At 35.5% G+C, this 132,500-nt stretch overlaps 2 protein-coding genes across 5 annotated transcripts in view; one reads left to right on the top strand and one right to left on the bottom strand.

Moving 5' to 3' along the window:
- The window catches only part of LOC145267138 (uncharacterized), a 161,391-nt gene extending 155,368 nt beyond the window's left edge, over positions 1-6,023 (bottom strand). Inside the window, exon 1 of one of the 2 annotated variants that reach the window (XM_080123181.1) lies at positions 5,701-6,023. The gene's annotated coding sequence lies outside the window, so the exon portion shown is untranslated. Of the gene's footprint in view, positions 1-4,243; positions 4,315-5,700 lie in introns of those variants that run through there. The other variant, XM_080123182.1, reaches the window with a different exon arrangement.
- Positions 6,024-43,122: 37,099 nt separating this feature from the next.
- Positions 43,123-86,640, top strand: LOC145267137 (UDP-glucuronosyltransferase 2A3-like). Of its 3 annotated transcripts, XM_080123178.1 has the most exons (3): positions 43,132-43,276; positions 59,270-59,345; positions 84,262-86,640. In XM_080123178.1, exons 2-3 carry the CDS (start codon positions 59,308-59,310, stop codon positions 85,790-85,792), a joined length of 1,569 nt encoding a protein of 522 aa, XP_079979304.1. In that variant the 5' UTR covers positions 43,132-43,276; positions 59,270-59,307; the 3' UTR covers positions 85,793-86,640. The 3 variants fall into 3 exon arrangements, with proteins under 3 accessions (XP_079979305.1, XP_079979304.1, XP_079979306.1); XM_080123179.1 differs by lacking the exons at positions 59,270-59,345; positions 84,262-86,640 and adding an exon at positions 57,610-59,226 and having other exon boundaries at positions 43,123-43,276; XM_080123180.1 differs by lacking the exon at positions 59,270-59,345 and having other exon boundaries at positions 43,135-43,276.
- The last annotated feature ends 45,860 nt before the right edge of the window (positions 86,641-132,500 follow it).

Raw genomic sequence — 132,500 nt, 5'->3', positions numbered from 1 at the left:
ATGGAAACATGTTCCAGTGCAACTCTCTCCAACCAAACTGATGATTGACGATCTTAGTGTTATGTTATGGGAGAGGGATTATCAAATAAGATGGTTGCAATAATGAACGGATAAGCCACAGCTGCTTCATCACATTTATAAAACGACATCATATTTATAAAACGACATTACAGAAAAACAAAACAAACAAAACAAACAAACAAACAAAAAAAACTAAGGGCAATAACTCTTCTCTGCTTCCGTGCTGTACAAGGGACATAACCACAACAACATCACTCTTCTTCAACTTTAATTACTTATCAAAATTTTATTTTTATTTATTTTATAATTTATTTATTTATTTTTTTTTGTTAATGGAAGAATATAGAGTCCAGTTGTCTAAGGGTATGGGGAGATTTATAGATTCAGTCTCTATGGGGGTTTATATATCTTCGGGATCTTCTTAGTGTGGTGGTAGATCTACAAGATCCACTAGTGTGTGATTCAGTGGTCAGCTGCTTTATCCGTGAAGGTGATGCCTGGCCCTCAAACCCCTTTCTCTAACTAAGGTCTGGTGATGACCTGTTCCGAAATGTATAGTGTGTATGGTATTGGAACATTGCTGATGTGCAGTTCTCTGTGACACAATTTTATCAGATGAGTGTGGTTGGTCAGATCTACCTTCAAGTATCAAGTTTCTTTTACCTGGTCTGATATTCTTTCCTATTCTATCAGATTTTTTTTCCGTATTTTATTTTTTTATTTTATTAGATGTAATCACTTTCAGACTCAACTATGTATGATCTTGGTGTCGCAGCAGAATGCGGAATGATTCCCAGAGTTTTGTTTTCTCACGTTGGATATTAACTTTTTGCTCCGCATGTAAAGGTTGATGTTTTCTGTTATGTTGCTTGTTATAACAGTTCTTTGATATCTCTTTGTATTACTGTTCTTGTTTTCTCAGCACTAAAATGCTGCTTGGATTCTAGTGGTGTCCATATTTGTCGGCCATTGAGCAATTCTGCTGTTCACAGACATTCACGTGACTCTGTATGCTATCAATCACTAGATAACTGTCTTGTCCAGATTTTTTTTTGCTTTCAGTAATATTCTCTTGCATTTTAAAACCATCATTTCAGCAAATGCGTTAGATATCAGGTAAAGTGGAAGCTATATCTTGTGTAGGAAGCTGTACGATCTGGACTTTAAATTCCTTGCTTGTGAACTGTGGACGATTATCTGAGTATAGAACTTCTGGCACATCTTATTCTTCAAATATTGCCTTTATATTTTTGATGATGATAAGGTGGGGTGGAGGCATCATATGAATGGACTTCGACTACATGAGTCTGCTTCATTATGATTGCTGCCATCTTCATTGACTCCATATATGATTATGTCATCACATATAGAAAGGATGTTTTTTAAGGTCACCAAAATTCTGTTTCATGGCTCTCTGAAATTCATCCTGGGCACATTTTACTCCCGTGGGAAACCTATTGAACATCTACCATATGTATGTCGTCTTGAATTTTCATCCAAGCTTAAGTACCGATATTCAGATTTGATGTCAACAGTTGTGAATCATGTTGCACCATTTAGCTCAGCAATGACGTTCTCAAATGTCAGAGTGATGTAATGTGGTCTGCGTACTGCATTGCTTAAATCACGAGGGTCAAGGCATAGTCTGACCAGACTATTGGTTTTAGTTACAGAAAAAAATGAATTCATCTATGGTGTTGGTTTTGTCACAGGGAATATTATGCCTTGAGCTACTAAGGAATTCAATTTCATTTTTAACTTCTCTTTTAGAGCTATCGGGATTCATCCAGGTGAATGTACAACTCATGGTACTTCTGGATCCATGTGAATGGTATATTCACCAGGTAAACAACTGATAGAATCAAATACATCAAGAAATTCATGAATTTTCTTTCATTTGAATTTTCTTTGCAACTTCATTTTGGCATTGAAGCTGGTTTTGTATTTTGCAAAGATGCTTGGTCATCGTTTGTCCGTATCTGATAAGTGTTTTTATAGCTGTAGCAACTAATATATCAGTATTAGACCTTTGCAAGGCATATTTTCAGGTACACGTGCACTGATCATTGTGGCCCTATCAAGCTGTACTAATTAAGGGATAAAAATATTACCTGATCAGCATGGAGTTTGAACTCAATGTGGCACCGTCCATCATGAAAACAATTGTTGATGCTATTTTAATAAAGGATAAAATCTGCCTACATTGATGATGTGTATGTGATGTGTATGTGGACGAAAGTGTTGTTCCGGCAGCACATGTGAAAGAGCAAAGAACTAGAGAGGCTGCAGAATGGTGCACGAGTACTTGGTTTATAGGTCTGCGGAGAGGATAACAGTGAGTATTGGAAAAGAGGGAACAAAATACCAGACATGTCTTATCTTGTCACATGACAGAATATATTTTCATTATGTGGCAGATTGGTTGGGCACCTTGTTGTAGCGTTCATCAAGTGGAGAGCGTCTGACATTACCACTGGATGAGACAACAAAGTTGACAACATCCCTTTTAACACCATGATTAAGGAGGTTCTCATCAGATTGCACAAAGAAGACCCAGCATGAGGCAAATGATGTGTTGATGGCCAAGATTTTAATGTATGGATTGATGCAAACTCTCTTGCTACCAGCATGTCATTACTATGTGATGGGGCTGTAGTGGAGGATGCTTGTTAGTTATTTCCTAAAAAGGACTCCCAACATATTATCCTCATAAAACTCAAAAAGTTTACTCTTTCGAAGTATTAAATCATTTTTTTTTATCTAAATAAACGAAAACAAAAAGGTCGATGTAAATTTAATTTAAAACATTTTAATTTTAATTTAATACAGATTTTTTGGTGCATCTATAACGTGTACATATAAAATGTTTTTGTCTTCAATTTTAAAAGGCTATATAAAAGAGGGAGATAATTAAAACTTTTAGAGGAATTAAGGGGAGATAACTACAAAATCAAATAAAATTTCCAAGAATACGTTAAAATTAAATAGATTTATTGAAATAAAATTAACATAAAATAATTTAATAATTAAAAAAAAAAAATTAGGCAATGTTTAACTGAATAAAACATGAAAAATGCTTGCGTCCATATTTGGAGAAATCAGATTTGACAAGTTTTATTTGATTTTGTATTTATCTCCACGTTTCATTTCTCGTCAAAATGGAATAACCTCCTCTTTCATGCTACTCTTTTCAATTAAAAACAAAGATATTTCATGTGTACACAATAATGTAGAAACATCTAATTTTCTTGTAATAAGTCACCATTTATCAAGGCTAAAATCACTCGAGAATAAGGGTTAGGGTAACATTGAACTACTCAATTATTTTTCAAAAACAAACAAACAAAAACTGTTGATGGGGCGACAAAATTTTAGGAGTAGGAAGCTGGGAGGAAAAAACAGAATCGTGGAATTCATACTCATTCCACTTGTTAAAAGTTGAAGTGCTTGTGTAAATTACTGATGTTTTAAACCAACGCATTTCAAGTGAAAACATTATTATGTACTTACTTGTCATGTCGAAATTATTATAAATAAAAAAAATTACTAACAATGATCCAAAATTAATCTATAATATTCTAACTGAATGCTATATTTTATTTGTGCATTATAAAAAGTATTTTGACAATAATTATTTTGAAATATAGAATGCTACATTTTATTTGTAAATTTTGAATTTATTTTGAAATATTGTTGCTAAATTTTTAATAATTTCAATTGAATTCAATAAATGCTTCGCTGTTTAATGTTTTCTGTTGTGATACTTTATTGAATTTATTTTGAATTACCAGAAAAAGTTTAGTTAGAAAACAAGCACTAATTTTGTATTGTCTTCCCTTTCCGTTAATATAACTCCTCCAGAAAAAAAAAAGAACTTCCGGCGAGCTAAAGTGTACTTGTGCCAAAACTGTGTGTCGGCCAATGGGAATATAAAAAAAAAAAATCTATTTCATACGTAATACTAGACAAATACAATTTTTCAATAAAATCACACGGAACGTGATCATTACCTTTTTGTATAAGAACCCCCTTCCTCCCGCAAATAGAGCACTTTGGACATTTGCCGTACTCTAACCTGGTAGATGTGAATCAGGCGGCGGCAATAAACCAATTATCTTACGGAAGGAATAGGTATACCTGGAAGGAACCTCCCTCTCCGCACCGAGTTATAGGGCTCCTGTGCATTCTTTTAATCGAAAAATAGCGAGGAAACTATATTTACCTGCCTCTTCCCACTTGAGCGTCGTTATCTAAGATGTCTGATGACAGTGAGCAATTTATCCTCTCTCCACAAGGGAAAACAATGACTTGGTCGTGATCGGACTAGTCGGCATTCCTTAGTAGGGGCGCCTCTAGCAAACAGCAATATTACCCTTACGCCATATGCTAGTTACCTCCTTCGCCCGCCAAAATATATATTTTACCGTTTTTAGTAGTTATATGTGAAAAGTCTGAAAAATTTTGCGATAAAATATTAAATATAATTTAGAATTTAGAGTGAGCGATCAGTTTCTCATATAGATATACCGCAAAATGATCGTCCACTTCCGACTAGCGTATTTAAAGACAAGTAAGTATCTAATCTTTGTTTTTATTTAAGTCTTGATTAATTTCTTTTTTTTTTTGTTATGAGACTTTTTTTTTGTTTTTGTATATGTCAGGTGGGCTTAGGATTAAGGAAAGCATGTCATAATTTTATATTTTTTTTATAAAAAAAATGGAACTTTTTCACTTATGTTGAGTTCCCGTGCTAAAATAACGCTATTATTTAGAAAGCCATTCTAAACATGGCGAGAGGGGGGAACTATCACCTAACAATTTAATAATAAAAAAGATATTGTCAAACTTGAATTTAACTTGAAAATACGATTTAAAAAAATAGCACGGTAACATAAGTGCATAAGCAAACACACACACAGACATGTGTGTGTGTGTTTGTTTATGTCATATGTATAAGTTCAATATAGCTATTAAAAATGTTATATGTCTTCCAAACGCTATCCGGCTAGGAAGTGGGTTATTATTATCACATGATCATTTTACGTTACATTTATATTCGAAACTGATCCCTTGCTCTAAATTCCAAAATAAGAAAAACTGTTCATATTCTATTTTTACCGTCAAGTTTTTCAGACCGCTTACATGTAATCACTTATAAAAGCATTGCTATGTTTAGGTGAATTAGCATACGGTATACACATTCATCAATCGAGCTCCCTTTGCTGCCAGGTTTAGATATGGCTCTGTTCGGCCCTAGAAGTTCGTGCTTTCCAAGCTTACATTCTCTCTGAGGAAGGGTTAATCTTTTGCTCATCGTCCGAGGCGAAGCGAAGAAGCAAGCGGCGCTAACTGGAAATATGACGGGGCTGGGCTGCTCAGATCTTTGTTGTAGTCCAGAGACTAAGCATACTCTGGACTCCAGAGTATGCTTACCCTAGTGCACTGATTTCTCAAAACCACACCCAACCTTCTTACCTCCTGATAAAAAGATAAATAATAATAATCTCCGTCTAGCAGGATAATGTAATGCCTTGGATAGACCCCAAACTCCCAGGGTCTGGGCGCGAAGGCTCCTCCTGATACATAACCAAAAAAAAAAAAAAAAAAAAAAAAAAAAAAAATGAAAAGTTGTCATCAACGAATCAGTTTGATTATTAGTAGTAATTTCGAATTACCTACCTTCGACTTTTTAATATAGATGGGATACGTAATGCATTAAAAGTTGAACTTTCTCAATTACAAGTTAACGGTTTTCGTCTCTATAGATTATCGATGATTTATAATTCGATTGATTGACAATTGCTTCTTGTCCGATGATATCTTCTTAGAAAATAATAGTTTCATTTCTTCAACCAGTTGTTATACTTCCGCAATAAACGAACAGAAAGAAAGAAGGGAGGAAGGGGTATTTCCATACACGCAACAGGTTTACACTGGTTTTTGTTATAGAAGCACACAATAAAATTGCTTGTTACTTTTATAATTTTATATTCCATATCTATACTCATATTGGCACTGCCGGTTTAGCGCTATAAGGTCGGGTGGGACTTTTTCTTCTTAGGAATAAAAAACAAGTTATGCATTTTTATTTTTTTTCCCGATAAAAAGTTTGCTGGTTAGATAAAGCTAGAAACAGACAATGAAAGTAAAAAATAATTTGTCGTTAATAATAAAAAAAAAAAAATTATCCCCATGATAAAAAATGACTCGCTGAAGATGCGAAAAAAAAAACAAACAAAAAAAAAACAAGAAAACAAAACAAAAACAATTAAACGCAGTTCTCAGTAGAAAGGGATATAATCCTACGCCATGTGTGTGTGTGTGTGTATATATATATATATATATATATATATATATATATACATATATATACATATATATATACATATATATATATATATACATATACATATATATATATATACATATATATATATATATACATATACATATATATATATACATATATATATATATACATATATATATACATATATATATATATATACATATATATATATATATATATATATATATACATATATATATATACATATATATATATATATACATATATATATACATATATATATATACATATATATATATATATACATATATATGTATATATATATACATATATATGTATATATATGTATATATATGTATATATATATATTGTATATATATATATATATGTGTATATATATGCATATATATATGTATATATGTGTGTGTGTGTGTGTGTGTGTGTGTGTGTGTGTGTGTGTGTGAAAATATATTTGTCTCTATATAAATGTGTATTTATATGTATGGAAATATGCATTTTTTTACAATTGCGTTACCACTTATCAAGGCCTGAAAGAGACTCGAGGATAAAAGTTACTGAGTGTAAAGTAGACGGGAGTGATGGAAATTGGGTAAAATTTTATTATTTAAAAGGGCTGCTTAACACGAACTTGTTTACATTGGACTTGAAGACGACCACATTGGGAAAACAGGCCAGCAGAACAGAGTGACACAGGTGCACAATTCTGGCACAGAAATTTTGTTCATAAAATTTGTGTTTAGATTTACGTACAGATAGAGAGTGGGGGAATTGTTAGCAATTGTTGCAGTTAGACGAGTATTTATTGTGAATGTTTTGCAGAGGAGGACCATAGACTAAAGCTTAGTCGAGCACTTGCCATGAAAACAACGACAGAACAAAAATAGATAATTAACGTTTCATCTGTGAGAAAGAAGTTGCAAAGATGAGAAAAACGCATCACCCACTAGATTTCTAACTGTAATCCTAAACCTGATAGGTAAATTAGGGTGAGCCGAGCACCATCCTCTCCTCTCAAATGTGTCAACAGTTTTCTATTTTATTTAATTTTATTTCCACTTTTATTCCATTTTATTTCATTTTATTTTATTTGATTTCATTTTATTTCATTATATTTCATTTTATTTCATTTTATTTCATTTTATTCCATTTTATTTTATTTTATTTTATTTTATTTCATTTTATTTTATTTTATTCAATTTTATTTCATTTTATTTCCATTATATTTCATTATGTTTTATTTTATTCCATTTTATTTAATTTTATTTTATTTCATTTTATTTTATTTCATTTTATTTTATTTTATTTCATTTTATTTTATTTCATTTTATTTGATTTGATTTCATTTTATTCAATTTTATTTCATTTTATTTCATTTTATTCCATTTTATTCCATTTTATTTTATTTTATTTCATTTTATTTCATTTAATTTTATTTTATTTCATTTTATTTCATTTTATTCTATTTTATTTCATTTTATTCCATTTTATTCCATTTTATTTTATTTTATTCCATTTTATTTCATTTTATTTAATTTTATTTTATTTTATTTCATTTTATTTCATTTTATTTAATTTTATTCCATTTTATTTTATTTTATTCCATTTTATTTCATTTTATTCCATTTTATTTTATTTTATTTCATTTTATTTAATTTAATTTCATTTTTTGTTATTTTATTTCATTTTATTTTATTTGATTTCATTTTATTTCATTTTATTCCATTTTATTTCATTTTATTCCATTTTATTTTATTTTATTTAATTTAATTTCATTTTTTGTTATTTTATTCCATTTTATTTCATTTTATTTCATTTTATTCCATTTTATTTCATTTTATTTTATTTTATTTTATTTAATTTCATTTCTTGTTATTTTATTTTATTTTATTCCATTTTATTTAATTTTATTTCCATTATATTTCATTATATTTCATTTTATTTCCATTTTATTTCATTTTTTTACAAGTTATTCAATATTATTTCCATTTTTTTCCATTTTATTTCCATTTTATTTCATTTTATTCAATTTTATTTCATTTTATTCCATTTTATTTCATTTTATTTCATTTTACTCCATTTTATTTCATTTTATTCAATTTTATTTTATTTTATTTCATTTTATTTCATTTTATTCCATTTTATTTCATTTTATTCCATTTTATTTTATTTTATTTCATTTTATTACATTTTATTCAATTTTATTTCATTTTATTCCATTTTATTTCATTTTATTCAATTTTATTTCATTTTATTCCATTTTATTTCATTTTATTCAATTTTATTTCATTTTATTCCATTTTATTTCATTTTATTTCATTTTATTTCATTTTATTCCATTTTATTTCATTTTATTCCATTTTATTTCATTTTATTCCCTTTTATTTCATTTTATTCCATTTTATTTCATTTTATTTTATTTCATTTCATTTTATTCCATTTTATTTCATTTTATTCCATTTTATTTTATTTTATTTCATTTTATTTCATTTTATTCCATTTTATTCCATTTTATTTCATTTTATTCAATTTTATTTCATTTTATTCCATTTTATTTCATTTTATTCCATTTTATTTCATTTTATGCCATTTTATTTCATTTTATTTTATTTTATTTCATTTTATTTCATTTTATTCCATTTTATTTCATTTTATTTCATTTTATTTCATTTTATTCCATTTTATTTTATTTTATTTTCATTTTATTCCATTTTATTTCATTTTATTTCATTTTATTTCATTTTATTTCATTTTATTCCATTTTTTTTCATTTTATTTCATTTTATTCCATTTTATTTCATTTTATTCCATTTTATTTTATTTTATTCCATTTTTTTTATTTTATTCCATTTTATTTCATTTTATTTCATTTTATTCCATTTTATTTCATTTTATTTCATTTTATTTCAATTTATTTCATTTTATTTCATTTTATTCCATTTTATTTCATTTTATTCAATTTTATTCCATTTTTTTTCATTTTATTTCATTTTATATCATTTTATTTTCATTTTATTTTATTTTATTTCATTTTATTTCATTTTATTCCATTTTATTTCATTTTATTTCATTTTATTTCATTTTATTCCATTTTATTCCATTTTATTTCATTTTATTTCATTTTATTTTCATTTTATTTCATTTTATTTCATTTTATTTCATTTTATTTCATTTTATTCCATTTTATTTAATTTTATTCCATTTTATTTCATTTTATTTCATTTTATTTCATTTTATTCCATTTTATTCCATTTTATTTTATTTTATTCCATTTTATTTCATTTTATTTCATTTTATTCAATTTTATTTTATTTTATTTTATTTTATTTTATTTCATTTTATTCCATTTTATTCCATTTTATTTCATTTTATTTCATTTTATTCCATTTTATTCCATTTTATTTTATTTTATTCCATTTTATTTCATTTTATTTCATTTTATTTCATTTTATTTTCATTTTATTTCATTTTATTTTCATTTTATTCCATTTTATTTCATTTTATTTTCATTTTATTTTCATTTTATTTCATTTTATTTTCATTTTATTTCATTTTATTTCATTTTATTTTCATTTTATTTCATTTTATTTCATTTTATTCCATTTTATTTTCATTATATTTCATTTTATTTCATTTTATTTCATTTTATTTTCATTTTATTTTCATTTTATTTTATTTTATTTCATTTTATTCCATTTTTTTTCATTTTATTTCATTTTATTTCATTTTATTCCATTTTATTTCATTTTATTCCATTTTTTTTCATTTTATTTCATTTTATTTTATTTTATTTCATTTTATTTCATTTTATTTTCATTTTATTTCATTTTATTTCATTTTATTTCATTTTATTTTCATTTTATTTTCATTTTATTTCATTTTATTTCATTTTATTTTCATTTTATTTCATTTTATTTCATTTTATTTCATTTTTATTCCATTTTATTTTCATTTTATTCCATTTTATTTCATTTTATTTCATTTTTTTTCATTTTATTCCATTTTATTTTCATTTTATTTCATTTTATTATCATTTTATTTCATTTTATTTTCATTTTATTCCATTTTATTTTCATTTTATTTCATTTTATTTAATTTTATTTAATTTTATTTAATTTTATTTTCATTTTATTTTCATTTTATTTTCATTTTATTCCATTTTATTTTCATTTTATTTCATTTTATTTAATTTTATTTAATTTTATTTAATTTTATTTTCATTTTATTTTCATTTTATTTTCATTTTATTACATTTTATTTAATTTTATTTAATTTTATTTTCATTTTATTTAATTTTATTTTCATTTTATTCCATTTTTTTTCATTTTATTCCATTTTATTTCATTTTATTCCATTTTATTTTCATTTTATTTCATGTTATTTTCATTTTATTTCATTTTATTTTCATTTTATTTTCATTTTATTTTCATTTTATTTCATTTTTTTTCATTTTATTTTCATTTTATTTTCATTTTATTTTCATTTTTTTTCATTTTATTTCATTTTATTTAATTTTATTTTCATTTTATTTTCATTTTATTCCATTTTATTTCATTTTATTTCATTTTATTTCATTTTATTCCATTTTTTTTATTTTATTTCATTTTTTTTTCATTTTATTTCATTTTATTTCATTTTATTCCATTTTATTTCATTTTATTTCATTTTATTCCATTTTATTTCATTTTATTCAATTTTATTTTATTTCATTTTATTTCATTTTATTCCATTTTATTTAATTTTATTCCATTTTTTTTCATTTTATTTCATTTTATTTCATTTTATTCCATTTTATTTCATTTTATTTCATTTATTTTCATTTTATTCCATTTTATTTTATTTTATTTCATTTTATTTTCATTTTTTTTTTCATTTTATTTCATTTTATTTTCATTTTATTTTCATTTTATTCCATTTTATTTCATTTTATTTCATTTTATTTCATTTTATTCCATTTTATTTCATTTTATTCCATTTTATTTCATTTTATTCAATTTTATTTCATTTTATTTCATTTTATTCCATTTTATTTCATTTTATTCAATTTTATTTCATTTTATTTCAGTTTATTTCATTTTATTCCATTTTATTTCATTTTATTCCATTTTATTTCATTTTATTTCATTTTATTTCATTTTATTCCATGTTATTTCATTTTATTTCATTTTATTCCATTTTATTTCATTTTATTTTCATTTTATTTCATTTTATTTCATTTTATTTCATTTTATTTCATTTTATTCCATTTTATTTCATTTTATTTCATTTTATTCCATTTTATTCCATTTTATTTCATTTTATTTTCATTTTATTCCATTTTATTTTCATTTTATTTCATTTTATTTCATTTTATTCCATTTTATTTCATTTTATTCCATTTTATTTTATTTTATTTCATTTTATTACATTTTATTCAATTTTATTTCATTTTATTCCATTTTATTTCATTTTATTCAATTTTATTTCATTTTATTTCATTTTATTCCATTTTATTTCATTTTATTGCATTTTATTTCATTTTATTTCAGTTTATTTCATTTTATTCCATTTTATTTCATTTTATTTCATTTTATTCCATTTTATTTCATTTTATTTCATTTTATTTCATTTTATTCCATGTTATTTCATTTTATTTCATTTTATTTCATTTTATTCCATTTTATTTCATTTTATTTTCATTTTATTTCATTTTATTCCATTTTATTTCATTTTATTTCATTTTATTTCATTTTATTCCATTTTATTTCATTTTATTCCATTTTATTCCATTTTATTTCATTTTATTTTCATTTTATTCCATTTTATTTTCATTTTATTTCATTTAATTTTATTTTATTTCATTTTATTTCATTTTATTCTATTTTATTTCATTTTATTTCATTTTATTCCATTTTATTTTATTTTATTCCATTTTATTTCATTTTATTTAATTTTATTTTATTTTATTTCATTTTATTTCATTTTATTTAATTTTATTCCATTTTATTTTATTTTATTCCATTTTATTTCATTTTATTCCATTTTATTTTATTTTATTTCATTTTATTTAATTTAATTTCATTTTTTGTTATTTTATTTCATTTTATTTTATTTGATTTCATTTTATTTCATTTTATTTCATTTTATTTCATTTTATTCCATTTTATTTCATTTTATTTTATTTTATTTTATTTAATTTCATTTCTTGTTATTTTATTTTATTTTATTCCATTTTATTTAATTTTATTTCCATTATATTTCATTATATTTCATTTTATTTCCATTTTATTTCATTTTTTTACAAGTTATTCAATATTATTTCCATTTTTTTCCATTTTATTTCCATTTTATTTCATTTTATTCAATTTTATTTCATTTTATTCCATTTTATTTCATTTTATTTCATTTTACTCCATTTTATTTCATTTTATTCAATTTTATTTTATTTTATTTCATTTTATTTCATTTTATTCCATTTTATTTCATTTTATTCCATTTTATTTTATTTTATTTCATTTTATTACATTTTATTCAATTTTATTTCATTTTATTCCATTTTATTTCATTTTATTCAATTTTATTTCATTTTATTCCATTTTATTTCATTTTATTCAATTTTATTTCATTTTATTCCATTTTATTTCATTTTATTTCATTTTATTCCATTTTATTTCATTTTATTCCATTTTATTTCATTTTATTCCATTTTATTTCATTTTATTCCATTTTATTTCATTTTATTTTATTTCATTTCATTTTATTCCATTTTATTTCATTTTATTTTATTTTATTTCATTTTATTTCATTTTATTCCATTTTATTCCATTTTATTTCATTTTATTCAATTTTATTTCATTTTATTCCATTTTATTTCATTTTATTCCATTTTATTTCATTTTATTCCATTTTATTTCATTTTATTTTATTTTATTTCATTTTATTTCATTTTATTTCATTTTATTTCATTTTATTTCATTTTATTCCATTTTATTTTATTTTATTTTCATTTTATTCCATTTTATTTCATTTTATTTCATTTTATTCCATTTTTTTTCATTTTATTTCATTTTATTCCATTTTATTTCATTTTATTCCATTTTATTTTATTTTATTCCATTTTTTTTATTTTATTCCATTTTATTTCATTTTATTTCATTTTATTCCATTTTATTTCATTTTATTTCATTTTATTTCAATTTATTTCATTTTATTTCATTTTATTCCATTTTATTTCATTTTATTCCATTTTATTCCATTTTTTTTCATTTTATTTCATTTTATATCATTTTATTTTCATTTTATTTTATTTTATTTCATTTTATTTCATTTTATTCCATTTTATTTCATTTTATTTCATTTTATTTCATTTTATTCCATTTTATTTCATTTTATTTCATTTTATTTTCATTTTATTTCATTATATTTCATTTTATTTTATTTTATTTCATTTTATTTCATTTTATTCCATTTTATTTCATTTTATTCCATTTTATTCCATTTTATTTTATTTTATTTTATTTTATTTTATTTTATTTCATTTTATTCCATTTTATTCCATTTTATTTCATTTTATTTCATTTTATTCCATTTTATTCCATTTTATTTTATTTTATTCCATTTTATTTCATTTTATTTCATTTTATTTCATTTTATTTTCATTTTATTTCATTTTATTTTCATTTTATTCCATTTTATTTCATTTTATTTTCATTTTATTTTCATTTTATTTCATTTTATTTTCATTTTATTTCATTTTATTTCATTTTATTTTCATTTTATTTCATTTTATTTTCATTTTATTCCATTTTATTTTCATTTTATTCCATTTTTTTTTCATTTTATTTCATTTTATTTCATTTTATTTTATTTTATTTCATTTTATTTCATTTTATTTCATTTTATTTTCATTTTATTTCATTTTATTTCATTTTATTTTCATTTTATTTCATTTTATTTCATTTTATTTCATTTTATTCCATTTTATTTTCATTATATTTCATTTTATTTCATTTTATTTCATTTTATTTTCATTTTATTTTCATTTTATTTTATTTTATTTCATTTTATTCCATTTTTTTTTCATTTTATTTCATTTTATTTCATTTTATTCCATTTTATTTCATTTTATTCCATTTTTTTTTATTTTATTTCATTTTATTTTATTTTATTTCATTTTATTTCATTTTATTTTCATTTTATTTCATTTTATTTCATTTTATTTTCATTTTATTTTCATTTTATTTCATTTTATTTCATTTTATTTTCATTTTATTTCATTTTATTTCATTTTTATTCCATTTTATTTTCATTTTATTCCATTTTATTTCATTTTATTTCATTTTTTTTCATTTTATTCCATTTTATTTTCATTTTATTTCATTTTATTATCATTTTATTTCATTTTATTTTCATTTTATTCCATTTTATTTTCATTTTATTTCATTTTATTTCATTTTATTTTCATTTTATTTTCATTTTATTTTCATTTTATTTTCATTTTATTCCATTTTATTTTCATTTTATTTCATTTTATTTAATTTTATTTAATTTTATTTAATTTTATTTTCATTTTATTTTCATTTTATTTTCATTTTATTACATTTTATTTAATTTTATTTAATTTTATTTTCATTTTATTTCATTTTATTTTCATTTTATTCCATTTTTTTTCATTTTATTCCATTTTATTTCATTTTATTCCATTTTATTTTCATTTTATTTCATGTTATTTTCATTTTATTTCATTTTATTTTCATTTTATTTTCATTTTATTTTCATTTTATTTCATTTTATTTCATTTTATTTTCATTTTATTTTCATTTTATTTTCATTTTTTTTCATTTTATTTCATTTTATTTCATTTTATTTTCATTTTATTTTCATTTTATTCCATTTTATTTCATTTTATTTCATTTTATTTCATTTTATTCCATTTTTTTTTATTGTATTTCATTTTTTTTTCATTTTATTCCATTTTATTTCATTTTATTCCATTTTATTTCATTTTATTCAATTTTATTTTATTTCATTTTATTTCATTTTATTCCATTTTATTTAATTTTATTCCATTTTTTTTCATTTTATTTCATTTTATTTCATTTTATTCCATTTTATTTCATTTTATTTCATTTTTTTTCATTTTATTCCATTTTATTTTATTTTATTTCATTTTATTTTCATTTTTTTTTTCATTTTATTTCATTTTATTTTCATTTTATTTTCATTTTATTCCATTTTATTTCATTTTATTTCATTTTATTTCATTTTATTCCATTTTATTTCATTTTATTCCATTTTATTTCATTTTATTCCATTTTTTTTAATTTTATTTCATTTTATTTCATTTTATTCCATTTTATTTCATTTTATTCAATTTTATTTCATTTTATTTCATTTTATTCCATTTTATTTCATTTTATTCAATTTTATTTCATTTTATTTCAGTTTATTTCATTTTATTTCATTTTATTTCATTTTATTTCATTTTATTTCATTTTATTCCATGTTATTTCATTTTATTTCATTTTATTTCATTTTATTCCATTTTATTTCATTTTATTTTCATTTTATTTCATTTTATTCCATTTTATTCCATTTTATTTCATTTTATTTCATTTTATTTCATTTTATTCCATTTTATTTCATTTTATTTCATTTTATTCCATTTTATTTCATTTTATTTCATTTTATTTTCATTTTATTCCATTTTATTTTCATTTTATTTCATTTTATTTCATTTTATTCCATTTTATTTCATTTTATTTCATTTTATTTCATTTTATTCCATTTTATTTCATTTTATTCCATTTTATTTCATTTCATTTTATTTCATTTTATTTCATTTTATTCCATTTTATTCCATTTTATTTCATTTTATTTCATTTTATTTTCATTTTATTTCATTTTATTTCATTTTATTCCATTTTATTTCATTTTATTTTCATTTTATTTCATTTTATTTCATTTTATTCTATTTTATTTCATTTTATTTTCATTTTATTCCATTTTATTTTCATTTTATTACATTTTATTTAATTTTATTTCATTTTATTTTCATTTTATTTTCATTTTATTTTCATTTGATTTTACTTTATTTCATTTTATTTCATTTTATTTTCATTTTCTTTTCTTTTATTTAATTTTAGAATGTATTATATATGTATCTTATACAGGTAGAGCATTGTATCTTGAGTGAGGTGTATTCTGGAGTTGTGGAATGGTGCAACCATTTTCTCAGTGACCTTGGCAGCCGATTTAATGTTAGGCCAGGACTGAAGGTCAGTTCCAGAAGATTATCTAAGGAGGATGCTTCCCCGCGACGAAAGCCATTCATTTCAATTGGGGCCAAGTAGGTATTGGTGGTGAAAAGATAGAAGTTTGGTTTTGGATGGATTCAAATTAAACAGTCCCTTTTGCGCTATTGCACCATGCACTCAAGATCAGAGGAGAGGAACTCAAAGAGATCTTGGTCATCGCTGGCATTTGAAGTGTTGCTATAGATCAAAGGTTGACAACCTATGACCAACAGGCTGGATTCGGCCTGCAAAGGCATTTTGACTAGCCCACGAGCCTGATTACCAATGACTCTACTTTTAACATGAGAAACGAGGCAAAAGGCCGACTATTATCTCCCCCCCCCCTCCCAGCTAAATTTGATTACTATTACCGCAAAAAGAACAAACAAAACCGATCACAACCCAATCACTCCCATTTCAGTGTAAAACATTAAAAATAATAAACAGAAAACACAAACTGAGAACCAATTTGACTAAGCGACCAGCGACAAATATTAGATGGGTACAGTTTCAAAGGATAATTTTGTCTTAGTGGCTTTCTATTTCATTCCTCCAATAGCGCTATCCCAAGCCTTGGAATTAACCATAAAATTGTGAAAATTCATCCATTAATAGATATTTTATGCCCATCCTTTAAGTTTAAAATGTCGTAAAAACTGCAAATAATTTTTGTATTAAACGCAGGCAGGTGACCTTGCATATTTTTGTGATGTATGCTGGCTTAGCCGAGGATCGATGTTAAAACGAGTACTTAGTAACTCATTTGAATCATTTAAATTTAATATGTTGCGGGACTACGGGTGTCGATGTTAGTCCTGCAAACTCCAAGAAATAAAAATAAAAATGTGTGTAAAATGGAGTTGAACAATAAAGCAAAGATGACTGATGTGGAGAATAAATTTAATAAAAAATTTATTTTTTCAAAATCGTAAATAAGTGAACAGAAAAGACCAGAAAGTTTCTTCTTAATTTAGTCTCTTCCTGCGACTGAGGTAATAAAATGAAGTGAAGTAGAAAAATAAAAGTTCTCGGTCAGAAATAAACAGTCCTTTTTAGGAATAATTAAACAACAAAAAAAGAGTCCATCGTTTACTTCAGCCAAGAATCAGAAAAGGGTTACAAAAGTTCATCTCCACGTGCACGTGGGAAAGTAAATTTGGGGTGCGCACGAGTTTAACGTCCCGTGGACGGAATTGGCGTTGTTCGTTTACCGCATACTGGCTGGACTCAACTGATTAGTTTTAGCACAAAATACCCTTTTTATAGATTTCCAACTGGTTCACCGAACGCTGTCTAAAAAAATATTTTTGAAATTTGTTTTCTTTGTAATCCGATTAGATGAAAAAAACATCTTTGTGACGTAAGATGCTTTGGAAGACGTCCGCATGAAAAGGCAGAGTTTAGTTTATATCCCACAGAATTTGCGTGGGTGTAGAAAGGAAATGTGTGCGTAGCTAAAACGACCTTTACACTGCTGCGCATGTGCAACTGGATTTTATAGTTGGAGCTGAGCGTCATTATTCTGTTTGAGTAGATTTCGCTGTGGCAACGGCAAGGCAATGACAAATACTTCAAGGTTATAACAGCTTATAAATTACATGTTATAATCATTGTTTGTTGCTGATAAAAAACCCCCAAAAACTTGTATTATGGGAACATCAACTTAGAAATAAAAATTATGCTCATTTCCCATCATTCTAACCCGACAGGATTCAGAGCTACATGTGAATGTAATCCAGGATTTTCGAAATGAATTTGTATCACATTTTACTGACTTTCGTCTGCATAAAAATAATTTCAAATTGTTTGCTGCATAAAAATAATTTCAAATTGTTTGCTGCATAAAAATAATTTCAAATTGTTTGCTGCATAAAAATAATTTCAAATTGTTTGCTGCATAAAAATAATTTCAAATTGTTTGCTGCATAAAAATAATTTCAAATTGTTTGCTGCATAAAAATAATTTCAAATTGTTTGCTGCATAAAAATAATTTTAAATTGTTTGCCGCATAAAAATAATTTCAAGTTGTTTGCTGCATAAAAATAATTTCAAGTTGTTTGCTGCATAAAAATAATTTCAAATTGTTTGCTGCATAAAAATAATTTCAAATTGTTTGCTGCATAAAAATAATTTCAAATTGTTTGCTGCATAAAAATAATTTCAAATTGTTTGCTACATAAAAATAATTTCAAATTGTTTGCTGCATAAAAATAATTTCAAGTTGTTTGCTGCATAAAAATAATTTCTAATTGTTTGCTGCATAAAAATAATTTCAAATTGTTTGCTGCATAAAAATAATTTTAAATTGTTTGCTGCATAAAAATAATTTCAAGTTGTTTGCTGCATAAAAATAATTTCAAGTTGTTTGCTGCATAAAAATAATTTCAAATTGTTTGCTGCATAAAAATAATTTCAAATTGTTTGCTGCATAAAAATAATTTTAAATTGTTTGCTGCATAAAAATAATTTCAAATTGTTTGCTGCATAAAAATAATTTCAAATTGTTTGCTGCATAAAAATAATTTCAAGTTGTTTGCTGCATAAAAATAATTTCAAATTGTTTGCTGCATAAAAATAATTTCAAATTGTTTGCTGCATAAAAATAATTTCAAATTGTTTGCTGCATAAAAATAATTTTAAATTGTTTGCTGCATAAAAATAATTTCAAATTGTTTGCTGCATAAAAATAATTTCAAATTGTTTGCTGCATAAAAATAATTTCAAATTGTTTGCTGCATAAAAATAATTTCAAATTGTTTGCTGCATAAAAATAATTTCAAATTGTTTGCTGTATAAAAATAATTTTAAATTGTTTGCTTCATAAAAATAATTTCAAATTGTTTGCTGCATAAAAATAATTTCAAATTGTTTGCTGCATAAAAATAATTTCAAATTGTTTGCAGCATAAAAATAATTTCAAATTGTTTGCTGCATAAAAATAATTTCAAATTGTTTGCTGCATAAAAATAATTTCAAATTGTTTGCTGCATAAAAATAATTTCAAATTGTTTGCTGCATAAAAATAATTTCAAATTGTTTGCTGCATAAAAATAATTTCAAATTGTTTGATGCATAAAAATAATTTCAAATTGTTTGCTGCATAAAAATAATTTCAAATTGTTTGCTGCATAAAAATAATTTCAAATTGTTTGCTGCATAAAAATAATTTTAAATTGTTTGCTGCATAAAAATAATTTCAAATTGTTTGCTGCATAAAAATAATTTCAAGTTGTTTGCTGCATAAAAATAATTTCAAATTGTTTGCTGCATAAAAATAATTTCAAGTTGTTTGCTACATAAAAATAATTTCAAATTGTTTGCTGCATAAAAATAATTTCAAATTGTTTGCTGCATAAAAATAATTTTAAATTGTTTGCTGCATAAAAATAATTTCAAATTGTTTGCTGCATAAAAATAATTTCAAATTGTTTGCTGCATAAAAATAATTTCAAATTGTTTGCTGCATAAAAATAATTTCAAGTTGTTTGCTGCATAAAAATAATTTCAAATTGTTTGCGGCATAAAAATAATTTCAAGTTGTTTGCTGCATAAAAATAATTTCAAATTGTTTGCTGCATAAAAATAATTTTAAATTGTTTGCTGCCCTTTCTGATTTGGAGACAGTATCGGAATGTTTTCAAATGTAATTGATAGAAATGCAGTTTGACAGTCTATTAAGATAAACATTTAATTCCCAAAATATTTAATTAATTTTAAGCGAAAAATATTTTTCCAAGTGGAACATATTTCAAATTAGTGATTCATGCAAAATGATGGCATCTTTCTTTGGAAGTACCTATCAATGCGAAAAGCTTTTTTCAAAATTGAAGTAAACTAAGAACAATTTGAGAACAACATCTTAGCAACATCTTACTTTTAGCTTCAACAAAAACAAAACTACCCCCCCTGCCAAGTTTCCCATTAATTCTTTGGTTGTTGGTGATAGCTTAACACCACTACTATGTCTTTATAAACAAATTATTCCAACAATGTTTTCAATTGAATAATATTTTGACTACTATATTCATCTGCTGTTAATATAAATTATTTAAATGTGTATTCAACACTTATGATCAAATGTGAATATGCAGATCTGTCAACACTTTTCAATGTAACTATATTGTCGATCTTCAAATTGAATTTGTTGTTGTTTATTTCGTCACTTCTTTTTTCCTCTTACTTTCCTTCTCTGGCCTGCTCTAACTAAGTCTGCCGACCTATTCCACAAATCCTAAAACTCTATCATGAAAAGTCTCCAGAAAGAATGCACGATTAATCGTGAACCCAGAACTCCAACTTCCAACGTAGACCCCAATTACCATGTCTCCTCCAACATCAAGGGTCTACGTTCCAATTTTCCAGAGGTTAAAATCCAATTACAGGAGACTAAACTAGCAAATTTCTCGACAGAGGCTTCAGGGCAATTGCCCTTGACTTATCAAAGGCTTTTGATAAGGTATGACATAAAGGTCTACTTCACAAAATCTCCAGTTATGGTATAGATAAAAATGTCTTTTCAATTATCAAATCATTTCTCTCTGATAGGTTCATAAGAGTAGTAGTTGATGGACAGAAGCTCTCAGTAGTAATACTGGAGTTCCTCAGGGGTTCATCTTGGGCCCAACACTCTTCCTGATCTCCATCAATGATTTCCCAAATCACATCCTAAGATCATTCGTAGACATTTATGCTGATGACACTACCATCTATGGCAACACTTCAAAAGCCATAAATGACCAAATACTCTCTGACTTTCTTTTCTCATCTTGATCACGTGGTGCAATAGTTAAAGAGGTGGCTGGTTAATTTTAATGCATCTAAAACCATCATCAACGCTCTGATCTCCATCTGGCATCAATTGAAATGAATGGCTCTCATCTTGGGGAGGCTTCATGTTTTGACAAGCTTCTAGGTCTGACCTTTACTCCTGATCAAATTTAACATGAAGAGAAAGTTTCTTTGTGACTTCAAAATAAAAATAAAACAAATTACTGGTAGAAATCCGCCCAATAAAAGTTACTGACAGTACTGAAATAATGAAATTATTATTTAGAAAGTCATCATCAACATGTAGAGAAAGTTTCTTTGTAAACTATCCTGCACTTTCACCTAACAATTTAATAAATAAACATGGGAAATTGAAACCCTCGCCGGAAGTTATATTACGGATAAAGTTTAATATCAGGAAAAGGAAACTGACCAAACACCGTTTGGTGCTAACTTTGAATCGGATGCCAATATTTAGCAAGTTATCAGTGCTTTTGTTTTGTTTTTATTTGTTTATGTTTTTCCCTAATTCATAATTATAACTTTTTGTTGTTGTGAAAAGCACTTAGCTATTGCTAGCAGGGAGACCCGACATTGCCCGGGATTGAATGATGAAAAACGAATGTTTCACACTTCCATATTTTTATTGTTATCAAAATCGGTGAAATCGTCTATTTTTCAATCAAATCGATTGATTGCCTGCTCTAGTTGGGGACCCATCGTGGTGCACCGGAAGGAAAATTCCCATGCCTTCCTTCAGAATGACTTAGTTCACAATACTTTGTAGTCTACATTGCAATGTAAAGAACTTACTGTTGAGTTTATGAAATTATTTTTGATAAATATTTGTCTGGTTTCCGTCTTAATATTTTCCTTTAAAATGACGACTTAGGTATGTTTTCGTGTGTGCTGAAAACGAATATCGTATTTAAATTTTCCGCAAATAATTAGTTTCCAGATATTTAGTAATGTCATTTCTAATGTTATTGCTGGTGATTATCTTGTTACATGCGAGCATGCACTTGTTCATGTAAATGCAATCTCAAGAAACTATGCGCAAGCGCGTGCATAGCAAGATGGCCACAACCAATAACATAAGAAATGACATTGCTTAATATCGAGCGAACTACTTATTTGCGGAAATTTAAATGCGATATTTGTTTTCAGCATACTTAAAAACTTAGAAAAGTGTCCATTTTAAAGGAAAATGTTAAGTTAGAAACCAGGTAAAAATTTACTTTTTTTTTTAAATAAATAATGTCTTGAATTAAAGTTTAAAGAGTAAAAGTCAAGTATCATGGTTCAGTTGTGCTTTAAACAGAACATTCATTTCAGATGCCATATTAAAGAACATACTGTGAAAAAGTACATAGCAAGCATACCCGGTGAACCAAGTGCAAGTGAAATACAAACGATTGCACTGAAAGGGACGGCTAGAATCCTGAAAAGATCTCTTGGTTGGACTCACTAAAATAGGGGTAAATGTCAGACATCTGGTTGGATGTCCCATCCCCTAGAAGAAAAAGTTTAAGAAAAATGAAAAAAAAAAAGTGATTTTATACGCCTAGCCTTTCTGCTTATGCTTTGATAATGGCTTTGCAAGGATTATAAATTATGATGAAGAGTCAAAGGAGTAAAGAAAGAGAATGGATATAAATTGCTTATCACTTCCTCCCCAAAGACTTTTCACATTGACTCACTGAAAGAATCGGTCAAACTAGCAGAAGATATTTTCATTTATATTAATGATAAACCCTTATTATAGGATAAAATCCTATTAAAAAAAGAAGCATAATTCCATCCCTAACTGCGTAAATGTACATTAAAAAAATGTTTATTTATTTTTTGGGGGGTGGGGTGGGGATTAGTTATATTTTAACTAGAGGAATGAGAGCTTAGTTCTCACTTCTCCAACGGTCTTGCTTTTTCGTTGCCAACGTGCCATTTTTACCTATTTATTCATTTTTGCCATTTTCACTGTGCCATTTTTTCCGGTGTCTTTATCCTGACAGATCAACAAAAATTCTATTTCGAACTTTACCATGACAGACATCAGAAAATGCCATTTACAACAATACCATGACAGATCAACAAAAATGCTATTTTGAACTTTACCACATAACCGACAATGAAAATGCTATTTCAAACATTACAATGACAGATCAACAAAAAATGCTATTTCGAACTTTTTCCATGAAAGACACTGAAAATGCTATTTCAAATATTACTACGACAGATCAACAAAATGCTATTTCGAACTTTACCATGACACACCGAAAATGCTATTTCAAACATTACCATGACAGATCAAAAAAATGATATTTCAAACTTCACTATAACAGAAATTAAAATGCCATTTCAAACATTAGCATAACAGATAAACAAAAATGCTGTTTTGAACTTTATCGTGACAGACAACGAAAATGCTGTTCCAAACATTATCATGACATACCACCAAATGCTATTTCGAACTTTACCATGACAAGCAATGAAAATGCCATTTCAAACATTACCACGACAGATAAAATAATGCTATTTCGAACTTTACTATGACAGACATCTAAAATGCCATTTCAAATATCACCATAACAAATAAACAAAAATGCTATTTCGTACTTGACCATGACACACAATGAAAATTCTATTTCAAACATTACTATAACAGATCAACGAAAATGCTATTTCGAACTTTACCCTTACAGACATCGAAAATCCTATTTCAAGAGTTACCATACCAGATCAACAAAAATGCTATTTTGAACGTTACCATGACAAACAATGAAAATGCCATTTCAAACATTATCATGACAGATCAATAAAAATGATATTTCAAACTTCACTATGACAGATAAACGAAAATTCTTTTTTAAACTTCGCCATGAACAGATAAATAAAAATACTATTTCGATCTTCACCATAACTAATCGTCGAAAATGATATTTCAAATTTCACTAATGCAGACAAACAAAAATGCTCTTTTGAATTTCATCATGACAGGCCTACCAAAAAGCTATTTTCAAGGTCACTATGACAACGAAAATGCTATTTCAAGTTTCATCATGACAGATTAACAAAAATGCTATTTCAAACCTCACTTTGACTGACTACGAAAATGCTATTTCGAACTTCCTTATGACAGACAATGAAAATGCTATTTGTACCTTCACCATGACAAACAATGGCAATGCTATTATAAACTTCATTATGACACACAACGAAAATGCTATTTCGAATTTCATTATCATAGACAAAGAAAATGGCATTTCAAACTTCAATATGACAGATCAACAAAATTGTTTTTCGAACTTCACCATGACAAACCGTCGAAATTCTATTCAAATTTCACCAAGTCAGGCCAACGAAAATGCCATTTCAAACTTAATCATAACAAGACCAACTAAAATGCTGCTTCAAAATTCACCATGACAGAGCAACAAACATGGTATTTAAAAGGACACCCGAGCATGCCGACGAAAATGCTATTTTAAACTTAAGTATCACAAATCAACAAGAATGCTCTTTAAAATATTTAACTGATAGATTGAGTTAGATGGCCAGCGTTTTACATTTAGATGCTTGAATTATTTCAATGTAAAATGCGCCTGGAGTATTTAAAAATAAAACATGTTATCCGACGGACATAACTTCTTATACAGAAAAAAACAACAACAATATTATATACATATATGCACGCACATGCACACACATTCATACCCGCACACGCATTCACACACACGAAAATACATTCACAAACGCACACACATTCACACACGTACGCACATTCGCACACGCACACAGAAATCCGTACATATCCACATACACAAACACATTCACACACGCAAACATATTCACAAACGCGCGCACGCACGCACACACACACACACACACACACACACACACACACACACACACACACACACACACACACACACACACACACACACACACACACACACACAGAGTCGTTGATGACATCATTTGTAATTTATTCTTGTGTTAAGTCATAAAACATGCTATGATTACTGGAATGACATCTTTTACCAGTGAACCATGTCGACGATTAAGCCGAAGGTGTTTAACTTTATTTAGGTCAAACAGGTTGAAAAAAATATTTTTTTATTAACTTGGTTTTCTTCTTTCCAAAATTGCTTTGTTTTATTTTAAGATGTGAAATGATTTTCCTACTGAAGAAAAATAAAACAAATCCGATGGTGGTGGGGGCAGAAACAAGTCAATTTCTCAGCAAAGATTAGAAAAAAAAAAAAAAAAAATTACAAATCATAAGTCCAAGTAATCGACCTCCACTCCTGACACCGGAATAACCTGGTCAATAAAACCCGAGTAGACTTAACAGACACAGCAGTGTTTGTAAATAAAAAGTTTCGAGTAGTTCTTCATGTTCCCATGATTTCCTCGATCAACTGAATGACTCTCCATAGAACTTGGATTTCATAACGAAAACCATATATCTATATATATCTATAAAAGTGAAAGTGTCTGTCTGCCTGTGTATGTGTCTGTGTGTGCACATTTCCATACGCAATATAACTCTGTCAATTTTAAGTCTACAGACTTGAAATTTGATATACGGGGTACTGAGATTTGGGAAAATCGACGGGATCGGTTTTCGGCTAGAAATTTGGCGATTAAGGGGTCAAAGTTCAACTATTTGACCTTTGAGAACTCTACCAAACTCCTCCGACAATTTTGAGTCTAAACACTTTAAATTTTAGATATAGATTCCTTGGACATGGATCTAACTTAATAACTTTATTTGAGCCCAAAACAATAAATTTTAAGGAGTCATTATAGGGGTCAAATTTAAAACATTGACGGCTTTTTCTTTTTTTTTGCTCAACGTACACCTCCAAATACCCGGGCAACGCCGGGCTGAAATGCTAGTATATATATATATATATATATATATATATATATATATATATATATATATATATATATATATATATATATATATATATATATATACACTTGTGCCCGATATTATTCATACCCCTCGGATCTTTGAGATTTCTATGAGAATATTGCTCAAACCAGAAGGTAGACAATATTAAAGGGATTTCAAACAATAAATCAAGCATAAGCATTTAATTTAAACTCAACAAATAAATAAATTATGCAAGTTCGAAACATTATACAAAGAAAAACAATAATGGCACTAGTTCAAAATTATTCATACCTCTCTTACTAATAGTCAATAGCATGCCCTTTATTCTTAATAACTGCCTGTAACCGTTTTGGATATTTATCAACAAGGTTTTTACAAGCATCAACACTGATTTTTTACCATTCTTCAATGCAGTAGTTCTCCAAATCCCTCAAATTTCTAGGTTTCCGCTTTTTAACCTCAGTTTTCAATATGTGCCAGAGGTTTTCGATAGGGTTCAGGTCGGGACTCTGGCTAGGCCATTCCAAAACATTAATTTGATTATCCTCAAACCATTTCTTGACTATTTTGGCAGTATGTTTTGGATCATTATCCTGTTGAAGGGCCCAGTTTGGTCCTAAATGGAGCTTCTCCGCATCCTGTCTAATGTTTTTCTGGAGTATCTCCAAATATTGCTCCTTCTTCATGGTTCCATCTATCTTGACCAAACTACCTGGACCACTAGCTTAAAAGGAGCCCCAAAACATTAGGCTACCACCACCATGTTTCACCGTGGGTATGGTGTTCTTTGGGTTGTAAGCTTCTCCTTTCTTCCTCCAAACGTAAGAAGCATCCATATGGTCAAACAATTCAATTTTTGTTTCGTCAGTCCACAAAATACTTGAGAAAACGGACTCTGGAGAATTCACATGGGTCCTAGCAAACTTTAGACGTGCTGCAAGGTGTTTTCCGGTGTGCAATGGAGTCCTTTTTGGTCTTCTTCCTTTCAGACCATTTTCATGCAGAGTCCTTTGCAATGTTTGCCTTGATATTTTTTATGCCAGAAGACTCCAGATTTTCTAAAATGTCCTTAGTAGTGGTGGTTGGATTTGCATTAACACTTCTTACAATATTCCTGGTGGCTCTAGCAGACAGTTTCCTTTTCCTTCCTCTACCAATCAAGTTGTTTGTTGTGTGGTGGCTCTGGAATTTTTTGATGATGCTCTGTACTGTTGCTGTAGGGACCTCAAATTTCTTGGAAATTGACTTGTAACCTAAACCATCCTTATGTGAATTCACAATTTTAGTCCTAAGATCATTACTAAGCTCTTTTTTCTTCCCCATTCTAATAATTTTTATTCTTTTATTGGTTTTCAGTTGATATCATTTTAATTTCTGAAAAATGCAAAAAACGAAATGAAATTAATCAAAGGTTGTATAAAATCATTCAAAATAAGAATCAAACAGGAAACAAACAGTCAGAAACTCGATTAATACTGAAAAAATAAGGGGGTATGATTATTTTTGAACATTGCAGATTTTATAAATAGCTGTATATTTCTTTTATTATAAGTATCCCGAGATTTTAAAATGAGGAAAATGATCAGAAGAGGTTTATAAAGAATATGTATAAATATGGACGTAAACAATAAATTCTTACAAAGTTACACCCAATAAACTCAATTTTCAAGGGGGGTATGAATAATATCGGGCACAAGTGTATATATATATATATATATATTTAATAAAATTTACTACTGAAAACCATAACTTTAGTAAAGGTATATATATATATATATATATATATATATATATATATATATATATATATATATATATATATATATATATATATATATATATACCTTTACTAAAGTTATGGTTTTCAGTAGTAAATAAAAAACTAGAATTTATTTTTGATTTTTAAATAAAATAATTTTTACAGAAACATTACGAGAAAGGCCCCTAAAATCCATATTAACGAAATCGATATAACTCGGAGAAAAATTAATTTCTCGAACTACCACTATTATCATTGAATTAAGCATTGTTTATTTAATATTTTCACACAAAAAACTATACTTGCAAAAATTATTTCTACTTTTTTTACGCTTATATTTTTAACGTAATCTTTCCATGTAAGATTCTAATATTTTCCATTGCACGCATGAACGTATAATTTTCAACGTAAGATAATGTTTGTATAATCTTGGAAAATAAAGTAAAAAAATAATTTTAAAAACAGGAACATAGAAAAATGATTTAATTAAAAAAATAGTAAAAATTATACGAACGTTCTATGTCAGTAAGTACGGATGCACACACTTGAAAAGAAAACCAGTTTGTTTTGCCCACCCTCCTCCTCTCTTCAACTACCCGCCTGTTTGTGTTTATCAACTTTAAATTTCACGTAAACATTCTGATAAATTTTAACCTAGGTTTGTATTTTTTAGTGTGTAATTTTTTCAATAATTATAAATTGTTTATTAACCAATTGCAATTCTGTATTTATACTAATAAATAATCGTGCTAACTTTTTTTTTTCAATAAATAAATTGTCAGTAGTATAATTAATTAATTTAATTAACTTTTATGCATTTTTAAATGAAGGAAAGGGGGGTGCGACTAAAAAACTGTCGCCCAATATGCCGGAATAATGTTAAATAAAAAAATAAATTATGTCTAATTTGTTCTTCCAGACAAATTTGAATTTGCGCCATAGTTTTTTTTTATACGATAAACAAGTCTCGTTGTACCTGTGTCACATTTTTGGATAATTATTGTTTTTCAGCAAAAGTTAAGTACATTTATTGTATTAATTCATTATCTTAAGACTTTAAGTTAATACTTAACTTGGAAATAAATCCAGAAAACTTATATTTTTCTTGGCAGAAAAATGTAAACACGATCTTTGTCATGATGTATTTTTACGTGAAATGTAGGGTTTTTTCAGATTTGAGATAAAATTATTCCATTTTATTTCACACACTTTTTCTTGGAGAAATTAACTTTAAACTATAATCTTTCAAACACAATAAAAAAGTAATCGAAAATTAAAAAAATATTATGATTAGCCGGCGTTAAAAACCATGCCCCCTCCCTACTGAAGCAGCCATAAAATTGACTGTACCTACTAATCATTTTCATCATGGGAAACGTGAATACCCCACAACAATTTCAACAATAAAAGAACGGATGAAAACATGTAAATGTAATCGCCCCAAAAAAGAAGAAGTGCGTGATACTCTATCCACCAGATATTTCAGCAGAAGGAATACAAAGAGAAGAAACTATTCTCCGAATATTGAGCACTGGAAAGAAACGTAAAATTATTAAAAATAAATCATTACAACTTTTGTTTCAATAAAAATAGCAGCGAATGCCCGTTCGATCGCAAAAAAAAAAAGCCAAGTAGGCAGAACCCTAAAAAAATCTTCCAAAAATTAATTCCAAAAACAATTAAATGAAAATTTTCGTCATTTTATGTTTCTAATGTAAAAAAAAAATTGAATTTGTCATATTTTGGGGTTCGTTTTGTTTATAAAAATTGTTGGGTTAAAGTACAGAATCGTGTCATAAAAATTAATTAAATTTATCGTTATTTTATGTTTCAAATGTAATTCCCGCCCCCATCACCACCAAAAAAACAAAGCAAATTGTATTTGTCATGTTTGCTCCCCCCTCTTCGATCACCAAACTTGAAAAAATGCTAGAGATGAAATGTTTCATTGAACGCTTTGTGGCCAAAAAGTGGATGGTATTTTACATTAAATTTATATAGAAAAATGATCCCCCACTCTAAAATGTTAATTTTCTTTTCAAAATTTCTTCTTACATTTATAAAGGCTGTTTAAACGCATTAGGCCCCCAAAAGTATGTCTTTCTTTTTTTTAGGGGTTAAACGACGCTGGGTCACGTCGTAAAATTTGACCTTTTTTAATTAGAAATTTAAGTTTGTAATCGATGAGATTAACGTGAAAAAAGAAAGAAAAGTGTAAATTGTGGAATTTAGAGGGGGGCAGTAGATCTTTATTTTTTTTAGGTGTTAAAAGTTACCGATTTCTGTATAGGTTTAAAGAATGATAAAAACAAACAACGGAAGATTCTAAGGGGCAAATAACTCTAAAAGTTTTTTTAAAAATCGATGTTGGAATAATAATTCCAAATAAATTATATTAAATATATTATCCATCTAATTATTGTTTAAAATTTATCAAATAACAATTTTAAATAGAACACTTAAAACAATTCTCTCGCTAGAAACATTAACTAAGATACCGCTATTTAATAAAATTGATTTTTCTTAATGCCATATTTTTTTTTATTTTTTTTTTTTATTACATTTTCACCCCAAACAAGGCACATTGCCACTTTGGTGTAGGGGGCTACTATCAGGGGAAACATCTACTGGGGTACTATGTAGGGATTAGGGCAGCGAGATGTTGGTTCACGTTGCACTTGAACTTATGCATGTCAGTACAGTTGGGGAAGCAGTGACCCGGAATGGAATTCCAAAGTCTAGCAGTTCTGGGGAAGAAACTACTGGAGTAGAAGGATCTTTTACATCTAGGGATCTCTACAGTGTGGGGGTGGGATTTTGCAGCTTGTCGGGTCTGTCGAGGGTGTTCACGTCGTGGGGGCACAAGTGCTTGCAGTTCTTCAGAGCATTCACCATTATAATACTTGTAGAACAGGCAGAGGGATGCAACGTTTCGACGATGGGACAGAGGCTGGAGTTTTGATGCCAGTTTAGGGCCTATCAGATTTGCGACTCTCTTTTGAACCCTGTCAAGGAGCGAGAGACTAGTAGCCGATGCACCGGCCCAAATATGACAACAATACTCCATACATGGGCGAATAGTGGCCTTATAGAGGTACAGGATACTTTCGGGTGTTAAAAGTTTTCTAGCACGGTAGAGAGAGCCCACCTTCCTTGCAGCGGCCCTGGCAATGCCCTTGATGTAACTGTTCCAACTCATGTTTCCAGTGAACGTTAGGCCAAGGAGCTTGAGAGACGTACTCTCAGATAAAGAGTCGTTGGCCATTGCTATAGGTGGTAGAGAAGGTTTCTTGTAATTATTGAATGAAACCAGTTTTGTCTTGGTGGCATTGAACGTGACCATCCATTTTTGTCCCCATTCCACTACTGATTGGAGGTCATCCTCTAGTGTTTCTGCCATTACTTTAGATATATGTTCGTTTGTTTTCCTGTCGTGCCTGCTATAGAGTGTGGTGTCATCAGCATATATCCCCATCTCAGAGGTAATCTTGTCGCGGAGGTCATTTATGAATATCAGGAACAGCAGAGGTCCCAGGATAGATCCTTGGGGCACTCCCGCATTTATATCAAATATATTATATGCAAATGACCTGATCTCTTAATTGTATATTTTTGCAAGAATCATACTATATATAGAAATAAATGAAAGTAAAGTAAGGAACCTTTTGTATATATTAATCAAATTGTTAACAAACAAACAAACAGACAGGAAGACGAATATATATATATATATATATACATATAGGCTGTTTTTTTTTAACCCAGTCAACGACGGGTGCTTTTGCTTTTTTTTTTATACCATCCCTATATATATATATATATATATATATATATATATATATATATATATATACTAGCAAAAGTACCCGTCGTTGACTGGGTTCAAATACAGCCTACAGAAAATGGACTCTGATTTATGAAAGTATGATAGGTTATGAAAAGGAACGGTTGTAAAGAAACTTCGAATTTGGGGGTATCAAAATCAAAGTAATGAAAAAAAAATAAAATAAAATAGATAAACCCCATAATTTATTATACCATACCTGTTCACACTGAAATACTTATCACAATATTCTGTGGATCTATATTAAAAACCCTTGTTAAACTTTGTGACATATTTCCATTCTATGGAGGTCAGGTGCGAACGAACATCCCATAATTTTATTATACCATATTTCTTCAAACTAATTATCAAAGTATACTTACGAAGAAAAGTCTTTATTAATGTTTGTGCCTATTTCCATTCTATGCAGACCAGGCGCGAACGTAGACCCCACAATTTTATACCATCCCTATTTAAGTTAAAATATACTTATCAAATTATTCTTATGTACATCTATATCAAAAACACTTGTAAATGTTTTTTTTTTTTTAATTTTTAAATTTTTTATTTCCATACTTTGTGGACCAGGTGGTAACGCTCACCCCACAATTTTAATGAACCACCGTTCTGCCAGATCAAACATATCCATTCCTGTGTCTCAATACATCTTCTATCATTATATGCATTCAGTTTTTTAAAATTGTCAACCATATAGGCACCTGTTCGTGACTAGACACACACACACACACACACACACAGATACACACACAGACACAGATACACACACACATTCAACTTTATATATATGTGTGTGTGTGTGTGTGTGTGTGTGTGTGTGTGTGTGTGTGTGTGTGTGTATACTATAATAATTATTAAATACTTACAGGCACTAGTGTTTCATCCTTTCAGGAATCATCGGGAATGTGTGTATATATATATATATATATATATATATATATATATATATATATATATATAGTCATCCACATACAGTACTGTTTCGCTGTTTCATAGCTCATCAGTGCGGCTAGACAGGCAACTACCTCAAGCCAGGATTGAAACCCGACCGTTTGTACGGCAGTCAAGGCTCCTTATCAGTATTTGTTAACCAAAATTTTTAAATAATAAAATGTATCAAAATCCAGTAATGTTCATATACCAAAAGAATAAAGTCAAAATTAATTGACTCAGTTATTAAGCTTCATGATTATCAATTTTTATAATCGATTAAAATTCATATACTATTTTTACAAAATCAAGACAATAAAAATAAAAAAAGTGAGCATTATATTCTGTATTTTCATATTCGTTACAGTTGTTTCGTCACCATTCGAACAATTTCAAATCTTATGTCATTCAAAAATATTACAAAAATAGCCTCTCTCCGGACGGTGAAATACACTATTTATACATTTTTTTAATCCCTATTTAAGTGATCAAACACTTGAACCTTCCCCCACCCAATTCTTTTGTTTAATTATTTTCCGTAATTTATAGATCGCCCCTTTTTTCGTATTTTTACTTTTCAAATTATATTTCAACCAATTATTTACCTTATTATTACACGAATCCTCTGTGTGTTTTTAAATAATTATTTTTCTTCTCCAAATTATTTATTTAATTGGCTTATTTTCTAAATACTAAGCTACATCTGAAATTCTAGTTTAAATTTAAATGTCCCAACTATATTCTTTTTAGTCCATGATAGTTTCATATCAGTTTTTGTTTGCATCTACGATCTCATGATTGATTTTCCTTAATATTTTATTTATTAGGAAGAAATTGTAATTAAAATGTTAATTAAAATTAATTAAAAAATATTAATTCAAATTAAGTTCACTTGAAACATTTTATGCCATTAATTTCATATAACTAATCAATTTTAATATTTCTTTTATTTTTCTGTTAAATAGCATTCTTAAATTCTAAACGTTGTAAATGAGATAACTGTGTTTATTAAATTTTTATCACTTTACCAATTTCACTAAGTTTTATGCATTTATATTTCAATAGTTTTACTTAACTATTTATTAATTACCCTTAATTAATTTTAAACTTGTAATTCTAACATTAACTTATTAATACTTATCTTAGTTTAATTTCCCCTATATTTTTGACTTTATATTTTATTTTTATTAAATTTATTTTACTCCATTTAAGCCTGCCTGTCACAATATCTTGCAGTTATTTAATTTTATAATTTTTTCCCGTTCTGTGCTGTTGAAATTGCTCGGGTGTAATTTTGTTATCCATAACGATTACTATTTCTCATATTTAGGTTATGCTTATTTTATTGTTAAGTTGTTATTATTTATTATGTTAAGTCATGCTTATTTTATTATGTTAAGTTGAAGATCTACTAATTTATTTATTGAAATTTTAATATTAAAATTAAGATTTCTCTTTTCACACTTACATTTCAACCCTCAATATATTCAGTAAAGTTTCCTTTATAAATTTATTTCAATCAGGTTTCAGGCATCATAACAAGAATTTATTCCCATGAAGACAGCAGCTTTGCATAGCATCTAACTTTTTGTTTAAGATTTCCTCTTTAGAATTCACTATCTAGTAAGCACAGATTACATCTTTCTGATTTACTAGGTTTATACTTTTAGCCTTATCTACTATTGACCATTTTAATTAAAACTTTTTATTTTATGTAGTTCCCTTACCCAATCACCTAATGCAGTTGTGTTCCTCATTTTATTTGTAATAATTATTTTTGTTCTCTCCTCATTTCTATCATTATTCACATACCTATTTCGGTTCATTTTCAGTATTGTATTATTTAAAATTTTCAGCATTGTATTATTTAAAATTATATTACAACATAGTTCTGAACCTGTCCTTTAAAAAATACCCCGTTCCCCTTGGTATATCCTCTTACTATCATCCTTTTTAACTTCACATTGGTATACAATTTAAAAAATTAAGCAATTGCCATCCAGTGGACATTCGTTAGGTATTTTACAGTTACATTTTCTCTCCAAATTTAGTTAACCTGATTTTGTTTATTTTACCATTATTAGAACCTGTTATAGTATTGCCTAAATCGGCAACGATTGAGAATGAAAGTTTAACTGTGTTGTTATTAATAAGTTTAGTTAATCTATTCTCTGGGGGAAGTTATTTTAAAATTGAAATTAATGACATAAAATGTTTCAAGTGAAATTAATTTGAATTAATATTTTTTAATTTTGTAGAATTTTTTAGGAATATTATTTTGAATATGTTTGCTAAAAGGCGGATTAAACCAGACTTATTTTTTTCCGTTTATTTCTCTTATTTTTAATATTATTATTATCACCATTATATGCTTCTTCATTATTTTAATTTCATTCTTTTTATTCTGCTTATTATTTTTATACTTATTTTTATTTCTAGTATTTCTTCTTTATTTCATTGCCATTGTGCAGTTTGTTCTATATTTGATTTTACCATGATATCCTGATCTAATTAAAGCTTCATCATAATAATCCTTGTTCTTATTAAATATATTCTCATGTTGATATAACTCCGATATTCTTTTATATATACTGGAGACCATACCTTTTTTCATACATTTAGGATGATTCGGTTTATAATCTATATAGAATAGTGTTTGGTTCGGTTTGTGATACGGTTCATAAGCATTACATCTAAGAAATTCACTATTTTACAATTGCTGTCTATTGTTATTTTTAACTTAAGGTCATTAAAAATATTTTAATTTCTTTTTAATTTTTTCTGTAATTCAATCGCTTAATGCATCATCTCTCTATATATAGCTCCCTAACCCTAACCCTAACCCTAACCCTAACCCTCCCCATTTAAACCCGGTATTTTTTTATGTACATCTCCTTCAGCAACGACAGACCTACCAGGTCAGTTACCTACGCTGTCTAGCGATACCATCGTAATATCAAAATGGTTATCTCTATCTTTCCTTATCAATAATTCATCATTTGGTCTAATTAAGGCTTTCCTTCTTGGTCTTATAATCTCTATTTTTAATTTAGTTATATCTGTTTCACTTTCTGCCAATTTAATGCTCTTTCGAATAGTTCAGGAGTTAAAGAAGGATAATTATGTCAATATCAAACATAATGAATTTCTGTTCTGATTTTTAGGAATTTTCTGGAACCAATCTATCACCTCCCTAGAAGAAAACCAAAATTTATGTTGTTTTTAGATTTTAAAGTTGATATAATCCTATCTATTTTTTTTTACTAATATTACCTAGTGCAATAGTTACACGGTGCAATTAATCTAATGCTTGGTTTATTGTTGAAGTCAGGTTTGTGGTCTTTCAATTAAACCGAGGGTTAAGTGGTGTATATATTCCTATTTTATTCTGAATGTTCATTTTTTTCACATATTCTTAATTCTAAAAATTTAATCTATAAAGATCCTTTTCCGTCGCCTTTTATTTAGTTCACCCAAAATTTATATTTATATATATGTATCATCGTCGTCGTCGGCTCCTACTCGTATCTGAGCATTGGGTCCTGTCGTCAGGTGGGTGGGTGCCTATGTGATACATGGCTGTACAGTCCGATTCTATGGCGGAAGAGCCCCGGACAGTGCTTACAGGGAAGGGTAAGGAGATGGGTTTGCTCTCGCTCCCTTCTCCTTCTTCTCCCAGCCTCTTCCCTTTTTCTCCTTCCCTCCTCAAAGTAAGCACTGCCACGGTGTACAGCTTTCCTGTCCATGGCAACCTCTTCCCACGAGGAGTGGTCGATGTCAGTTGCTGCCAAAGTGCGCTTCAGCTGGTCTTTGTTGCACATTTTTGGTGCTCCTCGTGGTCTGTTTCCTTTTGCCAGTTCTCCGTACATCATTCTCTTGGGAAGCCTTCAGTTTTGCATTCTGTGGACGTGGCTTGTCCAGCAGAGGCGGTGGGGGATAATAGTGGCCTCAACACTTGTCATTTTGGCACGTTCCAGAGTTGGAGATATGGCTCTGTCAGGGTATTTTCATAATTTGCCTTAATTTTGTTTGGTGGAAGCGTTTCAGATGTTTTATTTCTCTTCTCTATAGTGTCCACGTTTCACAGGCGTACAGGAGCGTGGAAAGGACAACTGCCCGGAACACCATTATCTTCGTGGTCATTGTAAGTGCGCGGTTGTTAAATACGCGCCAGCTGAGTCGTTTAAAGGCGGAATGGGTTGCTCTTATTCTGTTCTCCACGTCCATGTAGAAGTAGATGTTAAATTGCTTCTAAGATAAAAGAATTGATCTACATCCTCTAGTGGTTGGTTAATTGTGATATTAAGGGCTGGGAGCGTCTGTCTTGGCAGATGTTGGACGAGGGTCCTGGTCTTGTCCGTGTTGATCTGCATCCCAAACCTTTCATATGCAGAGTTATGTGCGGTCTGCTAACGACTGCAGGTCCTCTACCGTCTGACCTGGAGTGGCGTTGTCGTCAGCATATTGTAGTTTTTGCATTTCGCATAAGGTGGTTTTGGTTTTGGGACGAAGTCGTGCGAGGTTGAAACTTAATCCGGGGACCCCATTGTGACGTCAAAATTGAGGTTTCTATTCTTTCTGGTCCATAGTTTGTTATCATATTTAATTAGAGTTCTTCTTGCTAGTCTTATAATGTCTAATTCTAATTTTGTTATCATTGTTATTTTTCTAGCTAGTTCTATTGCTTTCTCGAAGAGATTTGGTGAAATAGAGGGGTAATATGAATCTATATCAAACATAAGGAATTTTCTATTTTTGCCTTGGGGTAGTGTGCTGAACCATTCAATTACCTCTTCCGATGATTTCCACAGATTATGGTAAATTTTGTTTTTTAATCTAGGTAGGATTTCGTCTAATATGTTTTTGCTAATGTTTCCCAAATCTGAAATACATGGAGAAATCAGTCTAATGCTAGGATTATTGTTGAATTCTGGTTTATGATCTTTTAGGGTAAAACGTGGGCACAGTGGTGTATTTCCCTCTATCTTATCCTGTATGTTCATTTTTTCACTTATTTTTAAGGTTTCAGAGTTTAAACTATTCAGTTCTTCATTACTTGCTACTCTATAGTTTTTATTGAGTTCCTTCATAATTAGGTTGCTGTAGGTTTCAAAATCCATGCTGTATATATTCATGGTTTTGTCTGCTGGAATCATCAAGTTCGGATTGTCTTTAATATATTTAAAGGTATTATTGTTTTTTTCCATTGTTGAGTTCATGTAACTGTGTTTCTTCTTGATTTTTTTTATCCATTTTAACATGTCTAATTCGAACGCTTCTAAGGCAGAACTTACTGGTGGGAATTTTCTGGATTTAATTTTATATTTTCTATCATAAGGGATTTCTGTGTTTTCATTTACAATTGTGTAATTCGGGTTAGTTTGTGTGCATCCATCTGTGTTTTTTCTTCTGTACTTTTGTGGTGGAAGATCCTCCATCGAATTCTTTTAAGAAAGGAATTCACGGCTTGTACCAGTAAAAAAAATTTTTAAGTTTGTTTTTGAAATGTTGTTACTTTCAATGTATACCGTTTTCGTTTAACTGGTTTTTAAAATTACAATCTAGACCAGTTAAACGAAAACGGTATACATTGAAAGTAACGACATTTCAAAAACAAACTTTAATATATATATATTATAATATATATATATATATATATATATATATATATATATATATATATATATATATATATATATATATATATATATATATGCGTGTGTGTGTGAGTTTATATATATATATGTATATTTATATATATATGTATGTATATCTTCTATATAAGTAAAACAGTGCGTTTGTGTGAAAATATTTAGCCAATACAATCTTAAACTGCTGTCATATTACACTAAAATTAACAGGAAATAGTAATTATACACCTAGGGTGGTTTATAACGAGTAAAATCTTTGTTTGGATGGATAAATAATGCGTACAAAAATAAGTCAGCAAGTTTAAATGCAAAAGGTTGATTTCAACTTGCCGACACATTTCTATTTTTGTGCTTCTGCAAATTAAATAATAGCTTGAAATAGTTTAAATTTAAATCTTTTATGTCGATAGCTCAAACGGAGGAAACGAGTGCTAAATGTTTGAGCCTCGATTTTCGCTGATGGCACCCAAGTAATTCTTAAAAATCTTTTTCAATCAGTACTATATATATATATATATATATATATATATATATATATATATATATATATATATATATATATATATATATATATTCAATAGAGAATTGGCTCTGTAATAATAAATAAGAAATCTGCATGAACAAAATATATTCAAGAGTATTTTACAACTGGGCAAGGACAGGCGCCTCCGCTTGCTTATATATATATATATATATATATATATATATATATATATATATATATATATATATATATATATATATATATGGATTTGAATACAATATACGGGAATTCATCGAGAGCTCTTTCGGCTATCATCTCATCAGGAGAAATCGATAGCATACAAAACCAATATTACTGGCGAAATTAAAGAGCACTACGGGGGAATTTGAGTGTACCCCCTCCCCAAAAAAAAAACGATTAAAAGAAATATTTAGTCTGAAATTACGTTTAAAAGCGATTAAAAACTAAACCTTGGCACAAAGAGGGGAAAGAGGGGGGTGGGGAAAAACGGGTCAAAGTTCCCCAAAGAGAAATAATGTTTTCGTTGTCTCCTTTTGCCGGTATAAAGAAGGTTTTCGAACCGCAATAGAGACAGACTCCAAAATCTTTAAATGGTTTTTGGAGTCTGCTCTGTGTAGTACCTCGAACCACTTCATTTTATATTTTTCAGCACAGCATGTATTATCAACCAAATGCTGGCCAATGGCAGAGTCCAAGGCTACGGAAGGAGGAAGACTACCAGATCCTCCCCTCCCCTGTCTGATTGTAGATGGAACGTGCTGGTTTATACGAGTTAGCAAATGCAAAGATGTCCGCCCAACATAACCAGCATTGCACTGGCATTTAAATTGATAAACAATATTACTAATTTGGGTGTAAGGCAAACTATCTTTTCGAAAAGAGGGAAAAGCAGGTCTCGTAGTGTATACCAAACGCAAGGAAGCAGAGTAGAAGCACTTACAAACACTTCTAACAGTTTAATGCTCTTGTCCCCAATCCACGGCAATTTTAAATAAATCGGGCACTTCGCAGGCCCAAACTTTTTAGGGGATTTGAAATCATCAACCTTCTTGTCAATGCAGTCTTCAATAAGGTCTAAGGGATAACCATTATTGATAAATATTTCTCTGATCTTTTCAAGTTCGGAGTCTAATCTATTAGGTGAGCATATCATGAGAGCTCTATGTATCAGCGTATTAATTAAGCCGACCTTGCGTGATTTGTGCACAAAGGACGACCACATATAAGCCAGTAAAAGTAGGCTTCCTATAAATGGTAGTGAGAAAGCCAAGAGGGGGCTTAAAAAAGGTTTGGGCTTGCGAAGTGCCCGGTTTATTTAAAATTATATATAACTACTTCATTTACTCACATAAAATTGATATACGAAAGTATAAATTTATGCATAAACATTAAGTATTTACTTCAACAGTGCTCAATACGTAGGTAGAGCTAGTTAGTAAGTTATAAAATATATATGGCGATTAAGCTACACTGAATATTCCGTGTTTCATCCGCTCTAGGATTCTTCAGGCTTATGCGAGAATTTTGTGGTTGTCTCGCGTTTTTATATACGCACCTTCTATTGAGTTTTAAGTTAGCCACTCAGCTTTCCAGTATCCACTGCGCCCTTCCTAATCAGCCAATAAGCAGGCACTTACAGGACAAATGCCCATTTGACCTCCGGTTGACCCGTTCTTTTATGTGTGCTATTTAGCGTAGATATCTAGTGTCTTGACCTGTTTTAAATCTTATAATTTTTTTTGATAATTTTTTATTTTTATATGTTAGTTTATATATATATATATATATATATATATATATATATATATATATATATATATATATATATATATAGATGTTGCAGTTCTTTAAAGCATAGGATAGCAAATATTTCATAAAGGCATAATCTACATGGATCGTCTAGGTCACTACATGTGTTTGCTTGTCTTACTATTTTCCATTCGACTACCGGCGAACGTCCGCTTTCCTTGAGTTCCCAGTATTTGTTTGCTAGCATTGTTTTCATACGATGTTTTTTTATTATTGAATGTACTTTTGTGGTCATAATATCGATTTTTGAAATCTAAGTAAGTCATACCTACGTAATATGTCTTGTTATTCGGGTTTTCTTCCGCAAATATTATGGCCTGGTAAACTATACTTTTGGTTAGACATTTATTTTGAAGTGGGCAGAGTGTGCGGTACTACAATTGCATTTACCTTGTTCGTTATTAGTATTTTTATTTTTATTTCTCGTATGGTTGTTGTTGCCCGGAGTTGGTTTATTATTATTATTATTATTATTATTATTATTATTATTATTATTATTATTATTATTATTATTATTTCTACTAGTTACATATGTGTCTTTTGTTATGGTGTCCACTTTTTATTGTTTATTTTGTTGTTGCTTTCATTGCTTTTATTTAGTATTCTGTTATTATGTGCTTTAATTATCATCTCAGGGGTTGGTTGCGGGAAAGTGCTTTTCGATAAGATCTAGAAATTTATTGCCAAGTTTTGTTTTTAACATTTGATTGTATGGCTCCGTATACCAGATTATATTTCTTTTTCTTCAATTTTTAATGTTATTATAGTTATTGGTGTTTTGTTGCTTATATTTGATATCAATATTTTTTGTATCCACTATTTTTTAGAGCTGTTTCATAGATATTGGTTGACCTGTTAAATACATTTTCATCGCTTGAGTTATTGCTGAGTCTACTTACGATCGAGTTAGGAATCTGTGTTATAATTGATGGTGGGTGATTGGACTTAGGGTTTACGTATTAAGTAGGGTTTAAGTAGGGTTGATATGTGTTTTTATCTAAATTTAACGTGACGTCCAGGAAGTTTGTTATTTTTATGTTAGCTAATACGTCTACTTTTAGGCCTAATTTTTTCATTCCCTTGTGTATGATTTTCTTAAAGTTATCTCCCTTGACTTTGTTGGGGTCTTTTATTATAGCTAGTCCATCATCTCTATATAGGTCGATATCCGTAGTATCAAATAAGCCTGTGAGGGTATATAGAATGAATAATCCCACAAGATCTGATGCCTTTGCAGAATCCCTGGCACACATCGCCAAATCAAACGAATTTGTTATTTTAGTTTTTATCCATTGGTTATTGTTGTTTATTAGAACTGATTTTCTACATTTTTTAATGATGTTGATTTCTTCCGAGGATCAGCGCCGCATGCCTCGGCAAATTCTAGGGCAACGTTGAAAAGTTCTTCCGATATCGAGGAATATAAGTCTATGATGTCGAACTGTATAAACGTGCATTTATTTTCGTTTTCTATATTTTTAAACCAAGTGATTGCTTCGGCAGTATTTGCCCACTGGTTTAATTCTAGGCCTTGTTTGATTTGTTTGTTTACTCTAGAAAGTATTGCTTTGCTAATTCTACCCATTTCTGGTTTAATTGGGTTTATATATAAATTAAAAAGACTTGTAAATTCTCAAAATTATCAAAGACATTTGTCATGCCGGTTATTTTAAAGAATAAATTTATATTTGCTGATTTATATATGCGGCTGATTTTGAAAATAGAGATACAAAGATTACAATATTAATAAGACCTTCGTTTGTTTGTTTGTTTTTGTTCATACGTTGTGTCACTTCGACCCCTCAGCATTCTACATTCTGACAGCAATTGCTTACATATTTGTTTACCAGCAATGCCCCAAGCAAACTACTTTTCCATTTTACTTTTTTGTAATTTTTTAAAATTTAAATTAATTAAATAATAACGAATTGGATATGTTGTAAACCATTTGTTGTTTTAGAAAAAAAAAAAAAAAAAAAAAAAAACGCAGCACAAACGAATAGTTAAAAACAAATTTTTCTTAAGCAAATGCCACCACGCAAACAGCTTTTTATTATTTGACCTCATATTCTAAGTGTTATTTTTTAAATTTCTCAAGCAAAGTTGTAAACATAGCTATAATTAGATAATTCTGCTCAGCAATATACGACACACACGAACAATGTTAAAAATAACCCCCAAACCGACCGACATGATTTTAAAAAATGAAGCGAAGCGAAACAAAGATTAGTAGTAGGTACATCCGATACATACACACACACACACACACACACACACACACACACACACACACACACACACACACACACACACACACACACACATATATATATATATATATATATATATAATGGGTGTGTATAAGAAAGCCCATTCTGATCATGTTACCCCGAGTCCAGTCCTAATTTCGTGCCTTGAATAAAAGTATATAGTTTGTTATCTCCTTCGCAACCACCAAGAAGAAATCACACGTCAAAACATAAGGTACGTATGAATATTTTAAAACTGTCTTTTCAAATGAATGTTTATTATCGTTTAAAAGTTAATTTATTTCTTATGTCTCGTGTTGATTCTCAAAACAACCTGTATTATTTGTTATATGTGAAGTTTCGGTATCAGATTAATTTAATTACGAAATTAAATCCACCAGAATGCATACTCATTTTTTTCGTAAACAGATCAGTTATTTTAAGTTTTTGTTAATATAGTAAAAGAAAACAAGACAAAGCAAAAAAAACAAAAAACAAACAAACACGAAAAAAAAAGCAAAACAAAGAATGAACTACTTCATGAACTACTTTATAACCGTTCGAAATTTCAGCAATTATTTTAAAAAGTGAATTACTTTTTAATAATTTGGAAGTATTTAAACTATACTATTCAGATTCGAAATCATGAATCTGCACATAATTTCGAAAGGCACTTTCTGTTTTTTAATTCACAGAAGCCACATGCTCTCGTCAGGTCAGTCATGAGGGGATAAAAGTTTTAAATAATTAATAATTGTATTTCTACTTTTGCTTGTTTGACGATTGAACATTTAACCTTCAAAAGACCATCTCTTAAAATTGATTATACTCAGCACTTTTATCCGTTGCGTCATGAGATGTGAGAATAACCTAAACCGACGGTCCAAATAATAAAAATAATACAAAATATCAATCCTCATCTAAAAAATTTCGAAACGTTATTTAAACTTTTGAATAGAAAGTCGTCTGTGGTTTTAAATTTTTCAGCAAATCTTTGTGTTAAAATATTAAGTGGAAGCTTTTAACATGCAATAATTGGATGACTAGAAATGAAACCCGCATTAACGTTGAATACAATTATTTCTTTAATTTATTATTGGTTGTACTAGGCAATCAGCATTTATCAAAGTGAATTGAGGATAAGAATTGTTAATGAAATGTTCGGCTGAATAATTAAACGATATTATGAATAGATTAAAACGATTAATGGAGTGGACAAACTTTGCTTACTTCGATTTGTATTTGTTTAAATTGGACCTGAAGACGACCATGTTGTAATTTGTGGGGAAGTATATATATATATATATATATATATATATATATATATATATATATATATATATATATATATATATATATGCGTGTGTGTGTATATATGTATATATATAAATATATATATGTATATATATGTATGTGTATATATGTATATATATATGTGTATATATGTATATATATGTATGTGTATATATGTATATATATATGTATATATATGTATGTGTATATATATACGTATATACATATATGTATGTGTATATATGTGTGTGTGTATATATATATATATATATATGCTAATTTGGCCAAATTTATATATATATATATATATATATATATATATATATATATATATATATATATATATGGGCATATTTTATTGGTTTTGAAATATAGGTTCTTTTAAACCAGTTGTTATAAAAATTTTAACCACAGAATAGTATTATAATCTTCAAAAACCTGAAAGTTTTCATATAGTTTCGACCCAAAGAACCAAAGATATGAGCATTTCAATATTCAATTTGGTTACGAGTATAAATATATATAGGGAGAAAGTATATATATATATATATATATATATATATATATATATATATATATATATATATATATATATATATATATATATATATATAAATCACCCCTGCTCAGGTGCATGCTGTCATAAAAAAATCACCCCTGCTCAGATGCATGCTATCATAAAAAATCACCCCTGCTCAGGTGCATGCTATCATAAAAAATCACCCCTGCTCAGGTGCATGCTATCATAAAAAACCTTAACACCCCAAAAGCATGTGGACCTGATCTCATTCCAGCTGTGCTATTAAAAAAGTGCTCAACCGAAGTAGCTCTAGTTCTCTCCAAACTCTACAACAAATGCTTTAATGAATCATGCTTTCCGGGCTGTTTGAAAACTGCTTCTGTGGTACCAGTATTCAAGAATTCTGGCGAAAGAACTGATCCATCAAATTATCGCCCCATTGGCCTCCTTCCACTTTTTGCCAAAATATTTGAGACCATAATTAACCATGATCTAGTCCTTCACCTTACAGATGCTAAACTTCTTACTGACAAACAATATGGATTTAGACAAGCCCGTTCCACAGCAGACATCCTCACTGTAATCTAGAACGTATATACCATTCACTGGACAAAGTGGGGGAGGGCAGAGCGGTAGCTCTAGATATATCTAAGGCTTTTGACAGGATATGGCATAAGGGTCTCCTCAGGAAAATTAAATCATACGGTATCACTGGTAGAATTCTTAACATAATTAGATCCTTCTTAGATAATGGAAAAATCCAGGTTGTCCTCGACGGTCATACATCTAAACAATATGATATAAATGCGGGAGTGCCCCAGGGGTCTATCCTTGGACCTCTATTGTTCCTAATATTCATTCATGACCTCCTCGACAAAACTGCCTCTGAGATGGGTATATATGCTGATGACACCACACTCTATAACTGACAGGAAAACAAATGAACACAACTAAAAAAAATGACAAAAACACTAGAGGATGACCTCCGATCTGTAGTGGAATGGGGACAAAAATGGATGGTCACATTCAATGTTGCCAAGACTAAACTGGTTTCCTTCAATAATTACAAGAAACCTTCTCTGCCACCAATAGCAATGGCAAGTGACTCCCTATCTGAGAGTACATCTTTCAAACTGCTTGGCCTAACGTTCACAGAAAACATGAGTTGGAACAATTACATTGAAAACATTGCCAGGGCCACTGCGAAGAAGGTAGGTTCTCTCTACCGTGCTAGAAAACTACTGACACCTGAAAGTATCCTGTACCTCAATAAGGCCACCATTCGCCCATGTATGGAGTATTGTATGTGAGAAGTTGTATTACCATACAAGTCGAAAAGCTTATAAAAAGCATATAAAATCAACAAATCTTTGATATGACAGGGGTGCTTTAAAAATGAAAGTTTCTGTTTAAAGAACAATTGAACCATGATACTTGACATTTTTAATTTAGACTTAAATTCAAGCCATTATCACCGCACAACCAGTAAGGCCAGGCATATAAAATCAACAGTGGGTTCATTGATGTGACAGAGGCGCGTTCTGAATTAAGCACAATTGAAGTATGATACTTGACTTTTGCTTTTAAACTTTTATTCAAGCCATTATGTATAACAATAATTTTATAAAATCAACAATTGGTTGTCTACAAGAAATTGTGAACTGCGAGAGGTTCCTCCTGGGGCACCGTGATAGCATGCAATCAATCGATTTGATGGAAAAAAAATTGGGCGATTTCACCAATTTCGATGACAATAAAAATATGGGCGTGTTAGACATTCGTTGATCATCATTCGATCTCGGGCACTCTGCTAGTATATATATATATATATATATATATATATATATATATATATATATATATATATATATATATATATGTTGCAGCATTGAGAACATTACCTAGATAATTAAGAATTAAAAAATCAGAGAACTCCCTGCGCTATTCAACTATATATATATATATATATATATATATATATATATATATATATATATATATATATATATATATGAGTTATCCACATACAGTACTGTTTCACTGTATCACAGCTCATCAGCATGGCTAGACAGGCAACTACCTTAAGCCAGGAATGAAACCCGAACGCCCAAACGACAGTCAAGGCTTCTTACCTCTTACGCTGTTCGCCTGCTGTGCGCTAGTGAATTAACGATGTTTTGACATCGTCCAAATGCCTAAGCTCGATTTGCTTACACAAAGAGCATCGCTTAATACGTTAATGACAGTTTGTATATCACTGCCCAATATGCTCAACCCAATATATATATATATATATATATATATATATATATATATATATATATGTTGCAGCATTGAGAACATTACCTAGATAATTAAGAATTAAAAAATCAGAGAACTCCCTGCGCTATTCAACTATATATATATATATATATATATATATATATATATATATATATATATATATATATATATATATATATATATATATGAGTTATCCACATACAGTACTGTTTCACTGTATCACAGCTCATCAGCATGGCTAGACAGGCAACTACCTTAAGCCAGGAATGAAACCCGAACGCCCAAACGACAGTCAAGGCTTCTTACCTCTTACGCTGTTCGCCTGCTGTGCGCTAGTGAATTAACGATGTTTTGACATCGTCCAAATGCCTAAGCTCGATTTGCTTACACAAAGAGCATCGCTTAATACGTTAATGACAGTTTGTATATCACTGCCCAATATGCTCAACCCAATATATATATATATATATATATATATATATATATATATATATATATATATATATATATATATATATATATATATATATATGTATGAATGAAAAATCAATACGAAAAATATATGAATGTTTATATCTTTTCTGTATTTATTTTTTGTGTGTTGACGTGTAGGAATACAAAAAGTCTTTTGAAAAAAAAAACCAAGAATGTTTCCTTAAAAAGCACATAATTTTCGACCGATCCTTCGATCTTCTTCAGTGTGAATGATAGAAAACCTGAGTGAGCGGGCAGAGTTAGCAGCGGGGGGAGAGGCACGGGTATAGCCATTAAGGTAAAGGTCTATTTGAATATGACCCTTCCAGCATTTTCGACTTGGAATGGTCACCAACTTGTGTGGCCTCCATTCAAAACCAAGTCCTTCCACGCCACCCCACGAACACACTCGTAAATGTGAACATACATGTATATACGCTCGCGCACTGCCACAAATGCTTCTTCACGTACATATACATACACAGGATACGCGCACTCACGTTTATGGACGTGTTCACATATACAGCTGGAGATTGATGAGTAGATGTAGATGATGAGCAAAGTTGGTGTGAATTAGAATGTCTTTCCCAAGAGCTTGGACTTATGTATTTATTGTGGGTCGAGGTTGTCTCGATTGTCTGCACGTACGCACCCACCTACACACATACACACATGTTGTATATTGGTTTATATTGGAGGAGATTATATATTAAAACGTGTCATGCGTTATCTAGTGGATGTAAGATATTGTTCTTTTAACAGACAGATAATAAACGTATAAATTGTATGTATGTTGTTTAGCTAGGAGGACATGATATTGACGTGTAACTTGAATCATGTTGTATCAGACTTATCACACGGGATATTTTTACAGTTCATATGCAAGAAGAATAATATATGCTTCATACCTTTTTTTCTTGAGAGTTCTTCTGTATCTTCCCGCTGCGTGACGAACCATGAAGCGATCAGCACCATATAATTGAGACAACTGTTCTTCTTAGTGAAAACCATAAAACAACTCTTTATATTGTTACTAGCGGGGGTACCCGGCGTTGCCCGGGTTTTTAGAGGCTTGTGTGGTATGGGTGGTAAATGAAAACAAAGCGAAGTAATAACCCTGTTTAAGTATTATAAATACAAACAATGTATTGCAAAAAATCGTTAAAAAAAGGCAATTAAAAAAAATTAACGTAATGCAATACGAACGGTCTGGCGGTGCCCGGGTGTTTGAAAAATCCAAAAAAAGTTTGAGAAGGGGGGCTCGAACTCGAAGCATTGAGACGGAAGCGCAAAAAACAAATGATGATGAATTAAGTAAAAAGTGAATTAGGTTAAATATCAATTGCGCAGTGAAGTTTGTTTTGGTTTAGTTTCAGTAGTCCCGCATCACACTCGAATTCTAAATGTTTTTTTTTTGTTTTCTCGAATTCTTAATTAATTTATTTGCTTTAATTTTAATTTAAGTGTAATGCAAGTGAATTCACGATATCGTTGCGTTGTAATAATAAATAGTAAAGAATGAATGTTTGTGTAAAATAAATGCCGAGTTGAAAGCACTAATAAACAAAGCTCATAGTTAGATTTCACGGTTAGAGTCATTAAAACCGGAAGTAAAAACCGGTTAGTCCCGCAGCTTGCGTCTTACACTAACTAAAAAAATAAGCTAAAAGAAAACAATAATGATAATCGCGTTGTCGCGTTTTTTTTATATGGGAAAAACAGAAAGCATAAAAAAAGAAAACAGCATAAATAACTTTGTACGATTCCAAACCGATGTTTCTTCGTAATGTTCCTTGTGAACGCATCCGCTGCGGTGTAAATGGGAAGAGAGGAAAGGAGGAATCTAACAGAGAGAAAAGATATTGCAACTTTCATTGAATCTAACCGATTTTGGCAGTGGACGCTCACCGGAAAAAATATAGGAATGTACCATTGTTTACGAACTGTAGAGGTGACATGCCTATAGCACACCTCAGATAATGTGCTACAGTTTATACGCGTTACATTTGCCTGTAATGTCATGATTTTTAATCCTATTAAGGTCAAAGTCGGATGGGAAAAATGAGTTCATTTTATTTATACAGAGCAGAGAAGAAGAGAAGACGAGAAGAAGAGAAGACGAAAACAACAGAACATATGACATTGTATCTTTGGAAAATTCGACTTGTTTACGTTGCAGGTATAAATCCCCTCATGATATAGCACACATCGTATTGTTTATATTATAAACTCATGGCGTTACTTACGCATAATTTTCTCATTGCATACGTATTCATATTTAATTTTCTATTAATAATTTATTCATTTTGTATCGATTTGCTATGTATTAATAATTTATATGAATAGCTATGCATAAATACTCCTCGAATGATTTTAATTTTCGGATGCGTCATCGCATTTTATTCATAAGCTGGGTTGGTCGGTCTGTTCCGTCTATGTTTAAATAGTTCTTCATTACGCGCCCAGATATTTGTCGGTATATCACGCGTAGGTCTTACATTAAAATTTTAGACACACGCAATCATATCTGTCGACCAGGCACACACGCAGCGTATTATAAATTACTAGCGGGGGTACCCGGCGTTGCCCGAGTGTTTGTTTCCGGGACGGGGGGGGAGTTTTAAAAAATGTTATGGTAGGTAAGTAGGAAGGATCAAACCCGGAGTCATGAGTAAAAGTAGGAAAATAAAGTGTGAAAAAAAAAAAAAAAAAATCTGCAACGTTAACAGTTCGGCCACCAAGAAAAGTCCATTCCAGTTGTTTAGGAAAAAAAAAAAAAAAAAAAAAACGACTACGGTAGGTCGGCGCGAACGTGAAAATATAATGTGAATTGTCCAGCACGCTAACCACTACGCCACAGAGCACTGCAGCTTAGTTTAGTGATTTTAAATAACTTGACATGAAAGAACTACGAAGCCAAACCGGTGTTCTCTTCTCAACTGTTCCTTGTGAACGATCCCCAAACGGTGTTAAGTGGTGGCAGGGGGAGGAGGAATTTATTAGAGAGAAAATATTTTACCACTTCCATTGATCTTAACCGATTTTGGCCGTGACTTCTCAGCAGAAAAAGTATAGAAATCTAAGATTATCGAGGAATTTGAGAAATAATAAGCCTATAACACACCTCAGATATTGTTCTGCCGTTTGTGCATATTATATTTGCATGAAATATCTTGATTTTTAATCCTATTAATGTCAAAATCAGACGGGAAAAAATGAGTTCATTTTATTTATATAGAGAAGAAGAGAAGAGATAATATAAATTTATTAAAGTCGTCTCAATTGGTTTTCACAGGATCTGCAGTTTCTACATTTTCTGTTCATACAGCCCGCTCCTAGCTGTCTGTCCACCCTTGTGCAGACATCTGTCTGCTCTGGTGGTCAATCCTCAACTCTCTGAATCTCTCCAAAACTAACTACATCACATGTTCTCCCACGTAACCTAATTACGTGTCTCATACGAATCTAATCCACCTAGTTATTTGTTTATTCAAAACCCAAAAGAATGTTTACATCTATTTTCTATTTTCACATTCTTTTTGCGATTCACACGTCAATCATTTCTTTCGCAATTTAATTGTTTATTCTTCTAATCATAATAACTGATCCAGCGACCATCCGTCGCTCAAATCAATTAACAAGAATACAATAATAATAATAATAATAATAATAATAATAATAATAATAATAATAATAATGTTTTGACCATTGCTCCCACTTGCCACAGTTAACAGATACTACGCTATGATATCACAGCCTAAAGGGTCATAACATTACACACACACACACACACACACACGCACACGCACACACACACACACACAAACACACACACAAACACACACACACGTTTATTTATTTTTTTCAAAACGATACTGTAGATTTCGTTAATTGATATATAAAAACATACAATGTTGAAAAAAAAAATAAAATGACTAAATAAACGATCATTTACTTGACTTATTCTATTCTTGTTCAAACATATTAAAATTTATTAAAGTATTCGGATCGTTCTTTTTCTTTCTTCTCTCACACCCATGCATACTCCTATATGCACATATATACTCATACATACATACATACATACATACATACATACATACATACATGCATGATGATGATTGCAACGTCTTGTCAGACGAGTGCCACTTCCTCAGATACGAGCCCAAAAATGACTTTCATCGCCACAGGACCATTTTAATAGACAAATGCGTGAGGGAGTATCTATACACAGATGATGTTACAGAGTCTTAGCTTTGTACGACAGCTAAGTCTCTCTCTCGGTTCAAAATGTTGAGATCCAGCAACAAGCAAGAGCAAGATAGCCAGCAACAAGTTAAACTGCAGACCAGCTTAATACGGGTACTGGTCTCCCGCTTTATGGTTTTTTAAATTAGAGATTTGCTTCTCCTAGAAAGGTTGCCGTCACCACGGCTTACGGGAGCCCTGTCCACCCCAACGCACACATACATACACACAAACACACATGGTGCTAGTTGGCCGTTGACCCCCCCAAAAAGGGGTCATTTGCCCTTTGGAAGGTCTTGTTTTTAATCCTTCAGGGAGACTAGCCACCCTATTCACCAAACCAGTCTGGTGGGGGAACCAGTTTAGTCGCTGGTGACCCGACCATGAGGTAGGTAGTACTGGGTTACATGGTACCAGTAGCATATGCCATGACCTGACACATAACATACATACATACATACATACATACATACATACATACATACATACTGCATGCATGCATGCAGTAAGTACTTGGTATAGAGTGAAAGCACTGTTTCCAAATTAGAAGTCATCACAAAAATTGGGAGCTCGATATGCCGGTTAGAGAAATCAGAGATTAATAACGTTTAATGTTGGAAATGAAACTGAAAGATGTATTGCAATTCTTAAACAAGGAGTTGAATAATAGTAACAATAACAACAATAATAGTATTAATAATAATAATAATAATAATAATAATAATAATAATAATATATACATATACATATTTATACACATACATATATATATCCATATATATACACACATACACGTACACACACATATATATATTACTGATAATGACAATAACAATACTGATAATAATAGTCATAATAATAATAATAATAATAATAATAATAATAATAATAGGAAGAAGGATAAGAATAATAATAGTGATAATAATAATGATAAAATCATAGCAATGATAGTAGTAATGATAATAACAACAGTACTAGCAATAATGATAATAATAATGATATTAATAGCTATTATCGTAATAATAATAATAATAATAATAATAATAATAATAATAATAATAATAGTAAACCTAATCCTGTATATCTTGATAGAGGGATACTATAGTATATAGGGTTTGTAAGGGTGAATGGAAGGCGCACCCGTGTCTACATCTGTGCATTTTGTGTGCGCAATTGTGCGTGCTTAGAAAATGAACTTAAATATATGTCGGAAGTTTGAATGTGTGGAATCTGAAAAAGTAAAATAAAATGAAGTAGAAGACCTTACGTAAACAAAAACTAACTTCTAGTGGGGGATGCTAAGCCGTTCTTCCACCGTGCATACTCACTCTGCCCCGTGCCCTGTGGGGAAATGTCTTTGGTAGGTTTCTATTTTTTATGAAAAGAGTACTCATTTAGCGGTCCCAAATCTTTATTGAGACCGAAGATGTGGGTGTTAAGTTTCAGAATGAGTTTCTTTTCATGTTGCCTTCTTTTTCACTGTGTCTGAAAGTTGGAGGCTGTACGTACCCATTGCATATTGTCTATGCTGTGGTCTATGAGGGTGTAGTGCATTGCTATTGTGTGCGGTATGGATTTGTCCCTAATTGTTTGTGGTTGTTGAAACGTAAACGGAACTCTCGGCCTGTTTTCCCCACGTAATTACCCTTTGTGCATCTAGTGCAATATATTATGTAAACTACATTGGGGATATCGCAAGTGAGCGGAGGGAGTTTAAATTGAGTGTTTGTGCCTCGGAGTGTAAATGTGTCACTAGTATTAATGTGTTTGCACACTTTGCACCTGGGTTTGTTGCATAATTTGTGTCCTACTGATGCGGAAGTGTTGTGTATTTTGGTGCACGTTAGAAGTGACCTTAGATTTGGGGGCTGTCTTCTTGCCCTGGGTGGAAGCGTTTTGTATATTGTGTTGAGGGTTGGGTCATGCTGCAGTTGTCTGAATATTTGTTTAAGTGGTTTGTGGAGTTTGTCTGTGTTATTGTTGTAATCAAATACCATTGGTATTTTTGGGGAAATTTATCCTGTTTCTATGTTCTGCTTTCCTAATTGATTCTTTAATTATACTAAGGGGGTAATCTCTTTGAAGGAAGTAGTTGACAAGAATTCCTACTTGTTTTTCGTACTCAATCGGGTCTGAGCAGATTCGTTTGACACGTAGGCACTTGCTGTATATGATAGATTTTTTTTTGTTGATAGGGTGACAACTATTAAAATTAAGGTAACCGTGGCCATCGGTGGGTTTGGTGTAGAGTGATGTGATTCTTTGTGATGTTTACTAAAACGTCTAAAAATGGGATGTGTGTGGTGGAGTGTTCTGGCGTGAGTTTTATGTTGTTGTGACAGCTGTTTATATGTTGATAGAAGTCCATCAATGCCTCTTCGCCATGCGGCCAAATGAGAAAGATGTCATCTATGCACCTATAATAGTGTAGTGGTTTTAATTGGTAAGTGTAAATGTATTTCTGTTCAAATATGTGCATGTATATGTTGGCATAACTGGGAACCATTTTGGTTCCTATGGCTGTGCCTTTAATTTGCAGATAGTGTTGGTTGTTGAATGTGAAGTTGTGAGTTAAGATAAATTGTATAATGTTGCCTATGTCGTTGATGTTTGTGTCTTGTAGGTTTTGAGTGTGTAAGAAGTTCTTGCACGCAGATATTCCATCCTCATGTGGGATGTTGGAATAGAGTGAGGACACATCCATAGTAACAAGAATTGCATTGTTTGGTATGACCCCTATCCTATTTAAAATTTGTAGATAGTGTGTGATGTCCTTAAGGTAACTGTATACATATATATATATATATATATATATATATATATATATATATATATATATATATATATATATATATATAACTACTTAATTTACTCGCATAAAATTAATATACGAAAGTATAGATTTATGCGTAAACTTTAAGTATTTACCTCAAAAGTGCTCAGTACGTAGATAGAGCTAGTTAGTAATTTATAAAATATATATGGCGATTAAGCTACACTGAATATTCCGCGTTTCATCCACTCTAGGATTCCTCAGGCTTATGCGCGAATTCTGTGGTTGTTTATCGTTTTTATATGGTCTTCTTCTATTGAGGATTTAGTTAGCCAATCAGCTTTCTAGTATCCACCGCGCCCCTTCCTATCAGCCAATGGGCATGCATTTTATCGGACAAAGGCCTATTTGACCTCTGGTTGACCTGTTCCTTTGTGTGTGCTCTATTTAGTTTCTTGATCTGTTTTAAAATTAGGTTCGTGTTTTTTTAATGTTAGTTTATATATAAATATATATATGTGTGCATACATATATGCACATATATATATACATATATATACATATATATATGTGTGTGATCGTTTATGTATATTCATGTTTATTTCATTTATTTATTTGTTTGTTTATTTTCTATTGTAGAATAGAGTGGATGAAACACCGAATATTCAGTGTAGCTTAATCGCCATATATATTTTATAAATTACTAACTATATATATATATATATATATATATATATATATATATATATATTATAATTTTTTTCCTTTCGCAATCGCGAATAAGGGGAAATAAACCACTACCAGCACGCCAGCAATGAAAGATATATTGCACGAAACCATTTGAAGGTACGAAGAGATTTTTATTCTCGAGCGTAAAAAACAAAACACAAATTGAACGTCAAACAAAAAATTAAAGGATCCAACAACAACAGTAAATAAATCCGTCATACAGACTTATCTCCCTTGACTGATAAGTGGTCTTAACTTAATACTAGCGTAGTGCAAACCGCAAGTAGATTTAGATAAACAAATAATAGAATTTCTAGTGGGGTTGTGAGCACATCATTTTGAATTGACATAAAAATGAACCTGATAGAAAAACAATTCGTGTATTCATTGAAAAAAAAAACATTGTTGTAGAGACTTATTTTAGCCAAGTAGGACATCTGTCAACAGATGCGTTTATTTAATTTTATAGAAAGTTTTAAATTTCATGTAAAATAGTAGATTCAGTAATGTCTTTTGTTGCAGAGGGTCTTAGTAATAAATTTAATTTCATCACCCAGTCTAATCTTCGAACAAATCACTAATGCTCAATGGATAAGGGTCTTAATTAAATTTAACTTTTGTTTTTGGGGACAACATGAGTTCACGGTGTGTAATGGCCAGTAAAAGTTAGTTTTCGATAAACTGAAGCAACAAGATGAAAAGAAACTTTAGAAATTAGTCTAAAAATGAAGGAGAAGAATAACCTTTATCTAAAGTAAACTTAAGAGCTGGATGAATATTGTTAATAGACAAACAAAAAAAATATCCTGTTCTATCTCATTGTTGAACAACAGGTGTCGTCAACATAACGAATATGAACGCCTAATCTTTGAAAACCAAATAACAAACCTTCTTCATGAATACCTACAAAATTTTGACCCAAAAGAGAACCCATAGAAATACCATCGATTTATTTGTGGCGAATTTCATTAACTCAAGGAAAATACTTTCGAGAATAGGAGTTCGTAGTTGATTACGATATAGTCTATAAAAGGGAAACACAGGTGAAAAGACTTCAAATATCCAAGAAACACGTAAATTTGTCGGTATAAGTTTGTATATATACATAATATATATATATGTAATATAAATATATATATATATATATACACATGTATATATATATATATATATATATATATATATATATATATAATATTTTCACAAAGTCAAGAAAATAAAATGAGAGCATCATATTGTGTATTTTTATATTCGTTATAATTGCTTTGTGACCATTCGGACAATTGCAAACATTATGCCATTCAAAAAATATTCTAAAACAGTCACTCTTCAGACGGCGAAATATCCTATTTATACATATATGAACATATGCTAATCTCTATTTAAGAGAGCAAGCATATGAACCTACCTCCACCCTACTCTTCTATATTTTCATTTAATTATTTTTCGTTAACCTTGGAATTTATAAACCGTCCCATTTTCGTATTTCTACTTTTTAAATTATATTTCAACCAATTACCTAAATTAATATTAAATTAATCCCCCCTGTGGTTTTATTTGAGTAATTATTTTTCTCCTCCGCATTATTCATTTAGTTGAATTATTTTCTAAATACTTAACTTCACACTCAATTTCTAGTTTATATTTTATGCCCAAACTATATTAGTTTCGTATCAGTTTTGTTTTTATCTACGTCTGTTTTATAGGTTTGCCGAGGTTTACCAACTATTAGAAACCGGGACGAAGTTAAATTTATAGATATAAGTACATACATTATTTAGATCAAATTAAATTGAGTCCTGTCATGTTAAATAAAGAAATAAAATCCCGTATTAGTTTCTGCATGCTCAGCCGGGGGATTTTTCCCTTGTGGACAGTCTAGGTCATTTATGAAATAGACTTTCTCTTTTGACTGCAGTATGTTGATTGTTCTGTGTAGTTCTAGGAGGTACAAATACTCAGCTATTGCTTTCGAGATAGGGTTAGTTTCTTGCTAATCGCCTGAGGCTCTCCTACCAGAAAATGCTTACGGGGCCTCCCGGTATTTTTAGCAGGCCAACCCTCCTCTTTATGTCACATCTTCCTGCTATGGAGATAAATAATTTCTTTCTGTTTGGTATAACGTAGAAAACTGAATGGAGAAGTTTTTCTAGAAAAATCAAGTATGGAAAGATATAAATGCAAATAGATATCCATATATCATCAAACAAATATGAAAATTTATTTTTCTTTTCATTTTCTTTTGCAGTTTTTATCAAATTATGTCCAGTTTTTCCGTTTGGCTATTTCTGGCTATTTACAGCAGTGTGTATTGGTCACAGCAAGTTTACGCGGCCAAAATTTTAGCGGTCACACTTCCTATGTACAGTCATGTGGCCGAATCAAACGCAGTGGCCGTAGAGTTGATGAAACGTGGTCACCAAGTCACATTCTATTTTCCTGATTATTTTGACTCCAACAAATGTGCCCCTAATATGCGCACAATACGATATGGACACGACACCATGTCCACCGCACAGTCGCAAATAGAAAGAATTACTAAATTGGCGTCTGGTGGGAAAACCTCGAATCTTAATCTCCTACAAGGAACAAGGAAAGCATTCTGCACCCAGTTAGTTAATGACACAAAAGCTCTGGAAAAACTACGACACGAACAGTTCGATTTCGCAATTATTGATTATCTGTTTTTTCTCAAATGCTACTTACTCGTTCCTTACAACTTGTCGATACCTTTCGCTGGTATTAGTACATCTATTTCGCAACTGGATGCGGGTCAACCAATAGCCACATCAGTGACCCCGTTTTTCATGACATCATATACACCCAATATGGCTTTCCATGAACGAGTCATCAATACTATTATCCACGTAACGTCACACATTGTTTTTGATTTGATTATAGAATCTTATGATTATTCCAAAATTGCCCCAGGACTCAGCTGGAAAAACTTACAGGAACTTTCCAAACAAGCCGAGATATATCTGGAAAATTCTGACATAGTTCTCAGCTATCCAAAACCATCAATGCCAAATCTAATCCAAGTTGGTGGACTTACAGTAAAACCTCCAAAACCTTTACCAAAAAATATCCAGAAATTCTTTGACGAAGCAGAACATGGTGTTATAATCGTGTCATTTGGGTCAACGTTTAAATTCAACGAGAATTTGAAAAATATTTTTATGTCAGTATTTCAAAAATTGAATCAACGAATTTTCTGGAAAGCTGACGAAGAAAAAGAAATAGGAAATGTTTTAATTACAAAATGGTTACCCCAAAACGATGCATTGGCCCACCCAAACACAAAACTCATAATTTATCATTGTGGTAATAATGGAATGTTCGAGAGTCTCTACCACGGCGTACCTTTAATTTGTGTCCCACAAGCAGCTGACCAGTTCATGAATTCGCGGAAACTAGATTATTTAAAAATTGGTCGATTTTTCTATCACGATGATCTCTCACCAGTAAAATTACAAGAATGCATACATGATGTCCTTGGTGACCCTAAATACACAGCAAATATCAAACACTTATCAGAAATCTATCGAAGTCGACCAGAAACAGGAGCTGAACGCGCTGCATCGGCCATTGAACACGTGATCAAATATGGCGGAAAACATCTTAACCTCAATCAAGTCGATTTATCAACTTTTCAATTATTAGCTGTTGATGTTTGGTTTACTATTTTTCTATTACTGATTGTTTTTATTAAAATTCTTATTTGTATTTTTGTTTTTTGCAAGCGTTTTGTGCAGTCGAAAACAAAAGTTAAACAAAATTAATTTTTTACTTTAATCTTTTTTAGTCGAATGTACATTTTTATGTTTTTAATTGAAATATCGAAATAAACCATATTTTCATGTCACCGTTCTTCTTTCATTATTCACTATTTCTTTTCTTTTTTTCAGTTTTCTCAGTTTCATTATGTCTGGAGTAATGTGCTATCATGTTATCGTGTTATTTTTGTGGCCAATCTCTAAAGAAGTAAATATCTTTTGTTCCACTCCAGAGTGTGCCATTTTCTGGGGAACTGGATATTCTCGAACTACTACTACTACTACTACTACTACTACTACTACTACTACTACTAATAATAATAATAATAATAACAACACTTTTCTGTCTCTGTGAGAAGATAGAAGAAAAATCTTGAGGTTGGAAATGTTACAATTTTAAATATACATATAGGTAGGTTGATTTTCCACTATTGTTGAACATAAAATGTATCGATGCTTATAAGGGGGATTTTGGTCAATAGTGAATACTGACATATTACATGACATATAACATGATATACAACATGACATATAACATGACATATAACATGATATATAGCATGATATATAACATGATATATAGCATGATATATAATATGAAATATAACATGACATATAACATGATATATAACATGACATATAACATGACATATAACATGACATATAACATGATATATAACATGATATATAATATGAAATATAACATGACATATAACATGATATATAACATGACATATAACATGATATACAACATGATATATACCATGACATATAACATGATATATAACATTATATATAGCATGACATACAACATGATATATAGCATGACATATAACATGATATATAGCATGACATATATAACAAATAGATCGTAATCGTCTGCATTTTTGAGACGAGGTGTTTTCATTGATTGAGATTGTCGGACTGACTTCCTCATCTTGGTTGTTATAGTCACAACGTTTCGGCCATTTTGCCCTCCCCCCCGGCCTTCATCAGGTGTTTTGTATCGAACTGGGGAACAAATAGATCAATTAATTTTACGATAACTATTTATAATCTATGTATCTATAAAAGTTAGAATGCGTGTGTGTGACAGGACACTTTTCAACCTATGTACTCAGTGAATGTTGGATCTACTAACTTGAAATTTAGTATATAGAATATTCAGATATATGGAAAACTTTTTAATCGGCTTTCATTAAAAAAAAACAAAACAAAGCGGGGTCAAAATTTAAAAATTGGTACATATGGATCGTCGGATTTTTACCTGTTTGTTAACTGTTTCACGAATGCGCATGCGGGAATGGTTCACATGACAGATTCATTATGTTAAAAATAAGTAGATCTGAAAATATTTTTAAAGATTGTGTCATGCCGGCCTAATGGCTTGACTCACTGTCTAGGTTTTGGTTTCAATCTCAGCTCGAGTACTTTCTTTTTTACTTGCAAGAAGTGAACTATTTAGAAAAGAAAACAATAATACTGGCATGCACATGTCTCAGTTTCTGTATGAATTAAAATATAATATTTATGCGTACTTTACGACCGGGCAATGCCGGATGGAATGCTTGTATGATAATAAAACTTAATAAAACTATATATAATAATAAAACTATATATTTATAATATGATCTATACATATATAATATAATATGAAAATAAAACTAAAACTTAATAAAACTATATATCAAGTTGATAGGAAATTTCTTGCGGTTGTTTACCTTCTTAATTCAGATGATATGTCTCACTCAACCAAAAAATTATTTATCAAAATATGCACCATCACAATCAACACACTTTTGCTAACGCAAAACACGTGTATTTATGCAAGTAACGTAAAAATCTTGCGTTCTGGTTGCGAAGAAGTCACTGAAGGCGTTTTTAATATCGCTTAGATTTTTGAAGCATTTCTCATGCAGAAAGTTATTGAGATGCTTGAAAAAGTGGTATCCGGTAGGTGAGAATTCTGGAGAGTATGGGGGATGAAGCAGATTTTCGTAGCCCAATTAATTCAACTTTTGCAGGGTCGGATTAGCAACGTGCGGTCGGGAATTATCGTGGAGGAGAATAGGCGCTTTTTTTGTTGACTAATGCTGGGTGTTGTCGAACTTTCTGATGCATTTGTTGACAATACTTCACCGCCGTAATGATTTCGCCTGTATTAAAAAACAACTGTAATAGATGAGACCGGTCGCAGACTCCCAAACAGTCAGCATGACTATATTTTGGTACAACTCTGGCTTCGGGAAGTTTCGTGAGCTTCGTCGGCGTCTAACCACTGAACTGAACGTCACCAGTTGTCGTAAAGAACCCATTTTTCATCGCAAGTCACAATTCTGTCGAGAAACGGGTCGTTCTTATTGCGTAAAAAAAAAACGGAAAATGATATTTAATAACGTCGTTTCTTTTGGTATTCGTTCAATCCGCGAGGCACCCATTCACCAATTTTTTTTGGTCTTCCCAATCTCTCTCAAGTAGTTGGAAATCATTGTATACATTACGTCTAATTCAAAAGCAAGTTTTCGAATAGTTGTGCGTGGATTGGCTTCGACTAAGGCTCTAATTGATCCGATGGTCGACCACTACGCTCATTATCTTCAAGACTCTTGTCACCACCACGAAATTTCGTAAACCACCATTGTGCTGTGCGTTCAGTAGTGTTTTCTGGGCCAAACGCTTCATTGCTTTTTCAACAACTTTTCGGCCTAGCTTGAATTGAAATAAGAAAATTGTGCGAATTTGCCTTTTTTCCTCTTGTAGTCAACGTTCAGAAAAGGAAAACATACTTGTTTGAAAACGATTGTGATTTACACGGTTAAACACTCTTTAAATTGAAATAAAGATTTTATAACGAAAACTCATTTGAAAATACATCATTTGAAATAAAGGTTTTATAACGAAAACTCATTTGAAAATACATCATTTGAAATAAAGGTTCTATAACGAAAACTCATTTGAAAATACATCATTTGAAATAAAGGTTTTATAACGAAAACTCATTTGAAAATACATCATTTGAAATAAAGGTTTTATAACGAAAACTCATTTGAAAATACATCATTTGAAATAAAGGTTTTATAACGAAAACTCATTTGAAAATACATCATTTGAAATAAAGGTTTTATAACGAAAACTCATTTGAAAATACATCATTTGAAATAAAGGTTTTATAACGAAAACTCATTTGAAAATACATCATTTGAAATAAAGGTTTTATAACGAAAACTCATTTGAAAATACATCATTTGAAATAAAGGTTTTATAACGAAAACTCATTTGAAAATACATCATTTGAAATAAAGGTTTTAATTTTTATTTTATTTCGGACTACTAGTCTCATCTTATCTTTTTTATTTGGTGCACAACGTTTCGGCCAACTTCCTCTGGCCTTCGTCAGGTGGTAACCGCGACGGATAGGAACTTCGAATCTCCTAACTGCATTATCAGCCATCACTGTCATCCGTAGTTGTTGTCGTCTCACCACATACAATGCTCATCTACAAAATAAAAAAAAATTCCAATAAGGAATAATATATATATATAAAGGTTTTATAACGAAAACTCATTTGAAAATACATCATTTGAAATAAAGGTTTTACAACGAAAACTCATTTGAAAATACATCATTTGAAATAAAGGTTTTATAACGAAAACTCATTTGAAAATACATCATTTGAAATAAAGGTTTTATAACGAAAACTCATTTGAAAATACATCATTTGAAATAAAGGTTTTATAACGAAAACTCATTTGAAAATACATCATTTGAAATAAAGGTTTTATAACGAAAACTCATTTGAAAATACATCGTTTGAAATAAAGGTTTCATAACGAAAACTCATTTGAAAATACATCATTTGAAATAAATGTTTTACAACGAAAACTCATTTGAAAATACATCATTTGAAATAAAGGTTTTATAACGAAAACTCTTTTAAAAATACATCATTTGAAATAAAGGTTTTATAACGAAAACTCATTTGAAAATACATCATTTGAAATAAAGGTTTTATAATGAAAACTCATTTGAAAATACATCATTTGAAATAAAAGTTTTATAACAAAAACTCATTTGAAAATACATCATTTGAAATAATGGTTTTATAACGAAAACTCATTTGAAAATACATCATTTGAAATAAAGGTTTTATAACGAAAACTCATTTGAAAATACATCATTTGAAATAAAGGTTTTATAACGAAAACTCATTTGAAAATACATCATTTGAAATAAAGGTTTTATAACGAAAACTCATTTGAAAATACATCATTTGAAATAAAGGTTTTATAACGAAAACTCATTTGAAAATACATCATTTGAAATAAAGGTTTTATAACGAAAACTCATTTGAAAATACATCATTTGAAATAAAGGTTTTATAACGAAAACTCATTTGAAAATACATCATTTGAAATAAAGGTTTTATAACGAAAACTCATTTGAAAATACATCATTTGAAATAAAGGTTTTATAACGAAAACTCATTTGAAAATACATCATTTGAAATAAAGGTTTTATAACTGTTGTGGTGGCAACCACTTATTTGCATATGCGAATAACATAACACTATAAATGGCAAGCCTAAGTTGGCCTTTGTGTGTCTTACTCAAATGCCACCAGAAGTGACGCCGAAGAGCGTACATGTCCTCCCACCAAGGCTCTCTGACTCGACACCGTCATTTGTACATATTGTAAATATACCTTTTCTTTAATACCCTTATTATTGCGTTATCTTGTTGTTTGCGTCTTCATTGTATTTCCTTACTAATTATTGTTCAACCTTGCAACCACAACAGTTGGCGACGAGATATGAAGCATCAAATATAACAGTTTGACGAAGAACTATTTAAAAAAAAAAAGAAAAGTAGAACGCAAAGGGTGACCATTTTTTTAAGGAATGCAAAGTGTTGACGAGCAAACGGATTTTACGCTAAAGAGAAGTTGCAACTCAAGTGAAAAAAAAAACTAACGTGGCAAAAGCGACAATTTACGCCGTTTTCTGGGAATCCGACTTGCAAACGAATGTAAAAGTGAATTTTTGTTTGTCGCTACACGACAAATCTTACTAAAGGACCAACTTGCAAACGAAAAGCGAACTTTGTTCTGTCGAAAAAACGACAGGTCAGACCCGTATTACGAAAAGCAAGGAAGTAACCTACGAAAAAAGTTCACCAGTGGATTCTAATTACTGTTCTCCGTAAACAAAACAACAACTAAAGGACTTTTTAATTAATGTTTTGGTTGACGTCGGTACTAAAAGGAAATACCACAGCTAAAACTAAAATTCAAGGAAAGGATTTTTTTTCTTGAAGTTGTCACTGAATAACGGATAATACAGTAAAACGTCACGGAAAAAAGGGTAATCTCAATTTAAGAGGTATTTTAATTACTAAAATACTAGAGAAAAAAACTCAAACAACTAAATGTACTGCATACATTTATTCAATTGTGACTCGATTAAAAAAAAACCAAAAAAAAAACCCAAGTTTTTATTTTGTGGAAAGAGTTACTTATTAGTAAGTGCCTAAAAACGGAAAGTCAATTCCATTTCGTGATTCCAGATTTTTTTTTGCAGCGTGACTCGCAAAAAGAATATATTATTGCAAGCAGCGATATTATTATTGAAAACAGGAGCTTACAGCAATTTGCTTTTTTGTTGTAACCCAAACCGGTGTATATGGTACATGGTACAATATTTTTTTTAACTACACGCTAAAAAAAAAAAACATGGAAGACTTATCAAAAATGTTCATGCAATTTTTACAAGCACAGGCTGAGCGGGATGAACGCAGACAAGCTACACAAAACGAGCTTTTGCAAACACAAGCTACACAAAACGAGCTTTTGCAAACACAAATACAGGCACAGGCTGACCGCGAGGAAAAGAGAGAGGACAGATTATTGAAATGGCAGCAGGAACAAGAAGAAAAGCAGAAAATGGCGCAATTAAAGCAGAAAAAACTGCAATTGGAACAGGAAGAAAGGCATAAGAAACTACAATTGGAATATGAAGAAAGACAAGAGGAACGTTTTGCTAAAAAACTGGAACTACTAAAGAGTAATCGAGAAAATGTCGATAGTGTTAATTTCTCCCATACAACTATTTTTAATAGCATGGACACATTTCATTATGTGCCTGAGGAAGAGAAGACTTTTGAAGCATACTACACAAGATACGAGGATGTTTTTCAACTGGACTGTAAAAATTGGCCAAATAGTCAGAAAGTGAGCCTCTTACTCAGAAAATTGGGTACATCAGAACACAGCAAATTCGTAGATTACATATTACCTAAAAAAACTGCCCAACTCCACAGCGAGAGAACTTCCCCCCTCGACAGATGTAGCCGCTCCACCAGCGGATCTTTTGCGGTACCCACCACTAACTCCTCATATAGCCTCATCCTAGGCCGTGCAAGGTCACTGGACCCCGGCAATGCCCTAAGGGCGGCTCGGCATTCGGTCAGGAAACACCGTTCCCCCACCGGTCTTCTGCGTCCTTCAGTGGCAGGGGCGGATATGAGCCGTGTAAAAGCCTGTTCCACGACTGGTACCCAGTGCATTTCCTCCATCAGTGTCTGACTCAGGAACGCCAGTCTTTCTGCGTGCTTGTGACTTTTCAAATCCTGCATTCCCAAGCCTCCCTCACTAAGCTTCTGCGTACAGACCTGTCTGCGGACATACGGCCTTCCTCCCATCCAAAGAAGTTTGAAAAGAAGGCGCTCTAAAGCCTTACAGTGATCCGAAGACAGGGGAAGTACAGACAAGCGGTAAAGGATCAACGGAAACACGTATGTAGCACATGCCTCTGCGCGACCCTTCAAGGACAGTCCCCTATGAATCCAAGTCCCTACTGACGACTTGACCTTCGTCTGTACTTCCGACCAATTCTTGTCCAGCTGGAGGTCCGGCCGAACGCACCTGGAAGCGAGTTTACCCCGGTCCAAGCGCCCAACTGCAGGCCAACGGACTTGCTGCGATTGATCACGGCCCCTGTGACAACTTCGTACTCAGCAATCGCCTCTATCACCGCTCTAATGTCGCTACGCCTTGCAGCAAACACAGTGACGTCATCAGCATACGCGGACACCCTGGCAAATTTGCTGCCAGGTAGAGCTATGCCGCGCAGGACTGGTCTCGCCACCTCGTCCCTTAATTTGCGAAGGAAGGGTTCCAACGCCAGGACATACAACAGAGGCGACAGCGGGCAACCCTGCCGCACTGACCGGGAGACCCCAAAGGCCTCCGACAACCTACCGTTTACTTGCATCACTACCGCGGGATCACGATACAGGGCGGAGACCCACTTTCGGAAATCCGGACCAAAGCCGGCGGTTTCCACAACAGCCCTCAGGAACCCATGGTCCACCCTGTCGAATGCCTTGGACTGATCTAAATTGATCAGCGCGGCTTCAGTGTCGTCTTCTAACTCCTCTATGATCGTGCAAACCAAGTGCAAATTGTTCTGAATCGATCGACCCTTCACAGTGTAGTTCTGATCCGGTTCGACCAAGTCACTGATAACAACCTGCAGTCGGTTCACAAGAACGCGGGCCAAAATCTTGAAATCTGTGTTAAGCAGAGTTATGGGCCTATAGTCGTCTAGATTCCCCCCTCCATGTTGATCCCCCTTCTTCAGAAGCGTGACCACTCCTTTGGTAACCTGCCTCAGGATCGAGCCCTAGGCAAACTAATGGTTAAACACGCCCGTCAGAAGGGGCACAAACATGGGCGACAGCCTCAAGAACAGTTTGTAGGGCAAACCATCGAGACCCGGAGATTTGTTGCGGCCAACCTGCTTCAATGCAGTAATGACCTCACGCTCCGTAACCATCCCCTCGCAGCTAGCTGTTCGGGCCGCAGTAAGGCGGGGCGAGCCAGCTAAATAGCTGCCAAACTCCTGGCCACGGAGTCTGGGTAGTTGGGTGAAGCGCTCCTCCAAATGTTGCCGAAACCCATTGCAGATCTCCTGTGCTGACATGAGAGAGCACCCTTGCAGGTTTTCACCTCCCGAATGTACCCATCCGAGCCACGTCTTAGGGCTGCCTTTCGCTCAACAGCATCAATGTTCACCGCTTCGTTGGAGACTCTGTTTAACCTAGCTCTAACTACCTGACCTGCATATCACTCACTAGCCAAGCGATCCAGGTCCCCCTTAACTAGAGCTAGTTCTAGGGATTTCCCCCCTGCCACCGCCTGGGTCAGTCTATCATCTAAGTGCCTTTTGGTCCGAGCCCTAGTTAATGCGAGGCTTTGGCTGTATTGGACACAAAAGTGCCTAATGGTGACCTTAAGCTTAACCCACCAGCTACTCCCGGTAACCGCCTCCACTAACTCCCTCTGAATTAGTGACGTCAGCTGCTCCCGGAAGTCGTTCGACTCCAACAAGGAGGCGTTCAACTTCCAGTAGCCAGCCAACCTAGGCCTATTACCTAATTTCAGATGGGGCAACACGAGTTTGTGGTCCGAATGACCTAGCCAGTGGAACGTGGGACAAGATAGGAAATCTGTGTCGCCCCTTCTAATTAACATCCTTTCCAAGTATGTACTCGAACAGGCGGCCGAACTAGCATGCCACGTCCACATCTCCCTCCCGGTGTGATGGAACCTGTCGACCAGATCGCACGAGGCCATCAGGTCAGACAGGCTGTTGTCACCCCGCCCCGACCCTCTAACCCCCCCCGACTTATCTATCTTGGGGTCCAGGATGGCATTCTAGTAGTCCTCCATTAAGACTACCCGCTCCGGACCCGAAGAGAGAAACACCTCCACCCGCCGAAAAAGGAAACCCTCTCGCTTTGGATGTTGGGCACATAAACTGCCACGATCCGCGCCGCTTTTAACGGCAACATCGACCACGACCAGCCTCCCATGAGCGTCCGCGTGGACAATGGTAACCGTCGCAGACAGAGTGCGACTCACTAGCACAGAAACCCCCCGGCTCTGGAGGCTGCCATATGCTGAGTAAACATCAAAAGCGTTTACCAGCACCTCGCAGTCCCCAGCCCCAACAAAGTAGGTCTCCTATAGTGCAGCTACATCTACCTCAAGGGCCACGAGATCCCTCAGCACAGATCTCATGCCCCTTGCATTCAAACTAGCTAGGTTAAAGCCCGTGGCCATGTTTCCCTAACTAGTAGTATTCGTTGACTAGGGGTCTGAAGTCCTCGGGGGTCAGTACGTCGAAAGCCTGGCCGAGACTGCCCGTGAGCAGGTCGGACGTAAGCCGTCCGTCTCGAGCCAGGCCCCCCCACGTCCAAGGGGAACGTTATCTTTAGCGCCCTATAAAAGGAGGGGTGAACATAAAATGGGACCCTCCCTTCGCACTGATTGGCTATCTTGCCTAGTGATGAGTGCTCCCCGTCTATTATTCTGATTCCTTTAAAGGCTGACTTTCCGGCCTCTATCATTCTCCATAGGGCCTTCGCCCTTCCTCCCCTATTCACCCGGATGAAGGTTATTATCGATGGACAATCATGGAAGTTTCGGGGGTCGGTGACATCCTTGCCATCGACCATCTTTAGGCCCTCCAGCTCCTTCAAATGGCGTCTTTGTCGTCCATTCAAGTCACTAACCGTGTGGCTCAGGTCGGCTTTGCATATTTGATCCCCAGGCCAGAATGGGAACTTTCTGGTTTTCCCTTTCCTTGGGTCCGCCGACTTTTCCTGAGCTATCTGCTGTTCCGGTTCTTTTGTTTCTGCTTCAGGAGTTTTTATCTCTGCTGGAGGTTCAATCTCCACCTGAGCCTCCATGTGCTCCATTTCCATGTTGGGTGTAGTGAATAGGGGAGGGGTTGGCTGAGCTTCCTCCTGGGGGAGTTTTGATTCCGGAAGCTCAGGGTCCTGGTCCTTTTTTTCCCGTTTCTCTTTTTGTTTCTCTTCAGCTCCATCGCTCTCTGAGCCGGACGAACTGACCCTTAGCTTCCTTTTTGTGGCTGTTGCCACTCCTCAGCCTGTGGAGCCGGTTCCGTCCTTTTTCCCTTCTTCACAACCTTGCTCCACGTATTCTCCTCGACTTCTTTCTCCTTCATTCTGGTCTCATTTGCCACTTTTTGCCCTGCTTTTTCCTCGGGCTTCTTTGCCTCCGCCACCGTTTTCCTCAGGGGCAGAATCTTGCGACGTGGCCCGTCTTTTGGCACTGCGAATATAGTGGCCTTCTCCCCTCCACTATGATGGCCATTGACCAGCCCTCGCAAGTCAGCTGTGCGGGGAGCCCATAGAATTCCTTTCTTGATAGTCTCATCCGGAACTTGTAGTCCCTGGTTATTAGGTTGCGGGGGCCCTTCATTACCTCGATTCCCTCCACCTCGCCATATTGCGACATGATGGTCCCCAGTTGCTCCTCGATCAGGAAGCACGGGACTTCTGTGACCGTAACCGAGGATCTTCTCTTTGACAGGTATTCTGGCCGGATCTTTATGTTGCACCATGTGAGGTCCCCTCTTGCCAGCTTCTCTGCCTCTTCCTTTGTCGGCAAGAGGACCTCCCACATGGCGTTAAACTTCTTTACAGCGTACTGGGCGGGGATCTTCAGTTCCCCCAGCAGCTCCATCATTTTTTCTTTGGGCACGCCCACCAGCCTTTTTCCAGTCGCGTCCAGGGTGAGCAGGGAAACTGACCTCTTCCTAATCTTCTCCAACATTTCTGTAACCACCTCTATGTTATTCCCCTTGACGCTGTTTTTATATTTTTCTTCGAACAGTCGCCTGTAGAAATCCAGGGATTTTGTTATCGTTTTATGTTTCGGACCCCAGGCCTGCTGTTCCTCGGCCGACTTTTCTTTGGCTGGTTCTGCTGCTACTACCGCTACTGCCGGAGTCTTTTGACCTGCTGGAATTGGAGAATCTGTAAATACGAGGGCTGGCCATTCCTCTTCCTTCGCCGGCTCCACATTTGCTGATCCCCCCCACCCCCAGGGAGCACCCATCTATTACGAACACATCAAGCGATTTAGTTCTGCACAGACTATCCCCTGCTGACTTCCGGGGGCTGTTTTTCTCCAATCTGGTCTGCATTGGCGGCAATGGTGTTGATGACGACGCTGACTCCTCCCCCTCCAGCAACCACCAACGCTTTACAGGCCGCCTCTTTTTTGCTGCTGTCGCCTTCCACAGTTCTTCATTATCGCCTCCTGGACTCTGCTGGACGTACCTTCTCCAGGCCTCCACTATCTCTCCTTTTGACTTCGCCACAACCGTTGCTGGTGTTATCCAGGGGTCATCCACCACGGCGACTCCTGTGAAGGCTACTTCGTCTCTCGAACTGGGCTTGCCCACCCTGGGTGGCAATCCCCGCATCCGCAACGCTGCCAGACGCCACTTCACTAGGGGTGCCTTCTGGGATGGTGACCTCTGGAACCTTTCTCGTACTGGGGGTGCCTTTTGGGACGGCACCCCCCGCGAACCCTTTATGACACTAACACAAGGTGACAGGAGCAGCAGCCTGCTCCATCTCCTTTGATGGTCCTGAGACCAACTAGAGCCCGCCAATTTGGAAACTAAGGGGACCTTCGCCTAAAAAGGCACGTCGGTTTCCCTTGGCCCTGCCAGCTGCTTAAGCACTAGTTGGACCCCGGACTATCTGTAACAAAAAAGAAAACAAAAACAATTAAAGTTGCCCGAGGGCAATAACGAAAACAATCACAAAGATAACAAATAGGTCCCAGCTGGTCCTATCTCCAAAGAAGGGGCTGGTCCTTGCAGTGGCAAGCAAAACAATTCCGATGCAGATCGCAGCAAGCACTGATAACAGGTACCACACATTGATCCTAGCCAGAAGCGGCCGTAACAGCGATCTCCATCACACTGGATGTATAATGGGGTAGTTATTTAATTGCCGCCCACATCGGCAATATTTGGCACAAGGCCTGGAAAGTGGGACCCCCGCAGGCTCCCCTAAAGAAGGGGCACTCCTGCAATTTTAAAAATTGCCTGAGTAACCCCGTCGGCATTCCCCGGTCGGGGCGCCTCAGGCAGCAAGCAATAAACTTGCCCCACCGGAAAGCCCGGTTGCAAGGCCTGGGAGGGTGGACCTCCTAGGTATTACCCAGGCGGTGTACCTCAGTCCAACAGGTGCTGTAACGGTTCCTGGCCCCTCACCTGTTGGGCTGAGTGTCAAGTGACGAATCCTTGACTTGTACTACCCTGTCTCCCTGCAGCCAAAGCCGCTAGGAGACACATCCCATCATAACGGTGTATAATGGGGTAGTTATTTAAATGCTGCCCACCTCAGCATTATGTGGCACAAGGCCTGGAAAGTGGGAACCCCGCAGGCTCCCCTAAAGGAGGAGCACTCCTGCAATTTTAAAAATTGCCTGAGTAACCCCGTCGGCATTCCGAAGCCGCTAGGAGACACATCCCATCATAAAAGGTTTATAATGGGGTATATTGGGGTATGATCTCACACAGTCGGACGATTCTATTTATAAACGATGCTGCTAAGAACTGACGAATCAAATTAATTCACGTTCTGCTACCAACCAATCAGAAACCACAATTGCTTCATAAATATTAAACCTTTTCTGGAGCAATATCAGCATTATGTGGCACAAGGCCTGGAAAGTGGGAACCCCGCAGGCTCCCCTAAAGGAGGAGCACTCCTGCAATTTTAAAAATTGCCTGAGTAACCCCGTCGGCATTCCGAAGCCGCTAGGAGACACATCCCATCATAAAAGGTTTATAATGGGGTATATTGGGGTATGATCTCACACAGTCGGACGATTCTATTTATAAACGATGCTGCTAAGAACTGACGAATCAAATTAATTCACGTTCTGCTACCAACCAATCAGAAACCACAATTGCTTCATAAATATTAAACCTTTTCTGGAGCAATATCAGCATTATGTGGCACAAGGCCTGGAAAGTGGGAACCCCGCAGGCTCCCCTAAAGGAGGAGCACTCCTGCAATTTTAAAAATTGCCTGAGTAACCCCGTCGGCATTCCGAAGCCGCTAGGAGACACATCCCATCATAAAAGGTTTATAATGGGGTATATTGGGGTATGATCTCACACAGTCGGACGATTCTATTTATAAACGATGCTGCTAAGAACTGACGAATCAAATTAATTCACGTTCTGCTACCAACCAATCAGAAACCACAATTGCTTCATAAATATTAAACCTTTTCTGGAGCAATATCAGCATTATGTGGCACAAGGCCTGGAAAGTGGGAACCCCGCAGGCTCCCCTAAAGGAGGAGCACTCCTGCAATTTTAAAAATTGCCTGAGTAACCCCGTCGGCATTCCGAAGCCGCTAGGAGACACATCCCATCATAAAAGGTTTATAATGGGGTATATTGGGGTATGATCTCACACAGTCGGACGATTCTATTTATAAACGATGCTGCTAAGAACTGACGAATCAAATTAATTCACGTTCTGCTACCAACCAATCAGAAACCACAATTGCTTCATAAATATTAAACCTTTTCTGGAGCAATATCAGCATTATGTGGCACAAGGCCTGGAAAGTGGGAACCCCGCAGGCTCCCCTAAAGGAGGAGCACTCCTGCAATTTTAAAAATTGCCTGAGTAACCCCGTCGGCATTCCGAAGCCGCTAGGAGACACATCCCATCATAAAAGGTTTATAATGGGGTATATTGGGGTATGATCTCACACAGTCGGACGATTCTATTTATAAACGATGCTGCTAAGAACTGACGAATCAAATTAATTCACGTTCTGCTACCAACCAATCAGAAACCACAGTTGCTTCATAAATATTAAACCTTTTCTGGAGCAATATCACATGATTTTTTCCGTCTCGACACGGTAAGAATATTTTGTGATGTGGAACTGTCCACTACAAACAAGTCACCTCCCAGGAATTGTGTGTAACAGCGAACCATCTGAAACTGTTCTGAAACTCAAAATGGCTTACACTTCTAGAGTTGCTAAGGCATCAAATTGGTTGCTAAAGTGTTAAAACTCCTATTCTACGCATTCGCAAATACATTTGTACGTAAACGTTAGTTTATTTTTAGTTATTTCTTATTCGACTGACGATAGCTCACATTAGAACGTTACAAATTTTGTTTTTGGCTTCGGGTTTGATTCTATCTGATGACACCCAGGTCATAACTTGTTTTTTAAACCACGACTATACATTGGGTACAGTATTATGTGAAATAATCGACTGATAGATAATAGAAAACAAAAACAAAAACGGACTGGATTCTCGGCGACATTCTCCGCTCTAACCACGTCCAGTCCGGTTCTCTAGAATTCAACTCGACTCGCCCTATTTACTGTCGGCCTTATATTCTCTCATTTATGCAAATTAAGATGCTGTATTGGAATGAAATAACATTTATTTACATGTTTAAGAATTGCAATAATTCAAATCATTCCAACGTTAAGGTTTTTGCAACGAGTGTTCATTAGTTTTGCTAATAAGTATATCGTGGGAAAAGGCATAAAGTTTATGATTACTGATTTTCATGAACAGAGGGACACACGTAATTATTTTCCGGAGGGAAAAGAAAGTCCCAAGCTACGTGTGCGTCTTGCGTGTGTGCGGGTTCATCACATGTGAAAACAGTTCGCAATAGCATTGTTGAAAAGAAAGAATAATTATTGTTCGATATGATAATTTTGCATGTTGCGAATTAAAGATACATAACGCGCGGAAAGTCATGTTAGGTGATTTAACGTCCCACAAAGACACGAATCGGTGAAATCGGAAGAGAAAACTGATTTGGTTTTCGCGGTGAAGTATATCAACATTAACAATGCATAATGAATAAAAATGCACAAGACAAAATAACATTATAGATAGATCGGCAGACGGTACGTCTCGTAGGGAAAGATCGTCTCCCGGTCCTTTTCTTTACTAAAGAAAAAGATTTCAAGACTGTCGCGCCCTCTAGTGGTAGTTCATTGAAGTGCAAGGGAGATAATCCGTAGTTCATTGAAGTGCAAGGGAGATAATCCTGTCCAATATATTACATCCCTTCAATCTTACTCTGGATCACGAACATAGTCTTCAAATTTTTTTGGTGGTCTCCGAATACGCCCTGACTTGCGAGAGGGTGGTGATGCCGATTTTTCTACCACTGCTGGAGTCTCTGCAACCTCTTCCATATGCCTGCTCTCAGGTATTAAACTTTCCTCAGGACTGTCGGGTGTGCTGGAAACTTCAGGTGTGCCGAAACTCTCAAGATTCTTTGCAGCATTATCTGCTTGTATCTCAGGCGTAAGTTCCACTGCTACTGGTGATGAGAGTTTCACAAGCTGGTCCACATGCCTCCTTACTAGCCCTCTACCGGTTTCCACTTCAAAATTCACTGCTCCCAACTGTCTGGTAATGGTACCTTCAATCCATCGCTGAGTAGATCCATAGTTACGCACAAGCACAGGATCGGCTACTTTAAATTCACGGAGCGGCACCATTACCTTGCTCCCCCTTTCCATTTTATTTTTTACATCCATAGCCTTGTACGTGTCTGGCTTTGCCAAATGAAACGCTGTTCGTAACTGCCGTTTGAACATCAGCTCGGCAGGAGAAACCCCAGTTGATGAGTTTGGAGTTATCCTATAAGTGAATAAAAATCGGTTCACCTTGGTTTCAAGTGTTGCCTTGCCGTCTGTATTCATCCTTTTAAGCGCTTCCTTGAAGGTGCGTACACTGCGTTCTGCTAGTCCATTCGAGGAAGGATGGTAAGGAGCTGTGAAAATGTGCCGAATTCCATTAGCATTCATGAATGCTTTGAATTCTTCACTTGGAAAACAGGGACCGTTGTCACTCACAATTAATACCGGTAGTCCATGAGTTGCGAAGATCCCTCTCAATTTTTCAATTGTGGTCATAGCAGAAGATGATTTTGTAATGCAAACTTCAGTCCACTTTGAATGAGCATCCACTACTATCAAAAACATGTGCCCCAAAAATGGACCTGCATAATCTAAGTGTACTCTCTCCCATGGTGAACTTGGATATTCCCAGCAATGAATGGGAGCCTTGCCGGGATTGCTTTGATAATTTATGCAGGTTCCACAAGCTTTACCGGCTCTCTCAATATCTGCATCAAGATTTGGCCACCACACATAGCTGCGAGCAAGGGCCTTCATTCGCACGATCCCTATGTGTGTCTGATGTAATTGCTGCAACACTTTTGTTCTGAGTATAGCCGGAATTACTACTCTACTCCCCCATAATACGGTACCATCTTCACATGTCAACTCTGTCCGTTTGTTGAAGTAGGGCTTCATTGCCGTGTCTGGAATACACCTACTCCAGCCATTCAGGATGTATTCGTACACCCGACTCAAAGTAGGGTCTCTTCTTGTCTCCAATCTTACTGCCGTCACAGTCACTGGAACATCAACCAAGTTCATCATGTGTATCCTGTTAGAATTAGGTGTGACATCTTGCTCCTGCACACTGATTGGAAGACGACTGAGGCAATCTGCATTTCCATTAAGGGACCCAGCACGATACTCCAACCTGTAATTATAGACAGCCAGAAATATGGCCCAGCGTTGAACTCTGGCAGCAGCAAGAGAAGGGATCGGCTTGTTTTCAGCAAACAACCCCAATAACGGTTTGTGGTCAGTGAACAACGTAAAATTATTTCCATACAGATATTGGTGCAACTTTTTTACCGCAAAGACTAGGGCCAGCCCCTCCTTCTCAATGTGCGCATAATTCCGTTCTGCCTCAGACAGCGTTCGTGATACGTAACATACTGGTTTCTCCCTTCCATCTTCCATTTTGTGAGCCATTACAGCTCCCAGTCCATAGGGAGAAGCATCTACTTGCACCAGAATCGGTCTAGATGGATCAAAATGAGTTAAAAGAGGTGCAGAACACAGCATTCTCTTTGTTTCTTCAAAAGCCCTGGTTTGTTCAGCACCCCATACCCAGGGAGCACCCTTTCTCATTAAGTTGTGAAGCGGTTCAAGTATAGTTGATAAGTTTGGCAAATGACTATGATAATAGTTAAGTGCCCCTAGGTAGGCTCTTAATTCTGTGATGTTTTGCGGTCGAGGTGCCTCTGTCATGGCGGCTACTTTGTCTGGAAGAGGCGCTATGCCTTCCTTACTAATTCTGAAACCCAGATATGTCACTTCAGGAAGGAGAAACTTGCACTTACTTCTCTTTAATTTTAATCCGGCCTTATCTAGAGCAGCAAATACACTGTATAAATTCTTCAGATGACTACTGTCATCACTACCTGAAACCAGGATGTCATCCACACGCACCTTGCAAAAAGGAATGTTCTTCAATCTTTTGTCCATCTCCCTTTGAAAAATTCCTGTAGCACTGTGTACCCCAAATTGTAGTCTGGTGGGCTGGTATAATCCTTGGTGAGTGTTTACTGTTAGCAGTTCCTGGGTTTCTGCATCCAATTCCAGCTGCTGATAGGCATGGCTCAAGTCGAGCTTGCTAAATTTTTGACCCCCTTTCAAAGTAGCAAATATATCTTCTGTCCGAGGAAGAGGGTAATAGTCACATGGTGATGCTCGGTTTACTGTTTGTTTGTACTCTCCACAGATCCGGATGCCTTCATTATTATTTTTGGCAACCGGTACAATGGGGGCAGCACACCTAGAGTATTCCACTCTTTTGTAAATTCCCTGGTTTTCCAGGCGATCTAGCTCCTTTTCCACATCCGCTTTTATGGCATAAGGTACTGGTCTTGCCCGACAAAATTTGGGACTCACCGTTTTATCAATGGGTATTTTGACCTTAAAATCCTTTAAACACCCCATTTCTTCACTGAACAGCGAATCAAATTCTTTTAAAAGCCTTTCCAACCTCGAAGGGGAATCTTCCTGGTATAAAGGAAACATGCTTCTCCAATCCAGCTTTACCTTATTCAACCAGTTGCGGCCAAGAAGTGTCGGTACATTACCTTTCACCACCAGCAAAGGTAGTCGATGCTTTAACCCTTCCTGGATTACTTCCACGTCTGTGGTCCCATGTGGTTTCACTAATTCACCAGTGTACGTTCTCAACTTGACATGGCTTTCCTTTAGATCACGAACTTGGCCAATTTTATTGAATTTTTCTTGGCTCATTACTGTGCATGCAGCTCCAGTGTCCACTTCCATGACCACTTTCTCTTGATTAATTAGCAGTTCCACTAATACTGGTGGTGTCCGCAGGTTAGCAACTGTGTGCAAGTCTAGCCTTTCCATATTTATTTCCATTTCTTCACAACAATTTTCCTCCACATTGTTCACCATCCTGCTTTCCTTACCTCGTTTTTCGGAGTTAGGAGGCCTGCTCTCTTCTTGCCTACACTTCCGACGAGTATGCCCTATTCGCCTGCATTTAAAACATTCCTTGTTTTTAAACTGGCACTTGTCCGCTTGGGGGCCAGTGCTTCCACAACGATAACACTCTCGTTTTAATGGTAACCTGTGTACGGACGTTTCACTTCCACTCGTCTGTGCTCCCAACATCAACTTGGAATATTTCCTTGCCGATTCCATAGACACTGCTATTTCAATGGCCTTGTGCAAAGTTAGCATTCTTTCGCCCAGCAAGCGCTCCTGTATCTTCTCATCTTTCACTCCCACAACCAAACGATCACGTATGTGTTCATTTACTTTTTCTTCAAAGTTGCAATGTTCCGACATTTTTCTCAGTGTGGCCACATATTCACTAATGGACTCACCTTCTTGTTTGTCTCTCGTGTTGAATAAGAAACGTTCATGTATCTCGTTGGGGGCCGGCCTGATGTGCCTCTCCATCAGAATACATAGTTCTTCAAATGTTTTCTGCTCTGGCCTGTTTTCGGCTAAACCCCTGAGAATAGCATAATTTTTTGCCCCAATAACCGACAAAAATATAGCACGTTTCTTACCTTCATTCAACACATCATTGGCAGTAAACAAAAAACTTTACTCTCTCAATATAGTGCGACCATTCTTCTTCCGCACCATTCCATTCTCCAATGGTGCCTAATAAAGCCATTTTTATCCGCTACTCGGCAACTTTTCCTCATTCGATTTGTTGTGGGTGTTCGCTTTTAATTTTAAATTGTATTGTTACTCCTCCGCATTATTCGTTCTTCGTCGCCAATTGAAGTATATACAACATTAACAATGCATAATGAATAAAAATGCACAAGACAAAATAACATTATAGACAGATCGGCAGACGGTACGTCTCGTAGGGAAAGATCGTCTCCCGGTCCTTTTCTTTACTAAAGAAAAAGATTTCAAGACTGTCGCGCCCTCTAGTGGTAGTTCATTGAAGTGCAAGGGAGATAATCCGTAGTTCATTGAAGTGCAAGGGAGATAATCCTGTCCAATATATTACACGCGGCATTCTCGGCCAAACTGTTTTACGTCTGGGAGTTCGCGCTGAGGACGGGCAGCGGTGATGTTTACTCGTAAAACTTCATCCTAGACCGGTTTTATTTTCGCGGGCAAAATCTTATATAGGCGGGTTCTAGAACATTCCAGTCCGTCTATTGTATCACTGCGCGTGAAATGCAATATAGTTCCTTTATTGCATGTGTGCAGATGGTCATATTACGACGTTGTGTCTTTGCGCGTTCTGATATCCGTGAATGTTAAAATGGCGATTGCTATGAAAATATCTCTGCTGAAGATTTGTTCTGGCCATCTGTAGCGGATGTTATGCGTTATAATAAAACTGAAATTCTTTTCAATAAAAAATATTTTTATTGAAAAGAATTTCAATAAAAAATATTTTTTATTGAAAAGAATTTCAATACAAAATATTGCATAAAGTTCAGTTTTATTATAACGCATAACATCCGCTACAGATGTCCGGAACGAAAAAAAAAACCCAGAAAATAATTAAAAAAAATAATAGTTATTTAATCGCCTCCCCACGCCGGCAGTTAGACACAAATGCTGGAAATGTGGGGAAAACTAGTCCCCCCCCCAAAGAGGCACAAATTGCATCAGTTTCTAAGGATTTCTTCTATTTTTTTACAAAGATTTTCTAGTGTTACATTGTTATTGTGCTACAAAATTCAAATTTTAAGAAAAAGGACACTTATAAAATTTTATTTGCAAAAAAAACAAAAAAAAACAAAACAAAACAAAACAAAAACAAAAAACTCACTTTGAAATGAAAGTTGTGACTTTGGCTTAATTCGTTTTGTTTTGTATTTCAATAATAAAGAAATAAACTTGTTTATTTTATTTATTTATTTTTTTTACAAACTTTAAAAAATGAAAAAAGTGGCACATTGGATTAAAAAAGTTTCAATCTTTAAAAATTTGCCAAAAATAATCGCGACTGAATAAAGTCGTTTTGTTGTTTATTTTGATAACATATTTTTTTTTTTGCGCTGACGCATTCAGTAATAAGCTGGAATATTTAACAAAAATCTTTAGTAAATATTGGTTTAGGTATGGACTTAAAAATATATTTGCCAAGAAATAAACTCTCAAAATTGCTGAGTAAATTATTTTACGATATTTTACTCTGACAGACCCCGTCGATCGCTTGTGTCGAAATTGCTTTAATCATCATCAGTAGCGGCAATTAGTCGTACATTAATCGTACATAATTTTTAGTCGTACCTATTTAGTAAAAACGATTAAATTTTTTTATTTTTCTGATTTTATTTCCTAATTATCCATATATTATCTTCCACTGATTTTAATTTTTAATGTTTTTCTCATGTGATTTTATTTTATTCACTAGGTACGTGCAAAATGAATGCCGATGATCAAAATGTATAAACATTTTGACCTCTCCCTTTACTTAAAAATTCACAAAAAAAAATCAGGAATTTAACCAATTTCAATATTTATCAAATAATGATCACGGAACACATTATTTTTATTTGAATCTTAGTGAAATGTATTATTTTGTTCAAACAAAAAATAACTTTACTAAAGTTATGGTTTTCAATAGTAATAAAAAAATGAATAAATTTATTTTTGCTTTTTTATGAAAAAAAGAAAAACTAATTTTTTAGGTACATGACGAAAAAGTCCCCAAAGTCCCTATTAATGAATTCAATATAACTCAGAGAAAAATTAATTCCTCGAACTACCGATATTATCATTGAATAAAGCATTGTTTATTTAATATTTTCACACACAAAAAAATATAATTGCAAAAAATATTTCCACTTTTTATTTAGATGACATGTTTTGCATGATTATTATATTTAAGATTCTAATATTTTCCTTGCTTCATTAAACGTGAAACTTTCGGTGTAACATAATTTTTATATTATCTTGAAAAATAAAAAAAATAAAATTTGATTTAAAAGCAGGAACATAGAAAAATAATTAAACTAAAAAAATGGTAAAAATTATACAAACGTTCACGATAGAAATGTACAGATGCACGTCTGGGGAAAAAAGGAAACCAGCATTTACTACCTCCCTTTAATTGCCTGACGTCATTTTCAGACAGCCTTTTGACTTTTTGACATTTTGGGCTTCCATAGAATCCACACTTGGACGATTTTTCGTTTGTTTTGATTGCGCAACGCAAAAATCGCTTGCTTTTTGCGGCTAATTAAGCTATTTGACGCGTACAAACAATATGTTTTTTATTCAATATCTCAGGACTTTACTATTTATCTTTGAAATAGACCCAGCAAACTAATATTTATCTTTGAAAAGATTTTTACAATAAATTTATTTAACTTCAAAATTTAGCTGAATTTGTCAGCTTCCGAATGTCGCAGTGAAAGCATTTTTCATGAGAACTTTTTTATTCGTGTGTACAAATATTTTTTTCCTATTGGAAATTAACTTATGATTTAATCTTTCAAATACAATTAAAAAAGTAGTTGGAAACTGTTGTGTCGTGGAACAACAGTGAAAATAAGAACAATCAAGTCGAGGTTCGGTTAAGGAACAAGTGTATTAACAATAATGTACAAAGATAGGAAAACGTGTATATCTGCTGGGCACTCGGCTAGCAGTTAAAGTGCAGTCGCATCTGTCTCACCGGTGTTGGAATTACTAGTGCTAATCGGTGTAAATTCCCCTGTTCAAGGAAGGCCGGTATAACAGAAATCAACAAAAAATATGATAAACCAGCATTCAAAACTATTTCCCCTCTATTTCTGCCACCATTTTTGCTCGTACCTATTATTCACGTATTTATTTTATTTTTCATACCGACTTTTGTTCCTTTCTCATACACTCATGTTTTAAGCTTAAATGGAATGTAAACCGTTTTCGCTTGTACACTATAGGAGAGGAAAGAATCTCTGTATTTTCCAGAAGGGTTAATTAAAACTTATACCAAGTACATCTTTATTTTTTATATGTAAGCGGTGGGTGGCTTCTTCACTTTCATTTTCCTCATTTGAAGTATCGTACTTCATATCAAGTAAATTGTACTTATTATGAAGATAACTTCGAACAGTAAATGTGAAATTGTACTTTTCAACATTATTTAGACGCAGATCGGCTAGAAAATTCCTTGATATTTTTTAGTTTAGTTTATTAGTTTGATATTGTGTACTTAAAAATTCTATTAACATCTGAATTATTTTAATTCCAATTTTTCGTGATAATTCACAGAAACTTGAGAATGATACTTAGTGCATATATCCAGCTAGGATTGAACCTAGAAATACCTAGCATTGAACCCAGGTGCGGTGTTAGACCTTACATCTACGAGAATGAAAGAAGTTGCATCAAGACTTCCGATATAAAATTGCCGGAAGTGATAGGCCTCCTTAAGCCTAGATAGTCAACCTTCCTAGAACTGGACATTCGAACAAATTACCGTCCGGCATTAAAATTATTATTTTTTTTTTTACCCCTTCTTTTTTTTATTAGTAAGGCGCAGAAGTACCATTACAGGGGAAACTGTGTCCTGGCCTTGTTTTCTGGCTAAAGTAATGAACGCTTTTTTATAATCCCCCCTCTCTCTAAAACGGGGCAAATGAGGACGTTTGCTACTTATTTTTTACATGGCTAGACTGGGTGGATCATGTCTTGCAGATTTAGATTTCAAGTTTAATAGCTTGTTCAGCTTCTACTTCTGACTGACAGTACATCCCTAACATTTAGTATACGTACATATAGTATAAAAACAACTGACCAGGATAACTTTAATGCTATATCGCGCGTGGAATTGGCCCTCAACTTATCTCTGATAAGCTTTCCTGGGGTTACAAGATAATGACTTATTTAGGCAAGATCGTTTTAGTGCGGATGAATTAACGAGTAATTGAACGCATATACCAAGCACAGGAGAAAACGGAAGAAGCTAGGATGGTGGCCCTTGTTATATCCAAAGCATTTTACAAGGTTTAACATGCAAATCTTCTCATGAACATTAAATTGTACGTTATTGATTGACGAATACTTAACATACATTTTAGACAAGAGAAAAAACCGGGTTCTCCTCGATGGTTGTATATCCAAACAACATGACATGCGATTATGCCATCGGGGATTGACATTAAGACCTTTATTATTCCTGATATTCATAAACGACTTTTCTGATGAAATTGTGCCCAAGATGGATATATTTGCTGATGACACCACGTACTGTTCCAGACATGTGGTCAAAAAGAACAAGTGTACACATATCTCAGGTAATGTCTGAAACATTAGAAAATGCACGTGAAATGGACATGTAAATGGATGATAACATTTAATGCTATTCAAACAAAGCTCGTTTCCTTCAACAAATTACAAAGAATTTTTTTCAGCCATCGTTTGCCTAACGTTCACAAGCAACATGAATTGGAACAAACGTTCACAAGCAACATGAATTGGAACAAATACATAGAAGACATTGCTAAAGTTACTGCAAAAATGTGAGCTCTCTCTACCGTGTTAGAAAAATACTCATACCTGACATTATCCTATATCGCTAAAAAAGCCACTATTTGACCAACCATGGAGTATTGTTGCCACATATGGGCCAGACAATCAACCATTACTCTACCCCCCTCTCTCTCTTTCTCTCTCTCTCTCTCTCTCTCTCTCTCTAAGATACTACCATTAAGAGCCCCCAATGTAATAAGTCCCACACTGTCAACCAAACTAGTTTTAAACCTACATTAATGCAATGAGCTTGGCTGAACTCGCAGCACTAGTGTACCTTTAACGTAAATACTCCGGCTAATCTGTCGTATAGCAAATTTACACACCTACTCCATAGAAATCCCCAGATGCCGGTGTGACACAGTTCTCCCAACTCAAACGTTATGTTCCCTTGCTTTGTTCTTCATCACTCTATCATCTTATATTGTAATGGCCTTAACACCATCGCTTCTCACACTAACGGTTGTCGAGGGGGGTGCACAGGCTCACAAATATTTCAATAAAAACGCACGGCACAGAAGGAAACACAAACATTTTACGTGTGTATTCGTTGGTTTCTCGCTTCGTGTGTGACATTCTCACCCTCTAAATACTAAGGTCCATATGTATGTCTTGTCGAGGCTGTCCATCAGTCTATTGACCAATTTATCTCGGCATCTGCTCCGAGCCACAATCTGGTTCCAACTGTGCCCAAAGTCCAACTCGCCAAAAGTCAAACTGTATTCCTGTTAAGTGTACTATCGTAAAGTATCCAACTCATTAGTGTCGTAAAATGTCGTAAAACCCCTTGCCAATCCTCAACGAAATTGTGAATCCTAATGTACCCGCAAACAAAATTTAAATATACCTCTGGTTCAGTGTTCGATCCCCCCGTTAGTCATCACCACACCTTGACCAACAATTCCATATCAGGTTTATTTTGTCTATCTCTCTATCTATTCTCTATTTCTTCTGTTATCTATTCTTTTTCTCTCTTACTTCCATGCATTTTAAGGAGGGGGTAACTATATTATCACTAGCCTTCTACTCTGCAAGTTTCTTCCTCCGAACTGCAAGATTTTGGAATGATTTCTCAGTGCCTTTCTTCGACTGTACTAACATAAAAAATTTGATATAAACAGAAACCTCACTGCTAAACTCCCTACTTAGGGTGTCACTGGAGGTATCGCTCGTTATTTATAGTAACCGCTAAAGTCTCAGTTGTAATTTGCCTTGTTTGGAATGAATATTAGTTAAAAGAAAGAAACATAAATAATGTTTTTGTGTCTATCACGTTTTTAGACGAAATAAATGTATTTTTATTGGTTTTTATGGTCGAATATGTTCAGCAGTTCATACAAACTATGTTTCACTTTCCTGATATTTTTTCTTTCTTTTTCAGTTTTCCCGAAATGATGTTCACCTCTTCTGTTTATATTTTCTTGGCAATTTTCAGTCTTCATTGCCAACGGCAAGTGCACGCTGCCAAAATTTTAGCCGTCCCAATGCCGTCTCATAGTCATGTGTCCGAATCAAACGCAGTGGCCGTAGAATTGATGAAACGTGGTCACCGGGTGAAATTCTACTTTCCTGATGACTTCGATTCCAGTAAATGTGCCCCGGACGTCACAAGCATAAGATATGGAAAAGATGTAATGTACCATCTGATAAAAATACGTGACAAGATAACTGAAGATGTTTCAGAAGGAAAAACTTCGCGTTTCAGTTTCATGCAAACAGTTAGAAAGGCACTGTGTGCTCAGTTGATTAACGATACAACCGGTCTCGAGAAATTACGACAAGAAAACTTCGATTTTGCAATTGTTGATTATCTTTTTTTTGTAAAATGCAATTTACTAATTCCATATAATTTATCGATTCCTTTCGCTGGTATCAGTTCGGTCATTGAGTTATTAGACGTAGGTCAGCCAATATCTACATCAGTGAGCCCGTTTTTCATGACACCATATACACCCAATATGGCTTTCCATGAACGAGTGATTAATACTGTAACTCATATTATGACCAATATTGCCACGTATTATTTCTTAGAGGCTTATGATTATTCCAAAATTGCACCAGGACTCAGCTGGAGAGAACTACAGGAACTTTCTAAAAAAGCCGATATATATTTGGAAAATTCTGACGTAGTTCTCAACTATCCTAACCCATTAATGCCAAATCTAATCCAAGTTGGTGGACTTACAGTAAAACTTCCAAAACCTTTACCAAAAAATATTCAGAAATTCTTTGACGAAGCAAAACATGGAGTTATAATCGTGTCATTTGGATCAACACTTAAATTCAACGATAATTTGAAAAATATTTTTATGTCTGTATTTCAAAAACTGAAACAGAAAATTTTCTGGAAAGCCGCCGAAGAAAAAGAAATAGGAAATGTTTTAATGACAAAATGGTTACCCCAAAACGATGCATTGGCCCACCCAAACACAAAGCTCATAATTTATCATTGTGGTAATAATGGAATGTTCGAGAGTCTGTACCATGGCATACCTTTAGTCTGTGTCCCACAAGCAGCTGACCAGTTCACGAATTCACGTAAATTGGGATATTTAAAAATTGGTCGATTTTTCGATCTTGCAGATCTGACGGAAGAATTACTACAAGAATGCATACTTGATGTCCTCAGTGACCCCAAATACACAGCAAATATCAAACACTTATCAGAAATCTATCGAAGTCGACCAGAAACAGGAGCTGAACGAGCTGCATCGGCCATTGAACACGTGATCAAATATGGCGGAAAACATTTTCGCCTTGATCAAGTCGATTTGTCAACTTTTCAATTATTAGCTGTTGATGTTTGGTTTATTATTTTTCTATTACTGATTGTTTTTATGAAAATTTTTATTTTTATTTTAGGTTTTTGCAAGCGTTTTGTGCAGTCGAAAGCAAAAATGAAGCAAAATTAAATAAATTTGTTTATTAATTCAATGTTTATTAATCGAATGTACGTCTTCATTTTTTTAATGTGACTTATTTTCAATATTCTGTTTGTCATCAGTGTTTTCATTCAGTTTTTTTTTTTCATTTGATTAGAACATAATCATGTTTTACACAATGTGTCCGGACTGCAAATATTTGGGTTTAAAAATTTTTAAATTTTGACTTAGTAGATCGGTTTTCTGCTGTTTTTAAATATGTCCACGTGATGAATTTGGTGTATCGGTCGATGACGCGCCCTGATATAAAAAACTAGATTTCTTACTGGCTCTCGTTTTTAACAAGTACTTTTAAATATCGTTTAACACGATGCACTGAAAAATCTCTGTTATATTCAGCATCTGAAGAGAGAGACGAGCAGAGACCTGGACGCTATACAATAACAGTTCTCTAACAAGGAAGACTTAAAGTAAAAGAAATATTTCCAGAGTAAGTTTGTAAAATGAGCGCCGAAAAAGCAATAACTTCTTGCTTTTTTTGCCGCCTGAATGCAATGTTTGAAGTACGAATCGACCAGAAAGTCAAGATCTTTTGTCTCGTTTAATTTTCTGAGCAGAGCAATGTCACCGCCGAAAGTACTTTCTATTTTAATATTTATATCAACTTTATTGGTTACCTGCGTTAAGCATGCAATAATTGACAGGGTGTCAGTAATATGTTATATTTTCATTTAAATTGTTTAGTTCTTACTATTAAAAAAAATAGATATGCAAATTCTGTTTCTTTCCACGTGATTTTGCACGCGTTCCTTTTTTTTTTAAAGACTGAGTTCTTTCTCTCTTGCTGTGAATTTTGTTCAATAAAGCCTTGGAAAGAGGTTTGTTTAACGTCTTCATTCATTTCGAGACTACAGAAATGTCCATCAGTTTGGATGAGGATACAAGTTTGAAAGTCTGTTGCAGAGGTCGAAAGGCATGAAGGTGCCAATCGACTTTACAACTAATAAAACTGACACAAGGCTGAGATGCAACGGCAATAGCAAAGAAGAATGACGAACACAAATGTTCGGTTAAACGCGATAGGAATCGTGTTTTATTTTTACCAAGAATAAAGGTAAAATTAATGGAAAAGGAGTTCAAGAATCAGCCGGAGTGAGAATGGGCGTCTCATGGTCTTCAAATCATTGTGTCTTTGAGATACGGTGACGTGCCTCAGGTTGATCTGAGTCATATAGACGGATCTGATGCTGAAAATGGTAGTCAGACGTCAGTGGACATTGGAACAGGTAGCTGGACGTTGGTGGCACGCGGAAGCTGGTGGCTGGAAGCGCTGATGCTGCAGGAGTGAGCTAGTGTCGCTGCAAGAATAAGCTGGAGTTACTGGAAGCTGCAGAAACTGGAGTAACAGACTGTGAGGAGGAGTTCTGGAAGACAGGCAGCAGTAGAGAGTAGAATGTGTATCGCACTGAAATAGCTCGTGATTTGCATTAATAGTGTGTTGAGTAGCTTTGGATTTTGAGTACTGCTGTTGCTGACCCTAGTTCTCACGGTAATTGGATCCACCGACTTCAGGAGCGTCAAGTCAGGATGGGAGGGGTCCCAAATGCCGGGCCGAACTCGATTTGCTGTGAAAGTCGCTGACTTTATGGAGAGTCGTTTGTGTTACAGGCTTCACAGCCAGTGATATTGTCACTAAACAACGAATGACTATTATTGATTTCTTACCGGCAAAAATGTTTGTGGCGTTTATTGCCATTTGAAACACGGTCTAAAAATAAAAAAAGTCTGTTATTTTCTTCGTTGCGAAAAATTGAGCTTTGTGTTTTTGGTTGTTGAAAAAGTTGCTACTATTTTTAGCATGCGTTGTCGTAACGTATTTTGAATGTCGGTTTTCTGCTGACAAGGAGTCGACTTTACTGACATTGTAGAATCGGTGATTTGAGACCACGACAAGTTCATAATAAGCTAATATCCTTAAAATGCATACATACGGAGGTGTTGGGTTAGTTTAAGGGCTGTTTATATGCTGTTTGTAAGTAATGTTATATTAGAAAACTGTTTGTAAGTAATGTTATATTACAAAACTGTTTGTAACTAATGTTATATTAGAAAACTGTTTGTAAGTAATGTTATATTACAAAACTGTTTATAAGTAATGTTATATTACAAAACTTTTTTGTAAGTAATGTTATATTACAAAACTGTTTGTAAGTAATGTTATATTACAAAACTGTTTGTAAGTAATGTTATATTACAAAACTGTTTGCAAGTAATGTTATATTACAAAACTGTTTGTAAGTAATGTTATATTACAAAACTGTTTGTAAGTAATGTTATATTACAAAACTGTTTGTAAGTAATACAAAACTGTTTGTAAGTCATGTTATATTACAAAACTATTTGTAAGTAATGTTATATTACAAAACTGTTTGTAAGTAATGTTATATTACAAAACTGTTTGTAAGTAATGCTATATTACAAAACTGTTTGTAAGTAATGTTATATTACAAAACTGTTTGTAAGTAATGTTATATTAGAAAACTGTTTGTAAGTAATGTTATATTACAAAACTGTTTGTAAGTAATGTTACATTACAAAACCGTTTGTAAGTAATGTTATATTACAAAACTGTTTGTAACTAATGTTATATTACAAAACTGTTTGTAAGTAATACAAAACTGTTTGTAAGTAATGTTATATTAGAAAACTGTTTGTAAGTAATGTTATATTACAAAACTATTTGTAAGTAATGTTATATTACAAAACTGTTTGTAAGTAATGTTATATTACAAAACTGTTTGTAAGTAATGTTATATTACAAAACTATTTGTAAGTAATGTTATATTACAAAACTGTTTGTAACTAATGTTATATTACAGAACTGTTTGTAAGTAATGTTATATTATAAAACTGTTTGTAAAGAATGTTATATTAGAAAACTGTTTGTAAGTAATGTTATATTACAAAACTGTTTGTAAGTAATATTATATTATAAAGCTGTTTTTAAGTAATGTTATATTACAAAACTTTTTTTTTCATAGACGTCACCACTTATCAAGGCGGATAGGCCACTCAAGGATAAGGGTTAAAGAGTGTAGAGTAGTCAAAAGGACAATATAGTAATCGATAGTAATGGAAGTTCGGTAAATTTGTTAACTTAAGTGGAACGGCTCATCAGAAACTTGTTCACGTTGAACTTGAAGACAACCATATTATAGACAGCTGGAAAGCAGGGAAAAGGAAGACAATTCCACAGGCGTGCAGTTCTAAGAAAGAAGCTTTGATCATGGAATCTATGTTTAGATTTAGGCACAGATAAAGAGTGGGGAAAATTATTGATAATGTTTTCAGCTAGTCTAGTGTTTCTTGTGAATGTTTGGCGAGGGGGGACCATAGATTCAAGCTCAGTTTAACACTTTCCATGAAAATAATGATAAAGCAGAGACAAACTCGCAACATCTCTTCTGTGAGATAGAGGTTGCAGCGAAGAGAAAAGGACATATCCCACCAGGCCACGAAGTCTATTTTGAACTCTATCAAGGCAGGACAAGTCTTTTCTAGCATCTCCTTCCCATATGTGGCAGCAGTATTCCATCCTTGGACGTATCTGGCTCTTATATAGATAGAGAATTGCATCAGCAGTGAGATATCTACTGGATCGATAGAAGGATCCGACCATTTTTCCAGCGGCCTTGGCAACAGATTTGATGCACGTATTCCATTTAAGATCAGGAGTAAAGGTCAAGCCCAGAAGCCTGTCAAAACTTGAGGCCTCCCCAAGACGAGAGCCATTCATTTTAATTGATGCGAGATGGGGATCAGAACGTCGAGGATGTAAAGATAGAAGCTTGGTTTTAGATGCATTAAAAGTAACCAGCCACTCTTTTCCCCATTGTACAACGTGATCAAGATCAGAGGAGAGAGAATCGGAGAGAACTTGGTCGTTTACTGTCTTAGATGTGCTACGATAGATGGTAGTGTCATCAGCAAAAATGTCTACGAATGATGTAAGGATGTGATTTGGAAGATAATTAATGGAGATCAGGAAAAGAGTTGGACCCAGGATGAACCCCTGAGGGACTCCAGCATTTATACTGTGAGCTTCTGATTTTTGTCCATCAACTACTACTCTTATGAACCTATCAGAGAGAAATGATTTAATAATTGAGAAGACATTTCCAGCAATACCATAGCTGGAGATCTTGTGAAGTAAACCTTTATGCCCTATCAAAGGCCTTTGATATGTCAAGAGCAATTGCCCTAGAAAGGTTACCTCTGTCGAGAGATTCGCTAATCCTATGAGATATAATTGTAAGCACATCTGCTGTAGATCTAGCAGAACGGAAAACATATTGTGTGTCACTAAAAAGGTTATTTTGCTGAGATGGTTGATTACTTCTCTATTTAACACAGATTCCAGCAACTTACTCATGACACACAGGAGACTTATTGGCCTGTACTGAAAGGGGGATGAACGATCACCTGAATTCTTAAATACAGGGCATACTGATGAGATTTTGCAGGGTGATGGGAAGCAATTCTCCTTAAGACAACGTTTAAACAGTAAGTATGGGTTGAAGTTTTTTGAGTACTATAATTGGAATATCGTCAGGGCCGGTTGCTTTACTGGAATCAAGGTTTTTGATTAGTTTGGCAACGTCACATACAGATATTTGTATATCACATAGTGTGTTTTCTGATCCAGGAGGAAATATTGGGGATTGGCAGCCTTGGTCGCAAAGGGTAGAATTGGCTGCAAAGTTCTTGGCAAAGAGTTTGGCTTTGTCTGATGCTGACGAGATTACCTCGTGTCCATTGATGATAGTTGGGATGGAACACACGCTTCTGTTCAGGATTCTGTTTGCAATTTGCCAAAAATGGTGGAAACCAAGCCGCTGCTCAGCTACTTTGGACTTGACGGACTGAGCATACAACTCTCTTGCGTTCTTTATTACTTTCTTACAATGGTTGCTGGCAGTCCTGAAAGCGGCTTGTTTGTAAGTAATGTTTGTAAGTAATGTTATATTACAAAACTGTTTGAAAGTAATGTTATATTACAAAACTGTTTGTAAGTAATATTATATTACAAAACTGTTTGTAAGTCATGTTATATTAGAAAACTGTTTGCAAGTAATGTTATATTACAAAACTTTTTTGTAAGTAATGTTATATTACAAAACTGTTTGTAAGTAATATTATATTACAAAACTGTTTGTAAGTAATGTTATATTACAAAACTGTTTGCAAGTAATGTTATATTACAAAACTTTTTTGTAGTTAATGTTATATTACAAAACTGTTTGTAAGTAATGTTATATTACAAAACTGTTTGTAAGTAATATTATATTACAAAACTGTTTGTAAGTAATGTTATATTACAAAACTGTTTGCAAGTAATGTTATAGTACAAAACTTTTTTGTAAGTAATGTTATATTACAAAACTATTTGTAAGTAATGTTATATTACAAAACTGTTTGTAAGTAATGTTATATTACAAAACTGTTTGTAAGTAATGTTATATTACAAAACTGTTTGCAAGTAATGTTATAGTACAAAACTTTTTTGTAAGTAATGTTATATTACAAAACTATTTGCAAGTAATGTTATATTACAAAACTGTTTGTAAGTAATGTTATATTACAAAACTGTTTGTAAGTAATGTTATAGTACAAAACTTTTTTGTAAGTAATGTTATATTACAAAACTGTTTGTAAGTAATATTATAGTACAAAACTTTTTTGTAAGTAATGTTATATTACAAAACTATTTGTAAGTAATGTTATATTACAAAACTGTTTGTAAGTAATGTTATATTACAAAACTGTTTGCAAGTAATGTTATAGTACAAAACTTTTTTGTAAGTAATGTTATATTACAAAACTGTTTGTAAGTAATATTATATTACAAAACTGTTTGTAAGTAATGTTATATTACAAAACTGTTTGCAAGTAATGTTATAGTACAAAACTTTTTTGTAAGTAATGTTATATTACAAAACTGTTTGTAAGTAATGTTATATTACAAAACTGTTTGTAAGTAATACAAAACTGTTTGTAAGCAATGTTATATTACAAAACTGTTTGTAAGTAATACAAAACTGTTTGTAAGTAATGTTATATTACAACACTGTTTGTAAGTAATACAAAACTGTTTGTAAGCAATGTTATATTACAAAACTGTTTGTAAGTAATACAAAACTGTTTGTAAGCAATGTTATATTACAAAACTGTTTGTAAGTAATACAAAACTGTTTGTAAGTAATGTTATATTACAAAACTGGGCGTATGGAAGCAAAAATGGGGCAAAGGAAAAGGTTGAGTTTAAACTTTTATTTATTTTCACGACCGTGAAATGAACTTTTATTTTTTTTTCTTAAACGACCGTTAAATGAACTGCTGAATGTGTCAGGATATGTTGGCGGCGGCGGCGGCGGTGGCATGATGGTAGTAATGCTGGTCGGTATATGAAACCGACGACATGGTTAAGCACGCTGACAGACGCGTCAAATGTAGATGGCCAAAGAAATTAAGCTAAGTGAAATTAATCAATCCTGATCCTACCCAAATTCCAACTGCTTTTTTCAAATGTATTTATTTAATGTATTTTAATTATATGCGCATATATTGTCTTTAACTCCTTGCTTCCATGCGAGCCGTTTTTTTTTTAAAGTTTTTACCAACTGTTGTTTATACCTTCTCTCTTAAATGTATTTATTTAATGTATTTTAATTATATGCGTATAAATTGTCTTTAACTCCTTGCTTCCATGCGAGACGTCTGTAGTTAGAACTCGACTCGAAAAATGAATAGCCTAGTCAAAGAATACCGAACAGGAGCGAGGATTTATCTTCTTTTTTTTCTACTATAGAAGACAGAAGAACTTTATTTAAGTAGTATACTTAATATCTGCAAATATCATACGCTTGCTTGTATTAATAAAGTGGCCTCCATGATATTCATACCAAACTAGTGAACTATGCTTATAATTTAACTATCACTATATTTGTAACTGCAATATACATAATCTTAGCTAGGATACTAGGGCTAATTTTCTGAGTAGATGCAACACTCTGTGCCTAACCTTAATGACTACAATTCCGAATCCCAATGAACTAGATGTTTCTCTTATAACTGCGGGGGAAAAGGCCCTAACAGCTAGCTACGAAATCTTAATATACATTTTACCTCCAAGACGACTGCGCTTGTCTTACCTGTCTTACCAACATGCCAAAAAAAAAAAAAATTTTTTTTTTCCCCCTTTCTTCAAACTAAACCTTACCTGTAACTCAAAAATCCTAATGGATATCTATCTGTAAATAAATAACCCCTTTTCTCTTGAACGCTAACAATCTACTCCTTCCCACCAAGCCGCCACTAAACTCCCACATTGCATCGCATTTGTAGTGGAATCTCTAACTTCCAGCCCCTAACCCTCACATGCAAACTGTTTTAATAGCCATCATTAAACAAACATCTATACATTTTTACCTCTAAGGCATGCATTAGAGCTCATTCCTATCCAGTAAGGTATTTAACAGCCTAAGCACTCAGAAGCAGGTATTTAACAGCCCAAGTACTCAGAAGCAAAGCGATCTGCATTACATAACTGTCTCCTCGAGTTTTGCAACGATTAATACGAAATTGAACCGACACTCCTTGTTATGCAAAATGTCCCATGACTCTTACTTCAACTTCAACTTCAACTCTATTCGCACCTACTGAAAACCCGCCCATATATCTATTCACCTAATTACGCATGACTCAAAACTTGCTGTTTTATCCATACTATATTGCACTTATATCTTAACCCTCCTATCATCTAAAATAATTTGGGCACAATTCTTAATACCTACTCATACTGTAACATTATCCTAGACCTAAGCTAACATAAATAAAATAAATAAAAAGGGAAAGACTGAAACCACATTATCTCCTCCCTAACAAGCCTTCTTACAATCATAGTTGCTTACACTGCATGAGCTCCACTCACCCCCTTTATCCATTAACCATGAAATAGCAATGTCCCTAAATCACTTTGAGGAGTGTAACTAAGCATAGATATAACCTCCACAAACTAACCCAGTAACACTAACTAACCACGCGGGGTCGCAGAAATACCTGGATTAGAACCTAGGCGCAGAGCAAACACTCTCAGTGCTGACGGACCCAGTAGATATTCCCAGATCATCCGTCTAGGAGAAGGAAAACTCTGAAACTAAACCAAAGGGGAGGGAGGCCTCTTCAGTCTTGGATGACAACCTTCCTAGAGCTAGTGACTCAAACAAATTTACCGGTTTGCAAACCTAAACTGCTTAAGGAGTAGATAGGCTCTGTCTATCACCCAGCTTCCATACTCCTTCTTTGCCTATTAGTCAAGCGCAGAGTCACTATCTCAGTGATTCGACAGAAACACCCAGCGGTAGATCTTGTTTCTTGGCTAGGGCAACGAACGCCGTTTTCCCAATTCCCGGCACACCCCACCCCTAAAACTGGACATTTGAGAGTGCTTGAGTACAATATATGCCTGAGCAATTAGATTGGGTTGACCTTCTTCTAATGGGTTGAGGGTACTGGATTGACAGTTCCTGGCTGCTGTTCCCGACTGGTAGTACAGGAGCCCTAACTCTTTGGTAGCGTTTGGAGCGGCTGTTCCATCAACAGTTGAATAATATCGGGTTGTTTGTAGTGCCATGACGTGCATGGAAAGGGACCCTGCACTCATCCCCGGTGGGCTTTCCTGAGGCCACAATCCTAATTGGAGAAAGGTCAGCTGATGGTCTACTTGTGATGCATGTCTGATGCTCTGCATAACCTCTTGTTTAACTCCCCTTTACCTAAACCGAAACTCTTTAAAAATATGACGACAGTACAATCTAAAAATAAGCTTAAATCAGGCTTAGGGACAAACAAATTCAACTTGCCTCCTCCCTTGAGGTTTGCATTCACAAATATCCGTGGGCTTAGAACTAATTAAGCTGATGTTGAAGTATTTCTCTTAACAAATACCTTACTGATATATTGATATCTTAGCACTAAGTGAGACTAACCTACACTCCTCCATCCCCTCTAACCACTTTAACATGCCTGGATATCTCCCACTCTGCTGTAAAGACTCTGACAGACACATGCACGGACTTGGAGTTTACATTCGTAATACCCTCCCCCTGACTAGAGAAACAAACCTAGAAACGGATGATCAAAACTTTATGTGCTTTAGACTAAACATGCAACACAATATTAGCTACTTTTATTTTCTCTACCGCTCTCCCTCGACTCAGGACTGCACCATAATAAACAAAGTCTCTGACAGCATAGACATGGCACTGTCCCTCGACACTAGCGTACAAATACATGTATTTGGTGACTTTAATGTCCACCACAAAACCTGGCTTGGATTCTCTACTTACACAGATGCAGCGGGCAGCACAACTCATAGCTTCACTATATCTCACTCCCTATCACAAATTGTTACGTTTCCAACCCGTTTCCCTGACCAGGAAGAACAACACGCATCACTTCTAGATCTGTTTTTGACCACAGTTCCCGATGACTGCATAACGAAGGCCCACAGCCCACCCGGGAACACTGATCATGCAGTGATAATGGTTGAAATCGCCCTAAACTCTAAAGCCAAAACTGAAGAGCCAGTGCTCAAAACGACGAGATATTATAAAAAGGCTGACTGGGAAGCCATCAGGGAACTAATCAGAGATGCCCCATGGAGAAATATTTTTTCTCTCCATGCTGAATAGTGTACAAACGAGACCACTGACTGGTTCAAAACTGCAATTGAAGCGCATGTTCCTATGCGGAAATTTTATAGTAAGCCCCACTTTCCCCAATGGTTTACGTCGACTTGTGCAACTGCCATTGCTCAAAAGCAGCATGCATACCGCAGATTTAACCGACATAAGTCCAGTTCAAACAGACTGAAGTATATAGTAGCTAGAAATAACGTTAAGAAAGAAATAGCGACAGCTAAGAGAGAATTTACGGAAACCACTAAAAAATGCATCGAAGCACAAAAACTAGGAACTCAAGACTTCTGGAAAATCTTCAACAGTGTAGTAAATAATGGCCAATCAACAATTCCCCCACTAACCAACAATCACGAGGTTGTCTCCTCAGCAACCGACAAGGCTAACATGCTTTCCAGTCGGTTTGCCTCAAACTCCACACTGGACCCTTCCAACCACCCCCTACCTGACTTTCCTACGCAGACAGATGCCACGCTAGACGATCTGAAAATCACCCCTGCTCAGGTGCATGCCATCATAAAAAACCTTGACACCTCAAAAGCATGTGGACCCGATATCATCCCAGCTGTGCTATTAAAAAGTGCTCAGCCGAAGTAGCTCCAGTTCTCTCCATACTCTACAACAAATGCCTTAATGAAGCTTGCTTTCCGGGCTGTTGGAAAACTGCTTCTGTTGTACCAGTATTCAAGAATTATGGCAAAAGGACTGACCCATCAAATTATCGCCCTATTAGCCCCCTCCCACTTTTTGCCAAAATATTTGAGACCTTAATTAACCATGCTCTAGTCAATCACCTTACAGATGCTAAACGTCTGACTGACCAACAATATGGATTTAGACAAGCCCATTCCACAGCAGACACCTTAACTGTAATCTCTGAACGTATATACCATTCACTAGACAAAGCGGGGGAGGGCAGAGCGGTAGCTCTAGATATATCTAAGGCTTTTGACAGGGTATGGCATGAGGGTCTCCTCAGGAAAATTAGATCATACGGTATCACTGGTAGAATACTTAACATAATTAAATCCTTCTTAGATAAGAGAAAAATCCAGGTTGTCCTCGACGGTCGTACATCTAAACAATATGATATAAATGCGGGAGTGCCCCAGGGTTCTATCCTTGTACCTCTATTGTTCGTGATGTTCATAAATGACCTCCCTGACAAAATTGCCTCTGAGATGGGTATATATGCTGATGACACTACACTCTATGGCAGGCACGACAGGAAGACGAATGAACACATTTCTAAAGAAATGGCAGAAACACTAGAGGAAGACCTCCAATCTGTAGTGGAATGGGGATAAAAATGGTTGGTCACGTTCAACTAGTTTCATTCAATAATTACAAGAAACCCTCTCTACCACCTATAGCAATGGCCAACGACTCTTTATCTGAGAGTACATCTTTCAAACTCCTTGGCCTAACGTTCACAGGAAACATGAGTTGGAACAATTACATTGAAGGCATTGCCAGGGCCGCTGCAAGAAAGGTGGGCTCTCTCTACCGTGCTAGAAAATTACTAACACCCGAAAGTATCCTGTACCTCAATAAGGCCACCACTCGCCCATGTATGGAGTATTGCTGTCACATTTGGGCTGGTGCATCTGCTACTAGTCTCTCGCTCCTTGACAAGGTTCAAAAGAGAGTCGCCAATCTGATAGGCCCTGAACTGGCATCTAAGCTTCAGCCTCTGTCCCATCGACGAAATGTTGCATCCCTCTGCCTTTTCTACAAGTATTTTAGTGGTGAATGCTCTGACGAACTGCAATCACTTGTGCCCCCACGACGTGAGCACCCTTGACAAACCCGACAGGCTGCTAAATCCCACCCCTACACTGTAGAGATCCCTAGATGTAAAAGATCTTTCTACTCCAATAGTTTTTTCTGCAGAATCGCTAGACTTTGGAATTCCATTCCAGGTTCCTGCTTCCCCAACAGTACTGACGTGCAGAAGTTCAAGTGTAACGTGAACCGACATCTTGCTGCCCAAATCCCTACATAGTACCTCAGTAGTTGTTGCCCCTGATAGTAGCCTCCTATACCAAAGTGGCAATTTGCCTCGTTTGGGGTGAAAATGTAATAAAAAAAAATAAATAAATAATAAAATATGGTTTTATTGTTAGGCTGCGGCAGGTGTGGCGGCGGTGTCAAGAACGTTGCTTTGGTGTTTTGCTGTTTGGAATACGGGTGCGGTGGCGGCGGTTACGGCAACGATGAAGAAGGAGTAGTCTTAAAGGCTACTATCCGGTAGTTGGTGGCGATGGCGGAAGAGGAGTTATCTTAATAGCTGCTGTCACTGATGGAGGGTTGGTGACGGTTGCTTCTGCTACTGGTGGGACAAACCTTGCTCTCTGACGAGCTGCGGTGATCTGGTAGCGGCGGCGGCGGCGAAAGAGGGGTAGTCTTCAAGGCTCTTGTCCAGTATCAAGAGTGAGGTGGTGGCAGCTACGGCGACGGTACGAGCGTAGTAATCTTAACAGCTGTTGTCTCTGCTGAAGGGTTAACTGGCTGTTGACGGAGCGAAGTTCATAGTTTACCACGATGAGCCGATTTGCCTGCTTGTCCGAAAAAACTGTCGTATTTATAGTCGTGTTGCTGACGTAGTTGTAGACAAAGCACACACATATATATGTCGTATCAATTTGAAGCTAAGAAAGTTGTGAATGTGTTCTAGTAGGCATTGTACTGTTTGTGTTTTGTATTTTGATTTTTCTTTCGATGTACGGCTTCCTCTGGCGGTTTTCTTTGCTGAGATGAGTTGCGAGTTATTCGGTTGATGTGTGTATTTAGTGTGATCATTTATGTTGTATCAACAAACGCAGTTTGTCTTAGAGTCGCCATTATTATCACCATTGCTGGTTTCTGGTTTATTCATGTAAATATGGAGGGATATGCGTCGGTTGATCTTAAATATTGCATGGACTCAATCCATTAAATTATCCTTTCAGTCCCCACCTCTCAATCCTACTTTCCTTTTATCTCGCAATTACTTATAACGTCACCAACTAACTTTCGGAAGAACCCCCCTCCGCTTTTCTTTTATATCGCAAGTTTCTTAAAACGTGACTAGCTAAAGTCCAGAATAAGATCACGCTTTTCGTTTAACGGTTAATTAAAAAAAAGTCTTTTGAACGCTGATGTTATTAGAACTAAAATTCTTTTCTACAGTTTGCATTTTGGAGACGGAAGTGTTTTTTCGAGATAAGTGACTTCTATATTAATCCTACTTTTTATCTTTAGATTCAAATATTAATAACTACATTTTATTTCAGTATTTAATTTATGTATTTCTGTTTTATTAAATGCTAGCGTTTTTCTCGTCTATAAATGTTTATTTATCTACCAAGTTGATTGCAAAAATAGATTACGTAATTGTATTCATTTTTAGTTCGGGAGTGGGGAATCTATCACCATACTTTCCCTTAAACACGTCCGTTGGACTTTTATTAAGTATAATACTTAATAATTTTTTTTTTAATGGAGAGTAGAAAGCGCATTGTGGATGCGTTATCGGCAGCTCCCGTTACTCTCGCTTCTCCTTATTTGTCCCTCAGTCCTCATTTTTTAACGAGTGATTTTTCTGACAAAGGGAGAAGAAAAAGCAGTTTTCTAGATTGGCAGTATTTTGTGGGAACAGTTAGCAGAGATGGCGGCAATTTTCTGTTTCTATGTCTATCCTTGTAGCCATATCACTAGTAAGGGTGCTGGAGGTAAACGTTTTATCTGGGCTGATGTTATCCGCCTGATAGTCAGGGACCCGAACCTTGGATTAACCACTAAGGAGGCTGTCCTATCAGCAGGTGCAACGTACTGGGGCTGCTGTATTGGCATTTGGTGAATGGATTCTGGAACATGCAGTAGCTTCTGGTGGGGCCTCTCGATGCCATATTAGTGGGTAATTGTTACGGCTTTAACTTATCATGTTCTACAAAAAAAATTCTTCGTTTTTTTTTTCTCTCTAAGTTTCCCCTCTCTGTCCTGCTCTAAGCAAATCTGACGACCTAGTCCACAAATTCCAAAATTCCATCATGACAAGTTTCAAGAAAAAATACACAATTAAACCCGGTTCTCCAACTTCCAACGTAGACCCATACTACCATGTCTCCTTCTTCAACAACACGGGTCTACGTTCTAACCTTCCAGAGGTTGAAACCCAATTACAGGAGACTAAACCAGACCTTTTATTTTTAAGCGAAACTGGCATTGGACAGGCTATTTCCCTAGAAGAGTTCGCAATTAAAGGATACTCTAACTTAACTTCTAAATCTGACGCCCAAGATCGCCATGCGCATGGAATATGTGCCTATATTAAAGATGGCTTTCCATGTGGTAGGGACATCTCCAGAAAAGATCCTAACTTAGCCTATGTGTGCTTAAAAAAATTTGGGAGTGTTATTGCTACTTATAATGATGACCTTTATAGCAGACTACATATACCTTTCTCCAAGAGGCAGAGCAAACCTATACATATATATGTATGTGCGTGTTTGTGGGTAAAGAGTGACAGAAAAAACAAACAAACAAACAAACAAACAAACAAGCAAACAAACAAACAAACAAACATCACTATTATTTTCCATTGCCCTAATTTTCGTATGATAAATAATACAGTAAAACATAGAATCGCAAGTTTAATTTTAAGGTACGTACAAACCTTTTAAATGTTATCGTTTAAAGTTGATGTAAAAGTTATCTGCCTTGTTTATCTCGCTGTAACTTGCATTATTTGTTTTTTAATGTCATAATGTGTGTATATATATATTTATTAACTGTTTGCTCGTATATATATATATATATATATATATATATATATATATATATATATATATATATATTCGAGCAAACAGTTAATAAAACATGTTAAAAAGCACTTTGAAATGAGTTAAAAACATATTTAATCTGAAAAGGAAACACTAGATAAGTGGATAGTCCTTAATCCGTGGAGTTTCAAAGAAATACTTTCCTTCTCATCAGAGGGTAGGAAGTAGCAAAATGCGGGATCGGATTTTGCATGCAAAAGTATTTGATGAAGCAACAAGTAAGTCAAAGATCTTACTTGAAAACAAAAAAAGTGAAGCAGAGGGAATATGGTGAAGAAAAAGGTGATTACACATGAATGTATAGTCTGGTGGAAGACAAATAATCCAGTGACGGTAAAATCCAAACGTATAACTTCAAGAAAGTTAATTGAATTTTCATTTGCACAAGTAAAATCCAAGGAAATCCCGTAATTGGAAGAAGATGGTCCATAATAATCCAAAGGCAAAAATCCATGGAATAATTCACAAAAATGTGTACAAGGAAAAAAGGAAAAAATTCCAATAATATTAATAAAAGAAAAATAAGATATGCTTTTCACTCTACTGCCGAGACATAAATATAAATAAGAAAGATCAGAGAAGAAAAAGAGGAGAAAAATAGTGATAGAGTTAAATATAAAATAGAGAAACAAATGTCAAAATGACCCAGACAGGAAATGTTAAAGGCGCGAAAAAATATATAGGGCAAAATAATATAGGTCAACTGAAATGTACAGGTCATCACTTATTTTATTTTATTTTATATATATATATATATATATAATCATTTTTTTATAAAATGCCTGTTAGCAGAGGTGGGGGAAGACGCGTGCTGGAAGTTGAGAGGAAAAGTTGTGACGAATTCTATCTGAACTTTTTGTTATTTTCTTTTTTCTTTTTTTTTTTTTGCTGTTTACCAGCGCATTTAACTGCAAGCTATTTTGGCGTAATGTGGGACAAGATCAACCTTAAATTAATACCAGAATTCGATGGCTCGACTCCGATACTTAACTGAGTGGAGAAGATGGAACTGCATTGCCTGTTGTCTAGTGTGAAGAGCATAGAACATGTGGTTCCTCTACGTTTCGCGCTATATCAACAGCTTAGTCCTGATGAAAAACAGGATTATGAAAGAATCAAGGCAGCACTATACAAGGCGTTTGCTATGGACCCCACCACTGCTTGGGAGCAATTGTAGGCAAGAATCTTACATCCAGATGAAACTGTCAACGTTTATCTGGCCGAGCTGACGAAAGTGACGATGTTGTTTGGTGGGCCGCTTGAGCGAGCCTTGGCATGCAAATTTCTGGCAGGGCTTCCAATCGGAGCAAAGCAACTCCTACGAGCAAGCTCAAGCATAACTTCATTGTCCCATAATTACCTGGTAGATCGGACCAGGATCATGATGAAGAATACCTATGAGATAAGAGAACCGGTAGTCGCTGCTGCACACCCCACACCAAGTGATGATAAACCGTCTTAGGGACCCGGCCTGTGTGGTGAAGTTGTGTGTTATAGATGCAATGGCCAGGGCCACATTGCGAAGAACTGGCAGCGGCGACTGACAGCTGTTCGCTGCTACTGATGTAAGGAGACTAACCATATAGCCCGAGATTGTGTGGGAAACGGGGCGGGTATAAGGGGCTAGCATCGATCTCTTCTCCAAGCAGAAATTAGATGAGGCACTTCCGATCATTCAGGTCTATATCAATGAGACATTGTGCTCAACACTACTCGATTCTGGGTGCTCTTGCACCATAGTGAGCGCAGACCTCTGCCATACTTGAAAGAAGAATACTGTCAGTATGATCACACTCAGTGGAGAGACGCGGACATGTTGTGGGGTGGGCACTGTAAAACATTCACACACGAACTGGAAACTTGGCTAACGTCGAGGCGTACGGCAAGGGGAATCATAAAGAGGAGGGCAAGCACAGTCACCAAAGACTGGAATGATGAGACAGCAGACAATCTGTTGGTTCACATGGTGAAAGAGACCATCGCAAAGGTAAAGCAACTGGCCCTGACAGCATCCCAATTATAGTGTTAAAAAAAGCTTTAACCAGAACTTGCTCCCATATTTACGAAACTATTTAAGCACTGCCTTAAGGAGAAGTGCTTTCCGACTCCCTGGAAGACCTCATCAGTTTGCCTTGTATTTAAGAATTCAGGTGATAAGGCATCTCCCTCTCAGTACAGACCAATAAGTCTCCTTGCTGGAATCCATATTAAATAGAGAAATAGTCAACCACCTCAGCAGGAATAACCTTCTTAGTGACACACAATATGGTTTCCGCTCTGCAAGATCTACCGCAGATGTGCTGATGGTTATATCCCACAGGATTAGTGAATCTCTTGACAAAGGCTTCCTTTCTAGGGCAATTGTTCTTGACATGAAAGGCCTTCGACAAGGTATGGCATAAGAGTCTACTTCACAAGATTTCCAGCTACGGTATAACTGGAAATGTTTTCTCAATCATTAAATCATTTCTCTCCGATAGGCTCATAAGAGTAGTGGTAGATGGACAAAAATCGGAGGCCTGCAATATAAATGCTGGAGTCCCTCAGGGGTCAATCCTGGGCCCAACTCTCTTCCTGATCTACATCAATGACCTCCCTAAACACATACTTAAATCATTCGTTGACATCTATGCTGATGACACGACCATCTACGGCAACACATCAAAGGCTGTAAATGACAAAGTTCTCTCTGATTCTCTCTCCTCTGATCTTGAGCGCGTGGTTCAGTGGGGGAAGATGTGGCTGGTAACCTTTAATGCATCCAAAACCAAACTCCTATCCTTACATCATCAACGCTCTGATCCCCATCTGGCATCAATTGTGATGAATGGCTCTCGTCTGGGTGAGGCCCCGTGTTTTGACAAGCTTCTGGGTTTGACCTTTACTCCTGATCTGAAATGGAACACGTACATCAAGTCTGTTGCCAAGGTTGCTGGAAAGATAGTGGGATCCTTCTACCGCTCCAGAAGATATCTCACTACTGATGCAATTCTCTATCTATATAAAAGCCAAGTACGTCCAAGGATGGAATACTGTTGCCATATCTGGGCAGGAGCTGCTAAAAACAGCCTATCCTGCCTTGACAGAGTACAAAATAGACTTTGTGGCTTAGTGGGGGATGCCCTTTTCTCTACCCTGCAACCTCTCTCCCACAGATGAGACGTTGCGAGCCTATCCTTGTTTTATCGTTATTTCCATGGCAGGTGCTCATCTGAACTCCAATTTCTGGTCTCCCCTCGCCAATCTTTCACGAAAAACACCCGTCTAGCTGAATCCACTGTGAAAAATTTCCCCCACTCTATATCTGTGCCTAAATCAAAATGTGGATTCCATGAACAAAGCTTCTTTCTTAGAACTGCACGCCTATGGAACTCTGTTCCGTCTGCCTGCTTCCCACTGGACTACAACTTGGATGTTTTCAAGTCCAACGTTAACAAATTCCTAATGAACCACCCCCTTAAGTAAACACTTCATCAAATCTCCACACTAACGTAATGTACTTGCAATAACCCTTATCCCTGAGTTGTTTCCGGGCCTTGATAAGTGGTGATCACTGTGTAAAAAAAAAAAAAAAAGCAAAAAAAAAAAGCAGGATGACTCTGCCAAAGGAGACTGGTGCATGCAGGGAGACAAACTGAACGTGCGGGTGGATGCGAGCTCTCTGGCGATTGGTGTGCAGTTGGTTCTCCATGGGGCTGCGATTGAGGATGCCTGCTGGTTGCGACTGTCGAATGATGCTGCTCATATCAACCTAGCAGAGCTCAATGTGGTAATGAAAGGCATCAATCTGGCACTCCAGTGAAAAGTCAGGAAATTACGCATACACAATGATTCGCTATGCATATACCAATGATGACTTGTGGATCCGACCTATTCCCCATGATGGTACGACTGCGAACCCCAATGCTGATGCCGATAGTTCCAGCACCCCTTCTGAGAGCTCCAATGAAGATGAAGTAGTCCAGCCAATCCTCCTTCGTAGGAGTACCCGTAACAAACGACCATGTTCACAATGCCACCAGGAGTAGTGTAGAGTTGAATGCAATAAGCATGTGTGTGCATCATGTGGGATCTGAGAGAAAGAGAGAGAGAGAGAGAGAGAGAGAGAGAGAGAGAGAGAGAGAGAGAGAGAGAGGGAGAGAGATTAAAATGGCGGCCGTGGCTTTATAAGGTATAGTCTTATGGAATCGCATGAGATCACACCGCCCACTGCGCAAATAAAGTGGAGTCAGTTTTTTTATAAAATGCCTGTTGATAGAGGTGAGGGAAGACGCGTGCTGGAAGTTGAGAGAGAAAGTTATGAGTGACAAAGTTTACAACGACGAATTCTATCTGAACTTTTTGTTTCTTTTTTTTTCTTTTTTTTTGTTGTTTACCAGCCCATTAAACTGCAGCGATGTAAAATAAATATAGGACAATATATAAATGAAGAAATTTACTGTCACTGTCCCGGCCCGCCTTCCAGATCATGATGATTATCAAGCCTCACTTCTTGATCTACTCTTAACTACACTACATGAGGCTTGTATGATGAATGCCCAAAGCCCACTCAGCAACACTAATCACCTTGTTATATTGGTACATATTACCGTTAATGCTCCGTGAGGTAATATATGTTCTCCTCCTGCTGAATAGTGTGCAACTTGGACAAGTAAATTTGTCAAGTAGATATTGAAACGTATTTCCACACAAAAATTCTACAGCAAACCTCGCTTTCCCCAAGAGTTTACTTCAACCTATGCAGCCATATTTGTGAAAAAAGCAGAAAGCGTACTACGATAACCGCCATAAGTCAGATACAAATAGGCAAAAAATTATAGAAGCTAGTAATCATTGTCAGAGTGTAATAGCCGAGACCAAGTGAAGATATGCTGAAATAAACAGAAACGATATTGGGTTGCAGAAATTAGGAACGATTTCTAGAAAATTTATAATAGTTTTGTAAATAATGAGCAACCAACAATTCTCCCACTATCCAACAACCATGGTGTTGCATACTTGTCGAAAACGTCGACTCTAACTCCACCTTAGATACCATAAACAACTCCCTCCTAAATTTCATATGGTGGACAGAAGCCACACTTGATGATTACCCCCCTTCCATGTCTGCGGTATCAAAAAACCTACACACCTCCAAGGCGCCTGATCTTATCCTTGCTATACTAATAAATAAATGCTCTGCTGAGCAAGCTCTGTTCTCTTCGAACTCTATAACAAATGACTTATCGAATCTTGTTTCTCTAATAGCTGAAAAATTGATTCTGTGGTACCAGCATTCAAGAATTTTGGTAAAAGAATTATCGCCACTTAGCTTCTTTACTTCATTAAAATCTTTGAGTCGATAATCAAGTAATCCACCAGCTCGTAAACGCTAAACATAAGTAAGACAATTCTACTACGGACATTCTAAAGATCTTCTCTAAACACGTATACAACGCCCTGGAAAAGGGTAGGGGAAGCTACGACGCCAACCATCTGCCCATGTATAGAGTATTGTTGCCACATATATCAAAGTGACACTGTGTCATTTTGGGGTGAAAAACTGATAAAAAATTAATTTGCAACATTATGAATCAATTGCAACATCATAAATCATTTGCAAAATTGCTACATTATAAATCATTTGCAACATTATGAGTCATTTGCAACATTATCAATCATTTGCAACATTATGAATCATTTGCAACATTATCAATCATTTGCAACATTATGAATCATTTGCAACATTATGAATTATTTGCAACATTAAAAATGATTTGCAACATTACAAATCATTTGCAACATTATAAATCATTACCAATATTATAAATCATTTGAAACATTATAAATCATTTGAAACATTATGAATCATTTGCAACTTTATGGATTATTTGCAACATTATAAATCATTTGCAACATTATGAATCATGTGCAACATTATAAATCATTTGCAACATTATGAATCATTTGTAACATTATGAATCATTTGCAACATTATGAATCATTTGGAACATTATAAATCATTTGCAACTTTATGGATTATTTGCAACATTATAAATCATTTGCAACATTATGAATCATTCGCAACATTATGAATCTTATGCAACTTTATGGATTATTTGCAACATTATGAATCATTTGCAACATTATGAATCGTTTGCAACATTATAAATCATTTGCAACATTATGAATCATTTGCAACATTATAAATCATTTGCAACATTATAAATCATTTGCAACAATATAAATCTTTTGCAACATTATGAATCAATTGCAACATTAGTAATCATTTGAAACTTTATGGATCATTTGTAACATTATAAATCATTTGCAAAATTTTTAATCATTTGCAACATTATAAATCATTTGCAACAATGTGAATCATTTGCAACTTTATGGATTATTTGCAACATTATAAATAATTTGCAACATTGTGAATCATTTGCAACTTTATGGATTATTTGCAACATTATAAATCATTTGCAACATTATCAATCATCGCCACAATTTGAATCCTTGTGCTTGTTTTACAGTTACTTTGATAGCATATTTTCCGATGAACTCCTACAACTGGTGCCCTCTTCGATGTAAATACTCATTACTAACCCAACAAACAGCAAAATCTCACACTTTCACTGTCAATATCCCCTGATTTTTAGTTTCTTTACTCAGCTGCTAAACAAAATAGCTTTGTCCTTTTTCCTCAACAGTATTAACATGCAGATATTTGGGTGCTCAACTCTCTACTTAAAGTGTGCCTTTAGACATTGTCCATAAGTCACAATACGCAAATAAATCTTAATGGAAATTTAGATTGTTTCGAATAAAGATAAGTAAAAACAATCTAAATTTACAATTTTTTTGTATTGCGTTTAGAGTTGTTAGACGAAATAAATGTTTTTTACAGTCAAATATGTGCATTTCCTTATCATTTTTTTCAGTTTTCCCAAAACGATTTTCAGCGCTTCTATTTGTATTTTCTTGGCAATTTTCAATCTTCATTGTCAACAGCAAGTGCACACTACCAAAATCCTGATCGTATACGTTCAGTTTCTCTCATAATATTTCTCCTAAAGCAGATTTAATTCTTTAATATTTTAAGTTTTAATTATATTAACAATTTGAAAGTTATTTTGAGTGCAATCTTTAAGCTCATGTTCTATGAGTATAAAAAATAAAAAAATATTAAATATATCAATTTATAGGTTTATTAATGAAAAGATCCACTGGACCTATTAAAAAACTTTTTTTTTATCCGACCCATTTTATACAACAAAGAAAAATTACTCCAGGATTATGCCCAACTCTTATCATTGCTTTGTGATGTAGATTACCCAAAATACAGCTTGGATCATTTTACCACACTGCTTTCAAGGACATCACCTCGGATTTTACCGTGCAATTTGGATGTAAACTTTTTTTTTTACATAGGCATCACCACTTATCAAGCCACTCGAGGATAAGGGTTAAAGAGTTACAGTAGAAATTGGACAATATAGTAACCGTTAGTAATGGAGATTCGGTAAATTTGTAAACTTATATGGAATGGCTCATCAAAAACTTGTTTAAATTAGACTTGAAGACAACCATATTGTAGTCAGCCGGAAAGCACAAAAATGGAAGACAATTCCATAGGCGTGCAGTTCTAAGAAAGAAGCTTTGCTCATGGAATGCACGTTTAGGTTTAGATACAGATAAAGAGTGGGGGAAATTAGTGATAGTGTTTTCTACTAGACGGGTGTTTCTTGTGAAAGTTTGGCGAGGGGTGACCATAGACTGAAGCCCAGTCGAACACTTTTCATGAAAATAACGATACAGCAGGGACAAACTCGCAACATCTCTTCTGTGAGATAGAGGTTGCAGGGAAGAGAAAAGGATATCTCCTACGAGACTACAAAGTCTATTTTGAACTCTATCAAGGCAGGACAAGTCCTTTCTAGCAGCTCCTGCCCAGATGTGGCAACAGTATTCCATCCTTGTACGTACCTGGCTCTTATATAGATTGAGAATTGCATCAGCAGTGAGATATCTACTGGATCGATAGAAGGATCCCACCATTTTTCCAGCGGCCTTGGCGACCGATTTGATGTACCTGTTCCATTTAAGATCAGGGGTAACGGTCAAGCCCAGAAGCTTGTCAAAAGCCCCTCCCCCCCTAAGGCGATAGCCATTCATTTCAATTGATGCCATATAGGGATCAGAGCGTTTATAATGTAAAGATAAAAGCTTGGTTTTTGATGCATTAAAGTAACCAGCCACGTCTTTCCCCATTGTACCACTTGCTCAAGATCAGAGGAGAGAGAATCAGAGAGAACTTGGTCGTTTATTGTCTTAGATGTGCTACCATAGATAGTAGTGTCATCAGCATAGATTTCTACGAATGATGTAAGGATGTGATCTGGAAGATCATTAATATAGATCAGGAAGAGAGTTGGACCGAGGATGGACCCCTGAGGGACTCCAGCATTAATACTAAGAGCTTCTGATTTCTGCCCATCAACCACTACTCTTATGAACCTATCAGAGGGAAATGATTTAATAATTGAGAAGACATTTCTAGCTATACCGTAGCTGGAGATCTTGTGAGGTAAACCTTTATGCCATACTCTATCAAAGTCCTTTGTTATGTCAAGAGTAATTGCCCTAGAAATGTAGCCTCCATCGAGAGATTCGCTAATCCTATGAGATATAATTGTAAGCACATCTGCTGTAGATCTAGCAGAACGTAAACCATATTGCGTGTCACTAAGAAGGTTATTTTTGCTGAGATAGTTGATTACTTCTGTATTTAACACAGATTCCAGCAACTTACTTATGACGCACAGGAGACTTACTGGCCTGAGACGGAGATGAGCGATTACCTGAATTATTAAATACAGGGCATACTGATGAGATTTTGCAGGGTGATGGGAAGCAATTCTCCTTAAGACAACGTTCAAACAGTTTTGTAAGGATGGGCGCAGGTTCTGGTTGAAATCTTTTTAGTACTATAATTGGAATACCGTCAGGGTCGGTTGATTTACTGGAATCAAGGTTTTTGATTAGCTTGGTAACATCACGTACAGATATTTGTATATCACATAGCATGTTTTCTGATACAGGAGGAAATATTGGGGGTTAGCAGCCTTGGTTGCAGTGGTTAAAATTAGCTGCAAAGTTCTTGGCAAAGAGTTTGGCTTTGTCTGATGCTGACGAGATTACTTCAGGTCCATTTATAAGAGTTGGGATAGAGCACACGCTTCTGTTCAGGATTTTGTTTGCTATTTGCCAAAACTGGTGGGAACCAAGCCGCTGCTCAGCTACTTTGGACTTTTATATATTTTTCTTTAACTTCCATTACTCTATTACTTTTAATTACTCATTCAATTTTTAATTATGATTTTCTATGTCTCACTGACTTTAGCAAATAGGGTGTATACCATTATAGTTATTTGCTAATATTTTCTCCTCTGGAGAGATGGTAGACATCGAAACCCTATAGAGTTAAAACATTTATAATGTATTCTTTGTCTTACATAGAATAATAAAAATCTTTGATATGAAACTCAATCATTTCACCTCAAATTTTTGTAAAATTCATTGAATCACTAAAATTTTATATATATATATATATATATATATATATATATATATATATATATATATATATATATATGTATGTATGTATGTATGGTATAAGCAAAATCAAGACTTCAAAAAAGGTGCTGATAGCAACAAAAAGTGTATTTCATTTTACGTTACAATTGTTTCCATGCCAGAACGACAATTTCAAACATTATGTGTTTGAAAATTTTCACAAAACCAGCATTTCTTCAGACATTATGAATAAAAACACTCTTGACAATAGAACATTGTTTAAAGAAAAAGAAAATGAAAATTCCCTTAACGGAAAAGGAGCATGTGAAAAACATTTACTCTGGAGGAAACCTCCATGAAAATCCCATTTAAATATTAATATATCACCAAATTTTCGTATCCTTATTTAAAAACAAAGTCATAAGAACTTTCCACAAAAAACCCTTAGCCATTCAAATTTTTTTTTTTTAATATATCCCATTCGTTGAATTCCTAAATGAGATTTCTCTATTTCTTTATTTCACATAATTAATTTTTAAAAAGAGTTTTGTTATTTTTTATTTCTATATTTATGATATGGCCATAACAACCTTGCATTAACGTTACGGTTAATTTTAGTTTCGTATTTGCTCATTGGTGGCAAGTAATGTTTACAAATTATCGGTTGTTTGAATACTTAGATTTAAGACCATTTTAGGTTTAATGTTTAACAGAATATGAGAATAAAGAAAAAGACTGCATTATATATATTAATCCTTATACAACATTTCGAGTAAAGAATTCTAATCTATTTACCATTATTTAATATTTTAAAATTCATTATCATTCTAATTAAATATGTTTCCATATTGTTACTAAAAAACAATTGCGAAGGGAGATAATCCAATTATTTTGTTAATTGCTAATAGTTAATTCTGTTGGAAAAGATGTCAATATTAGTTCCCATAACAGCTAAAAGGAGATAATTAAGGCCGTTTGATGTTTTCGGTCTGGTGATTACTAGAAAGCGGTCTGGTGATTACTAGAAAGCGTCTAATTAATTTAATTAAACAGATCCAGAAATTGCTACGATAGCTTATTTAACAAATTAAAAATATAAATTACATTTTTAATCTTAAAAGCTGTTTTTTTTTTTACCCATGGGTTTAACCTACATCTGTTATTTATCCAATACTCATATCTTCAAAGCCAAAATTACAATTCGTGTGATCTGTGTTCTTGGGTATCTAAACAAAATAGTATATACCCTCTAATTATTATTCTGACAGCAAAACCACCCAATAGCTACAAATGTGTTTCACTCCGATGAGAAGGTGTCTACCCCTGCATTTATGGGTGAAAACCTTTAGAACAAAGGGTAAAGTAAGTAAATAAATAAACCAGCATGAATTCTACAAACTTTATATGTCAGATGACAAAAACAATTAAGTTAATTTCCAGTCCAAAATTGCTAATTTATTTTTTTAATAATAATTGCTGGTTTATTGGTAAGTTGTTTTATTGATTTGAAGAGGGTATCACTTATTTCACCATCAATACTGCTACAACTAAATATAAAAAATGCTCACCATTATGGAACAAAATTTCCATTCTTAGATGAGCTTTATACTTTGTTTATATTTATTACCCAGTTTAGAATAATAGAAACTATATTTGCTTATTAGATCCTTCATTTAGATTACATAATTCCCAGCTATTTAATTTACATTAGAATTTAATCCTTGCATCCGAGGATCTTTATTGTTGTAAAAAGTTATACCTCAGTTACATTTGAGGCGTGATAGCAGAAACCTATTCCTGTGAAGACATCCCTATATTGCATCTAGTCTTTTATTCAAAATTTCCTCTTTTGAATTCACTATGTAAAAGGTTTCCAATAAACATAGATTGCACCCTTTTGATTTCCTCCCCCTATCCATTACTGACCATTTTAGTTCAAAATCTTCATTATTTTTCTATTAAGTTCCCTAACCCAATCATCCAATGCAGTTGTATTCCTCTTTTTATTTTTAATGCTGATTCTTGTACCCTCCCCCCTGCCATCGTTAACGCCATCTCTATTAGTTTCCATCTCAGGTTCCTTTTTAAAGGATACTACGTGGTTTCTATATCTATCCTTAAATACGGGTCCCGTGGCCCCAAGATATATCTTCTTACTATTGCCGGTTTTTATCTCGCATTTATACACTATTTCCGAGGTTAGATATTTCCCACCCAACGGACAATTCCCAGGTATTATGCAATTACATTTTCTGTCTAGGGTACTCTCATTTGATGCTAGTTCGTTATTATCCCTTATTTTGCTGATTTTTCTATTGTTGGAGCTGTGTATAGTGTTAGTTAAGTTGCTAGACGTTGAGAAAGATAATTTTACCGAGTTTCTATTTATTATTTTGCTTAATTTATTCTCTAGGTATATTTTGCTTAATTTATTCCCTAGGTATATTATTTTTGATATGCTCGCTAAATGGTGGATTGAACCAAATCTGTCTATTGCGTCTATTTCTCTTATTAATGGTACCACCCACATCCTTACCTGTTCTGCTGTTCCTATTCTTTTGATCACTATCAACGTGTCCCTTATTGATCTTTGTTTTTTTTCTAGCTTTCATTGCCATGATTGTGCAGTTAGGTTTGTTGTTCTTACTATTATTGGTCCTATTGTATTCAATTTTTCCGTTGTATCCCGATCTCATAAGGGCATCTAAGGCATCTCTTTTTGGCTTAAAACTTATTGGTATATGAAAATTTACTGGATTACAAGAACCCAGTACATTACATACAAGTATATATATATATATATATATATATATATATATATATATATATATATATATATATATATATATATATATATCCTATTTTATTTTCAATCCGATTAATAGATTTCACTATTTGGCCGGGTTTAATATTTTTTACCCTCTCGCAAGTACAACAACATTGTTTTTCGTTTCACATGTTTTTACCACATATTACTTACACATTGTTTTAACCAATTCACGGATGTTCTCTGTATTTATAAAATCAACATATAAACTCAATATGGCCACACTACCTTCTAATTCCTGATTTATGGTTTCCGGATATTATTCGTCTATTTTATTGAATATTATAAATTCCTATAATATTTCCGATGAGACAAACAAGTCATATTTACAGATGATAAATGGATACTTACTCAAATATTAATTTCTCCTTTCCATCTCCCATAATTCACTGGCACAAATATTTCATACTATTAACTTATCGCTATTATTTCATTGTCAGCCTTCATTATTTTTTCGTTTCTCTCACTTCCCCTTACTCTGTCACATCCAACAATTCCGTTATTTCTTAGATTTACTGAACGCAATTTTGCTGAATTCAACATGGCATCTGTTTCCATTACAATTTGTTTGTTTATAGAAAAAACATTCGCACCTAACCTTTACTACGCGTCGAATCAAATAGGATTCGCATTCTTACATAGCCAAATCTATGCTCATATAATAATTATTTTAAGCGCCTGCTTTTCTGAAAGAATACTAAGCGTAGGTACCTCCAACGCGTACCACAGAATTACCCCCTTATATGCAACACAATGTAACTATAAGTTAATATCATCGTAACTTTTGTACCATTTAAAAGAAAACTCTTAAATTAATAATAATTAAAAAACATTCACTGTACGAAAATGATGAACATGTGAGATTAAAAACGTGTTTACATTAAAGACACCTTAAAACAACATTCCTATTCGTGTTTATAAATCCACAAAATCAAAAATGGTCAGATTTCATGAACTTTTCGATACTTTAAAATAAATTTATAAAAATAATTATAAAACAGTTTTCGTTAAGTTTTTGTTAAATAATAACCTGAGCAGGTGGGTCACGACTGACTTCTTACAAAATACAAGGAGACCGGGGTCACGATCCCCAATTAGAATGCCGTCAGATCTCGACCTGTCTGGTTACAAGTTCTGATCTGAATCAAGTACAGAGTCCTCAGCATCCGGAATTGGACGCCAAAAAGCCTGATTCCTGGTGTCACCTTTTATCTGGATCAGAGTCGGACACGTCCAAAGATTGCTACTGCCATTCGTTGGTCTGGTGCCATTAAGCGCATTCTTTCTTTCTTTATATAGTACATAATTGTTTCGCAATTTAATGGAAATTATCTTTTCCTTTGCCCACAACCTTTTTTCCATACAAGACATGATGCTAGTCTTTTTCTACTTTCTCATTATTTCCATGACAGGTGCTCAACTGAACTCCAATTCTTTTCCTGTAAAATATTCATTAATAAGAACGCGTCTAGCTACCACCATTGAAAATAGTTTCTTCCCATAAATATCTATTCTGTCGAACACAATACAAGGCGACTGCAAACCTGCTAACTAAAACATGGCCGTCCAATGTCACTAACTATATATCAAGCCATCTTAAATAGTTATGCCAATTTTTACTCATAATTTCATAGTGTTATTCTTCGTCCTACTAATTAACCCATATACTCGAGTGGCCTTTGGCCTTAGTAAGTGGTGACATTAGTATAAAAAACGACCAAAACTAAAGTGCTGTTACTCAAAGGAATGAGATATTACTAAGGTGCTGATTGAAAATTTTACGAGAGTAAAACCTTCCCTCCCTGATGAAAAGTACACAGAAAGAGGTAACTGAACTTGTCACTGCCAATGTATTTGGTTTAATGCAAAGATTTCAGAGTAAGCTCTACTCTCCCCCTAACCCTAACCCTAACCCTAACCCTACTCTAACCCTAACCCTAACCCTAACCCTAACCCTAACCCTAAGCACTACTCTAACCCTAACCCTAAACGTAACCCTAAGCACTACTCTAACCCTAACCCTAACCCTACTCTAACCCTAACCCTAACCCTAACCCTAAGCACTACTCTAACCCTAACCCTAACCCTAACCCTAACCCTAACCCTAAGCACTACACTAACCCTAACCCTAACCCTACTCTAACCCTAACCCTAACCCTAAGCACTACTCTAACCCTAACCCTAACCCTAACCCTAAGCACTACTCTAACCCTAACCCTAACCCTAAGCACTACTCTAACCCTAACCCTAACCCTAACCCTAAGCACTACTCTAACCCTAACCCTAACCCTAAGCACTACTCTAACCCTAACCCTTACCCTAACCCTAACCCTAACCCTAAGCACTACTCTAACCCTAACCCTAACCCTAACCCTAAGCACTACTCTAACCCTAACCCTAACCCTAAGCTCTACTCTAACCCTAACCCTTACCCTAACCCTAACCCTAACCCTAAGCACTACTCTAACCCTAACCCTAACCCTAACCCTAAGCACTACTCTAACCCTAACCCTAACTCTAAGCACTACTCAAACCCTAACCCTAACCCTAACCCTAAGCACTACTCTAACCCTAACCCTAACCCTAACCCTAAGCACTACTCTAACCCTAACCCTAACCCTAAGCACTACTCTAACCCTAACCCTTACCCTAACCCTAACCCTAAGCACTACTCTAACCCTAACCCTAACCCTAACCCTAAGCACTACTCTAACCCTAACCCTTACCCTAACCCTAACCCTAACCCTAAGCACTACTCTAACCCTAACCCAAACCCTAACCCTAAGCACTACTCTAACCCTAACCCTAACCCTAAGCACTACTCTAACCCTAACCCTTACCCTAACCCTAACCCTAACCCTAAGCACTACTCTAACGCTAACCCTAACACTAACCCTAAGCACTACTCTAACCCTAACCCTAACCCTAACCCTAAGCACTACTCTAACCCTAACCCTAACCCTAAGCACTACTCTAACCCTAACCCTAACCCTTACCCTAACCCTAAGCACTACTCTAACCCTAACCCTAACCCTAAGCACTACTCTAACCCTAACCCTAACCCTAAGCACTACTCTAACCCTAACCCTTACCCTAACCCTAACCCTAAGCACTACTCTAACCCTAACCCTAACCCTAACCCTAAGCACTACTCTAACCCTAACGCTAACCCTAACCCTAAGCACTACTCTAACCCTAACTCTAACCCTAACCCTAACCCTAACCCTTACCCTAACCCTAACCCTAACCCTAAGCACTACTCTAACCCTAACCCTAACCCTAACCCTAACCCTAAGCACTACTCTAACCCCACCCTTATCCTAACCCTAACCCTAACCCTAAGCACTATTCTAACCCTAACCCTAACCCTAACCCTAACCCTAAGCACTACTCTAACCCTAACCCTAACCCTAACCCTAAGCACTACTCTAACCCTAACCCTTACCCTAACCCTAAACCTAACCCTAAGCACTACTCTAACCCTAACCCTAACCCTAACCCTAAGCACTACTCTAACCCTAACCCTAACCTAAGCACTACTCTAACCCTAACCCTTACCCTAACCCTAACCCTAACCCTAAGCACTATTCTAACCCTAACCCTAACCCTAACCCTAAGCACTACTCAAACCCTAACCCTTACCCTAACCCTAACCCTAACCCTAAGCACTACTCTAACCCTAACCCTAACCCTAACCCTAAGCACTACTCTAACCCTAACCCTTACCCTAACCCTAACCCTAACCCTAAGCACTACTCTAACCCTAACCCTAACCCTAACCCTAAGCACTACTCTAACACTAACCCTAACCCTAACCCTAAGCACTACTCTAACCCTAACCCTTACCCTAACCCTAACCCTAACCCTAAGCTCTACACTAACCCTAACCCTAACCCTAACCCTAAGCACTACCCTAACCCTAACCCTAACCCTAAGCACTACTCTAACCCTAACCCTTACCCTAACCCTAACCCTAAACCTAAGCACTACTCTAACCCTAACCCTAACCCTAACCCTAAGCACTACCCTAACCCTAACCCTACCCCTAAGCACTACTCTAACCCTAACCCTTACCCTAACCCTAACCCTAACCCGAAGCACTACTCTAACCCTAACCCTTACCCTAACCCTAACCCTAACCCTAAGCCCTACTCTAACCCTAACCCTTACCCTAACCCTAACCCTAACCCTAAGCACTACTCTAACCCTAACCCTAACCCTAACCCTAAGCACTACTCTAACCCTAACCCTAACCCTAACCCTAAGCACTACTCTAACCCTAACCCTTACCCTAACCCTAACCCTAACCCTAAGCACTACTCTAACCCTAACACTAACCCTAACCCTAAGCACTACACTAACCCTAACCCTAACCCTAAGCACTACTCTAACCCTAACCCTTACACTAACCCTATCCCTAACCCTAAGCACTACTCTAACCCTAACCCTAACCCTAAACCTAAGCACTACCATAACCCTAACCCTAACCCTAAGCACTACTCTAACCCTAACACTTACCCTAACCCTAACCCTAACCCTAAGCACTACTCTAACCCTAACCCTTACCATAACCCTAACCCTAACCCTAAGCACTACTCTAACCCTAACCCTTACCCTAACCCTAACCCTAACCCTAAGCACTACTCTAACCCTAACCCTAACCCTAACCCTAAGCACTACTCTAACCCTAACCCTAACCCTAAGTACTACTCTAACCCTAACCCTTACCCTAACCCTAACCCTAACCCTAAGCACTACTCTAAACCTAACCCTAACCCTAACCCTAAGCACTACTCTAACCCTAACCCTAACCCTAACCCTAAGCACTACTCTAACCCTTACCCTAACCCTAACCCTAAGCACTACTCTAACCCTAACCCTAACCCTAACCCTAAGCACTACTCTAACCCTAACCCTAACCCTAAGCACTACTCTAACCCTAACCCTTACCCTAACCCTAACCCTAACCCAAAGCACTACTCTAACCCTAACCCTAACCCTAAGCACTACTCTAACCCTAACCCTTACCCTAACCCTTACCCTAACCCTAAGCACTACTCTAACCCTAACCCTAACACTAACCCTAAGCACTACTCTAACCCTAATCCTAACCCTAAGCACTACTCTAACCCTAACCCTTACCCTAACCCTAACCCTAACCCTAAGCACTACTCTAACCCTAACCCTAACCCTAACCCTAAGCACTACTCTAACCCTAACCCTAACCCTAACCCTAAGCACTACTCTAACCCTAACCCTAACCCTAAGCACTACTCTAACCCTAACCCTAACCCTAAGCACTACTCTAACCCTAACCCTTACCCTAACCCTAACCCTAAGCCTAATCACTATTCTAACCCTAACCCTTACCCTAACCCTAACCCTAAGCACTACTCTAACCCTAACCCTAACCCTAAGCACTACTCTAACCCTAACCCTTACCCTAAGCACTACTCTAACCCTAACCCTAACCCTAACCCTAACCCTACGCACTACTCTAACCCTAACCCTAACCCTAACCCTAAGCACTACTCTAACCCTAACCCTAACCCTAAGCACTACTCTAACCCTAACCCTAACCCTAACCCTAACCCTTACCCTAACCCTAACCCTAACCCTAAGCACTACTCTAACCCTAACCCTAACCCTAACCCTAACCCTAAACCTAAGCACTACTCTAACCCTAACCCTAACCCTAACCCTAACCCTAAGCACTACTCTAACCCTAACCCTAACCCTAACCCTAACCCTAACCCTAACCCTAAGCACTACTCTAACCCTAAGCACTACTCTAACCCTAACCCTAACCCTAACCCTAAGCACTACTCTAACCCTAACCCTTACCCTAACCCTAACCCTAACCCTAAGCACTACTCTAACCCTAACCCTAACCCTAACCCTAAGCACTACTCTAACCCTAACCCTAACCCTAAGCACTACTCTAACCCTAACCCTTACCCTAACCCTAACCCTAACCCTAAGCACTATTCTAACCCTAAACCTAACCCTAAGCACTACTCTAACCCTACCCTAACCCTAACCCTAAGCACTACTCTAACCCTAACCCTTACCCTAACCCTAACCCTAACCCTAAGCACTACTCTAACCCTAACCCTAACCCTAAGCATTACTCTAACCCTAACCCTAACCCTAACCCTAAGCACTACTCTAACCCTAACCCTTACCCTAACCCTAACCCTAACCCTAAGCACTACTCTAACCCTAACCCTAACCCTAACCCTAAGCACTACCCTAACCCTAACCCTAACCCGAAGCACTACTCTAACCCTAACCCTTACCCTAACCCTAACCCTAACCCTAAGCACTACTCTAACCCTAACCCTAACCCTAACCCTAAGCACTACCCTAACCCTAACCCTACCCCTAAGCACTACTCTAACCCTAACCCTTACCCTAACCCTAACCCTAACCCTAAGCACTACTCTAACCCTAACCCTTACCCTAACCCTAACCCTAACCCTAAGCACTACTCTAACCCTAACCCTTACCCTAACCCTAACCCTAACCCTAAGCACTACTCTAACCCTAACCTTAACCCTAACCCTAAGCACAACTCTCACCCTAACCCTAACCCTAACCCTAAGCACTACTCTAACCCTAACCCTTACCCTAACCCTAACCCTAACCCTAAGCACTACTCTAACCCTAACCCTAACCCTAACCCTAAGCACTACCCTAACCCTAACCCTAACCCTAAGCACTACACTAACCCTAATTCTTAACCTAACCCTAACCCTACCCCTAAGCACTACTCTAACCCTAACACTTACCCTAACCCTAACCCTAACCCTAAGCACCACTCTAACCCTAACCCTAACCCTTACCCTAAGCACCACTCTAACCCTAACCCTAACCCTAAGCACTACTCTAAACCTAACCCTTACCCTAACCCTAACCCTAACCCTAAGCACTACTCTAAACCTAACCCTAACCCTAACCCTAAGCACTACTCTAACCCTAACCCTAACCCTAACCCTAAGCACTACTCTAACCCTAACCCTAACCCTAACCCTAAGCACTACTCTAACCCTAAACCTAACCCTAACCCTAAACACTACTCTAACCCTAACCCTAACCCTAAGCACTACTCTAACCCTAACCCTTACACTAACCCTAACCCTATCCCTAAGCACTATTCTAACCCTAACCCTAACCCTAACCCTAAGCACTACTCTAACCCTAACCCTAACCCTAACCCTAAGCACTACTCTAACCCTAACCCTAACCCTAACCCTAAGCACTACTCTAACCCTAACCCTAACCCTAAGCACTACTCTAACCCTAACCCTAACCCTAAGCACTACTCTAACCCTAACCCTTACCCTAACCCTAACCCTAACCCTAAGCACTACTCTAACCCTAACCCTAACCCTAAGCACTACTCTAACCCTAACCCTAACCCTAAGCACTACTCTAACCCTAACCCTTACCCTAACCCTAACCCTACGCACTACTCTAACCCTAACCCTAACCCTAACCCTAAGCACTACTCTAACCCTAACCCTAACCCTAAGCACTACTCTAACCCTAACCCTAACCCTAACCCTTACCCTAACCCTAACCCTAACCCTAAGCACTACTCTAACCCTAACCCTAACCCTAACCCTAACCCTAAACCTAAGCACTACTCTAACCCTAACCCTAACCCTAACCCTAACCCTAAGCACTACTCTAACCCTAACCCTAACCCTAACCCTAACCCTTACCCTAACCCTAACCCTGACCCTAAGCACTACTCTAACGCTAAGCACTACTCTAACCCTAACCCTAACCCTAATCCTAAGCACTACTCTAACCCTAACCCTTACCCTAACCCTAACCCTAACCCTAAGCACTACTCTAACCCTAACCCTAACCCTAACCCTAAGCACTACTCTAACCCTAACCCTAACCCTAAGCACTACTCTAACCCTAACCCTTACCCTAACCCTAACCTTAACCCTAAGCACTATTCTAACCCTAAACCTAACCCTAAGCACTACTCTAACCCTACCCTAACCCTAACCCTAAGCACTACTCTAACCCTAACCCTAACCCTAAGCACTACTCTAACCCTACCCCTAACCCTAACCCTAAGCACTACTCTAACCCTAACCCTTACCCTAACCCTAACCCTAAACCTAAGCACTACTCTAACCCTAACCCTAACCCTAACCCTAAGCACTACCCTAACCCTAACCCTAACCCTAAGCACTACTCTAACCCTAACCCTAACCCTAACCCTAACCCTAACCCTAAGCACTACCCTAACCCTAACCCTACCCCTAAGCACTACTCTAACCCTAACCCTTACCCTAACCCTAACCCTAACCCTAAGCACTACTCTAACCCTAACCCTTACCCTAACCCTAACCCTAACCCTTAGCCCTACTCTAACCCTAACCCTTACCCTAACCCTAACCCTAACCCTAAGCACTACTCTAACCCTAACACTTACCCTAACCCTTACCCTAACCCTAAGCACTAATCTAACCCTAACCCTAACCCTAACCCTAAGCACTACTCTAACCCTAAGCCTAACCCTAACCCTAAGCACTACTCTAACCCTAACCCTTACCCTAACCCTAACCCTAACCCTAGGTACTACTCTAACCCTAACACTAACCCTAACCCTAAGCACTACCCTAACCCTAACCCTAACCCTAAGCACTACTCTAACCCTAACCCTTACCCTAACCCTAACCCTAACCCTAAGCACTACTCTAACCCTAACCCTAACCCTAACCCTAAGCACTACCCTAACCCTAACCCTAACCCTAATCACTACTCTAACCCTAACCCTTACCCTAACCCTAACCCTAACCTTAGCACTACTCTAACCCTAACCCTTACCCTAACCCTAACCCTAACCCTAAGCACTACTCTAACCCTAACCCTTACCCTAACCCTAACCCTAACCCTAACCCTTACCCTAACCCTAACCCTAACCCTTACCCTAACCCTAACCCTAACCCTAAGCACTACTCTAACCCTAACCCTTACCCTAACCCTAACCCTAACCCTAAGCACTACTCTAACCCTAACCCTTACCCTAACCCTAACCCTAACCCTAAGTACTACTCTAACCCTAACCCTTACCCTAACCCTAACCCTAACCCTTACCCTAACCCTAACCCTAACCCTAAGCACTACTCTAACCCTAACCCTAACCCTAGCCCTAAGCACTACTCTAACCCTAAACCTAACCCTTAGCACTACTCTAACCCTAACCCTAACCCTAACCATAAGCACTACCCTAAACCTAACCCTAACCCTAAGCACTACTCTAACCCTAACCCTTACCCTAACCCTAACCCTAACCCTAAGCACTACTCTAACCCTAACCCTTACCCTAACCCTAACCCTAACCGTAAGCACTAATCTAACCCTAACCCTAACCCTTACCCTAAGCACTACTCTAACCCTAACCCTAACCCTAAGCACTATTCTAACCCTAACCCTTACCCTAACCCTAACCCTAACCCTAAGCACTACTCTAACCATAACCCTAAACCTAACCCTAAGCACTACTCTAACCCTAACCCTTACCCTAACCCTAACCCTAACCCTAAGCACTACTCTAACCCTAACCCTAACCCTAACCTAAACACTACTCTAACCCTAACACTTACCCTCACCCTAACCCTACCCCTAAGCACTACACTAACCCTAACACTTACCCTAACCCTAACCCTAACCCTAAGCACCACTCTAACCCTAACCCTAACCCTAACCCTAAGCACTACTCTAACCCTAACCCTTACCCGAACCCTAACCGTAACCCTAAGCACTACTCTTACCCTAACCCTAACCCTAACCCTAAGCACTACTCTAACCCTAACCCTAACCCTAAGCACTACTCTAACCCTAACCCTTACCCTAACCCTAACCCTAACCCTAAGCACTATTCTAACCCTAACCCTAACCCTAACCCTAAGCACTACTCTAACCCTAACCCTTACCCTAACCCTAACCCTAACCCTAAGCACTACTCTAACCCTAACCCTCACCCTAACCCTAAGCACTACTCTAACCCTAACCCTAACCCTAAGCACTACTCTAACCCTAACCCTAACCATAACCCTAAGCACTACTCTAACCCTAACCCTTAATCTAACCCTAACCCTTACCCTAAGCACTACTCTAACCCTAACCCTAACCCTAACCCTAAGCACTACCCTAACCCTAACCCTTACCCTTACCCTAACCCTAACCCTAAGCACTACTCTAACCCTAACACTTACCCTAACCCTAACCCTAACCCTAAGCACTACTCTAACCCTAACCCTAACCCTAACCCTGACCCTTACCCTAACCCTAACCCTAACCCTAAGCACTACTCTAACCCTAACCCTAACCCTAACCCTAAGCACTACTCTAACCCTAACCCTTACCCTAACCCTAACCCTAACCCTAAGCACTACTCTAACCCTAACCCTTACCCTAACCCTAACCCTAACCCTAAGCACTACTCTAACCCTAACCCTAACCCTAACCCTAACCCTTACCCTAACCCTAGCCCTAACCCTAAGCACTACTCTAACCCCAACCCTAACCCTACCCCTAAGCACTACTCTAACCCTAACCCTTACCCTAACCCCAACCCTAACCCTAAGCACTACTCTAACCCTAACCCTTACCCTAACCCTAACCCTAACCCTAAGCACTACTCTAACCCTAACCCTAACCGTAACCCTAAGCACTACACTAACCCTAACCCTTACCCTAACCCTAACCCTAACCCTAAGCACTACTCTAACCCTAACCCTTACCCTTACCCTAACCCTAACCCTAAGCACTACTCTAACCCTAACCCTTACCCTAACCCTAACCCTAACCCTAAGCCCTACTCTAACCCTAACCCTTACCCTAACCCTAACCCTAACCCTAAGCACTACTCTAACCCTAACCCTTACCCTAACCCTTACCCTTACCCTAAGCACTACTCTAACCCTAACCCTAACCCTAACCCTAAGCACTACACTTACCCTAACCCTAACCCTAACCCTAAGCACTACTCTAACCCTAACCCTTACCCTAACCCTAACCCTAACCCTAAGCACTACTCTAACCCTAACACTAACCCTAACCCTAAGCACTACACTAACCCTAACCCTAACCCTAAGCACTACTCTAACCCTAACCCTTACCCTAACCCTAACCCTAACCCTAAGCACTACTCTAACCCTAACCCTTACCCTAACCCTTACCCTTACCCTAAGCACTACTCTAACCCTAACCCTAACCCTAACCCTAAGCACTACACTTACCCTAACCCTAACCCTACCCCTAAGCACTACTCTAACCCTAACCCTTACCCTAACCCTAACCCTAACCCTAAGCACTACTCTAACCCTAACCCTTACCCTAACCCTAACCCTAACCCTAAGCCCTACTCTAACCCTAACCCTTACCCTAACCCTAACCCTAACCCTAAGCACTACTCTAACCCTAACCCTTACCCTAACCCTTACCCTAACCCTAAGCACTAATCTAACCCTAACCCTAACCCTAACCCTAAGCACTACTCTAACCCTAAGCCTAACCCTAACCCTAAGCACTACTCTAACCCTAACCCTTACCCTAACCCTAACCCTAACCCTAGGCACTACTCTAACCCTAACACTAACCCTAACCCTAAGCACTACCCTAACCCTAACCCTAACCCTAAGCACTACTCTAACCCTAACCCTTACCCTAACCCTAACCCTAACCCTAAGCACTACGCTAACCCTAACCCTAACCCTAACCCTAAGCACTACCCTAACCCTAACCCTAACCCTAATCACTACTCTAACCCTAACCCTTACCCTAACCCTAACCCTAACCTTAGCACTACTCTAACCCTAACCCTTACCCTAACCCTAACCCTAACCCTAAGCACTACTCTAACCCTAACCCTTACCCTAACCCTAACCCTAACCCTTACCCTAACCCTAACCCTAACCCTTACCCTAACCCTAACCCTAACCCTAAGCACTACTCTAACCCTAACCCTTACCCTAACCCTAACCCTAACCCTAAGCACTACTCTAACCCTAACCCTTACCCTAACCCTAACCCTAACCCTAAGCACTACTCTAACCCTAACCCTTACCCTAACCCTAACCCTAACCCTTACCCTAACCCTAACCCTAACCCTAAGCACTACTCTAACCCTAACCCTAACCCTAGCCCTAAGCACTACTCTAACCCTTAACCTAACCCTTAGCACTACTCTAACCCTAACCCTAACCCTAACAATAAGCACTACCCTAACCCTAACCCTAACCCTAAGCACTACTCTAACCCTAACCCTTACCCTAACCCTAACCCTAACCCTAAGCACTACTCTAACCCTAACCCTTACCCTAACCCTGACCCTAACCGTAAGCACTAATCTAACCCTAACCCTAACCCTTACCCTAAGCACTACTCTAACCCTAACCCTAACCCTAAGCACTATTCTAACCCTAACCCTTACCCTAACCCTAACCCTAACCCTAAGGACTACTCTAACCATAACCCTAAACCTAACCCTAAGCACTACTCTAACCCTAACCCTTACCCTAACCCTAACCCTAACCCTAAGCACTACTCTAACCCTAACCCTAACCCTAACCTAAACACTACTCTAACCCTAACACTTACCCTCACCCTAACCCTACCCCTAAGCACTACTCTAACCCTAACACTTACCCTAACCCTAACCCTAACCCTAAGCACCACTCTAACCCTAACCCTAACCCTTACCCTTACCCTTACCCTAACCCTAACCCTAACCCTAAGCACTACTCTAACCCTAACCCTAACCCTAAGCACTACTCTAACCCTAACCCTAACCCTAACCCTAAGCACTACTCTAACCCTAACCCTTACCCTAACCCTAACCCTAACCCTAAGCACTACTCTAACCCTAACCCTAACCCTAACCCTAAGCACTACCCTAACCCTAACCCTAACCCTAAGCACTACTCTAACCCTAACCCTTACCCTAACCCTAACCCTAACCCTAAGCACTACTCTAACCCTAACCCTTACCCTAACCCTAACCCTAACCCTAAGCACTACTCCAACCCTAACCCTAACCCTAACCCTAAGCACTACTCTCACCCTAACCCTAACCCTAACCACTACTCTAACCCTAACCCTTACACTAACCCTAACCCTAACCCTAAGCACTACTCTAACCCTAACCCTAACCCTAACCCTAAGCACTACTCTAACCCTAATTCTTACCCTAACCCTAACCCTAACCCTAAGCACTACTCTAACCCTAACACTTACCCTAACCCTAACCCTAACCCTAAGCACCACTCTAACCCTAACCCTAACCCTTACCCTAAGCACTACTCTAACCCTAACCCTAACCCTAAGCACTACTCTAAACCTAACCCTTACCCTAACCCTGACCCTAACCCTAAGCACTACTCTAAACCTAACCCTAACCCTAACCCTAAGCACTACTCTAACCCTAACCCTAACCCTAACCCTAAGCACTACTCTAACCCTAACCCTAACCCTAACCCTAAGCACTACTCTAACCCTAACCCTAACCCTAACCCTAAGCACTACTCTAACCCTAACCCTAACCCTAAGCACTACTCTAACCCTAACCCTTACCCTAACCCTAACCCTAACCCTAAGCACTACTCTTACCCTAACCCTAACCCTAACCCTAAGCAATACTCTAACCCTAACCCTTACCCTAACCCTAACCCTAACCCTAAGCACTACTCTACCCCTAACCCTAACACTAACCCTAAGCACTACTCTAACCCTAATCCTAACCCTAAGCACTACTCTAACCCTAACCCTTACCCTAACCCTAACCCTAACCCTAAGCACTACTCTAACCCTAACCCTAACCCTAACCCTAAGCACTACTCTAACCCTAACCCTAACCCTAACCCTAAGCACTACTCTAACCCTAACCCTAACCCTAAGCACTACTCTAACCCTAACCCTTACCCTAACCCTAACCCTAACCCTAAGCACTACTCTAACCCTAACCCTAACCCTAAGCACTACTCTAACCCTAACCCTAACCCTAAGCACTACTCTAACCCTAACCCTTACCCTAACCCTAATCCTACGCACTACTCTAACCCTAACCCTAACCCTAACCCTAAGCACTACTCTAAGCCTAACCCTAAGCCTAAGCACTACTCTCACCCTAATCCTAACCCTAAGCACTACTCTAACCCTAACCCTTACCCTAACCCTAACGCTAACCCTAAGCACTACTCTAACCCTAACCCTAACCCTAACCCTAAGCACTACTCTAACCCTAACCCTAACCCTAACCCTAACCCTTACCCTAACCCTAACCCTAACCCTAAGCACTACTCTAACCCTAACCCTAACGCTAACCCTAACCCTCACCCTAAGCACAACTCTAACCCTAACCCTAGCCCTAACCCTAACCCTAAGCACTACTCTAACCCTAAGCACTACTCTAACCCTAACCCTAACCCTAACCCTAAGCACTACTCTAACCCTAACCCTTACCCTAACCCTAACTCTAACCCTAAGCACTACTCTAACCCTAACACTAACCCTAACCCTAAGCACTACTCTAACCCTAACCCTAACCCTAAGCACTACTCTAACCCTAACCCTTACCCTAACCCTCACCCTAACCCTAAGCACTACTCTAACCCTAACCCTAACCCTCAGCACTACTCTAACCCTAACCCTAACCCTAAGCACTACGCTAACACTAACCCTTACCCTAACCCCAACCCTAACCCTAAGCACTACTCTAACCCTAACCCTAACCCTAACCCTAAGCACTACTCTAACCCTAACCCTTACCCGAACCCTAACCGTAACCCTAAGCACTACTCTTACCCTAACCCTAACCCTAACCCTAAGCACTACTCTAACCCTAACCCTAACCCTAAGCACTACTCTAACCCTAACCCTTACCCTAACCCTAACCCTAACCCTAAGCACTATTCTAACCCTAACCCTAACCCTAACCCTAAGCACTACTCTAACCCTAACCCTTACCCTAACCCTAACCCTAACCCTAAGCACTACTCTAACCCTAACCCTCACCCTAACCCTAAGCACTACTCTAACTCTAACCCTAACCCTAACCCTAAGCACTACTCTAACCCTAACCCTAACCATAACCCTAAGCACTACTCTAACCCTAACCCTTAATCTAACCCTAACCCTTACCCTAAGCACTACTCTAACCCTAACCCTAACCCTAACCCTAAGCACTACCCTAACCCTAACCCTTACTGTTACCCTAACCCTAACCCTAAGCACTACTCTAACCCTAACCCTTACCCTAACCCTAACCCTAACCCTAAGCACTACTCTAACCCTAACCCTAACCCTAACCCTGACCCTTACCCTAACCCTAACCCTAACCCTAAGCACTACTCTAACCCTAACCCTAACCCTAACCCTAAGCACTACTCTAACCCTAACCCTTACCCTAACCCTAACCCTAACCCTAAGCACTACTCTAACCCTAACCCTTACCCTAACCCTAACCCTAACCCTAAGCACTACTCTAACCCTAACCCTAACCCTAACCTTAACCCTTACCCTAACCCTAGCCCTAACCCTAAGCACTACTCTAACCCCAACCCTAACCCTACCCCTAAGCACTACTCTAACCCTAACCCTTACCCTAACCCCAACCCTAACCCTAAGCACTACTCTAACCCTAACCCTTACCCTAACCCTAACCCTAACCCTAAGCACTACTCTAACCCTAACCCTAACCGTAACCCTAAGCACTACACTAACCCTAACCCTTACCCTAACCCTAACCCTAACCCTAAGCACTACTCTAACCCTAACCCTTACCCTTACCCTAACCCTAACCCTAAGCACTACTCTAACCCTAACCCTTACCCTAACCCTAACCCTAACCCTAAGCCCTACTCTAACCCTAACCCTTACCCTAACCCTAACCCTAACCCTAAGCACTACTCTAACCCTAACCCTTACCCTAACTCTTACCCTTACCCTAAGCACTACTCTAACCCTAACCCTAACCCTAACCCTAAGCACTACACTTACCCTAACCCTAACCCTAACCCTAAGCACTACTCTAACCCTAACCCTTACCCTAACCCTAACCCTAACCCTAAGCACTACTCTAACCCTAACACTAACCCTAACCCTAAGCACTACACTAACCCTAACCCTAACCCTAAGCACTACTCTAACCCTAACCCTTACCCTAACCCTAACCCTAACCCTAAGCACTACTCTAACCCTAACCCTAACCCTAAACCTAAGCACTACCCTAACCCTAACCCTAACCCTAAGCACTACTCTAACCCTAACCCTTACCCTAACCCTAACCCTAACCCTAAGCACTACTCTAACCCTAACCATTACCCTAACCCTAACCCTAACCCTAAGCACTACTCTAACCCTAACCCTTACACTAACCCTAACCCTAACCCTAAGCACTACTCTAACCCTAACCCTAACCCTAACCCTAAGCACTACTCTAACCCTAACCCTAACCCTAAGCACTACTCCAACCCTAACCCTTGCCCTAACCCTAACCCTAACCCTAAGCACTACTCTAACCCTAACCCTAACCCTAACCCTAAGCACTACTCTAACCCTAACCCTAACCCTAACCCTAAGCACTACTCTAACCCTAACCCTAACCCTAAGCACTACTCTAACCCTAACCCTAACCCTCACCCTAAGCACTACTCTAACCCTAACCCTAACCCTAAGCACTACTCTAACCCTAACCCTTACCCTAACACTAACCCTAACCCTAAGAACTACTCTAACCCTAACCCTAACCCTAAGCACTACTCTAACCCTAACCCTTACCCTAACCCTAACCCTAACCCTAAGCACTACTCTAACCCTAACCCTAACCCTAACCCTAAGCACTACTCTAACCCTAATCCTAACCCTAAGCACTACTCTAACCCTAACCCTTACCCTAACCCTAACCCTAACCCTAAGTACTACTCTAACCCTAACCCTAACCCTAACCCTAAGCACTACTCTAACCCTAACCCTAACCCTAACCCTAAGCACTACTCTAACCCTAACCCTAACCCTAAGCACTACTCTAACCCTAACCTTTACCCTAACCCTAACCCTAACCCTAAGCACTACTCTAACCCTAACCCTAACCCTAAGCACTACTCTAACCCTAACCCTAACCCTAAGCACTACTCTAACCCTAACCCTTACCCTAACCCTAACGCTACGCACTACTCTAACCCTAACCCTAACCCTAACCCTAAGCACTACTCTAACCCTAACCCTAACCCTAAGCACTACTCTAACCCTAACCCTAACCCTAACCTTAACCCTAACCCTAACCCTTACCCTAACCCTAAACCTAACCCTAACCCTAAGCACTACTCTAACCCTAACCCTAACCCTAACCCTAACCCTAACCCTAACCCTAAGCACTACTCTAACCCTAACCCTAACCCTAACCCTAACCCTAAGCACTACTCTAACCCTAACCCTAACCCTAACCCTAACCCTAACCCTTACCCTAACCCTAACCCTAACCCTAACCCTAAGCACTACTCTAACCCTAAGCACTACTCTAACCCTAACCCTAACCCTAACCCTAAGCACTACTCTGACCCTAACCCTTACCCTAACCCTAACCCTAACCCTAAGCAATACTCTAACCCTAACCCTAACCCTTACCCTAAGCACTACTCTAACCCTAACCCTATCCCTTAGCACTACTCTAACCCTAACCCTTACCCTAACCCTAACCCTAACCCTAAGCACTATTCTAACCCTAAACCTAACCCTAAGCACTACTCTAACCCTAACCCTTACCCTAACCCTAACCCTAATCCTAAGCACTACTCTAACCCTAACCCTAACCCTAATCCTAAGCACTACTCTAACCCTAACCCTTACCCTAACCCTAACCCTAACCCTAAGCACTACTCTAACCCTAACCCTAACCCTAACCCTAAGCACTACTCTAACCCTAACCCTTACCCTAACCCTAACCCTAACCCTAAGACCTACTCTAACCCTAACCCTAACCCTAACCCTAAGCACTACCCTAACCCTAACCCTAACCCTAAGCACTACTCTAACCCTAACCCTTACCCTAACCCTAACCCTAACCCTAAGCACTACTCTAACCCTAAACCTAACCCTAACCCTAAGCACTACCCTAACCCTAACCCTACCCCTCAGCACTACTCTAACCCTAACCCTTACCCTAACCCTAACCCTAACCCTAAGCACTACTCTAACCCTAACCCTTACCCTAACCCTAACCCTAACCCTAAGCACTACTCTAACCATAACCATTACCCTAACCCTAACCCTAACCCTAAGCACTACTCTAACCCTAACCCTAACCCTAGCCCTAAGCACTACTCTAACCCTAACCCTAACCCTAAGCACTACTCTAACCCTAACCCTTACCCTAACCCTAACCCTAACCCTTAGCACTACTCTAACCCTAACCCTAACCCTAACCCTAAGCACTACCCTAACCCTAACCCTAACCCTAAGCACTACTCTAACCCTAACCCTAACCCTAACCCTATCCCTAACCCTAAGCACTACTCTAACCCTAACCCTTACCCTAACCCTAACCCTAACCCTAAGCACTACTCTAACCCTAACCCTAACCCTAACCCTAAGCACTACTCTAACCCTAACCCTAAGCACTACTCTAACCCTAACCTAACCCTAACCCTAAGCACTACTCTAACCCTAACCCTTACCCTAACCCAAACCCTAACCCTAAGCACTACTCTAACCCTAACCCTAACCCTAACCCTAAGCACTACTCTAACCCTAACCCTAACCCTAAGCACTACTTTAACCCTAACCCTTACCCTAACCCTTTCCCTAACCCTAAGCACTACTCTAACCCTAACCCTAACCCTAAGCCTAAGCACTACTCTAACCCTAACCCTTACCCTAACCCTAACCCTAACCCTAAGCACTACTCTAACCCTAACCCTAACCCTAACCCTAAGCACTACTCTAACCCTAACCCTTACCCTACCCTAACCCTAACCCTAAGCACTACTCTAACCTAACCCTTACCCTAACCCTAACCCTAACCCTAAGCACTACTCTAACCCTAACCCTAACCCTAACCTACATGCACCACCCTTACCCTAACCCTACCCTAACCCTAAGCACTACTCTAACCCTAACCTAAACCTAACCCTAAGCACTACTCTAACCCTAACCCTTACCCTAACCCTAACCCTAAGCCTAATCACTATTCTAACCCTAACCCTTACCCTAACCCTAACCCTAAGCACTACTCTAACCCTAACCCTAACCCTAACCCTAACCCTTACCCTAACCCTAACCCTAACCCTAAGCACTACTCTAACCCTAACCCTACCCTACCCCTAACCCTAACAGCACTACTCTAACCCTAACCCTTACCCTAACCCTAACCCTAACCCTAAGCACTACTCTAACCCTAACCCTTACCCTAACCCTAACCCTAACCCTAAGCACTACTCTAACCCTAACCCTAACCCTAACCCTTACCCTAACCCTAACCCTAACCCTAAGCACTACTCTAACCCTAACCCTAACCGTAACCCTAAGCACTACTCTAACCCTAACCCTTACCCTAACCCTAACCCTTACCCTAAGCACTACTCTAACCCTAACCCTTACCCTTACCCTAACCCTTACCCTAAGCACTACTCTAACCCTAACCTCTTCCCCTAACCCTAACTAACCTAAGCCCTACTCTAACCCTAACCCTTACCCTAACCCTAACCCTTACCCTAAGCACTACTCTAACCCTAACCCTTACCCTAACCCTT

This window comes from Euprymna scolopes, chromosome 42, assembly GCF_053919585.1.
Source record: "Euprymna scolopes isolate OS-2025 chromosome 42, ASM5391958v1, whole genome shotgun sequence".
NCBI classification, from domain to species: Eukaryota; Metazoa; Mollusca; class Cephalopoda; order Sepiida; family Sepiolidae; genus Euprymna; species Euprymna scolopes.
This window is presented reverse-complemented; position numbering and strand designations above follow the sequence as displayed.

What these genes read in the sequence shown, in the direction of transcription:
- LOC145267137 (XM_080123178.1), top strand. Translation starts at nt 59,308, where the DNA reads ATGTTATCGTGTTATTTTTGTGGCCAATCTCTAAAGAA. An exon ending in TGTGGCCAATCTCTAAAGAA is followed by an intron (nt 59,346 to 84,261) that starts GTAAATATCTTT and finishes TTTCTTTTTCAG; the next exon opens with TTTTCCCGAAATGATGTTCA.